The 124,598-nt window shown below is 36.2% G+C and overlaps 8 protein-coding genes and 1 long non-coding RNA gene across 11 annotated transcripts; 5 read left to right on the top strand and 4 right to left on the bottom strand.

The window, feature by feature from the left end:
- Positions 1-3,796: 3,796 nt before the first annotated feature.
- LOC133877565 (protein VACUOLELESS1) lies at positions 3,797-22,814 on the top strand. Its single transcript, XM_062315919.1, has 15 exons — positions 3,797-4,782; positions 7,194-7,484; positions 7,887-8,026; positions 12,420-12,525; positions 12,618-12,710; positions 16,977-17,066; positions 17,156-17,269; positions 17,485-17,592; positions 17,677-17,750; positions 19,812-19,866; positions 20,474-20,655; positions 20,928-21,057; positions 21,271-21,373; positions 21,922-22,019; positions 22,426-22,814. Exons 1-15 carry the CDS (start codon positions 3,982-3,984, stop codon positions 22,588-22,590), a joined length of 2,550 nt encoding a protein of 849 aa, XP_062171903.1. The 5' UTR covers positions 3,797-3,981; the 3' UTR covers positions 22,591-22,814.
- A 2,089-nt stretch (positions 22,815-24,903) lies between these two features.
- Positions 24,904-26,492, top strand: LOC133878454 (uncharacterized). Its single transcript, XR_009901906.1, has 2 exons — positions 24,904-25,324; positions 26,306-26,492. It is a non-coding gene; the product is annotated as an uncharacterized LOC133878454 (long non-coding RNA).
- A 17,253-nt stretch (positions 26,493-43,745) lies between these two features.
- LOC133877085 (F-box protein At4g18380-like) lies at positions 43,746-45,205 on the bottom strand. The gene has a single exon (XM_062315319.1). The coding sequence runs from the start codon at positions 44,983-44,985 to the stop codon at positions 43,957-43,959; it is 1,029 nt and encodes a 342-aa protein (XP_062171303.1). The 5' UTR covers positions 44,986-45,205; the 3' UTR covers positions 43,746-43,956.
- Positions 45,206-46,481: 1,276 nt separating this feature from the next.
- Positions 46,482-51,516, bottom strand: LOC133877084 (serine--glyoxylate aminotransferase). The gene is made up of 6 exons (XM_062315318.1): positions 51,424-51,516; positions 49,814-50,094; positions 48,994-49,278; positions 47,466-47,832; positions 47,077-47,287; positions 46,482-46,781 (listed from the first exon to the last, which is right to left on the bottom strand). Exons 2-6 carry the CDS (start codon positions 50,016-50,018, stop codon positions 46,644-46,646), a joined length of 1,206 nt encoding a protein of 401 aa, XP_062171302.1. The 5' UTR covers positions 50,019-50,094; positions 51,424-51,516; the 3' UTR covers positions 46,482-46,643.
- A 1,329-nt stretch (positions 51,517-52,845) lies between these two features.
- On the bottom strand, positions 52,846-80,007 carry LOC133878496 (protein CHROMATIN REMODELING 5). Its single transcript, XM_062317053.1, has 31 exons — positions 79,607-80,007; positions 77,765-78,623; positions 77,591-77,658; positions 75,585-76,019; positions 73,088-73,312; positions 72,884-72,967; positions 70,990-71,049; positions 70,765-70,868; positions 69,976-70,027; positions 66,898-66,961; positions 66,140-66,233; positions 65,675-65,762; positions 65,448-65,582; positions 64,511-64,702; positions 64,345-64,412; positions 61,277-61,370; positions 61,026-61,150; positions 60,840-60,903; positions 60,366-60,578; positions 58,810-59,052; positions 58,565-58,675; positions 58,286-58,372; positions 57,896-58,078; positions 57,483-57,560; positions 57,063-57,299; positions 56,074-56,229; positions 55,787-55,964; positions 55,491-55,672; positions 54,238-54,588; positions 54,058-54,151; positions 52,846-53,801 (listed from the first exon to the last, which is right to left on the bottom strand). Exons 2-31 carry the CDS (start codon positions 78,504-78,506, stop codon positions 53,293-53,295), a joined length of 5,316 nt encoding a protein of 1,771 aa, XP_062173037.1. The 5' UTR covers positions 78,507-78,623; positions 79,607-80,007; the 3' UTR covers positions 52,846-53,292.
- Positions 80,008-83,997: 3,990 nt separating this feature from the next.
- Positions 83,998-97,602, top strand: LOC133877096 (phytochromobilin:ferredoxin oxidoreductase, chloroplastic). Its single transcript, XM_062315334.1, has 8 exons — positions 83,998-84,335; positions 87,558-87,674; positions 90,185-90,279; positions 92,328-92,421; positions 92,574-92,705; positions 92,871-92,975; positions 97,129-97,179; positions 97,256-97,602. The coding sequence occupies exons 1-8, from the start codon at positions 84,129-84,131 to the stop codon at positions 97,436-97,438; spliced, it is 984 nt and encodes a 327-aa protein (XP_062171318.1). The 5' UTR covers positions 83,998-84,128; the 3' UTR covers positions 97,439-97,602.
- A 1,831-nt stretch (positions 97,603-99,433) lies between these two features.
- Positions 99,434-100,841, top strand: LOC133877839 (F-box protein At3g07870-like). Its single transcript, XM_062316268.1, has one exon. It carries the CDS (start codon positions 99,648-99,650, stop codon positions 100,665-100,667), a length of 1,020 nt encoding a protein of 339 aa, XP_062172252.1. The 5' UTR covers positions 99,434-99,647; the 3' UTR covers positions 100,668-100,841.
- A 4,067-nt stretch (positions 100,842-104,908) lies between these two features.
- LOC133877582 (protein TIC 62, chloroplastic) lies at positions 104,909-109,903 on the bottom strand. Its single transcript, XM_062315946.1, has 9 exons — positions 109,519-109,903; positions 108,962-109,074; positions 108,745-108,798; positions 108,539-108,623; positions 108,152-108,257; positions 107,625-107,711; positions 107,414-107,511; positions 107,116-107,225; positions 104,909-105,241 (listed from the first exon to the last, which is right to left on the bottom strand). Exons 1-9 carry the CDS (start codon positions 109,805-109,807, stop codon positions 105,176-105,178), a joined length of 1,008 nt encoding a protein of 335 aa, XP_062171930.1. The 5' UTR covers positions 109,808-109,903; the 3' UTR covers positions 104,909-105,175.
- An 81-nt stretch (positions 109,904-109,984) lies between these two features.
- LOC133877581 (pseudouridine-5'-phosphate glycosidase) lies at positions 109,985-119,350 on the top strand. 3 transcript variants are annotated; one of them, XM_062315944.1, is made up of 13 exons: positions 109,985-110,120; positions 110,387-110,498; positions 111,572-111,682; positions 112,356-112,438; positions 114,855-114,914; positions 115,043-115,103; positions 115,455-115,561; positions 115,662-115,739; positions 116,450-116,495; positions 116,605-116,725; positions 116,889-116,926; positions 117,391-117,474; positions 119,089-119,350. In XM_062315944.1, the coding sequence occupies exons 1-13, from the start codon at positions 110,046-110,048 to the stop codon at positions 119,109-119,111; spliced, it is 999 nt and encodes a 332-aa protein (XP_062171928.1). In that variant the 5' UTR covers positions 109,985-110,045; the 3' UTR covers positions 119,112-119,350. The 3 variants fall into 3 exon arrangements, with proteins under 3 accessions (XP_062171928.1, XP_062171927.1, XP_062171929.1); XM_062315943.1 differs by having other exon boundaries at positions 116,841-116,926; XM_062315945.1 differs by lacking the exon at positions 112,356-112,438 and having other exon boundaries at positions 111,572-111,678; positions 116,841-116,926.
- The last annotated feature ends 5,248 nt before the right edge of the window (positions 119,351-124,598 follow it).

Below are 124,598 nucleotides of genomic sequence, written 5' to 3'. Positions count from 1 at the left end.
TCTCAGAAAATTTCTCATCTTCTTCTTGAGTAAATGAGCTTATCTCCTTCCTACACTCATTGACTTTGGACATAGGGAAGAATTTGTTGTAGAATTTGTTTAGCAAGTTCTCCCAAGAATTGATGGAACCAGGCATGTTTGAATCCAACCATTCCTTGGCTCTATCATGGAGTGAGAAAGGAAATAGCCTAAGATGCACAGACTCTTCAGAAAAATTTTAAAATTTGAAGGTGGCACAGATGTCTTTGAATTTCTTCACATGACTATAAGGATTTTCGAGGTCCAAGCTATGGAATGCGGGTAGGAGTTGGATGACATGAGGCTTGAGGTCAAAGTGAGTGGCATTGGTTGGGGGTAACACTATACATGAAGGAGAATTTGTTGCAACGGGTGCAAACAAATCCCTAAGTGTCCTAGTATGATCAACGTTTTCTCCCCGATTCCTCTCATTCTCATTCTCATTCATGTTATCTCCCATCTCAACAGAATTTCTAAACCTTATCCTAAGAGTTCTTTCAATTTCGGGATCTAAAGATGTCAAGTCTAGGTTTAATGATCCTCTACCAAGCATACACCAAGCATACACAAATGTTTAACCAAAAGACAAACAAAAATAAAGAAAATAATTTGCTAATGGGGAACAAAGTTCTCCAAAGTATAATCTAGGCTAGTTCCCAGGTAGGTGAGGGGGGTCACACTGGACACACTTAAATCTCAAGACCTGTCATTGCCAGAATTCACCTTGACATTGCCCTTTAGATAGCTAAGTAGACCCACACCAGCAATTTTTTTTTTTTTTAAAAAAAAAAATAAGAAAAATAACACAACTAAAATAAAAGGTAAAGACTAACAAAAATGCATACAATTTACACAAAGATAACAGCAAAAGTAAGAATAAGAATACTTACAAATTGGGACCAAAAATAATTTTTGGTAAAAATTTCTGCTACTGATCTTATCTAGGAGCTGCCTTGTGAGTTGAGGTCGATCGATCGAATATTTGAAATTGTGCAGGAACAGAAACAGAAACAGGAACAAAAACAGAACAGAAACTATCTCTCTTTTATTTTTTTGGTTAGAACAAAATAAAACAAATTGAGGGTAATATGAAACACAAACTACACAGAATTTGAACTAAATTATAATGAACTAAAAGAAAATCAAACAAACAGCAAAATATTATCAAGCAGAAACAAATTATGAACAAAAATGAACAAAAATGGACTAAAAGAAGTACTGGAAGAGAAATACTCACCTTGTTCCGAGTTGCTACTGTGCAGGAAATTCGTTCGATCGAAGTCTATTTTGATCGATCGAAATTCAATCGATCGAATATCTTTTCGATCGATCGACTTTATATCAGGCAGATGCTGACTCGATCGATCGATTCTTCAGGGCACCCAGTAAGTTGCAGAAGCTGCAGAACAGATCCGGGAGAAACAAATAAAGACTTAGAATACATAACATAAGCTAAACACAGAAAAATGAAACAAAAATCTATCTAACTAGTAGAAAAACAAAATCAATCAAACAAAAACCAATTTTTGAACCGATTTCCCCGGCAACGGCGCCAAAAACTTGATGTGTGTTTTAATGAGTACTCGCAAGCGCACGAATCGTTTGCAATATAGTGTGTGCAAGTACGAGGTCGAATCCATAGGGAAATGGTCAAAAATCAGTGTCTTGTTCAATCAACCTCATTCTAACCTAGTTCCAAGAGTTTGAGGGTTAAACATGCACCAAAATGCTAAGTAAAGAGGAAGAAATGCAATATGTAAAAAGGGACTAAGGCTAAGGAATTCACCAAACCAAATCTGACAACTCACACTCTTGGTTTCCATTTGAACACCCAAAGAACATTAAGCTTAAGTTGTCATTCAAGTTTCTCAACCATAACCCTTAGAACCATTAAATGAATCCAACTCAAAGATAAATCACAAAGAGTACCCATTTGAAATCAAATCATCCATTGTATCCATTCAAAGAATAAATCACAATGGATATCATCTTTCAAACCGATAAAACAATGTATCCATCGGTTGAAATACATCAAATGTCGTATTTCTACCACTAACCACATTCATTGCAAAAGATAGAGCATTAAATGAATGGAACTTGAACAGCAAAATGATATAACATTAAATGTGCAAGTAGAACTACAAGAGTGTGAGTGTCATCAATGGAGAGGTTTCATTCCCAACCTTAGTTGAGAGTTCTAGCCTCCCATGACTAAGAACACCACAAAAACTTGAAGAACAACCATGAAAATAGAAGAATAGCTTTACAAAGACAAATGTCTAAAGAAAGGAGCTACTGAAATTAACTACAAAATGCACGAAATTAATCCTAGCTACTGCTCTGAGAAGTGCTCTCCAACAAGGAGGCATAGCTATGGCTTTATAGAAGGGAAATTAGGGCTAGAAACCTATGTAAATGACTCATCTACCCCATTTTAGGGTTCCTCTCTTGCTAGAGACAACCAAGGTCACGAAACCAGCGTGTTCTGCTACGAAAATCAGAGGAATGACTGCTTTTTGTCATGGAGAAGCTCATGATTGGGCGTTCTGGTGCGTTTCTACAAAAGCAGTTTCTGGGGAATTTCGATCGATCGACTAAAAATCGATCGATCAACTTCGGGCACAATTTCGATCGATCGACTTTTAAGTTCGATCGATCAACTTTTCAGGACTTCCGAATTTCCAAGCATTTCTTCATGAAAATTTTTGCCATTGCTTTCTTATTGACCTATAAAACACAAAACACAAAAACTAATCAAAGTATCAGAAAATAACAAGACTAAAGGTCTAACTAATGTAAATCAAGGGATTTAAATACGCAATATTTGGCACTCATCAACACCCTCAGTTAACAACCATACTTGATAAAACCCCACGAATTCATAGATACGACACTTAGACCCATCAAACTACAAATGTTAGACCCAACAAATTAAGTCTTTCCATTAGCATTAATCGATTGTTTGGTTAGAAAATTCATATTTGATCAAAGTCTTTCGAAAATACCATAGATTTAACACTTTTAAAAAACCAATTTTACTCATAATTTTTAATCAACAAAAAAGATATAAAGAAAAAAGGAAAAGGAAATGAGGGTGACTCAATGGGTTGGGGGTGGTTGCGAGCAACCCTCTAGCCACCATGCATGGGGGTGGCTCGCTGGCTACGCCCATAGGTGGTGTGGCCATCGAGCCACCCCCACCTTATATTTTGGTGGTTAGGCGATCTTTAGTATTTCAATTTTTTTTTTAATTTTTTTTTTTAAAGAAAATGTTGGGTATCATAGGAAGGCGGGTAGGAGAGTGGTAACGTGACCAATTCTCTATCTAAATAGACAGTAACCTTTAACATAGTGCTTTAAATGCAACAAATTGATAATTTGATGGGTTTAAATGTCACACCTGTCAATTTGTGAGACTTTTATAACAATGGCTATTAGTTGAATTGGCTAATATATATTTAACCATTTTAATTTATAACGGAAAATAAAGAAGAAGTTATTTTGAAGTGATTTGGGAAAAAGTTAATGTAACACTAACGGTAAATAGAAAACTTGAATAGAAATTGACAGAATGACCTATTTCAAATTTACAAAAGCTCATGCATAAAAAATTAAAATTTAAAAAGTGAATGAATAAATTCAAATCACACATTCACTCAAATATTTAGCATACATTTTCCCCGTAAACAAATACCTATTTTGTTTTACAGAAAATGTTTTACCGAGAAATTGAAGTAAAATTGAAAAACTTAACGGATAGATACCGCAAAAAAGAAGCGGAAGGAAACGGAAATAACCTGATTTTCTGAGATCCAAGTTACAATAATTGAAAACTCGACTAAATCATGTATTCATAACGGCCTGAAATACCTCCTCAGGCAGTTGAGAAGAGAAGAAAGCAGGATTACCGAGAAACCCGATCCATGAACCTAAGCTCTCCGATCAGATAATTCCAATCCAGAAATGGCGAACGTGTCGGTGGCCGCGGAGTGGCAGCTCCTGGGCGACCGGTACTACCGCAAGCCCGAGCTCTACCAACCGATGCGGTGGAAGCACATCGACCTGAGCCGCAACAAGGTCGCCTGCGCCCCCTTCGGCGGTCCCATCGCCCTCATCCGCGACGACTCCAAGATCGTCCAGCTCTACGCCGAGTCCGCCCTCCGCAAGCTCCGCATCTTCAACTCCGCCGGCCTCCTCCTCTCCGACACCGTCTGGAAGAACCCTGGCGGCCGCCTCATCGGCCTCTCCTGGACGGACGACCAAACCCTCGTCTGCATCGTCCAGGACGGCACCGTTTACCGTTACACCGTCCACGCCGAGCCCCTCGAGCCCAACCTCTCCATCCTAGGCCGCGAGCACTTCGACGAGAACGTGGTCGAGTGCGTCTTCTGGGGAAACGGCGTCGTCTGTTTCACCGAAACCTGTAAGGTCTTTTCCATTTCCGATTTCAAGAACCCAGTGCCAGTGAGGTTGGCGGACCCGGCGCCGGTGCCTACGGAGACGGAGGAGCTGCCGCATTGCGTGGCGGTGATTGAGCCACAGTACACAATGTCTGGGAACGTGGAGGTGCTCTTGTCTATCGGGGATGCGGTGGTGATGGTGGAGGAGGACGAGGTCCAGCCTTTGCAGTTGCCACCCGGTGACGGACCGCTTCAAAAGATGGTGGTCTCGGGGAATGGGAGGTTTGTTGCGTCGTTCACACACGATGGCCGAATGGCAGTCTACTCTACGAGGTTTGAGAAGATTTTTGAATACCAATGCGAGGTTAGTTAGTTTGTGATGGTGTTCACTTTGTTGATATGTGTATGTACATACATGATGCATTGTTGTTGGTGTTTGTGATTAAATTGCTCAATTTACAATTGCGTGCTATATGGGGTGGCGGTGTCGGGAGAGAGAAATTTAGAGTGATTACTTTAAATAATAGGGAAGGTATGCGTTTCATTTGAGCTAATTGGTCTCCTTGATTTTAGTAGTTTCAAAACATGCGGTTTGGAAAAGTAGAGATCTCAAAATGCAGTAAATGTGTTTCATTTGAGCTAAAAAGAACGGTATATGTTTCATTTGAGCTAGTTAGACAAACCATTTTGAGGTTTACAATGTTAAGGATTTATGATTTATGAGTTCTTGAGGGTTTGGAAGGAGAGAGAACTTTATGTGATGGGGAGAAAATGAGGAAGAATTAAGCTATTAGTGATTTGGAGAGGACAACCCTTTTGGAGGAGGTGAATTGGATGCAAAAATTGAGGTCATTGTGGTTAAGAGAGGGTGACAAGAGCGCAAAGTTCTTACATTGAGTGGCCAACTTGAATAGAAGAAATAATTCTATTGAATCTTTGTTGATTAATGGTACAATCTCTTCAGATCATATTGAGATCATAAAACACATTGCGCAGTTCTATAATAGTTTGTTTACTGAACTATTCAGTTGGTAGCCTAATTTAGATGGCCTTTCTTTTGAATCAATTGGCAAGGTCAAGGCTATCTGGTTGGAGAGAGCTTTTGAAGAAGGTGAGGTTATGAGGTGGTGAAAACTCTAAATAGGGACAAGGCTATGGGCTCTGATAGTTTAATTTGACATTCTAAGCTTGTTGGGATGTTCTTAAAGAAGATATTATGAATGTCTTCCATGATTTTCACGCCAGAGGCAAGTTTGAAATAAGTCTTAATGCTACATTTGTTGCTCTTATTCCGAAGAAATCAGGGATTGTTGACATCAAGGACTTTTGACTTGTTAGCTTTTTGCTATGCTTGATATGGTGTATTGGAGAAAAAGAAATGACCGAAGCTTTAAAGATAATGAGAGGACGATGACAAAGTTAAAAGGCATTCTTCTTCAATACCCTTTTACATTAAATAGCTGCCTATGCTTGTTTTCATATTTATAGTTTTCATGTATTTTTTGATCTTTTTTCTTTTTCTAGTTAGGTGTTTCTCTTGTATACGTTCGTGTACTTAGGTGCTTGTTGGGTTGTGGAGATTGTTCGGACAGCAGGATTTCTTGTCTGGATAGGAACTCTAGAGACTTGCTTGGAGCTAGGCCCGTCCGGACAGGTGTTCCAGATAGTGCGTTTTTCTGGGTATGTTCGGACGGCGCGTTGGTGTGTTCGGACATGCGGGGCATGAAGCTATGAAACCCTAGGGGTGTCTGGACACGCCAGGAGGGCGTTTGGACACAGCCGCCTGAATATTCCAATTTTCTATTTAAAGATCTGTTCTGAGAAACTGTTTGTATGAGAAAATTGTGGAAACACTAAAATGTCTTTTCTAGGTTTTCTATAGAGTGTTTGAGAGTTGAATAGTTTAATCAACGTCTTTGGATTGTAAAAGTCTCTTGTATTATTTTTTATATTTAAAGACCTGTTCTGAGAAACTGTTTGTATGAGAAAATTGTGGAAACACTAAAAGGTCTTTTTCTAGGTTTTCTATAGAGCGTTTGAGAGTTGAATAGTTTAATCAACATCTTTGGATTGTAAAAGTCTCTTGTATTGTTTTCTCCATCATGGTGAAATCTGTTGCAACTCTGTGGACGTAGCCCTCAGTGGTGAATCGTGTAAATCTTGTCGTTCTTGTGTGATTGCTTGAAAGTCTTTCATTCCGTTTTCTTTTTATTTTTTCGCTTCTCACGGGTCTTGGGAAATAGGGTATATTTCCTAACAGTGTGCCCTTTGGTTTTTAATGAAATTCGATTACTTAAAAAAAATAAAACGATTTAGGAGGTTAATTGTGTGTGTTTTAACAATTTCATGTGCTAAAATGGTTGATTGGCAACTATATGGGTTTCTTAGAAGACGATTCATTAAGATAGTTGGAATGCTATATGGTTCATTTGACCTAATTGCGAAGTTACTTATCCCAAGATTTAAGGTTAATTACGATAACAGGGATGCTATGGTTAGATCCTTGCCTTGGTCAAAAGTAATATTGAAATGATTGTATAAATACTGCCCAACTACCAGAAACACAATTTGCTTGAAATAATGTTGGTTAAAATAGACCAATTTATTTATTTATTTTTATCTTCATATGACATCCTGGCCCCTCAAGTACGTGTATTGTTCATTTTGTTTTTTCTCTCTCTCCTTTTTCTCTTTTACCTTTTTTTGGTTAATCTTTTTTATCGACTAGAGTAGCTTGTATAAAAATCTTAATTTATGTAATTTTCATGAGTACAGTCAGCTCTTCCTCCTGAGCAGCTAGCTTGGTGTGGATTAGACAGTGTGCTACTTTATTGGGATGATATGCTTCTGATGGTCGGTCCATCTGATGAACCAGTGCGCTACCTGTATGATGAACCAATAGTTCTTATCCCCGAGTGTGATGGAGTGAGGATATTGTCTAACACAAGTATGGAATTTCTACAACTGGTACCTAATTCCACTGTATCCATCTTTAAGATTGGGAGTACATCGCCTGCAGCTTTACTGTTTGATGCTTTGGATCATTTTGACAGGCGCAGTGCCAAGGTAGGCCTCTCTCTCTCTCTATTCATACTGCAAACAGAAATAGCTAACTTCATTTAAATTGGACTTGCTTCTTCATTGAAAAGCACAGACTTGTTTTGCTTTTATTTTCATGTTGTCAAAGGTAAAGGCAATGAAAATATTGCAATACTGAAAAATGAGCTTTGGACATAATTTATCAACTATTGAACTTTTCTGAAATTTTTGTAGCTATACTTGTGAGGTTTGTTCAACATACCAAATTAGACCAAATTTTCTTCTTCACTTGTTGTTCTGTACGTGTTAAGAATGGTTACTTATTGATATTTCTTTCATACCTGTTATCTCATGTAATTTACTAAGTGCCATATCAATTTTTCCTTTTATGATATTTTAGAGTTTCTTATAAAAATTATTGTTTGCCAGGCAGATGAAAATTTGAGATTGATAAGATCCTCCTTGCCAGAGGCTGTTGAAGCATGTGTTGATGCTGCTGGCCATGAATTTGATGTTTCACGTCAAAGGACACTACTAAGAGCTGCAAGCTATGGGCAAGCCTTTTGCAGGTGTGTTTGGCTTGCTGATGCAGAAACATTATAAAAAAAGTTATGATAAATGGAAATCATCATTGGATGTTAGCATTTGGCCTCATCAATTGACTAACATTCTCATCTCTATGCATTTGACTGTCGAAATATATACATTTCAGCTTATGTTATTAGGAAACCTGCACTCAAATGAGGCTGGATTGTGATATATTTGTCTGGGCTGGGGTTGGGATATAGCTAAACTAAAATCAGGCTTGGGGAAGGTTCAGGCATGCCATTTCTAACTGTGTCACAGTTGGGTTGGGCGCTCCTGTCCCAGGCCTCCCTATAGCCATTCTTAACTACAAACTTTAAGTTCAAGTTTAATATAAGATCCTTCTCTCGCTACCATTTGGCATCTTGGTCAATATACAATGAAACAAACAATTTTGGTGGACCAACTTTTCTGCACAATTGGAGTGCAAAAAATTGGGTACAAAAGGAAGCCAAAAAGGGAGGTAGATGAAGGTTGGCATATATAAAACTATGTTTTGTAGAAAATTCTGTCTCAATTGGTTTTATGTGAATTTTTGTGACACTCCAAAAAGTTAGTCCTACATTGGGAAGATGGATTGCTCATATTGAGCTAGTGGATTATAAGGTGATCATAGGTATTAATTCCCACTTTGGTTCTTTATTAGGTGAGATTAGGCTTTATAAGTGATTCTAAGATACTCCAATTATATCTTGATTAGTCATTTTAAAATGATAGCGTAAATGTGGCTAGTATTTTTTTTAACAAATGGTATCAAAGCAACCTAGTAACATGATGTGGAGCTGAGGCACCACATGACATGGGCCTTGACAACGTTAAGGATTTGAGCGGGAGACATTGTGACACCCCAAAAATTTAGTTCTACATTGGGAAGGGGAATGTCCTAGATGGAATGGGAGGATTATAAAGGTGATCATGAGTGCTATGTCTCACATCGGTTCCTTAATAGGTAGGACTGCTTTATAAGTGATTGTAAGGAACTCCAGTTATAGCTTTACTAGTCCTTTTGGAGTAATAGTTTAGATGTGACTAGCACTTTTCAATTGTGTTTTTCTTTATCTATGGATTATGGGTTTCCTGTATACATCCTGTGTACTTTGGGTTGCGTCCCTTTGCGCTTTTTTAAAATATACTTTACTTATAAAAAGAAAAATATGTGATTTTGTCTGTGTGTATCTAAGTAAGCTCTCAGACTTCTGGGGCTTCTGTTTACTAATAAAACTACAACCTTGGTCAAATTCTTCTTTTAGCCTTATATTGAAATAGAAAGTTTTTCAAGGTCAAGCCCTTCTTCAACTCCTTGGCTTGCTCTGAAGGTGGACGCTTTCCTTGGAAGAGTGTGTGTTGGACTCAGGCTACTTCGAGGGCGGCTTTTTTTGCGTGGTCGGCAGTCCTAGGCAAAATCCTTACTGTGGACATCTCAAGAAGAGGCATTTCATCATTGTGGACAGATGTTGCTTGTGCAAGAGGGATAGGGAATTTGTGGACCACCTTCTTATTCACTGTGATGTGGCTTCCGTTTTGTGGAATAACATTTTTACTTGTTTTGGTATGTCGTGGGTTATTCCTAGAAGAGTTATCGACTTATTTTCCTGTTGGTGGAAGTCTGGAAGATCGATGAGTGTTGTGATTTGGAAAATGGTGCCAATATACATTTTTTGGTGTGTTTGGAAAGAAAAAAATCTTACGTGTTTCGAGGATTCGGAGTTGCAAAAAACTCTCTCTCTCTCTCTCTCTCTCTCTCTCTCTACATCCCTAACCTAGCGTCGGCGCGTGAGAGCACGTCAAGCTAGGATACCCTCTCTCTTCGCTTCCTTCTCTTCTTTGTGAAGTCGGGGTGTGAGTTCCGTCTTTCTGGTTCTTGGGTATCCTTTGTATCGCGCGTAGGGGCATCAACCAGTGGTTTCTCTTTGTGGGCTCCTTTTCGCCAGCGACTATGTAATGTTCTCTGGGTCGGCTGTTCTGCGTTTTGGGGGTGTCTTGAGATGGAGAAAAGTTTTCTCGTGGAGTCGAATATTTTTGTCTTCTTGGTTCTGGATGGGGCGTCAAGGCTAAGGGTGGGGGAGAAGAGAAAAAGTTTTTCCGGCGAAATCGTCATCAGTCCACAGTGCTCGGAGTGGCTTGCATCGATGTTGGAGATTCTATTGGGTTTCCGGGAAGATCAAGAGTTCATCAAATCCTTCAGGGAAGGGTCGAAAATTTTGATTGCTCGGAGAGGTGGTAACCATGCTGGCCGTTTCCTTGAGGTAGCAGTATTTGGGGTTGGGTGGCCGGAAAGGGCTCATTTTGATCCCGGAAGGCCGTGGTGGGTGGGGTTGGCTCAAATTCTCAGACGAGCTGAGAAAGACCACTGTTTTCCTTTTTGCCAAAATGGACTGCGGAGCTGGGTCCCCGTATGCGTCAATCAATAATGAGGGGAAGGAAGAAGAGGCAAAGATGGGAATGTTTCCTTGCTGGAAGGGTCCCTCCTTTGTGGAGGTGTTGAGGTCAGGTTCGGTGCCTTTCGTGGGGGGTAGTCGTTCCAGGTTGAGCGCTGCGTCGACGGAGCCATGTGTTCTGAATTTTCTCCCCTCGGTGAGGCATGCAGAGCGATTTGAGAACGGCGGTGGACTGCTTCTCTTTGGAATCACCTCCGCTTGAACTGTTGGACAAAGACCGGCTTATCTGTCCTCTGGGTAAGAAGCTTCTCTCACATTCGAATTTGAAATTCGAATTTTCAAAACGTCGCACGTGGAGAAAGCTGGGCAATAGGTCTAACTTGGCTCTGGGTCGGGCTGTAAGGAATATTTTGGACCGTTTTGTCGGGACTGGGATGGGTCGTAAATGTTCGGGTTTCCGGTTAGCCCGATTCCTCCCGAAACTTTTAGCATCCCGTCCGTCGAGAATCATGCCGGAGATGTTGCTAGAGATTTCTTCTGGGATTCCTTTGGTCCGTCCTTCTTCTGGTGGCTTGGAGGATGCTTCGTTGGATACCTTAGAGGGTGTGGGTATGTCGTTGTCGGGTTTGCTTGGGTGTCCTCTTTTGCCGGAGACGATGGAGGTGGTTCCAGAAACAGTCGATACAGGGACTGGACCTTTGGGTGTTAGTGTTGTACGAATGGATATGAACGGGGTTGAACTAGAGGGCTTCGATGGTGTCTCTGGGGGCTTGAGGAAGGCTAGAGAGGAGCTTGCTCCTGAGGTTTCTCCGGCTCTATCTTCTTCCAGGGGTGGTTCTGTAGCCGGGCCAAGTCTTCCTTCGGTATTCCCTGGGTTTTCGGGTTCTGTAGTTGGACTTTCTGAGACTTCTTCTCTTCTTCCAGCACTGGAGACGTCTTCCACCCATACAGATTCCTTTTCTTCGGCTGAGATGGATGAGAAGTTGACGTCAGAGTGGGAGATAGATGTTAGGAAGAAGGTTGCTAGGTTTTGGGAGAGGTTGTCCCAGGATTATGCGTGGAATGTGTCTGAGGAGCATAATGAGAGGTTCAAGGCTATTACGGAAGAAATGATTAAGCGTCAGAAGACTAAGGGCAAGAAAGAACTTCTGAATCTGCAAAGCTCCGTTAATTATGGCGACTCTAAAATTTCTTCTAGGTGTAGGAAAGGCAAGACCCATGTGATGTAGGGTTGTTTGCCTTGGAGCTTTTTGTGGTTTGTTTCTCGGGGCCTTAAGGTTGGGTTGTTTTGTGGGCTTCTTTGTCTCGGGTCGGTGGTAAGGCTTTTACTTCTTGTATACTCCGTGTGTACTAGGAGCGCCTTACGCTGTTTTTTTAATAAAATTGCAATTACTTATCAAAAAAAATATTTCAACTTCGTTTTTTCATACATTGTATCTTTGGACAGTGGCTTTTTTGTCCCTATTGTCGATCAGCTTTGCTGATTTTCTTGTTCGTTTTTCCATTCTTAGTTAAGTGTTTCCTTTTGTATACTTCCAGTGTACTTAGGAGCACCTTACGCTTTCAATAAGACTAATTTACTTATATAAAAAAAAAAAAGAAGTAGAAAGTTTTTTCTGTAGTTCTTGGCTCTCAAATTGTGGCATTTGTCCTAATTTTGGAAGGGTTGCGAAGAAAAGAGTATTTTTTATTTTATAAATAATAAACCAATCTTATTAAACAAGAGGTAGTAATCCAATCTGATTCTCCCGTGAGCAAAATCCATTGGAGATGAACACAGATTTTTTCATATTTTCCCTAGTTTCCCCAAGTGTTTGGGATCTAAGGCTTTTTGCGAGTTTGTGGTTTGTAAGCCTTTTCCTGTATGTTTTTGCAACTTCATGTGAAATAATTCCTACTCGGTCTTTTAATTGCATGGTTTTTTAAATCCCAATTCTTAAAAGAAAACATATTTTCTGATTTTTTGTTCTCGGTAATGATATCCAGTTGGCTTTGGCAGCAATTTTCAACGTGATCGTATTCAAGAGATGTGTAGAACTTTGCGAGTCTTAAATGCTGTGTGCAGCCCTGAGATTGGGATCCCGCTTAGTATTCAGCAATATAAGGTTTTCAGAGCTTACTGATTTTAGTTTACAATTTCTATATGAACTTGGTTGCTATTTTCTTTAAATTACACTGAATAAGTTTGTTGCCACAGTTGCTTACACCATCTGTGCTGATTGGTCGTTTGATTAATGCGCACCAACACCTTCTTTCCCTTCGGATAGCCGAGTACCTTGGAATGAATCAAGTAAGTCAATATATGGAATTATGATTTGTAATTATAACAGCTTTGCATTTTTATATTGGGCTTCCCCAACTATGCATGTCCTATCTACCTATCAGGCCTTAATTTGTCTGGTAGAATGATTTATATGTTGAAATCTGCATATATGATGGGTCATTGCTCTATTATTAGATTATTTGATTGACTCTATGGGCTAGCGACTTTTTATTTCCTTATTTACTGTTTCATTGTTCTTGAGATTTACTCTGAAGTACAGATACAAGAACGGTAATAGGCCTTGATCCAGCTAGTAGAATTCATCATAAATGTTATAAAGTAAAAACCTTCTGCTGACACCAGAATAGAGAGAAGAAACTCATGAAATTTTGGATTTTTCAAGTTGAAGCATGAAATTATTATCAATTCAGTAAGATCCATCTGAAGAGTATTGGATCAAAGAACTCAAAATGGAAAATACATTTATTGGGGGAGCATTGCTTGCTATTGGGCGAAAATGCTCTTTGAGAGAGATAAAGAGTAAGATGTGTAGGATGTAATATAGGGGTAGATATAAGAGACGAGCTTATTGCAAATGTTTAGTAGTGTTATAATTTGAACATTTAAGTGCCAACTTTAGACATGAATTCATAAAATTGTTGAACCTTTTAGGCTTCCTTTGTTTCGATGTTAAATGTTTTTTGAAGGAAAATATTTTTGGGAAAAGCCATTCATAAATGCTTGTTCAAGGTCAAGTCCTTTTTTAGATCCTTAGCCTGCTCTAATAGTAGTGGTTTCCCTTGGAAGAGTGTGTGGCGGAGTCAGGCTCCTTTGAGGGCAGCTTTTTTTGCATGGTCGGTTGCCCTCGGCAAGATCCTTACTGTGGACAATCTCAGGAAGTGGCATATCATCATTGTGGACAGATGTTGCTTGTGCAAGAGAAATGGGGAATTTGTGAACCATCTTCTTTTTCACTGTGATGTGGCTTATGCTTTTGTGGACTAATATTTTTAATCGTTTTGGTATGTCTTGGGTTATGCCGAGAATAGTTATTGACTTGTTTGCTTGTTGGTGGAAGTCTGAAAGGCCAAAGAGTGCTGCAATTTGGAAGATGGTGCCTATTTGCATCTTTTGGTGTGTTTGGAGAAAGAAATCTCAGATGTTTCGAGGATTTGGAGAGTTCCATGAAAGATATTTTAGCTTCGTTTTTTCATACACTGTATCTTTGGACGCTGGCGTTTTTGTCCCCACTGACTATTAGTTTTGCTGATTTCCTTGTTCGTTTTTTTATTCCTAGTTAGGTGTTTCCTTTTGTATACTTCTGGTGTACTAAGAGGCACCTTATGCTTTCAATAAATCTAAATTTACTTATCAAAAAAAAAAAAAAATGATGTCGAAGTTTGGTGGGTGTGAAAACCATTTACAGACAATCACCAATTAAAAGCCCAAAACCTCCGTGAATCACCCAATTCCTCAAAAAAGAAAACATAAAAAGAAAATCATGGCCAGTGGGGGGTTACAGGGCAGGAGGTGGTGGTGCTGGTGGAGGAATGTGGCACTAGTGGAGCGTAGTGGCATTGGCGAAGTGTGGTGGAGGGTGATGGTGCTGGTTGAGGGTGCGCCAGTAGTGGTGCCGGTGGAGGTTGGTGGCATCAACGGAACGTGGTAGTGTTGGTGAAGGTGGGCAGGTGCAGATTGATTCCTTGATGTTTTTGTTAAGAAAGTAGAATTTGAATGACCTAAAAAGATATCCTAATCTTGGTTTCTACCCTGGCAAGTCATTTTTTATGAAGGATATAAATATTTCAAGAGTACTTGAACTTACTAGCATGCATATTATCCATCATCCCCACTTTAAAAACTTGTTGGAGTTTTGGCTCCATTTGTTAATGCTTTTTAGAGGGTTTTTTTTTTGAAAAAATGTTCTGATGTGACATAAATGTGAAAGTAGTTTTAAGTGTTTTGTGTGTATTTCGTGTTATGGACCGTTTATTAATGTTCTTGTTTTGAAAACAAGAAGCAAAAAAAGAGAATGAAAAGGCATGCATTAATTACATGATTGATTGTGGACAACACATGGATAGTCTGAAAACCAATAATTAGAACTTTTGTTCATGAGCACAAATTAATTACATTTTGTGGGGGAAGCACTCTGGCATCCTAGGAAAAAGTTTTCCGCATTTAAAAAATGTAAGCTGTTTTCTTAAATTTTCATAAAGATAATTGCATTAACACAAAAATAATCTTCTCCATCCCAAATACCGAAAAATGAGGAAATAATTTCCATCAAAATAAATGGAGCCTTAGATCCATCCTTTAAACCATTGATTTTTCTCTTCAAAATTTTGATGAGCAATAAATTGTTCTTTGATATGAGAAGAAGCTCAAGTACACATGGTGCATACAAGAGAATTCCCTAAAGAATCACCTTTTAACACTAGGCTAAATTGATGCATATTTGCCATGGTTGGATGAACCACTATCACAAAAAGTATATTTTACATGTAAATATGACTTGGATAAATTCTAAGAAGGCCACAATAGAGGCTGATTGAAAATATACATTGGAGTTTTGATTTAAACAGTAATTAGTAAGCTTTTATTGTGAATTTGGGAAACTTTTGATGTTTTTCATATCTACTCCAGTTGAAATAAATCTTAAGAATAAAATGTTATGAAGAATTTAATAAAAAGATGAACGTGTAATTGAAGATGTAGACTTTACTTGAATAAAGTTCTACTTTGAAATCAGGAAAGTAGTTGAGACAAATGTCTGGGAAACAGAAGTGACTTGAATTAGTGATCTTGAAGATATTAAAAAAACCACCTGAGCTGAACCTCTTTCATTTATTCCCTGGAACCTTGAAGAAGCAGCTACAGCCACTGTATTGTACCTGCATGAATGTTGCCTAAAATGTGGAGGTGGTGATTTCTCCATGGTGGCACCATACGAATAAATTAACAGCAGAAGCTGAAACTGAAGGTTCAGCATCTTTCAATTCTTCTCTACTAATTCGGACTATGAAAGCCCGTTTTGAAGACCAAGAAAAAATCTGACCAAAATGTTAATGAAAAATATTGAGATTACTGATTGCTTGTTCATGTTCTGATTCAAATGCCTGAAAATGAGAATGCTCTGTTTGGTAATATGTTATGGAGGCTGTGGCATTGGAAAACGCTGATGCTGGGTGGTGGAAGAGGAAGGAAGCAGGGTTGGTTCTGGGTGCTGGTTCTGCTGGTTCAGGGTTTTCTCTTCCTCAATCTTTGCCTGAGGTAGGTTCGCCAGAAGGTAGGGTTCCTCCACAATTATCTTTGGAAGACTCCACGCCTAAGACTGTGATTTAGTATAAGCGCAAATGCAAGGACATGAGGAAGCCAAAGTTGGTTGTGGGTCAAGGAGAGCATGATGATGTGGGCTTTCTCAGGTGGGGGTTTCTCAAGTCGAGCTCGTCCTCTCCTTTCCTGGCAGATCACGGTGATTCTGCGTCGTCCCACTTCTCTAACACTTTGCTTGATGCCCCTTTGGTGGTCGAGTCTGTGGGTGGTGTCCAGCTTTTCTCTCCTTTGGAGTGTTCTCTGTTATGCTCCACGGTAGGGTTCGGGTCCAAGGGGCAAGAGGATAAGACTATGGCTTTCCTATCTGCCCTTGATGAGGAGCATATTCGGGAAGATAAGCTTGTGGGTTGAGAGCTTTAGGGGCTTAGGTGTTTGGTTTGTTTTGTGGGATGTTGTTTGGGGTGGGTCGGTGTTGAGGTGTTTGTTTCTCGTATACTTCGTATGTACTAGGGGTTCCTTATGCTGTTATTTATAAAATTTGCACGTATAAAAAAAAAAGTGTTATGATATGACATAAAGGTGAAAACTATTTTTGTGTTGTTAAGAGTGTTGTATTTGAGTTGTTTGTTAATGTTTTTGTTTTGAGAAAATAAAATAAAAAACAGAAGACAAAAGCTTTAACAAACGGAGCCAAATCTCCCCACAATATATATTTGCAGAGAGCAATTTGCATATATTGGTATATGTCCATGTTCTTGATGCTTCTTTGGGTCCCTTCCCTGACTGTTGAAAGTTTCACATTAAGATTGATAGATCATCATACTCTTTTTTCCTGTTTTGATGTCATTTTTGTATACTTCATGTTTGCTTAGGGGTGCCTTTACGCTTTTTATAAATTTCTTTGCATGCTTATCAAAAAAAAAAAAAAAAAAATAGTTGCCACTTTATATTCAGAAATTGGAAAGCACAAGTTCATGTACATGTAAAATCATTTTTTCTTGATTTGCTTCATTACAGGAGGTGGTGATAATGCACTGGGCATGTTCAAAGATAACTGCTTCATCAGCAATCTCTGATGCCACTCTCCTTGAAATCTTACTGGATAAGGTTGTCTAGGTTACTTCAAAACTCTACGTGATTTCTGCTCATTTCATTCCATGCAAGCACATCTTACATCATGCTCTTTTGAGTTTCAGCTGAAATTGTGCAAAGGAATATCCTATGCAGCAGTTGCTGCTCATGCTGATAAGAATGGACGCCGGAGATTAGCTGCTATGCTTGTTGAACATGAACCACGTTCCTCAAAACAGGTTTGTATTTGTGCTTTCATTTGAATTACTTTTTGAATGGAAAGCCTTCCTGGGGAAAGGTCCTTTTTTCTTTAGCGTTTTCTCTTTTACATTTCATTAGGTATGCTATGTTTTGAACCAGCCCCCTCCCCCCTCAAGAAAAACAAATGCTGGGGCATATTATCCCAGCATTTTTTGAATTATATAATGTACTCATTATGATTCTTGTACTTCAGGTCCCTCTTCTTTTAAGTATAGGAGAGGAAGATACAGCTTTGACGAAGGCAACTGAAAGTGGTGATACTGACCTTGTTTATCTTGTTTTGTTTCATATCTGGCAAAAGGTAATACTTCCACAAACTCAAACAAAATTTTTTAGTTGCAATCAGATCACTAGATGTAATGTGTATGCTCTTCTATTGATGTAGAGGCAACCATTGGAGTTTTTTGGAACGATACAAGCTCGAACCCTAGCACGGGATTTGTTTATAACTTATGCGCGGTAGGTATACACCGTTGTCTGATTTAGTTTTATATTTCCATTCTTCCAAAGTAGTATTTTCTATGTACTCTAGTTTGCAAATGAGTGAAAAAATCATAGTCATTAGAGGCTCTTGGCACATGAGGCATTCAGATTGCCTAGAACCCAAGTGCAGCGTGTATCTTTAGAAACAGATCCAGCAATGCATATGATTTAGTGAAACCAGTACTTGGAAATACTTGTGAATGAAGGGAAAGATAATTTTTTTTTTTGATAAGTAATTCGATCTTATTACTTAATCGGCAAAGAGGGAACCTTGCAACAACAGGTCCAAGTACTTCATAGGCAAAGAGGACACCCTGACCAGGTTAATTTTCAACCCTGATACAACTTCAAAACATAAGAAAATGCAGCAAAAATTATGGAGAAGATCAAGATTAGCCTCACAAAAAATCAACGTGTCATTCACAAATAAGAGACGCAACAAAAGAATGATATCATTATCATTAGACCCCATCGAAAAGCCCGAGGATTTAAAACACATGTTTTAGAGAAATGATTTCTAGGAAGCCTAGACGAGTTGTTGAGTTGCTTGTTGGTGGATTGCTGGTAGCACTCAAAAGTACTGTTGTGTGGAATATGGTGCCTTCTTGCTTCTTATCGTTTATTTGGAGGGAAAGAAATGATAAGAGTTTTGAGGACCGCGAGAAAGGAGGTGCTTATATCTTTTTTCTTCTATATTCTTCTTCTTTGGACAATGGTTTTTGAATCCCCTTTTGTGCTTAATTTGCAGTACTTGCTCTTTTTTCTCCTTTTAGCTAGGTGCTTTCTCGTGTATACTTCCTGAGTTCCTGCGTGCCTGGGGGCCTTATGCTTTTTATATACATCTTGATCACTTATAAAAGAAAAGAAAAAATGAATTGTTAAACATATTTGGGAAAAAAGTGAAGATGAAAAATGCAGAAATTTTAAGTGGCTTTTTTATTTACGAGAAAAATTTGAAATCCCCCCCCCCCCCCCCCAAAAAAAAAAAGAAAAAGTGAAGGCATATAGCTACAAGAATTTAAACAAAGCCTGCCATGATTTTTTTTGGAAGGCCAGGTTAATGGGATTGTAGGACTCCATTCTATTTAGTTACATTAGTCTTACTTTATTTGAGGGTATTCTTGTAAAATACTAGCAAGAAATTATATTTTGTTAGATTTTATGTAAGTAATTGAATTTCATTAGAACGCCAAGGAGCACAACTCAAATACACGAGAAGTATACAAGAGACACCTATCAAGAAAAAGTTAAAAGATTAAGAAAATCATGAATCTAGAAATCTGAAAATAATTATAGGCAACCAAATAGTGGTAAAGGGTTTTGAAGAAGAAGGCTTTTAATTCCACCATTGTTCTCTCACAATATTCAAAACTTTGATCATTACGTTCTTTCCAAATACACCACATTAAGTAAGACAAAATAATCTTCCACACTTCTATACTATGATGCCTACCAAATTGCGCTCTCCAACATGCCAAGAGATCTACCATTCGTTGAGGCATGACCCACTCAATTCCAAAAAGACCGAAAATAGAGTTTCATATGGCACCATCTGTCTCACAATGAAGCAATAGATGATCAACGGTGTAACGACCAATCTGCCACTATGATATGCCGCTTCCTTAAGTTATCCATAGCGAGGATTTTCCCTAAAGTGGACATTCAAGCAAAGAAAGCCACTCTCGAAGGAGCCTTATTCTGCCAAATACTCTTCCAAGGGGAAAGGAGTACTATAATGGGGAAGTTGGACATTATGGAACGATCTGACTTCAAATATCCCTCTCTTGGAAGGGGCCTAACAAAGCTTGCACATTGCTAAAAGCATGTGTGGATGTGCCTTTAAGCATATGTGTGTGCATGGGGAGAGGGAACTCTCCTGATGCAGAGTGAGGCACTTGGGTTGCATCTGTGTCTGCTTTTATGGATAGGTTGTGCTTTTTACTGTGATTGAAAGGAACTTTTTGCTTTCAAGGATCTAGTTTTGTGTGTGCGGTTGTCTGTGTTGTGGATGATTGCTCACTGTGTTTACTGTTTCAGGTGTCATAAGCATGAATTCCTAAAGGATTTCTTCCTTTCAACTGGACAACTCCAAGTATGTTTAAATTCTTCGAGATCGGTGATTGCTATTTGATTTATATACATAATACAATTTACACACACGCACACATGTATTTTTAAAGGTCCTGCAGAGAGCATATTTGTGTTTGAAAGGGTCCTGTAGAGATCCATAGGTTATTATCGAATGTTATGTACTTATCAAAAAAAAAAAAAATTACCGTATGTTATGTTGTCTGATTAACAGTAGAGGGTGTTTGGTGTTAGAAATGGTTTGGGTGTCGTTAATCTTCCAATTATAAAATCTTAAAATCTTTTAAAAAAATACTAATAGGTATGATGGGACAAATGTACCAATCAGGAATTAAAAAAAAGGAGTGGTGAATGCTCTAGGTAGCCTCCATTGTCACACACACCCCTGTTTTCCTGATTTAATTTCATTTTCTTCAACAAAAATTTTCATTGCTCATCAAATAAAATGTAGATTGAGATATAAGTGTAATGTATCTAATCAATTGCCATACTTTAATATTTAGTTAGGATCGATGTTTCCTTTGTGCTTCCAGCCTTCCATTAATTTCTTTGTTTTATTGTGTTTGACTGGATACCTAATAAATTTTCTGTTATTTTTTCTGGATTTGTAGGAGGTGGCTTTTCTTTTATGGAAAGAATCATGGGAACTAGGAAAGAATCCCATGGCAAGCAAAGGATCTCCACTCCATGGTCCACGCATAAAACTTATTGAGAAGGCCCAAAATCTTTTCTCAGAAACAAAGGAACATACCTTTGAGTCAAAGGCTGCTGAAGAGCATGCAAAATTGTTAAGGTAAGGAATGAGAATTTAGGTTATTTTCACGACCAGATCTATAAAATAATGATGCCAGTGAAAGTGCACCTTGTTGTATCAGGCTTCAAGACACTGTTATAATGGTTTTACAGTGTTAAATTATAACGAAACGTATGCAAGTAATCATGATTCAGGTTTAGACTTGGGTATTCACATCTCTACTTGATGTATGAAATAACTATTAATACAAGATGTAGAAGGTATATCACAATGAAATTATTCTCAGTTCTGATTACTTTCTATTGCTACAGAATGCAACATGAGTTGGAGGTGACTACAAAGCAGGCCATTTTTGTTGATTCAAGCATCAGTGATACAATCCGCACATGTATTGTATTGGGAAATCATCGAGCAGCAGTGAAAGTGAGAACAGAATTCAAGGTCTGTAGTTCCTCTAATGCCTCCCTGGGTAAAAAAGGAGTTAATCCCTCATTCCATGATTTTTGTAGAAAAAACAAAAATAGAAGTGCCAAAACATATCCATTGGGTGAGGCGAGGTTTAAGAATTGCAGCTTTTATAATTGTTCATGGACCGCCTATTTGTTCTATTAGATGCATTTTGAGTTTTTGATTATTGTTGTTAACTTGTCTTAGGTATCTGAGAAGAGATGGTATTGGCTTAAGATTTTTGCTTTGGCTACAATCAGAGATTGGGATGCCCTGGAAAAGTTTTCGAAGGAAAAGAGACCACCAATTGGTAAGGTTTCCAACTCTAGTTTAATTTCAGAAAGTAAGGTAAGGAAGAAAATACATTTGTAATCTTGCTGCCATTATATAGAATCCAATGCATAAATTATAGATTTCTTATATAATATGCATTAGGTGGAGGTATTTTAGTTTAGGTGTTAACCCTTATCAAGTACTGCCTCCTTGAGTAAATTTTAATGGTATAGGACCTAAAATATCCACATATTGGTTTTTGTATAAATTCTAATGGATCCAGATTGTTATCAACGCCAGATAATACCAGTTACTCAATATGCATACTACTTTTTCAACCTCTAATAGTGAGAAATATATCTTGTACGATTCTTTAAATCCCTTTTCAATTGCCCTGAAGCTATATTGTGGAAAGGGAATGCCAAATAATATTTTATATACCAAAATTTGCCCTAACGATTTTCCAGGGGATATTTGCTTTTGCCATTTAAATGCGTCAAAAATTTAGTGTGAGACATTTTATCCCTGTTCGTTTATGACAAACTTCATAAGTTGATTACCTATATTTCATTTCACTTCAAATAGGTTACAGGCCATTTGTGGAGGCATGCATCGAGGCAGAAGAAAAAGGGGAAGCTCTAAAATATATCCCAAAGATCGCCGATCCTCGAGAAAGAGCTGAGGTAATTAAACCTGTTCAACATATTTAGTCTAAGATATTCTATGCACTTCAGATCCTGCTGCTTGCCCTGATTCCATACTACATGCTCCCAGTAAAGACTGGTGCATAAAGAAACTTCAGAGTCTTATTAGTTGGATGGCAGTTTAAGATTCCCCTCATTTTCATTTATTTTGTTTTCTCTGCCAGCCATATTTCATATGACCAAATAGATTTCTCCCTCTTTGAATGTTGTGCTTGTAAGCATCAATCAAGAGTTCACTGATGTTTTTGAGATCACCTGTGCCAAAGTGATTATCGCTCACTCTTCTCTGTGTCTGCATGCATTAAGGGTGCTAATTATTAATATCATTGAATTGTATACCTTTAATACATACAGCATCTTAAAACCATTCCTTAATTTTGAGCAGTCTTATGCCCGGATTGGCATGGCCAAGGAAGCTGCTGATGCTGCTTCTCAGGCAAAAGATGGTGAATTGCTTGGTAGATTGAAATTGACCTTCGCACAAAATGCAGCAGCTTCATCAATTTTCGATACTCTTCGAGACAGACTGTCCTTCCAAGGCGTTTCATAGTCTTCCGAATCCATTTTTGGTTTTCCATTTTCTCATTATTTTCTTTTCTAGTGTCCTTTCTGTGTGTGCATTTTGTGAATATAGTTCTTCTTCAGTTGTACGTGTATATTGCTGGATGAATGTAATGGGACAATAGTTTTGTTTACTGGTGTGGTTAACACGTACTTGGAAGTGCAGCCTACTATACTGGTTCTTTAAGATATTCATCATGATATTTCGCTTTATCTTGTATTTTATGCCAGTGATTTCAGAATTAATGTGATTGACAAAGAAAAGAAAAAGACATTACAAGAAATGTCATAAAAGCCTCTAGGACATCGAAATTCAATGTCTTCAGAGCTCCATCTTTTAATAAAACTCGATCGGATATTCCTAGAGCTATAACTTCAAACTAAATCTTGCTCCAAAAGTTGTCAAAACAATCCAGTAAGCAATTATACTTAAGGTGCGTTTGAGATTGCGATTTCGTAGAGAAAAAGTGCGATTTTAAACCAAATCGCAGAAAGTGAACCGTTTGGAAGCTGCGTTTTTAAAAAATTGCGATTTGAAAACGCAGAAAAGTGCTTATTCAAATCGCAGGTAATGTGGTGCTTTTTTGAAAACGCAGTATTTTAAAAGGCTAAACTGCGATTTTAAAGGCCAAACTGTGATTTTGCCAAACGCTTAATTGCGTTTTTAAAAATCATTTTTTTAAATCGCACATTTTAAAATCGCTATTTTTAAATCGCACTTTTTGAAATCGCAAACCCAAACGGACCCTTAACATTCAACATAATAGGATGAAATTAAACGTCAATATTTTTAAACTCATATTATATAAAACTGAAAAATTAATATAGTGAACCACTTAATTAGCAAACAGCTATAAATTCTTTGAAAACATAAAAAGAAGTTTGACAAGTAAATATAAATGCACAATTACTGCTAATTTAATTTTTTTTTTTTAAAATAATGTGTTGTAATATAATTATCCTGAAGGTGTTGGAACATGTAGGGGAATTTTATTTTATTTTATTTTTATTTTTAAAAGAAGAAAAAAAAAAGAAAAAAGAAAGGGCCGACCCCTCTGGAGGGGTTTCGAAAGTAATAGGGAAGGGTCGAGCCTACTACTCGAGTAGTTAAGGCCCGAGAAGGGTGCTTGACATACTGCTCGAGCAGTGTGTCAATCGGTCTACAATTTATATGAGTCTTTAGCAAGTATAATAAAAATTGATATAAACTATTAGTTGGTTTATTGTGAAGACTATATATTATAAAATAAAAACTCTAGTGTATTTTATTGGTGACATAAAGAGAAAATTGATGCAGGACGAGACAAGAATAAATAGATTATTTAGTCAGTTTTAAATTATTTGTTTAATTGTATTTAATTAGGGACTTGACCTAAAGTTTAAGTTATTTAATAATGGGCTTGGCCCAAAGTCAGTCATGTTAGTCTAAGTTATTTGTCATTTTAAAAGTGGGCTTAGCCGTTGGCTCAAATTCAATCACATTAGGGTCAGGATTAGAGTTAGAGTGTCTATTTAAGTATAATATTCTCTTGTAATAAGACAGTTTATGATGAATGATAATTATGTTTGTTTCTTTGAGGTGTGACTCCTCTATCTTTTGGTGGTGAGAATCTACCAAAACCAGTGAGACGCTGGTTTGTTCTCCCTATTGTTAATTTGGTGAGACTCTAGGTTAGCAAAAGATTTATCTTTATAATTTTATGTTTGTTTAAAATTCCTGCTACGTCAAAAACATATATATTCAGGTTTCTGCTACGTTGATCTATATAAAGTAATAGAAGTAGTAGCGTTACGGCTTTGTTAAAAAAAAAGAAAAAGAAAAGCCGGGGCGTCATAATTACTACGTGTAGCTTTCAGAATTAACTCATTTTCAACCTATAGATTTTTCATATACCCTTTGGAACGGTTGGCTTTACATGATCTTGTGACAGTTGGATTGTACAATTTCTTTAATTTATGAGTAGTATCACATTTTTACCAACCAATGCGAATACAAACATCTTTATTACCATAGCAAAAAGAGATAACTTCAAAGGGTAACTCTTCAATGAACTCAATCATGATTATAGCCGAGATTAATAACTTTAATATATATCTTTGAAAGGTTACTTCATATGAAACTTTGACCATCATATGGTGCCCTTTCCACACACAGATGGCATCTTTCGTTAATTAGTGTTGAAATAGACATAACTTCAACATAGTAACACTTAAAGAAATTCATGATTAATTATAGCCAATAGACATGCCATGCATAACTTCTACCAAAAGTTTCTGCAATTTCATTTTCGCAAAGGTCACATGATCAAAACAACCTTTCACTTAAATCAAACCTTTTGTTCTTCTTTTTCTCTTTCTTATTTCCCATTTCCAATATTAATATATATATATGGCTTTGTATTCGACATCCAAATGACAAAAACTTGAAGAGACTAGTGAAGGAAGCTATGGATGGTTACGGTATGAGGAGACTTGTATTGATGATGATGATGATGATGATGATAACGTTAATCGTGCCTATATCATCCTCTCTCCATCCCCATCCTCCTTCCCCTCCGAGTGACGCGATCTCTTCAAAAACACTATGTTATTTGAACTGTGTTCGAAGAGTAGACCTGAACTTTCTACGATCTGGCATTTATGGACATACTATTAGACTATGTGTGCGTTTTGTATGTAATCATGGATAGCTGCACTCTTGGTAAACACCAACTTAGAGCAAGGTAATCATCTCTTTCTATCATTAATTCTCATTTCACAAACATAGATTCAAGGAGAAAGTACACCGTATTTTTATTTGCACCTCTAAACTTTAAAAAGTGACATATGAGCCCCTTAGGCTTGAACTATTAGTACATGTCAAATTAGAAACTTTTGTATTTTTCTACCCAGATATCACTTTTTAAAGTTTATAGGCGTAAATAAAAATGTGATAATAGTTTAAGATGCTATAGTATATTTTTTCCTAGATTCAAACTATTACCTCTAGGCTAGCTATAGCAGTTAGCTAGGAAGGAACTAAATAAGTGCATGATGAATATATATACACACACACACACAGATGTACGTATTCAGTATGTGTTTTATTTAATTAGCTACATTTCATATATGCGTAGAATTATAAAAAATTTATTAGCCAGCACTTTATAGCCTCTAGGGTATGCAAACAATTGGCTAAGACCAAAGTAAATTTTCTAGGATATATATTTGACAACCCTTGTCTTAGATCTAGTCTGCTCGGAGCAGATCTGCTTTAACTATTTTTATACATGGGTTAGCAGAAAATGAAAGTCATAAATATCACTTTATTGTAAGAATTTTGTTTGTATCTATGACTTTGTAACCTTATAGCATGTGGCTATGATTTTGCATAGCTTTATGCTCGTGATCTTTAATCGATCAATACAATACTTAAATCTTTTGTTAAAAAAAAGATGCGAAAGAATTTAAGTAGCTAGGTTATAACTTTTCTTTTCCTTCTAAATAATTAATCAAATGAATATTGATTGATTAAATCTCATAAAAGACAATAACGATTAATAGAATATTATTGCCATCAGAATTTGCTAAATTTCAAATTTTTAATTAAATAGTATCTCAGAATATTAGATATCAATACTAATTAATATGAAGAATTGTAACAATATTTCCAATTACTCGATGAGATTCTAAATACAACACGTTTTTAATTACGTGGTGTGCAGGTGTACGTACGTGCATGAGAATAAAGTGAACGCCCATGCATGCCCAGAAGCCTCCTGGCCAGCTAGCTATCACCACCTGCAAGACAGATTTCTAGCTAATATTTTCTCATCAGTTTATTGAATAAAAAACACGTGTATTTTGTATTAATGAATGCTCTAATTAATACTACATAATTAATTAAAGCAATTTCATGCTTCGTGGAGATGCAATTTTCTTTAAGAATGGTGGGTTAATTATATATTTTTAAGGATTTTTCAATTCGTAGATCGATTAGCAACAGAAGAAACAAAAGAGAATTTAAACAATCAACTTTTCTTTGTTTTGCAGGCCCAAACCAAACCAAGAACACCATAGATTCATAGTGATCATGCAACAATGACGCTTAGCTAATTAAGTAGTACTTTTCAATAAAAATTGCACTCAGTACTTGTAAAAAGATCATAGTCGTTGTAAGGCTTTTCAAGGCTGTAAATAATGGCAGCAATATTTAAGCTTAAATAGTTTAACCTTGGTATATGAAAGATAATATAAAGCGGAATATAAAAATAGACACAAAGAATTATGTGGTTCGAAGTATGATCTCGTCCACAAGATAATTTTCAAAAGACTACATTTTAATCTTATTTCTTTGTTTACAATATAACAGGCTCATATTTATAGATAGGAGAATTAAATATAATATAAATAGACTTCAACTACAATTATATAATAGTCTTTAATTGTGACTACATGATAGACTTAAACTGTAGCTAACTAGGTCAAAGTCTTCAACTGTAACTATGTCACGGTCTTCAAATGCATTTAGGTTATAGTTTTTAACTGTAGCAGTATAAACTCGATCTCAAGAAGAGAGAGCAATTAGGCCGAACATCCCATTCATCCGTTGACTAATGGAAGGCTACTAGCTACACTATAAGATATTTGGTCTTTAGCGACGATTAAAATATTATCGTTTAATTTTGATGTCATTGCTAATACTACAAAAAATGATTGTTTTAGGGATGACAATTTTGTCGTCGCTGATATTCGAGCATGAATTTTTTCACTATTTTTTGTGGCATGGGATGTCATGAGAAAATTATATCTGTGGAAATTTATGATGAATAATAAGATATGAAGAGGAAAAGCGGAAGTAGTGAGAGAGAAAAGACAAGAAATTTTCAGGCAATTTGGTGTTAGACATTTATGTTTACCACATCTAATTTTTCTAAGGGCTACATCTTGCTCTTATTAACGAAATTTGATTCTAGTGATCGATTTGTAAATTAGGCCAACCACAGAAATCTCTGAATTCATTTTGATTTCACAGGGAGCGATTTATAATTTAAGTCAACTATAAGGATTAATAGTGCAATTTTCCCGATTGCATCAATTTTGTATTTGCAAATTTTCTCACTACACCACACTGCATCACTCGTCCATGCCCATGCCACTCTCCACAATACCACATACCACTACCGGCTCTGATTCCACTTGCATGTTAAGGAGATTAACAATTTGGGGATCAGAGTCTTTTAGCTAGTGAAATTATAATATAACATGTTAAGACATCATTCAACCCAAAAGCTTAAACGTATAAGTTTAGACCCAATTATATATCTTATATTAACCACTCACATTGCGACAATTTTTCAATGTAAGACTCAATCTTTTTAAACACACGTATACTCAACGGAGAGTGATGGGTTGTGTCGTTTGTTTCGTTATACATATACCTTTCTCTCCTCCTATGGTCCAGCCCAAGCCCCAAAAAAGTGGAAATTGTATAGTACGTATTAAAACAAACACCAGGAAAGTATTAAACCATCAATTAAGTAATTGAATTTATTATTTTTATGCAGTTAAATTAGAACGAATGATAATTTATGAGTGAGAAATAAATTGTTTCTTAACCTTATATTTATGCAGAAATGCCTAATTTGATCCCAATAATCAAAGCAAACAAATAATTTTCTATTCCAAACTTTATCCTATACAAATTAATTAAACCGACAAATATGGTTACTAATTTAATTAACACCTCAAAAGGAACTCATTTCCATCATAAACGCCATCTTCCTTTTCTCTCTCTCTCTCACAGCTTCTGCAAAAACTGCCTTCTCGTCATCCTCTCCATCCAAATCACCCAACAACGAATCACCTTCACTTATTCTCCTTTCCATCACCCCACTAGCAGGCTTGATCAGCACAAGTGTCAGCCCTTTCATGACATACCCAAACGCCGGTAACTCCATCACCGGCACGTACCATAGCTCCATGCACAAGTTAGGTATCGGAGTCCTCTCCGGGGAGTTCTCGATCTTCATGGTATTTCTCAGCTCAACAAGCTGTTGTTCCACCATGCAAAGCTTTCCTTGCTTACTCGCATCCGTAATAACCACGCTTTGAAGCATAGGCAACTTTCCCACGATTTTTTTCAACAAGTAATGCCTCATGGACGCAGATACTAATTAAGCAAAATATCGTCCATGTATATTATCCGCGGCTGAAGCTCATATTAACAAAAATTTCATATAAAACTTGAAAAATAATATAGTGAACCACTTAATTAGCAAACAGCAATAATTAAATTCTTTGAAAACATAAAAAGAAGTCTGACAAGTAAATATAAATGCACAAGTTTACCGCTAGTTTAATTTTTTTTTTTTTGTTTTGTTTTCAGATAATGTGTTGTAATATGATTATCCTGGAAGTGTTGGAACATGTAGGCGGAAAATGAAGAAAAAAACAAGAAAAAAAGAAAAAAGAAAGGGTCGACCCTTTAGGAGGGGTTTTGAAAGTAAAAATGAAGGGTCGAGCATACTACTCGAGCAGTAGCTCGAGCGATTGAGGTCCTAGAAGCATGCTTGACATACCGCTCGAGCAATGTGTCAATCAGTCCACAATTTATATGAGTCTAGCTACAATTTTAGCAAGTACAATAAAAATTGATATAAAGTACTGTTAATTGGTTTATTGTAAAGACTTTATATGATAAAATAAAAACTCTGATATATTTTATTGGTAACATAAAGAGAAAACATATATATTCAGGTTTTTGCTGCGTTGGTTTATATAAAGTAATAGAAGTAGTAGCGACTGTAGCGTCACAACTTTGTTAAAAAAGAAAAAAGAAAAAAAAAAAAGAGCGTTACAATTACTATGTGTAGCTAGTGTTAGAACAGTTTCTGGTATGGTAGTTAATGAATCAGAAGAGCCTATCTCCAAACTGTTAGAACAGTTTCTGGTATGGTAGTTGATAAATCAGAAGAACCTATCTCCGCTGTACTGCAAAATAGAAAAACTACGTCGGGGGGAATCCAACAATCCCACTCCGATGCCTTTGTCAGTTTTATCCCAAGTGTATATCACTCTTTTATCACAATGAGCAATCTGAAATTTACCTGTCCAGTTGTGAAGTATTTATACATAAAATGTTGAGAGCGATCCGGTTCTTCCATTGGACCACGTGTCAGATCTGGAGCACTTATCGACTACTCAAATCGTGGGATTGAGGCACATGCTTCACGATCGTGGCCAAGTCGGTCTTTAATCGTCTTGAGATCGTGGAGTCGTGGTTCGTGCTCCACGATCATTCTGGATTCGGTCCTCAACCGCTTTGAGATCGTGGAGTCGGTCCTCAACTGCTCTTAGATCGTGGGGACACCTTCCTTAGTGATAGCTATTGTGTAGGTAGTGGGCTTTCTTCCCTGGTTGCTACAAGGTCGGTTTTTACCGTCTTTGACCTTTACGTGGAGTCGGTAAATTACCGACTTTGTGTATGATTCTTGGCAATTAACCGAGAAAGATTCTAATGGGCTGCGATTTTGGCCCATTGGGCAGAATCGGGATTATTTCCCAACAGCTAGCTTTCAGATTTAACTCATTTCCAACCTATAAATTTTTCATATACTCTTTGGAACGGATGGTTTACATGATGTTGTGACAATTAGATTGTACAATTTCTTTGATTTATGAGTAGTATCACATTTTTACCAACCAATGAGAATACAAACAACATCTTTATTACTATTTGAAAAAGACATAACTTCAGAGGTAACTCTTCAATGAACTCAATCATGATTATAGCCGAGATGAATAACTTTTAATCTTTGAAAGGTTACTTCATATGTAACTTTGACCATCATATGGTAATGGTGCCCTTTCCTGGCCTCTTCTAATAAACCAGATGCATTAAACTTAATTCTATATGCAAGCTTTTAGATACAACTCATTGCAACCAATTTGTTTCTGATTATTATCTTTTCCTTACATGTTGTGACTATTGGACCGTACAAAATATATTTATCCTCTTTATAACAATCTCTGTGAACACATACAGATGGCATCTTTCGTTAATTACTGTTAAAATAGACATAACTTCAACATATTAACACTTAAGAAATTCATGATTAATTATAGCCAATAGACATGTCAACAAGTTCAACCAAAAGTTTCTGCATTCACATTTTCGCAAAGGTCACCTCCAAACAACCTTTCACTTAAACATTTTGTGCTTCTTTTTCTCTTTCTTATTTCCCATTTCCAATATATATATATATATATATATATGGCTTTGTATTCGACATCCAAATGACAAAAACTTGAAGAGACTAGTGAAGGAAGCTATGGATGGTTACGGTATGAGGAGACTTGTATTGATGATGATGATGATGATAACGTTAATCATGCCTATATCATCCTCTCTCCATCGCCATCCTCCTTCCCCTCCGAGTGACGCGATCTATTCAAAACCACTATGTTATTTGAACTGTGTTCGAAGATACCTGAACCTTCTACGAGTTGGCATTTATGGACGTACTGTTAGACTATGTGTGCGTTTTATATGTAATCATGAATAGCTGCACTATTGGTATACACCAACTTAGAACAAGGTAATCATCTCTTTCTATCATTAATTCTCACTTCAAGAACATAGATTTAAGGAGAAAGTATACCGTATTTTTATTTGCACCTCTAAACTTTAAAAAGTAATATATAGGTCCCTTGAACTATCAGTACATATCAAATTAAAAACTTTTGTATTTTTCTATTCCAATATCACTTTTTAAAGTTTAGAGGCGTAAATAAAAATGTGGTAATAGTTTAAGAGGCTAGAGTATATTTTTTCCTAGATTCAAACTATTACCTCTAGGCTATAGTAGTTAGCTAGGAAGGAACTAAATAAATGCATGATGAATATACACACACACACATATTCAGTATGTGTTTTATTTAGCTACATTTCATATATGTGTAGAACTATAAAAAATTTATTAGCCAGCACTTTATAGACTCTAGGGTATGCAAACAATTGGCTAAGACCAAAGTAAATTTTATAGGATATTTGGCTACTCTTGCCTTAGATCTTGTCTACTCGGAGCATATCTATTCTTTAACTATTTTTATACATGGGTTAGCGGAAGATGAAAGTCATAAATAACAATTTATTGTAAAAATTTTATTTGTGTCTATTACTTTGTAACCTCATAGTATGTGGCTATGATTTTACAGAACTTTATACTTTGTGATGTAAGAGATTTTTATGTTCGTGATCTTTGATCAATGAAATACTCAGATCTTTTGTTCAAAAAAAAAAGTGAAATAATTTAACTAACTAGGCTATAACTTTTCTTTTCCTTCAAAATACCTAATCAAATGAATATTGCTTGATTAAATCTCATACAAGATAATAATGATTAATATAATATTATTGCCATCGGAATTTGCTAAATTTCAAAATTTTAATTAAATATTATCTAAGAATATTATATATCAATACTAATATGAAGAATTGTAACAATATTTCCAATTACTCAATGAGATTCAAAAGACAACATGTTTTTCTATGGCGTGCAGGTGTACGTGCATGAGAATAAAGTGAACGCCCATGCATACGCGCGGAAGCCTCCCAGCTATCACATACTTGCAAGACAAATTTGTAGCTAATATTTCTCATCGATCAGTTTATTGAAGAAGAAAAAAACGTGTTGTTTAGTGTGCTGGAATAAACTAAATTAAAGCCAGCGAGGTGTACGTACGTGTATTTTGTATTAATGAATGCCCTAATTAATACTACATATATAATTAAAAGCAATTTCATGCTTCGATCGGGGAGATGCAATTTTCTTTTAAGAATCGCAGGTTATATATTTTTAAGGATTTCTAGTAGATGACTATTTCCCTAGTGACACATTTCTAAGAATATGTAAGACTAAATGAGTGAGGTTAAAAAGGGAATCATCCTAGGCTTAGCTTCGATATTAATGGGAAAAAGGATTAAATGAAGAACTTTCGCGAGATACCTAACGTGTGATGGGAGATCGATCACACATGAGGGTCAAGATATGTGGCAATCATGCGTCCTCAACTTTCAAGGTAGTTGGGTACCTTTCTTTAATTGAGTTCGCATGTAACAGCAGTTATCAAGAGACCATTGAAATGCCATCATATGAAGCTTTGTACGGTCATAGATGTCGGTCCCATTTGTATTGGAATGGTGTGGGTGAAAGATGCATGGATATTGGACTAGAGATACGCTACAAAAATAGGTGAAATTCGCTACGTGTAGTTCGGCAGGTGTACGGGCACTGTACACGTGTCGAACAGGTTGCCACGTGCGTTTCGTCACGCGTGCGACTCGTGTCTGATGTGGAAGTCACTAAATGCACATTTTGACACGTGTATTGAAATACACGTGTCTATTTTATTTTATTTTTAAAAAAAAAATTCAAATTGTATTTTCTTATTTAATTAAATTTTCTTATTTAATTCTTTAATTGTATTTTTAATGTAATTAAAACAAATTTAATTAAATAAAAAAATACAATTTGAATTTTTTTTTCCAATTTAGTTTTGGTTATTGTCTTTTTAAATTTGTTTGGATTAATTTTTATTATTATTATTTTTTTTAAAAAGAAAATTTCTTATTTCCGACCACAAATAAACGCAATATTTATTTTACCCAAAAATATCACAAAACCAAATTACACAAACTAATAATTAATAACGTATTTGTTAACTATGCAAATCTTTACAAACAAAAAATAATTACACAAAATATCTACAAATCCGAAGGGCCTTCCTGCGAAGTACGAGGTACCGTCTCAGGCGTGTTATCGCCAACCGGCGATTGCTGCGCAAGGGATGGTGTAGCGAGCGAAGGTGTAGCGACATGGGAGTGCTGGCTCAGCCGTCGTCCAACAGCCGACAGCGTACCAACCGTTGTCGAATTACTTGCAAATAATATAGACTATTAAAGTATATAATATTACTTGCAAAATAAAAGGGTAATGAAAACAAATTGAAATTAATTTTGTCATATACACAATATAAATCATACCTGCAGATGCACTACTAACAGACGACGTACTACCTATGTGTGCAGGTGAAGACTGAGCACCAAGACATGGTTGTGATACTCCCATGGAGGACATGAAGACCTCGAACTGTAGCATGCGCTGCTCCATAGCGTCGAACTGTTGCATGCGCTGCTCCAACGCGTCATTCCTCTCTCGCTCAGCCCGTAACTCCGCTTGGATTTCTTCCATCTTCCGGGCGTGTTCGGCCCAATCCCGAGACGTGTCCTCAGATGGTCCCCCTTGTGAGCGAGACCTGTATGAGAAACATGTCCCCCGAACAAGTGTAACGTTCGGCCCAACCTGCCGAACCCTCCCCGCGTACTCAGGCCTCCCAACCGCCTATTCGTACGCGTCGTTCGGTGCCCAACGCACCGTGTCTGATGAGACGCTCTGCATGGCGGCTGGATGAACTCTGCGTCATCCTCTCCTGTACGTCGTCAACATGAAAAACTCATATACTGAATAATGACATATCACACATAATTTAGAAATATTAGTAAATTAGATCAGTAGCATACGCATAGGACCCGTGTACGTTCATTCAAGTAAGTGCCGTCCTTCCTTGTGTGAGTCTTCACGAACGACGCGGCGCGAGTGGGGGGCGTGCCAGATGTACATGTCTGTCGTCATCCAGTTGAAATATATAACAAACAGAGAGCGAGAAAATAGTGTAAAGAAAAAGAAATACAATTACCAACAAATATTAAAAACATAAACATATATTTTTACACACCTCCTCGTGATTAAATCTGGCATAACTTTTGGATTCCATACAATGGGGAAGGTCATTCTGCTCCCGTAGCCTCTTCATCCGTTCAGAGGTTGCCTACGCATTGAACATGGAAATAAAAATGTTTGCATTGACACACTTAAAGTAGTAATAAAATTAAATGAACTGTTATTAAAAAACCACAACATTTTTTTGTCATACAATTAAAATCCTACATACCCTTTTATGCTCAGTGCACCAATCGCTCAGCAGGAACTCTACATTTGCTGCGTCATACTTCGCAAGAAAATTGTCCGGTACTCTCGCACGGATAATCTCGGGCGTGTCACCGTCTTGGATATGTAGCTTGGTTTTGAACCTCGACTTCCACGAGCGGTGCTTCCGACCTATATCATTCCACGCTTTCTGTTGTGCCTTGCGCTTGTCTATTGATACAGATAGATAGAACTCTTCCTGCACATTCAATTTAAGCATTATAGGTTTAAATACTTCAAGAAAAACTTAATTTTAAGTTTAATTCAAATAAATAAATAAATTAGATTTTTAAAACATACCATCAGCGCGTCCCACATTGCCTACTTAATCTGCTTATCTACCCTCGCCCATTTGTCCCGCATATGTATGTAGGACCCGCTCCTGATAAACCTTCCCTCAGCCCGCCTAAAACGATTGCAGGCTCGTCGTACAGGTTGTAGAACATCATTGTACTGCAACACAACCTTCTTTCCCCTCGGGAGCACCCAGTTTCTCTCTGGGTCCCTAATCACCTCATAATATATGGTTCCGTCTGGATTATACCCTAATGAAAAAAATATACAACATTTAATTGGTTAACACTAAAAAACATAATTATATCAACAAATTGTGCATAAAATTTATTTTTCATTCAAACTTAATATTTATTTTTGGTAACATAATATGAGTTTTAAGGATGTCTAAATATGTACTTACCCATCAACCGAATCTGCTCAATCTCTATGTGCTGGGTCGCCTGCGACCTCCTTGCCAACCCCTCCCGCTGGTGGAGGCTGCTGATCATCATCTAAAAGCATATCCTGGGGGCTATCGGGGGCCAACTGATCGGTACCCAACATCGCAACGTCCTCCTCATGGGTACTCTGGCTCCCCCTAGATCTGGCATCTGACTCTCACCGGAAAGTGGCACCCGGCTCTCACCAGATAAAGGCATCTGGCTCTCTCCAGGCCCCGGACCCTGACTCGCTGTCGATTCTGGCATCTGTCTCAACCCCATAATCTGGCCCTGCATCGCTACCTGTGCTGGCACATGTCCCAACCCCACAGCCGGCATCTGCATCTCCCCGGTCTGTGACAGAGGAAATCTATCATCCTGCGTCTCACTATCAGGGTTACATGTCATAGGTCCAGTATATGTATACGGAAAGTATGGCGCATAACCCTATGGCCCCATCCCCTCTCACACCCACCATCCAGCCACGTTACCTAGTGGGGTGAACCCTATCTGAGATAATGTCGGGAGCTCCGACAATGAAGAACTGCAACATCCAGCTGTGCTAGTCTGCCCGTGATCTGACGTGGGCACGGCCACCGTACCTGGCAACAATGGTCTATAAGCGGCACCTGGGTGGTGTGGCCACGCAGCAGTATATAATGCCGTCGAATCTGTGGGCGTGGTCATGGGGGCACGGGTGGGCGGGGTGCCCGATATGCATGAGGGGGTCTCTGGTCCATCGATACCTGCGAACAAATGTAGACAAATTAATTAAAATTTGTATTTTATATATTTTTAATGAATATGCAAATTATACAACAAAATTTATGCAAATAAAAAAAAATTGTATTGAGTTCAAGCGAATTGTATGAACAATAAATATATCAGTCATTGTATCACGGGAGCTTCGATCGGATCAATGTTGGGCCGGTCGTACTCGAATTCGTCATTCGTATCGGGTAGGTCATCAGTGGCTAGTACGAGCGGTACGCACTCATGGTAGGTTGTACCTGCCTCATTACTCCCTTCCCCCTGACCAACGTCGTACACGTTGCGCGGTTTGGTCCTAACTACACAAACCCAATTTGGGTTCCTTCCATCTTCGACGTAGAATACTTGATCTACCTGAAATGTAAGCACGTACGGCTCGTCCTTCATTAGTTCTCCCATGTGGACGAGGTGATTGAAGTTGACAAACACTAGGTCATACTCGTCTATTGTGAATCCTCTGTCCATCGTGGGGTCTGCCCAATTGCCCTTAAATAGGACGTACGTGGTCCTGTCATAGTACTCGACCTCAACTATATCGGTTAACTACTCGTAGTACGTTTCGCCTTCAACGGTTGGAACACATACGCCACTGTTTTGAGTCCTCCTTCCCACATCATGGGCAAGCGTGCGGAACAATTTCTCATTTACCACGTACCTGTTGTACTTGACCGCTATCTCCTTTAGCCCTCTACAACGCATAACCAAGTTGTGGCCCAATTCCTCCCTACGTTGATCGTCCACACCATCGACCTATGTTATAATTACAAATATTAAACATCACATTAGTTAATTACATTGAACCCGCATAAATTTTTTCAATTTCAAAATTACCACTATTTCCTTATATATGCACGGTACCATTCGCAGAACTGCTCATGATGTTGTGCTTCAATAAGAGCATCCGTAATGCGAGACCTAGTGCATGATTGCCTAAGCGCGTCTTTGTGCATCCTACATTAAGCGTATACAATTATGTAATAATTGTTATTAATAATTTTATTCGAATTCTGTTAAATATATAAACACTACTTACATCCGCAAATTGTGAAACTCTTCAGAGTTGAACACAATATAACGATGAATCTGGTGCATTGTCAACCGGTTCAGGGTAACTCGCGTGCCCGCCCCCTTGGATCCATCAGGATTTCTCTGAGGTCTGTTGTGGAATGTTGGTGCGTTATTTAGATACCTTGAACAGAACATTACCAACTCGGTCACTATATACCCCTCTGCAATGCACCCCTTAGGAGCCGCTTTATTGCGCACATTAGACTTGAAACCCCCAAGACTCCTGGTGTACACACATACACGACATTTGAATTGTCTTCAATTAGGGTTACAATTAAATCAAAATATATATGTACATATTACGCCGAATTTTACCAAATTCGGCCAAATGGGCCAGTTTTTAGTAGTGAATTATATATATATATATTCATGAGTCTCTACTCTATTGTTGAACCTCTTCAATTCATATATGAGTGGAACTATAAACATTTATCAAAGTCTAATCCATGCAAGCAATCACTCGATCAGTCGATCTTATAAGACCAAAGTCTAATGCATGCGGAAGCATTTATCTAGATTATAATATTTTTCCTTTTCCTTTGAGAAAATAATTGTTAAGAATATTTTATGTTCTAGTTTATTATAATTTCCATTAGGGTTTATTGTCTACTTTAACTATTCTAGAGTTTCTTGCTCACTATTCATTCTATCACTATAAATAAAGAGTTATATATGCAATATAATTCAATATTATAGTGAATATAGTAAAGATGTAGTCCATATGTCTCTCTCCATTTCCACTCCCTCTTCTCGTTCTCTTTTTCTTACATCATATATTTCTATAATAATGATTAATATATATAATATTATCATTATCAGAATTTTTTTAATTAAATAGTATCTCAGATATTATATATCATACTCATACGAAGAATATAATTCTCAATGTTAAACTCGTAACATTTCTAATTACTCCACAAGATTCTAATTAAAGACAACATATGTTTTAATTTTGGGAAAATTATAGTTTAGCCCCCCAAATTACCACCCGTTTTGCGCTTAGCCCCACAAACTGCCAACACTCCGACTCCGGCCTACCAAACTACCAAAACCTTTGATAAAGGCCCCATTTGGCGAAATATCTCCATATTACCCCTGCCACGTGTCATTTTTCAATTAAAAAAAAATTAAAAACTAAAAAAACTAAATTTTTATTTTTATTTTTATTTTTTTTAAAAAAAAGAAAAAATAAAATATGGGGTGGCTGCCGAGCCACCCCCTTGGGGAGTGGGGTGGCCTGCGAGCCACCCCAAGGGGCCGGGGTGGCCTGCGAGCCACCCCAGAGGTGGTGCCGGCCACCTCTGGGGGTGGCTCGCAGGCCACCCCCGAGCCCTAGGGGTGGCGCGCGGCCACCCCAAGGGGTCGGGGTGGCCTTCGAGCCACCCCAGAGGTGGCGCCGTCCACCTCTGGGGTGGCTCGCAAGCCACCCCCGAGCCCTAGGGGTGGCTTACGGGCCACCCCGAAGTCCATTTGGGGTGGCCCGAAAGCCACCCCTAGGGCTCTAGGTGTGGCGCGCGGCCACCCCAAGGGGCCGGGGTGGCCTGCGAGCCACCCCAGAGGTGGCGCCGTCCACCTCTGGGGTGGCTCGTAAGCCACCCCTAGGGCTCTAGGGGTGGCGCGCGGCCACCCCCAGAGGCCGGGGTGGCCTGCGAGCCACCCTAGAGGTGGCGCCGGCCACCTCTGGGGGTGGCTTACGGTCCACCCCGAAGTCCATTTGGGGTGGCCCGAAAGCCACCCCTAGGGCTCTAGGGGTGGCGGGTGGCCACCCCCAGAGGCCGGGGTGGCCTGCGAGCCACCCCAGAGGTGGCGCCGGCCACCTCTGGGGGTGGCTCGCAGGCCACCCCACTCCCCAAGGGGGTGGCTCAGCAGCCACCCCATATTTTCTTTTCTTTTTTTTTTTTTTTAAATAAAAAAAAAAATAAAAATTTAGTTTTTAATTTTTTTTTAATTGAAAAATGACACGTGGCAGGGGTAAAATGGAGATATTTCGCCAAATGGGGCCTTTATCAAAGGTTTTGGTAGTTTGGTAGGCCGGAGTCGGAGTGTTGGCAGTTTGTGGGGCTAAGCGCAAAACGGGTGGTAATTTGGGGGGCTAAACTATAATTTCCCCTTTAATTTATGTGGAAGGTGTACGTGAATAAAGTGGACGCCCATGCACGGAAGCCTCCGAGCTATAACACTTGCAAGACAAATTTCTAGCTATTTCTCATCAGTTTATTGAATAAAAAAACGTGTTGTACGCTAGTGTACGTGCTGAAATAAACAAAAGCCAATGAGGTAAATGCCCTAAAATAAATAAAGCGGAATATAAAAATAGACAAAGAATTATGTGGTTCGAAGCCCACAGAATAAAGTCCAAAAGGCTTCATTTTAATCTTATTTCTTTAGTGATGTTTACAAACTCCTATTTATAATTAGGAGAATTAGATAATACAAATATACTCCAACTACAATTATGTAATAGTCTTTAACTGTGACTACGTAATAGGCTTCAACTGTAACTAGGTCACAATTTTCAACTGTAGCTAGGTTATCGTCTTCAACTGTAACTTAGATTCTTGAACTCCTGATATACTCTAACAGTATAAACTCTCAAGAAAAGAGAGAAATCAGGCCGAGCATCCCATTCATCAGTTGATTAATGGAAGGCTACTAGCTACACTATAAGATATTTGGTCTTTAGAGACGACCAAAATATTATCGTTAATAAGCATCTATCAGCGATGACATTTTGCAATCGTTGCTAATACTATAAAAAATTGTAGTATTAAGGACGACTTATGTCATCGTTGATATTCGAGCATGAATTTTTTCACTATTTTTTGTGGCACGGGATGTCGCGAGAAAATTTATCTATAGAAATTTATGACGAATAATAAGATAAGGAAAGGAAAAACGGAAGAAATGAGAGAGAAAAGACAAGAAATTTTCAGGCGGTTCGGTGTTAGACACTTACGTTCACCACATCTAATTTTTCTAAGGGTTACATCTTGCTTTTATTGACTTGTTTCTGGTCTACAATACAAAAGTCCATATTTATAAGAAAACTATGGTAAGTGAGAGAATACAAGTATGAAAATCAAACCTCTAAGATTTGATTAATTACAATCAAACATATATAGAGAATATGTTATTATCAATTACCTAATATGAAAAAAGATATATTCTTATAATAGTGACAACTCTTTTACCACATGACTTCTGTCATCGCTAATATAAGCTAATATGAATATATTAATTGTGGTCGCTAATAAAGTTACAAAATCAATATTATATAATACATTAGTATTAGCAAGGACATCTTAGTCATCGCTAATAAGTAAGAAAACCTTATTAGCGACAATTGGTATCCGTTGATACTAGTATATATATCAAGGACAACATCTAAGTCGTATCAACGCGGCACCTGTCATCGGTAATACGGTTTTCTTATATTTATATATACACATGTCTTCAGGCTACCCCTAGATCAGGCTGGGTGGTTGTCAACTCGACTACGTGGATTTTAAATTTATATATTGAACCACTTTGCAATAGTGCAAATCAATTGTACTATAGTAAGGGTTATTGAACCACAGAGATTTAAGGTTGTTTTGCGTAACGGGATATCTAAAGAGCGTATTTAACTTAACTTTGAAAAAGAAAACAAAAGTAAAGGTTGTAGAATTGAAGCTACAACAAGTAAGGTAATAAAAACGGAAATGGAAAGCAAACTTAAAAGAAAACTTAGGGAATTGCTCTTATTCAATCATCAACCAATGAAATGCTTAAAGTCTATATGGATCTTCCTAACATGCATGATATGAGCGCGTAATGAGCGTCAACCATTACGACGATCTCGACATGAAAATACTTTAGTTAAGACGTAATCATAAAGCACCTAGTTTGACATTAAACAACCCCACATAAAGATAAGTTTATAATTGAAAAACGTTTACACTACCAAAGGTGTGGGGGTGATTAATGCTCCCTAACTTACTACTCTATAACATATCCTAATAAGCATACACAATTCGTGAAAACCCTAATTAGGCCACAATGACAAGGTATCTAAGTTCACACCGATCACATCACGTAAAAGTTATACTGTAATTGAAAAACTATTTAGACTACCAAAGGTGTGAAACGATCGGTGTTCCCTAGCATACCTTATAAGGTGACACTAATAGGTAAACATGTATCATGTCAAATTAGAATCATTGGAAAAGACTTCGTTCTCTTTCAAGAACGTTGATTTTACTCAAGAAATCTAAGGAAACTCATAGACAAGTTTACTCTTTTTCATGAATAAATGGATTGGAATATTGATAACAAAACCTTTTAACATGAGTTTTGATATTCTCTAGTCTTACACAATCATCACACATATCAAGAAAATCTCAAGAACATAAAAAACACTTCATAGTTTTGGAAGAGAGTTTGATCAAAACGCTAAGGTAGAATTAGCTAGACATGAAATAAACTAATCTAAGCATGAAAATTAATAAAAAAACAGTAAAGAAATAAGAAAGAAATGAAGAACAACAACTATATTTAACTTCTAAAATTCGGATTACAAGAAAATAAATAAAAAGAAAAGCAAACTAAGCTAGAAAATTGAAGAACAAGGAAGAAAATACAAAGGGAACAAGCTCTCTAGATTTTGGTCCAGAGAGTTGCATCAAAGAAACTTAAAAAGCAAGAAAATTAACTAAGATACACCTGAGAAAATCTGAAACCCTCAAAAGATGCATCATTTAACCTTAAATCCGAATTTCATATATATAGGAAATTGAATTTACAAAAAGACTACAAGAGTTAATTCTAGCCAAGTATTCAGAACTGGTTGCCCTCCATTTCTGTCTATTAAACTCAACTTTTGATTTGGATCGCACAAAAATTTGGAAATATCTTGACCTTCTGGAAGATGAGAAGTCGATCAATCGAATATATGTCGATCGATCGAATATCTTTATGCTCTGAGAATTGATCGATCGCATCTGGATCGATCGAAGTTGGGTTGACTGAAAGTCATCGATCGAATTATTGGTTGTACAAATAATCGATCGATCGAAATGCCTTGGACGATTTTTCATCTTTTCAGGATCAACCTCGAACTCTAGAAATGACCAAATTGCCCTTGATGTATTTTCAGGTCTAATTCCAGTGTTTTGAACTAGATTTCAACTAAGACCTGAAAATAAGACATAACATAAAACTCCAACAAAACGTTATATATACAACACAAACTAGGTCTAACAAATGCAAATTAAGGGGTCTTGAATCAAATAATTCAAGACTTATCACTGGGGGTGCCCTCCTTTACTTTTTTCTATTTTTTTAAAAGAATAATTTTTTAAGTTTTATATATTTATATTTTTTATTAAGAGTATTACGTGTCGCCATCTTATTGGCGTTGACATGACACTTAATAGAATCTGTCAATTTTTTTAATGGAATTTGACTCCAATAAGCGATTTGTAAATTAGGCCAATCACAGGGATCTCTGAATTCATTTTGATACCATTGGGAGCGATTTGTAATTTAGGTCAACCATAAGGACCAATTAATGGTACAATTTTCCCGATTGCATCAATTTTGTGTTTGCAAATTCGACTTCTCACTACACCACGCTGCATCACTCGTCCATGCCCATGCCACTCCCCACAATACCACATACCGGCTCTGAATCCACTTGCTAAGGAGATTAATTAACACTTTGAGAGTCTTTTAGTGAGACTAGCTATAATATAGCATGTTAAAACACCACTCAATCTAAAAACTTAAACTTATAAGTTTAGGCCGAACTATATATCTTAAATTAACCACTCACATTGTGACAGTTTTCCAATGTAAGAATCAATCTTTTTACACACGTATACTCAACAGAGAGTGATGGGTTAATTGTTTCGTTTGTTTCGTTATTAAGTACTGCGTACATATACCTTTCTCTCCTCCTATAGCCCAGCCCAAGCCTCAGAAAAAAGTGGAAGCTGTATAGTATTAAAACAAACACTAGGAAAGTATTAAAACATCAATTAATGCTATGTTTATTTTCACGGAAAATCTTTTTCGTCATAAAATATTTTCAAAGAAATCATTTTTCAAAAAAAAAAAAAGGTTTTCTTGAAAATATTTTCTGGCATTTGGTTCGTACGAAAAAATCACTAACGGCGTAAAACGGAATTCGGTGATGTCTGGCCACCATCGCCGGATTTCGATGAACTAGATTCAGACCAGTTTCGCCAGAATCTTGCATAGTTTGGCCGGAATCTAGTGACATCATCAGATTCCGACAGAAATTTTCAAAATCCGGCAATCAGATACCAAAATTCGGGAATTTTCAGCGATATAGTCAGGCTACCAATAAACTCCAATGCTCGGTGGTGGCGGATTCCTACAAACGTGCGTGCAAGAATGAAGAGTTTAAATCCTCAAAACCGTAAATCGTTTTCTAAAAATTAAAGAGGGTTTTATAGTCAAACTTAAAATGATTTTCGTTAACCATTATTTTCACTCCCACCAAACACCGAAGAATGCTGAAAACATTTTTCAGAAAATATTTTACGTCGAAACAAACGGAGCGTAAGTGATTGAATTTATTATTTTTATGCGGTTAAATTAGAACAAATGATAATTTATGAGTGAGAAATAAATTCTTTCTTAACCTTATATTTATGCACAAATGCCTAATTTGATCCCAACTATCAAAGCAAACAAATAATTTTCTATTCCAAACTTTATCCTATACAAATTAAACAGACAAATATGGTTACTAATTTAATTAACACCTCAAAAGGAACTCATTTCCATCATAAACGCCATCTTCCTCTTCACTATCTCTCTCATAGCTTCTGCAAAAACTGCCTTCTCGTCATCCTCTCCATCAAAATCACCTAAAAACGAATCACCTTCACTTATTCTCCTTTCCGTCACCCCACTAGCAGGCTTGATCAGCACAAGTGTCAGCCCTTTCATGACACACCCAGACGCCGGTAACTCCATCACCGGCTCGTACCATAGCTTCATGCACAAGTTAGGTATCGGAGTCCTCTCCGGCGAGTTCTCAAACTTCATGGTATTTCTCAGCTCAACAAGCTGTTGTTCCACCATGCAAAGCTTTCCTTGCTTACTCGCATCCGTAATAACCACGCTTTGAAGCATAGGCAACTTTCCCACAATTTTTTTCAACAAGTAATGCCTCATGGACGCAGATACTAAGCAAGATATCGTCCATATTATTCGCGGCTGAAGCTCTTCCTCTGTCAAAAATGGTTGATGAAGTACTTCTTCTTCGTGTTCTTCGCGTTCTTGTCTTTGAAAAGATGTTGCGCCGAGAATTATGCAGCTCTTGAGCTCCTCACCAAATTCAGCTTTCCACTTGAGGAATGAATGATCACAACCGTCCAGTCCCATCTCACAGTCAAGGGAAGGGAGCTCCAAACGCAAAGTTTTAATTTCCTTGAAGTTTTTCAAAACTTCAGTAGGGGAATGGTACAAGAAATGGCTAGAATTGGAGTTTATGGCTGCAGGTTTAGAGGAAACGATATGATGAAGAAACTGAATAGGTTTTGTGATCAACTTATCTACCAAAACTTTGAGAACTTTAATGGGGAAGCCTTGCCTGGGTTTTGGATCAGGTAGAAAGCGAGGGAGGGGAAGAAAAATGGTGTCGATCTGGGGAAGAAGAGAAGCAAAACGCTTGGAGACAGAAAGGCATCTGATTGAAGTCTTGGCATCAAGGAGTTTATTGAAGATTAAGAGGAGAATAGCATCTGGAAGACGATCAAAGTGATCATCTTCTTGGTTGGAATAACTCATTTGGCTTTGGGAAATGGATGAAATTTTTGAAGTGGAAAGAATGAAGGGCGGGCAAGAGGAGAGAGGAAGCAGAAGGCCGGTGATGAGATAGATGGTTATAAAGGGTGCAAGCCTAGCACACGTTTTGGTGGCTTTTTGTGAAAGAGTAGGAGTGGTTTACGCGGTTGGTTTTGACCCAATTAGTACATGGTATTTTGTGAGACCAAGTTTCTGACTTTGTGATCATAGATTAAGGGTGTTTATATTAGGGCAAGGGCGAGGCAACAAGTTTATCCAATTTGTTTCTAGAAGAAGAAGATAATTAAAGAAAGAAAAATTGAAAAGGTAATTAAGTACAACGAGGAATTAATTAAACAACCAACTTTGGGAGTGCAGAAAGTAAACCAATGGAGGTGTTACGTGGATAGCATGCCAACTTAGAAGGTGGGATGTTAGTGGGCATGCTTATCCTAGAAAGCCAAATTAGGGTGGTGCACTAAATATATAATGGATGCTCTCTCTCTCTCTCAACATCGAGCGTGTTTATTAACGTGTTTTGGGGTATTTTTTGTTTTTAATTTTGAAAAAGTACTGTTTCGAAGTGATATAAAGGTGAGAATTGTTTATATATTTCGATAAGTATATATGTGTTTTGTATTTTTAGGATTTATTTTTTAATATGTATATATGCTCTCTCTCTCTCTCTACATTGAGCTGTTTATTAACGTGTTTTAGGGTATTTTTTTTTATTTTTAATTTAAAAAAGTGTTTGGAAGTGATATAAATGTGAGAATTGTTTATATGTTTCGACGGGTGTTTTGTATTTTTTTTTTTTTTTTAATGTTTTTGTTTTTCTAATCTTAATTTGAAGCCCATGATTCCATGAAGGTGTCAAAAATATTAAACAAAACCAATATTTTGGTTTCGGCTCTGCTGAACAATATTGGAAGCTTCATAGAATGTGACCAGAATGAGTTTCTTGGGAGTGAAAATTGAAAGAGCAAAAACAAAAAGAAAGAAATACAAGCAAAACTTTTTTTATGTGTTTGAACCTTAATGGATCGAATATAAACAAAAAGTATTAAACGAAAAATAGAGATTAGTCTAACATTTAGAATCCTTTCATGGCTCCATGATTTTTTTTTGCTCTGCCCTAGCTTCCTCTCTTGCAAACACATGCGCATTCACACAGTACTGACACACAAACCACAATGTTATGCAGCAATTAGAATTCTGGTTCTTGTATTTTGACATAGTTAATGTACATGAATCATGACATTGAATGATTCCCTATTATGCAAAAAACTAATGAAGAATAAGGCTTTTTATGCAAAGTGCCTCAATTGTTTCTATTATACTTGAGGAGCTAAAGCTCGAGGTATTTAGTTTGTATGGATACCCGTTGAAAGACATCTTTCTTAATCTTTTAGCAAGTTTTGTGAGACTTTAATACTATACTATTAGCCGAGTTTATGATCAATTTCATGTTCAGAACAAAATAATAATAAAACACATGATTGGACTAAAGATATGTCTAAATACTGCAAGAAGCAGTGTAGACTAAATAGGGAATGTGGTGAGCCTCAAAAGAGTGCAAGCAGAGCAGAGGTCATTATACATTTTTTACAAAGGAAAGCTGAAGGAAACGATATAAGAAGAAGTAATTACATCAAGGTGACTCAAATCCTGGAAGGGATGAGTGGGGTGTTGTTCTGCAAGTATGCACAAGCAGCAGCGACTCCACTTCCCAGCTTAATCGGGTACCCCACGTCCTTGAGTATCATCTCCACACCAGCAAGACAACCCAATAATTGCAACTGAAAATTATGAAAACAAGTATGTCTTATGAACTGTAATTTCTCATCATTTAAGATGGAAAATTTTTACCAAGAAAGAAAATATTTAGAAACAGAGGAAACTAACAGCAGGTTCTCTGCTTGTAATGTGTTTTGATGTGTTTTGGTAGACTTAGTTGTACAGTTGATTCTTTTTGTTAATAATAGTTCTACTTATTCATCAAAAGAAAGGAAAAAAGAAACTAACAGCAGGTGTATGTGAAATTAATCTTCAATCCTGTAATAAAGACATTAGGAACATTAGAAATGAACATACCTCATTCAAATTTCCAAGATGCCCTATTCTGAAAACCTTCCCAGCTACTTTGTTCAGGCCTAGACCTAAGCTTAAATTGTATCTCTTCCATCCCCTTCTAACAATTTCTGAACTATCAATATAGGGAGGAACTACCACTGCTGTCACAGTGTCACTGAACCACTCCTCCTTTTGGGTGCAGTTCTTCAAGCCCCAAGCCTCCACAGCAAGCCTGCATTTTAAGTTATAAGGACCAATATCAAATCTAGCTTTCATATAGAAAAGAGAAACAGCATATGGAACATGAACATCACAATGATCTTCTTGCAGTTCAAGTATCACATAGGAATTCAGACTCTCAAGTTACTAACTTAGTTACGGACCTCATAAAAATGAAAAATATGCCTCACCTTGTTGCTTTGCCCAGACGGCTATGCCTAGCAATAACATTGTCAAGTCCTTCCTCAAAAAGGAGATCTAGAGCTGCTCTCAAACCGTAAAGCAGTTGGATGGAAGGGGTGTATGGCCAAAATGTTCCCAACTTATAGAACTTCAAGTAGTCATTCCAGTCAAAGAAAACTCTAACTGATTTTGCAGTTTTAGATGCCTCTAGAGCTTTAGGGCTTGCACACACAAAGCCAATTCCAGTAGGAAGAGAAAGAGCTTTCTGAGATCCAGTTAAAGCCACATCTATACCCCATTCGTCCATACGGAAATCAAGAGCAGCTATGGAAGACACTCCATCAACAAGAAAGAGGGCTGGATGCCTGTAGTCATCTGAGAGTTCGACAGAACACACAAGAACCATTTTATAAAGGAAAACAGTCAAACAGAAGGAAACATACAGAGGAAAGTTGGGGCTCTGCCGCAGGGGGGAGAACAGAATTGTCAATTGCAAAGGGAAAGTAAACTGATTAAAGTATCAAAAGTTGGTAAAGTAAGAATTTTATGGAATATATCTATTCCAATGTCCACATTTGCATTGGAAGCCAAATAAAGAGATTCTAACTATACAACCAACACACATGGTATAGTCAATCTAAGTAAGTTGGTAATACTGGATGCACAGATTCTCAGCAGTTATGATTTGTAAATTATGCACGACATAAGTCAAGCAAATTGTGACTAATCGGTACTTTTCTATAACTTGTTTATGCAATCATCAGCAAGTAATAGCACATTATAAGACTTCAAAAGATAAAACACCAGCAAATTTAGAAGCTCTAGTATATTAAAATGGCTACTGCCATGATGCATACCAAAATTAAGACCTTCTTAGATGAGTCAGGAAGCCACACATATAAGTATCAGATTTAGCTGCTACAGAGAAGAGAGTTGATACCCAATATAACTGTAGAATTCAGACAAACATTTACGAGCCCAAATCACAAACCTAAGCCATTTTAGCCTTATTGATAGCATGAACAGACAGAAGAATAATTATTAGTAGGTATAGAGGCAGATGACCTTATGGCTAGTTTATGGTGACGAAAGGGATCTGGTTAATTTAGTACTATAATACGTGGATACATACATACAGAGAAACATCATAGAGAGGCTTTTAGAGAGATTTAGTACTTGATACGTGCATACACACATGCAGAGAAACACCATAGAGAGGCTTTTAGAGAGATTGCACACTTGACAGCAGAAAACACTTGTCAGTGACCAGAAGTGTTCCAAGAAAAGCTGGGACACAAGTGAGGCTTTTTAAATACTTATTCTGGTTTATGCACTAAGCAATGATGCCACGCCAAAACAAGCGTATTGAACAATGATGTTTTCTGTTGCATCAAATTAGCATCCAAAGCAAAATGATTTTCATGGTTTGGCTGATTAAAGAGGTTAAAGTGTCCATAACTTCCAAAGACATCATAGAAGACATCATATCATTATGACTAATATTTACAACGAAAATTCATTAGATGATACACTTACCAAGGATTTTTCTCACTTTAGCCAAGTTATTAGTAACACCTGTTGCTGTCTCATTGTGAACTATGCAAATCGCCTTTATAGTGTGTGCAGTATCTGCTGCAAGTTTGGATGCCAGAATGTCAAGGTTGGCACCTTGGCCCCAATCACTTTCTATGACATCAACGTTGAACTTAAGGCGCTGTTGCTGATCAATCCAGAGCAGACTAAATTGACCAATGAGGAAACTCACAATCCGGTCTCCAGGAGATAATGTGTTAGTAAGTGCACTCTCCCATGCGCCAGTACCTGAACCAAAAACAGCAACATTATTTAACACCTTAATATTTGTACAAAAACAGTGCCACAAAAACATGTGAAATTGTGCCTACTACTCCACCACTAGCTTGAATCGTGTAAGCTTGAAAGTAACAGCACCAATAATTATTTGCAGAGAAACAAATTCGTAAGTATGCATTTGGCATTCGGAAATGCCTAGAGATTGATTCCAGACTTTCAATTCTTCAAACTGGAGTCTCTTGGAAGTGGAGGAATCAAAGAAAATCACTATGAAAATCAGGAGTAACCTCTACAAATGAAAATAAAAAATGAAAATGATGGCAAAAATATTGTCATTTATAGATGCCAATTAAAATCAATTGAAATGATACAAGTTGTTTTCTTTTGAGAAATGAACATGTTTTTATGCATTAGAAGGGGAGCCAATCTGAACACAGAAACTCAAACCTTCATGCCAATTAAGATTCAATGAAGCTCAAATCTTTGTAAGGAAACCTGACATATCCAACAATAAAAGCTATAACCATATTAATGAACACATTACCCGTGGTAGGGATCAGAAATGGGGTTCCGGTTGTAGTCTTGAAAATCTTCTTCACATCCTCAAGCAGAGTTCTTGTCATTGCAGGGACAGCTGGAGAGCGGTAATCCTCATTGTTTCTGTTCATAGCCCGAATGACAGGTTCCGGGATATTGACCGGCCCTGGGACAAAGAGATGGTTCCTTCCTGGTCCATAAACATAGTCCATCTTCCCTCCCTCAAAATTTCAATATGGAATTGAGTTCTAACAAACTCCTGACGCTTTCCAGCGCCAAAACTCCTCACTGCAAAAACGCATCAAACAAATTAATCATAACTTTCTTATATAGTTCCCATTATGGATCTTTCAGAAGCCTCAAAACATACAATCTATTACATTATGTATAGGACTTTTTGATGCCAAAATACCTCAGCTATATAAAATCTAATTGAAAAAAATGGGACTTGTCTGTTCGATACTCTTGTATATTGCTGAATTGATGAGTTATTCGTCAATAAATCATGTTAACAATTCGGATTGTCTGTGTAATCACAGTTATGCAATTAGAACTAATTTGAGGAAGTAATATGTGGATATAAGAAGAAGAAAAATAGATATAAAAACATTAAATACAGGGAAACAAAACCAGCCAAAAGTAGGATACAAGGAGGTTGATGGAACTCTACCTTTTCCTCTTAAAAACATTAATTAAGGTAGTTAAAATAAAACTATTCCAAATTGAGAGGGAAATTTACTATTTTCCTTTTAAAAAGATTTTAGTTTTTATCCATGGGAAGACACGGAAATTCTTTATAATAGTACTCTTCTGATATAAGTTCAGCATGAAATCTTATTAATGAAAGATAAATTTATACATTTCGAATAAGACATGAATTTTGTTGCAAAAAATGTAATAAGGACAAGCAATTTTACAAAGCCATTCCATTACCAAAAAAGACAAGAGTAAGTGATTGGATCACATAGGAAAGCAGTAATGGAGCTCTTTGTTTACTTCCCAAGATTTCACTGAAATCCCAATGAACCCACTTCAATATAGCCGCAAAAAATAATAATAACAAATAAATTGATAACTAAACTGAGAAACAAAATGGATAATCCCAAAAAAAAAAAAAAAAAACTCAGGACCATAGTTCGAAATTTGACTGGACCAGTAATCAGCCATATCCTTTCATTGTACCCAACAAAAAATAAAAAAACAGTAAACGGCAGTTATTGAATATTCACTGCTCAATTTGCTGCTTCCACAACTTCTTGAATAAGACGACTAAAAAAAAAATTGTAGAAACAGCACTTTTCTTTTATTTTTCTACTTTTATTCTCATATTCTTGTTAGAGGAACCATAAAAATTCAGGGAAACAGAGTGACAGACACACACACACACACACACACACACAGGCACAGAGAGAGAGAGAGAGAGAGAGCCCAAAAGCAATCAGAACTAAGACCATCTTACACATACATATCCACATGTAAGCACAGAAACAATTCATCCAACATACACACACACACACACACAAAAAAAAAAAAAAAAAAAAGCGCACAGAAACGTATAACGTAACGTAAACCCATGTATCAGATGAGAATATTTTTGAGAACAAGAAGTGGGCTTACCAGGAAGAGAACAACGCGCGCACAGTCTATCTAACTTCTTTGGCAGAGAAGTGAAGAGAAAAATACTCTCAACCTTACGTAAGAGAAATTTTACTTTTATAAAGAGCGCGGGGGCGGCCAATCAACATTTGATGTGGGACCCACTATGCTCACGCAGTCACACGTGGCAGATAAGAGCGGCTAAGATTAAGATCGACTACAAGAAATTTATACATGTTAATTTTTCATTTTTTTTTTTCTCAAAATTTCTCATGTGCCCCTGTATTTTCATTTATTCCATTCTGTCATTTTTCTATTTTATTGAGAAAAATGATACACTTTCTAAAATTTCTCTCCCAAATTTGCTTCCCAAACGATGTGTCATAATTTTATAAGATGATAATACATTTCCCGAAATAATAAATTATATAGGATTATGACACATTATTTGGAGAGCAAATTTGAGAAATAATTTTTTAGAAAACATAATACAAAATAGTAAAGTATAATATAAAAAAAAAAAAATTGCATACCCAAGCAAGCCCGTAGCAATTCTAAATTTGAAATATTTTCTTAATTATATGCAGTTATGATGGCATTCGAGGTATAAAGTATAAACCCAGTACGTGGGCAGTGGTGGGACTTGCTGTCAATTTATGATGGTAAGTTTCTTTCACTCGGATATTAACATCAAACTGCTAATTAAATTAAATTACCAGTTATATCAAAAGCTTAAACTACTGATTAAATTACCAATTATAATTAATTAATCATTTAAGTAACATTCTAGCAATAACAAAAAAATAAATAAATAAAAATGAAGCAACCAAGAGGCAGCAATTAGAAAATGGCAAGATATAGGGGGGCACCATATATAATAAGCACGAAAAGAAGCACTGCCGAAACGTGTTATTCAACGTCGTCACAAGGAAGGTAGTTTTTGGATTTGAGGTTGAGAAGGCAATGTGAAAGATAAAGTGATAACGGGATGTCAACCACACTTCTCTTGAGATAACCAAGGCCACACACGACACACCCTCTTTTGTATCTGTGCAGCTTCATTTCCAAACCCCTAATTTTGTTTTTGTCCTCTATTCCCTGTCAATCAATCTTTCTTTTTTTTTTTTCATTCTTTATTATTATTATTATTATTATTTCTTCTCTCACCTTTCTAGCCATAGAAGATAGCAAGTGTAGCTACATTTTTTGTACACATCGATCTCTAAACCATGAGCGGCAAATCAAAGGGAACTTTCAAATTATCCTGTTGGTTGGCTGTTTGTTTCTCATCTTCCCGTGACAGCCAGAAGCTCCATATCTCATGCAAGTCTAAGCAAGCATGTGCCAGCTGTTGTATCATATTCTTGCTATAACCACCAAGGAAAAAACATTAAGCAAACAAAACACATATAATGTTATTATGGAAGAGAAGGTGAACAAAAATTGCGAGAAGAAAAAGCCCAAAATTTTTTTATGGAAAATTTGATAATGTACACTTTTCAAAGGCATATTACATATAGGAAGTTCCTCTCGTGTGTATATATGGAATGAGATTAATCCTTTTTTGATTTTTCACTATTTACGAAAACAAATTACTCAACTCATCTTCAAAAGAAGAAAAGAATTGGCAGCAAGACTTTCCATGAACCTTGCACATAACAGAGGATTTTTTGCTCTGTTTCTCGGCAACCTTTGTTGAAGGATGCAATCCCATTCAGTGAATACTTTTCGAGATCAGCCGCAGGACACCAAATAGGAATCGGAGACCCACTTATTCCTATGGGTGGAAAGAACTCCAGAGGATATATATAATGGCTGAAGCAGTTTTCACCCAGCGAGCCAATAGCCCTAATTCTCAAATCATCTGCTCTCCTCCAAATAACATGAAGACTACTTAATGCCTGATGAGAAACCTTGTCTCGGAGGGAAGCCGGTCTGACGCGTCCTAAAAGGCTTCTCACCAGCAAAGCGTCTGTTTTCAGATGGTCCAGCCCCAAGAATGCCCAATGAATTTGGATCAGATAACCGAGGAGCACCATTACTCATAGATCTTACAGATGTGGGCTGAACCTGGAAATGATTATCAGTTTCTGCTCTTCTCCTTCGTTTCCATGCTTCGAATTTCGCTGTATCATGCCCCTTTTGAACTGGTTCTGATGTTTGGTAGGTACTCATATTACTGTACCCTCTTTGCCTCTCAACATGCCGAGGGAAAGGAGGAAAATAATTGGGGTCACCGTCTCGGCCAATTGGACCAGGTGCAGAGCCATTGAGATGGGAGGGGCCGACCCCTGCCTCCTCTTCTTGCTCTTGTTTAAGTTTTGAATAAATTTGATGAAGTCTCTCCCCGGAGAGATTTGAAAAGGTAGAGACATAGTTCCAAAGTCGCATGGTCATCCCTGTCAATTTAATAACTACATTGTTAAGAAGGTTTGAATTTGAAACAGATGCGTTTTCAGATCATCTTTAAAACTGCTATAACATGAAAAACAAAGTCAGCCCTTATCTTTTTCTTTTAAAAAAAAAAAAAAAGGAAAATAACACTTTATGCTCACAAGAGAATGAGAATAGTGACAGCCCAAAACATAGATTGAAAGTGACGTATACCATAGCGATAATAAACGAATCAAGCAGGAAAAAAAAAAAAAAACATACTATCTTGTTTATACGGCTCCTCCTCATGTTCTAAAACAATTTGGTCTATCCTTCGTCCTAGAAGCTGCAAGTAACTCCGAATTTTCATAAGCACCTGAAGGAGAAGAAAATTGAATACATAAGCTCAAGACTATAATAACAAACAACGAGATAAAAGGAAAACCAAAACGAAAAAACTACCTTTTCCTTTGGAAGATTGGCACTAGTGGTCTGCAACCTCTGAAGACGTTCCAGGGTTTTCACCTCGTCAATCATGACATCTTCACACCATTCCATCCATTTCACTTCCTTGAACTGCTCATACACTTCTTCATTGTCCGACATTTCACCCTCCTCTTTTACCAAAGGTTCAACTTTCGTGGGTTTCTGACGTCTCTCTTTGTTCATTTGAACATTGACTTTCTGAGATCCAGCCTTTCCTTTCTTATCCCGGCCACGAGAAACTGAGATGTTCAGAAGATTGTCCCTCTCCTTCTTGGAAGCCTTACGACTCACTTTAGCATTTGCTCTCTTTCCAAGAGCTGCAAGTTCCTGGGTGAAAGCACTAGTCATCAGGATCATGCAAGTCATGACCCAAAAAAAGAAACCACCGACATGAAGCAAAAAGCGACAATCACTTATAATATATATATTAGCATTAAAAAAAAAATCAAAAAATAATAATAAAAAAAAAAATCAAATAAGAAAATAATGAAGAAAGGGAAGACAGAACCTAGACTTTGCAGAATCATTTTACAAAAAAGGACACATTCAAGCATGCATGAAATGAATGGCAGCAAAATGATATGTGCAGCTGCCAGATACGTTGCCCACATATTATTTTTCTGGACTTCCGCAAAAGCATGCATGACAAGTAGTTGAATTATTCATACACTAGAAATAAGGCCAATTAGTTAAAATGGGACATCAAATGTCTGTATTCATACTGGTTTAATTCATGTCTTACACCAGCCATCAACTCTCCTCAGTTGTCCAGCTTGCACAAGTTAACATGAGATGAGAAAAGTAAAAACAAACGATCCATGAAATGTTAGAAGGTGAAAAAAAGTGCAAAAGAGAGTGGAAAATGCCCATACAAAACGTTCAAACCAAACAAACACATAAACAAGTTTATTTCCTCGAACAGTACCATGAGAAAACAAATTCAATATTTTTTTTATTCCCTTCCCCTGCACTTCCTAATCGAAGGTAGTGAGAACCATCTGTAGAAGCCAGCAATGACATTGCAAATATCCTGTAGTGCCCCGACTTCATCAGACGAATAGGGGCATAATCAACACTTTGAACTTTATACCATTAAAGCCAGAGCAAGATATTCACAATTGATGTTCAAAAATCAAAACTTCTGGTGTTTAACCATTGATAAAATATGGAAAGGAAAAAAGAAAAGGCCAACAAATCTACAGACAGAAACTAGATTGCAGACTGCCTACCATTTCCAGGAGTGCATTAGCACGGTCTCTCAAATTTGGAGCACGCGGTAGAAAGGTTTCATGGTGTTGAAGTTCCACTGGAGCAATCTTCTTCACAAGGCCAAGCCTTTCATCCAACCTTATCTTTTCCCAATTGCCAAAACCATGGTAGTGTATTCCCAGAAGCAATCTTGCATCATCAACTATCACACAGTGAAAAACATGAAAAAATCAGGAAAAACAATAATATTTTTCATATAACGGAAAGAAATATAAAAAAAAAAAATTAAAATAACAATGGGAAGAGTAACACATACTCTGATTCCAGCCACACCCTTTGGACCATGTTGAAGGTTTGAGGTACATCAGCACTCGGAATTGTGCAATGGGGTCATCATAGCGACTAATGCGCTTCGCTAGGAGTTGAAGCTCTTGAACACGGGTGAGAAGATCATTAGCCTTTACAGGAACACCAAAGAAATCCAACAAAGGCCCCTATGAATTATTACCATGTAAAAATTAGATTACAAGTGCGAACAAGTACAAACAGAAAGCAAATGCAGCATTCAACAAAACAACCAAATTATAAAATCTTAAGACCAACCTTTGGGTCTAGATTTCCTGCTTCAACTGCTTCTCTACACCCATCAATCAAAGCATCGAAGAGTTCAATCTGTGCTTCAGGCGGAGCTGCTCCAACTGCACCCCCAACCTCCACAGCTATTAAGCTGATTTGGCTCTGGTTCCCAAATTTCATGACCTAATTTGTAATGATGGAAGAAAGGTAAGAAATATAATAGAGCAAACAAAAATAATTTCTAGGGATGGCTGTGTCCAAACTCAAACACTGAAATAGAGTAACTGCATTCTCATTCTCTTGAAACTTCTCAGAAAAAGTTCAATTAACCAGACATGAAATTTGAACACAAATCAGAACCAAAGCAAGACTACGTTTAAAATAATAAAACCTTAAAAGCTCCAAAAACATTTTCAACACCACAAAGGTATGCTCATGAGTTCGGCGAATAATTTTTTCTGCCCTCCTTCCTTGTGATTACAACAAAACTGGCTGTCAGCATGTCAGAGATGGTGGTAACTGAACTTATACATATCATCTCATACAACAATAACTGCTTCTGTAATTGAGTAAAAAAGTTATGCTTTCCCAATCTAATTTATCTGCAGGCAGGCAAATGGTCCCCTCCCCCAGGTCGTGGGCAAAAGAGGGGCAGGAATGAAGAAAGCCAGTATAGGAGAGAGGGTGTTGCTTAACATTATGTATGTCAAAGAAAATGCATATTGGACATCCATAAAATCGTGCAGACAGTAACTTTACTATGCCAAACCATAATTCCACATGTAAAGTGAGCTAGTATATCCATTCCAGGGGTATTCTACCAAAAAAGAAATAACGGACCCTACTTATGCCAAGTGTTAAAAAATGCAACAAAATAAAATAAAAGAAGATAAATCACAAACACTCTTTTCATTTTGATAAATCCTTATCATGTTATAAAATTTTCAGGTGACACTATCAAGGACATAATAAGACAAAGCACAAGGCATAGTGTATAAGTATCAACAGAACTTTACCGCACGAGAAAAACGTAACGCATCTCTCTTAGACAAATTCCCGTAAGACCATCTTCTCACTTGACAAGTAGCTCCCTCAATCATTGGTGCTGCCGGGACTGAATGATCAGCTTTGCGGCGTTTCTGCACTCGCTCCTGAGGCTCAGGTCCTTTCTTTTTCCTTTTATTACTCATCTCAGGTTGATTAGCCTCCGCATAGCTTTTAGTATTTCTTGCAGCACGCGGAACTAGAGCTTCCTGAAGGGAGAACAAATGTCTAAACTATAAGATATACAAAAAAAAAAAAAAAAAAAAAAAAAAAAAAAAAAAAAAAAGAAGAAGAAAAGAAAAGAAAAAAAGAGAATAATGATCTCCTAAACATTACTTCGAAAACTTAGATGTATTGTATATTAAGTCAATATCAACATAATAGGTTCATACTTCAGCATGGGCTACCGCGTCTGGTTTTATCCAACGACTCCAAAAGCTCCCATCATCTTCAGCACAAAAATTGGCGACCTGGATATAAACAGATAAAGACAAAAAATAAAGGCTTTGCCAAAAAAACCCATAAATGACTCTCTATGCTTGGATTTAAAAGCAGAATCAAGAACAAATCAACCCACATGCTGCCCCCAACCCCAAAACCCTAGAGGAAAGAAGAAAAATTTATTATACAATAAAATGCTTTTTCTTTTCATCAGTAAGTTACAAACACACCGAGTGGTGTTGCACAAATGACCTCACCCCCACCCCATCAATGAAAGGGAGGAGGTGCAATTTGACCTATCAGTCATTGGCTTAAGAAAAAACAGCATGCAGTTAAACTAAAAAATGCGATTCTATTTTCTTGCCTTAAAAGCACTCAACAATTCATTCCCTTGCTCTCCACCAGGTTCCTTCTCTTCAACCTTCTCCGCTCTTTCAAGAATTTCATCAATATCCATACTTAAGAGTCTTTTCTTGCTTTCTTCATCATTCTTGTCTTCCTTAAAAAGTTCCTCTGCTCCAAATCTTAAGATAGCTGACAGCTCATTCTGCAATCATGAAATATAAAAAGATACATTGATTGTCTAAAAAGAAAAAAGGTAAAAATCTGATGCTACATTTAAGATTTGAAACAAAAAGAAAAAAATTCTTACTATAAATATAAGCTTATATGCTTAAAAAAAATTCTTTCTTCTTTATTGTAACCATGCAATCCAATGAAAACATTACAACTGTATTCTAACAAATGTCCTTACTTTGTCAAAGTAACTCCCTTTCTTTGCTTCTTTCTTCTCCAATCTGCCCTCTGCATTTAATTTTTGGATCACCAAATGGTCAAGAACCTATAGAGGCACACATGAACAAAAAAGAACACGTAAATTTATTTACCTCGTGCCAGAAGTAAAAGATTCATGTATATTTCATGCACATAGGTATAGATTAAAATGTTATGCATGTACATGCATAAATCAATACATCTTAGAACAAATAACAAAATAAATAATTAAACAATTCAAAACATTTTTGTGCAGTACCATTTTTTTCTTGGCTCGCTCCAGGATATCTTCCTCAACACTTTTGCTTGTAACAAATCTATAGATGTTAACAACGTCTTGTTGTCCAATTCTATGAGCTCTACTCATTGCCTAATGCACAACAAAAAAAATAAAAAATAAATTATATATATCTATATATAAAAATAATAATAATATAAATAAATAAAAAGGAGTAAACTCCCAACGGTGGTAAACAAAAGAGAAATATTTCATCCAGTACAAACCTGTAAGTCATTTTGGGGATTCCAATCTGAATCAAATATTATAACTGTGTCAGCTGTTGCAAGGTTGATACCAAGGCCACCTGCCCTAGTTGAAAGAAGGAAGCAGAAATCCTCACTACCAGGAGCATTAAAATGTTCCATAGCCTGCTGGCGCAACTCAGCCTTTGTACTACCATCAAGCCTCTGAAACTGAAACCCTCTAAGTGACATATACTCTGCTAGTATATCCAGCATTCTAACCATCTGCAGCAAATCATCATTTGTAGCCATGACTCAGACACTTAGATACACTTTTGCAAAACTCAATATTATCCTTTAGTCACTTAAATATATCAGTATATACCATATAACAACTAACACAAATTATTCATAAAAATATTTATTAAAAAAAAAAACTACAGAAAATTATCAACAGAAAAATTACCATAAAATGCGATCATAAAACTGTTAAAATTCATCAGCACAACGGCAAAACAGGTTGGTACCAAAGAACCTATGTGATTTGAAAAACTATGTAATTGGAGCAACTTTATATGAAACACCAATCTGATTTGGGAGGAAAGAAAATTTCACTAATAACTTCAAAGGGTTTTTCCATTTTTCTTTCGTTTCTTTTTTTTTGGGGGGTGGGGGGGGGGGGGGGGGGGGGGTGGGGGGAACAAATGTAAGAGAACTATGAATTTACTGTCCTAATTAAATATAAGGATAGTACCCAATAAAATCCCTTTTAAAATGTTGGTTTCATAATTATTCTCCATTTCTTAAAATATACGTAATTTTTAAAACTGAAGTTGATTCGTAGTCAAGGCGGGGTAACCTCTTCTCATAATCCAATGCACTCCCTTCAAGAGATATACACAAACAGTAACCTCTTTGCATAATCCACTGCAGTCCCTCCAAGAGATCATACCCAAAGAGTCCATTTCATTATAGTAAGCTCCGGCAGAAACAACCATCATGAAAGCAGTACCATCAATTCAAGCTTTTTTATTGATCAAAGATACACGTGTAAAATATCCTGATGCCAAAAAACATAAATGAAGAAAGTGTTGCATTGAAACCAATTTACACTCTAATTGTGTAAAAGTTGAACAAGCAAATATACACAAATTTTTTAAATTAAGAACAAATAAAGTAACGTAAGTATAAAACTTGTTCAGTACCCAATAAGTTCAAAAACATTCTAAGACAACAGACCAAGCAATCAGGTAAGCCAATAGCATCCGCACTAACTTTCAGTGGGGAAGGCTAATTACATGTCTTGAATGTCTCTATGGATCTGCATAAGTCGATCTGTCTATGATTGGACAATTCAGAAACAATTATCTTATTCTTGACTTCCAAAACAATTTAACTGGTATCTAAGTATTAAAGAAATCGCCAATATAGAATGCCATGCACCATTCTCAAGATAATTCATCCCATTGACTGGTCTGTCTACATGCAAAGAAGAGAATACTCAAGAAACAAAACTACAAGGTAAGACTACATAAAAATTCATAGCTTCCTGCAAGTTCTTAAGCTACATATTCAATGCAATGATTTCTGAAACAAACCTGGGAAAAAATCAGAACACGATGCTTTGTCTCATGTAATCTAACAAGAAGCTTATCAAGTATGACTAGCTTCCCGCTACTTAAAACAATTCTCTCCACTTTACTGCTATCATTTGTCCTCGAGTCCCCACCATAACCATGGTCCGCACTTTCAAACAGGAAGGGATGATTGCAACATTTCTTCAACTCTACCACAATATTTAAAAGTGAAACCTGAAATGGAGAGAATATGAATGTGCCAAATTCTAAATTATTAACAACAAAAAGGCATTCTTAAACAAATTACAGATTCTGTCAGTATTATGCCACACACAATACATTCATCTTTACCAACCTCCTCTCCCCCCCCCCCCCAAAAAAAAGAAAAAACCACTTGTGCTTAGCAATTATGACAGACTTTATGCAGAACATGAGGAAACAATAAACAGAGTTCAATCCAAAACGTTATAAATGATGTTTGAAGTGTATAATAACCTGATTCCCACGGACTCCTTTGTTCAAGTCATGAAAATTGCGTTCCAAAATCCACTTGTAGTACCTACACAAACACGACCAGAACCAAGTGTCCAGATGGTGAACTCACTGACACAATTGGAATAAATCACTTCATCACAAGCTGATGATGGCACTTTTTTATGGTTTGCTGATTATAGCACTTACTGCTTCTGAAGAGGGGACATTTCAACCCGTAGAATACGCTCAATTTTTGGAGGCAAAGACTTCTCTACATCTTTTATAACTCTTCGGAGAATATGAGGCCTCAACTCCATATGAAGATTAGCAAGCTACATTAAAAACCACCCAGGCAATACTTTTAAGGTACAGAGGAATCACTATTATTCAAATAAATTAAATATATAAGAAGTCAAGCAGATAATGTAAAAGAGCAAGATGAAGACTGTAAATTGTACCTCAATCTCATTGAATGAGCTGAGATTCTTGTAATTCTGAACAAAATCATCCTTACTCTTGAACTTCTCAGGGTCAAGGAAGTGAAGCAGAGCCCTATAGCAAAAGAGGGTGGAAAACAAGCAGAAATATGAATGAGATATGGTACCAACAATAGCAAATTTATACTTTGAAGAAGAAGAATAATAAAAACACCTTGTTGATCTCCCAAAACTTTGTTTATAATCAAGAGGAATCTCACACTGGCTTTCAAGTAGTTGCGAAAAATCAACAATATCACACTAATGACATCTAGTTCCCCTATACTAGCATCCAAGTACCAAACAATATACACAGACATAAGTTAATAACAATAACTGAGAAGAACCCTTCTAATCATAAAGGAGGAAGGAAAAGAATAACAACATAAAGGGACAAAAAAAAAACAAGAAGAAGAATAAAAAGTCCATCAAATATTGTCCACAAAAAGTACATCATACGGTTCTAAAGAATTAATGCAGTAGGAGTGGATGAAAAGGACTATAAACAAATACAATGAAGTCATTAAGGGTGAATGAAACACACATCATACATACAGAGTGTGTGATCTACATATTCATTATAGATTATCCTACATTTTATTGCTTAAAATTCTCAAAATCCAACATGAGATAACATGAATAAGGGACTTATGTTCATGTTTGTGTATATGTTAGCGATAAATGTTTGTATTTGTGCATGTCATCTAGGAATTCTTACTGTATTTGTTGAGAATGGGCGGATTTGGGGAGAAATGGTGTTCTTGGATAGCGCATTGTATCTCTTCAGTGCGCTTCCCCATTTTGGTGAATGGCACTCCGTTCGACTTCTTCAATAGCTCTTTTGGGTTGAGACAAGGAGACCCTTTATCTCCTCTTCTAATTGTTGTTGTCATGGAGGCGTTAAATAAAACGCTTACTGCAACTGTTGGTGGAGGTCTTCTCTCAAGCTTCCCTGTGGAGACTAGGCACTCTAATGTGGTAAATATATCACATATGTTGTTCGCAAATGATACTTTGGTTTTTTGTGGGGCCGACCCTAATCACCTTCACTACCTACGTGCTTTATTCTTATGTTTTGAAGTTGTCTCCGGTTTGAAGGTTAATCTGGCTAAGTAAATTTTGGTTCCTACGGGTAATGTGGATGGGTTGGTTGGCATTTTGGGCTGTGAGGTTTCTTCTTTGCCATTGAAGTATCTTCGTCTTCTGCTTGGGACTTGTTAGAAGGTCGAGCCTATTTGGAATGGTGTAGCTGAAATGATTGAGCGTCGGTTGGCTAGTTGAAAAATGATGTATCTAAGTAAGGGTGGTAGGGTTACCCTTATAAAAAGCACTCTTTCCAACTTTCTTACGTACTTGTCTTTTTCCACCTTTTTGCTGGTGTGGCAAATCACATAGAGAAACTCCATCAAGATTTCTTATGGGATGGAAAAGGTGAAGAATTTAAATATCACCCAGTTAGTTGGTCCAAGGTTTGCTCTCCTATCATTTGAAGAGTATTTGGCGGACCAAGGTTCATTTGAAAGTGGCTTGTTTCACTTAGTCAACAACCCTAGGAAAGATTCTTACCATGGACAATCTTAAGAGGAAACAAGCCATTGTGGTTGATAGGTAATGCATGCGCAAGAGGAATGGGGAGTCCGTGGACCATCTTCTTCTCCGTTGTAAGGTTGCTTGCGCCTTATAAAATGCTTTCTTCAGTCGCTTTGGGGTTGTCTTGAGTTATGCCTACTTGCCTAGTCGGGTGGTTGATTTGTTTGCTTGCTGGGGGACGAGTGGGCACTCTCGAAGTGTTGTCATGTGGAAAATGGTGTTTTATTGCCTTTTGTGGTGCCTTTAGAGGGAAAGAAACGATCGAATTTTCAAGGACCGAGAGAAAACGTTAGAAAAGCTCGAGTCTTTTTTTTGTGCTCTTTCTACTTGGACAGCTACGTTTTTAGCTCCCTTGATGATTAGTTTAATTGATTTTCTTGAACTTTTTTCTCCTCCTAGTTAGATGTTTCTTTTGTATACTTCATGTGTACCTGGGTTGCATTTTACGCTTTTAATAGTATTTCGATTACTTATCCAAAAAAAAAAGAGTTTGTATTTGTGCATTGCATATATGAGACAGCAACTAATGGCTCTACGCGTACCTATTCGTGCAGGTTTACTATGTATATATACAACACAGTTTCCCTATTTTTTTATAAGCAAATAAATATTTTAAATGTACGACAGGGATACAACCCTAGTACACAAAAGGTACAAAAAAAATGGTTTCCCAGGTGCATGTAAAATGTTATATTTGGAAAATAAATCAATATAATTGTCATGCAATTGTTTCTTATCACTTGAGTTTTCTTAATTAAATCCTACCACCCAATAATTAAAAAATTGTACTGAAAATTCAAATTGAATATGAGGCATGCTGGCCTACCAAGTAGCTATGTAAATTTCACTAAAGCTGGTCATGCTGACCAACCAAGTTTAAAGATCTTTTAAGCTTTAAAGCCTACATAAGCTCGGGAAGAAGATCAAATTATTCAGCAGCAACACAAGAAATTTACAAAAAAACAAATGGAAGGATATTCAAATAACCAAAAAACCAAGAATTTTAGCCACAATCAAGACAAGGGTAAGTCATTCAAGATTAATTATTTAGGAACAACAGATACCAGTTCTAGTACAAGGAAGACCAAGGTCATTGACGTAAGTGCACGGCCAAGGAAAAGGGAAGCATGAAAATTTTGTAGGTCAAGGTGATGAGGAGAAAACATTATAAGCATAGAGTTACAAGTTTTACAAATGGTCAATAGGGCACGCATATGCAAATAATGCAATTGTAACCTCTATTTGATAAAAGCGAAGGGAAAGGGTTCAAAAATTAAGGGAGACACCACAATATGCTATACTATACTATAATTGTGGGGAAAAAAAAAAGTAATTTTCGAGCTTTGCAACACGTTTTTTTATCAGCATATTTGCATACTCAACAAAGAAAGAAGAATTAACTAATTTAGCATGCAAAAAAATGCAATGTTCTCACTAATATAAAGAGAAAAATTATGTACCATAGCTCTTCCACACTATTTTGTAAAGGAGTGCCAGTAATAAGCAACTTGTTCTTGGTGCTAAATTCCTGAGGAAACAGGAAGGCAATACCCAAAACTAATCAAATTAATTTCAATAATGTAAACTCGAAGGTCGAAGTCAAATTCATCGGAGAATTTAGCATACCGAAAGAGTTGTGTATAACTGTGCCTCGCTATTCTTCAACCTATGAGCTTCATCAACCATCAGGTAATTCCACTTGATCTTGGAGAGAACAGCCTTATCCTTCAGAACTACTTCATATGTAGTCAGTAGTGTATTAAATTTTAAAGGCCTGCCAGCTTTTTTATCATTGAAAATTTCATATTGCTCACAAACCTGCAACCATTAAGCAATAAAAACAGTGAGCAAAAAAAAAAAATATGATGAGAAGTTGATCATAATCACGCATTGTGGCATACCAAAGCAACATTCCTAATGCAGATATGAATCACATAAAATACAACAGACTAGTAGCCTCCACCTTATGATTTTTATTCAGTAAAATGTAAAGAGAGCAATCAAATATGGTGATCAATAATTAATTTCATCATGATGCAAAGCCCCACCGGTACAATATTAATGATTGCCAAGGAGATTTGACATTCAACTGCTCCATCAAGCCAGACAGCAATGGGGACCAAAACTTTCTCTAGCAATCAAGTACCAAAAGAATAATTATAACATACACTTTGCTATTATAGTCAGCCATTTGCCCCAGCTGATCTGCCATTCATTTCACTATTGACATGTTATGGGAGAATAAAAGTTCACAAATTTCACAAAGCAAAAGCTTGGGAACCAAACTTCCTACTGTGGTCAAATATCATATACCGTCGTCTGTACACCATGGAAAAATCCAGATTGTGTATCACTATGCTGACATTTTAAGTCACATATCTATAGCAATAAGATAAGCACGCTCTATTAGTACACCAATTAACTGTCTTTATCAGTTATCTAGATAAATTTCATTTGGCCAAACCTGTCATCACTAAACAATCAAGAAGTATATACATGAAAACTTTTTTCCCATCCTATACTCCCATCTACCTCAAACCATGTGTTCAGAAGTATGACTCACCTCTCTGCTTGCCCGGGTGCCAACATATATAATAACATTCATATCAGGAAGCCACTTCCTAAATTCTTTTGCCCAGTTTGACAAAGTGGATAATGGTACAACAACAAGAAAAGGCCCATGGATTTGTTGGGCATTCTGTAAGAAGAGATGGAAATTATTAACATTTAACATAAATGATGACTCTAAAGTCTTATAATGGATCAGCATGAAGAAGAATAAGATTTTACCTGTAAAAAGCCAAGCATAGAAACTGACTGAACAGTTTTCCCAAGACCCATTTCATCAGCTAAGATGACATTTGTATCATTCCTCCAACTGTCATGCAAGAGACACTGATTAGGCCATGTACAAGAGCAAACATATTTTAATGTAACCACTTGAAGCATACAATTTTGTCACTTCAATTTTTTTTTTCCCCTTAAAAGGGCTGTATGATTGGATGTGTGCTTTTCATAGTCCTTATTCTTCCACTTCTTCTTTCCATGATTGTATGCATTTCAGATTATTATTCTTTTATGAAACCTTATTGCACTTGCTGTGTACTAGACTGCCTCATTTTGGTCATAAATTTTCCATTACTTAACAAATGAACGGTAATCATTTTTCAGTAAAAGATGAAAGCTTCAAACTACAGAGAGAACATACAGCAAATTTTTTTTGATAGGTAATCAAAAAAGCTAGAGAAAGTATACCTGTTAACAAGAAAATTCAAACCCTCCAGCTGATAATCACGAAGCTTTCCTCCTTTCAACCATTCAGGCTGTTCATCAAGCTTCCTTAAGCTTGCTAAACATTACAGATTTCAGATTAATTAATATCTTTGTATGTAATTCACATGCTGCAAAATAGAAAACAATTCTCCATGCAAAACCCGATATTCGAGAAGTTAAGGGATGATCCTCCCACATATTTCCAAAAATTACAGAATTCTCCTAAGTTCATAGGTAACATTTACTTCAAACCAATCCATCACTAACAAACTATTAAAATCGTTGTTAAAATAATATTAAAAGCCACATTTAGTTTTGTTGTTATCAAATTCCTAAAGAATATCATAAACCTCCTCTCTCCAAAACTCTTAAACTTGTTTCCCATACCTGTCACGTTCTTCAAATACCAAATGACCGGAGATTAACCATCTCATCAATAAATTGTTCAAAATGTTATTTTATTTTATAATTTTAAAAATATTAAACACGTGAATGTATGGATTGGATGGTAAATAACTCCAATTGATATGAAATTTGGCATACATGATAAGTTCAAATACAAGAGTAACCTAACAGTACTTACAAAACATTAATCTTAAGTTATTAAATGCTGTTTAATTAAACAAAAATTCTACCAGGTGCAACTTGAACCAAACCTACTATATAACCGATTTGCAGTTCACAATAGCTACATTAGAGTTCACTTAAAGCATGTTTCCAGAGACCAGAAAAGTACTGACCTTTGCTCTTCTTACGTTGGAAATCCACCATTTTTCCTTGGACGGCCATTGTAGCTTCACGAGCCTGCTCACAAATGACAAACCATAAACCTTTAACATGATATAAAACCCACATTTCACTTGTGTGTTGGGTGCATGTACATTTGGACACATTCATATGATAACACACTGGGACACAGTAACAAATCAAACGAAGCTTAAAAAATTCAAGGTTACTACTGACAAGAGAGCTGTGAGAAACACTGGTGAGGAACAGAAAAAAGGGGAAAGAATAATACAAAGAAAACATCAATTGACTTGTCAGTGAAGTGTTGCAAGAGGAGTTTGTGCTACTCTTAATAGTAGAGTGTCTTATCTCCCTTTAGAATATTTGGGGCTACCTTTAGGTTCTCCATTTAAAAAGAGCAAGTTGGGATGGGGTGATAGAAAAGATGTAAAAATTGACAAGCTAGAAGAAATTCTTTGTCAAAAAGAGGCAGAATCACATTGATCAATAGTATGCTATCTAATCTCCCAACTCAAACTCTTTTCCCCATGCCCATTGATATTGCTAATAGATTTGAAAAACTGCAGCGAGAATTCACTTGGGGAAGTATTGGGGATGAGTTTAAATTCCATTTGGTCAATTGGCATAATGTTTGTGCTCCACTTCAAAAAGGGGCCTTAAGGAATAGGAAGTCTCTGGTTTTTTTATCCAGCTTTACTCAGAAAATGGTTGTGGTCCTATGCAACAACGAGGAACAATCTTTGGAGGACGGTGGTGGATAAGTATAGGGTTTCTTAGGGAGGGTGTGGTGATGTAGTTGAGTAATTCTAGACGTCATGCACATGTCCCCCTTTAGTCACTCCAAAACTGATTTGACTTTTAAAATCGCCATTTGATCAAAATTCAATACTGATCTCTCACTAATCCAATGGTGATTTTAAGTTTTTGAGAGACACAAGAAGGACATGAGTATGACTTCTAACATTACTCGATGTAGTTAGAGGACCATATGGTGTTAATTTATGAAGAATATTAAAGGTACCCATGGAAGAACTTTTACAAATTTATTAGGTTTGAGAGAGTAATGGCCCCCAGATTCAGTTTTGGCATAATGTTTTTTTTTATAAGTAAAGTTTTGGCATAATGTTATGGTGATACTCCCAAAAAAAAATGCATTTCCAGAACTTTTAGCATTTTTTACTTGAGCAGCAGCATTGGGAAAGAATTGAACAGAACAACTGTCACGGATTGGTACATTCATTTTCAATTAAAAAGAACGTAATGAGGTTGAATCTTTTTTTTATATAGGTAAGTAAAGAAACAACATTAAAAAAACATAAGGCACCCCTAAGCATGCAAGGAGTATACAAGAAGGTTACCAAAACAAAAGAAAAACAAAAAACAAAGAAAGAACACCCAAAAAAACCCAAAAGACAGAAGAAACCCCCAACCCTACCACAAAAACCCAGAGCCCTCAAAGAACCTGGGCTACTTTACACAACAGCAAGGGCGATCTTGCCTCTAACCCGGCTAGAACCAACACCCCTAGCATCGAAATTGATCAAGCATTCTAGATTCTTGACCTCTCTTTTCCCTTTTTGCTTAAAAGTAGAGACAAAGCGCTGCCCCTCATCAACTAAAGTTGAGAAATCCAGAAAACCCTTCTCAATCCCCTTGAAAGAAACCCCCATCGTATGAAAACACGACCTAGCATCTTGCACTACCTTGGGGTATACAACAACCCCTCCCTCAGGATCATCCCCCTTTGAAGATTCACCCACCTCGAAGACCCAAGAATGACTACTGGTCCCTCCAAGACGAGTAATTCTATAAGTCACTCTTGCGTCCTCCTTGTATCCCTTCAAGAATGATGTGGCTTTTAAAATGGCGCATATTTGTATCTTTTGGTGTTTATGGTGCGAAAGAAACAATAGGAGTTTTGAAAACTTGGAAAGATCCTCGGATGAGATCCTCTCTTTGCTCTATCAGTCTTTGTATTTTTGGACTTCGGCTTATGTCCATCCTTTGTATATTTCTTTTTCTGACTTTCTCACTCGCTTTTCTATTTCTAGATAGGTGTTTTCCCTGTATACTGCCAATGTACTAAGGGACACCTTACGCTTTTTCTATAAAATTGATCTCTTGTCTATCAAAAAATAAAATCACCACTTGATCAAAATTCAATAATAATTAATCATAAGCTCAATGATAATTTTAAAAGCCACATCATTTTTTGAGGGACACAAGAGTGACAAAAGAGTAACTTCTAGCATTACTCCTTCAAGACATACCAGGTAAAAAATGGGGAGAACACCCATACACCAAGGAGAACGGCCTAGGTGGAAACAAAACTCACTTAAAAAAGGGAGGGAACCCCCTCACGCCAAACGGATACGGAAAAGCAAGCCCAACACCACCAGATGAGGGTTGGGCAACCGAAACCCCTCCCCCACCTAGCGCCATCGAGGACTGGTCCCATGGCCCCGATTGAGGGCTGAGAAGGAACACCCAAAGACTGCGCTATCGGAACATTGATCGCCGTCACTGGTCCACGGCCCCGATGAGGTTGAATCTTTGGTCCTTGAGTTCTCTTTATGATCAGATGGCAACCACTACTGCGTCTTCATTTTCAAATTTATTTGGAGTCCTTCAATCTTTTGGATTTTAGATACTAGATTTGCTTTTGGGTATTTTTTCTTGTATAGATTCCTTGTACTAGGGTTGCACAAGCCCATTATTACACTTTCTTCAGGAATTTTATTACCTATTAGAAAACAAAGAAAATACCATGTTCAAAAGACTTCAAAGCCTTAATTTCAGCTTGGGATGCCAAGGCATCAACCACAAACCAAAAGTTTGATAACCAAATATTCAATTTCTTGTTAAAGAGTTGGCCACTAGATGTTCAATCTCCAAATAGCCTCATCAATATGAGCTCCCAATTCTCCATTCATTTGGACATGCGAGACAATTTATTTCTTCCACAATTATAAGGCTAGATAAAGAAATCAAGCAAATGGAGATGTTGGAAGATGTGCCCTTTTACAATCATTATAAATCAAAAGCAAAAAGACAATTAAAACACATAATACCTTGTATTCATCAATGGCATCTTGAGCAAACGTGATATCTACATCCTTCTCCCTAATAACACAAATTTAAATATAAGCATCCCAATTTGAAATAAAAATTGAACAAGCCAGTAAATAAAAGGGACATACAAAACCACCAAAGCAATACAATACATTTTTTGTTTGATTGGTGCGCTCTACATTAACATAGTGGGTCTTGAACCAACGATCAAACCTTCTGCCCCTTTTTTTTTTTTTAATAAGTAAATTTAGATTTATAGAAAGCGTAAGGCGCCCCTTAGTATACTGGAAGTATACAAAGAAAACACCTAACTAAGAATAGAAAAACGAACAAGAAAATCAGCAAAGCTAATAGCCAATGGGGACAAAAAGGCCACCGTCCAAAGATACAGCGTATGAAGAAACGAAGCTAAAATATCCTCCATAAAACCCTCCAAATCCTCGAAACATCTAAGATTTCTTTCTTTCCAAACACACAAAAAATGCAAATAGGCACCATCTTCCAAATCGCAGCACTCTTCAGCCTTCAAGACTTCCACCAACAAGCAAACAAGTCAATAACTCTTCTCGGCATAACTCTTCTGCCCCATTCTTATAAGGAGAGGAGATGCCATTAGATTTATAGTCCATTGGCTAAAGTAATATATTATATTATTCATAAGGGACTAGACACCAGTATCAACACCCACCATCCTAACCAGTTTGAGAATATACAGGCCAAAACAAGCAAGGAGGAGTAAATAGTACATCAGAAATGGAATCATCATACAAACTTCTAGTCTAGATTACCATGTTGCTTCAGCGTAAGATAGCCCTTGCCACTTGACTAAATACTCTGGTACCACATTGCCAGAACTATCTTTATTGATTCGGTCTGCAAATATTCTCTCCACCTGAAAATGCATTTGGCAAAACCACTAACTAAAACCTCAAATTGAAAATAATTATTTAACACTAGTAAGGAAAGTAAAAAATTAAAAAAAAAAAAAATGGATGCAAAGGAAGAAAACAAACCTGACTGTTTTGCTTAATGAGATCTAAGTCCATCTCCTTGCTCACGTCATTTACCTCAATCTACCAAGTATATACAGAAACAGTAAAAAGGAAAGATAAATGAGCCGCCATGTCAAATAAATTAATATCCCCACTTTCATGAAAATTCAAACTTCATAGGATAAAGCAATTGAAAAATAACTGAGTGTGTGTATGTGTGTGCACGCGTGCGGGCACCGGGGGCGGGGGGGGTGGGGCGGGGTGTGTGGGTGAAAAAGCATGGTGGGAATGGCCATGCTTCTTTTATGGAGCAATTGAAAAATAACTATGAGTGGGGAGGGGGGGAAGAATAAGCATATTCATAAAAGCAGATTGCCATTCCCCACTACCGTTAAAGAAACTTCATAGGAGAAAGAAACTGAAATGTGATAGATACGTCGAACACACTCATATCAAGACCAGACAGGACAGGAAACCAATGGCATCAATATGAAAAGAACTGATGAGCTAATACTGTGCTGAATATCTCAATTCTACACCCCTAATAACAACAAAGAAATAAATTCACAACATATCCATTCCCAACTTTCTAAAATCAAAGCAAGATCCTATTTTCTTGAAGAAATTCCAGCTCTAATTCCAAATGTACATGATTCCATATAGGACCACATACAATATCAGAGGAGCTCTAACATAACCAATATGTGAGTCAAGAAAAAAAATCAAAAAAATTAATCTTAATAGTACATAGGTATCACTATCTATCCATATATGCTTTAGGGCCCTTATTGTAATCATCAATTGCAATAAGAACCTTAATAACATAGAATAATAACCCCACCCAGCACAGAAAATAAACTCCGCCTAAGAGGTAGGTTTTCCTCCATGAACAAATATAGAAGTAGCCTTGCTGCAAATCGTCAGTAATAAATATTAAAAATTAAAAAAAAATAAAGTTAGGTTGCAGTGATTCATACATGTGATCAAGCTGATGTTGCTCGATTGAGATTTGACAACAAAGAAAGCAAAGACTTCACTCAGGTTGTAAAAAATTATCGAGACAGAGAGGGAGAGAAGTACATCTCAAAGTTCAAATCTTGTCGAGCTGTCATTGATTGACCACAATACATTGAACACTCATAAAAAACCAACAATTGTTATTCAACCTTCATTAATCTACTTCTTCCTTTAAAAACTCAGGCTTACTATCAAAATATTTTTTTTTTTGATAAGTAACTTACTATCAAAATATTTTACAAGTAAAAAGTCTAGAATACTCCCCAGAGACCAAAAATTGTGTCAATTGATCCTTGGGGGAAAAAAAATAAATAAAAGAATAAAAGAATAACATGGCATAAACTCCTAAGAAAAAAGTATTAACAAAACCGCCAAAGAAGTTTGTGTACGCCCATGTTGCTATTGACAAATTGGTTTGCCCATCTTGTTTCAGTGAAACAATTAAGTTCATTGCCAATGTTTTAAACCCATTTGATTACAGTTAACATTAGAAACCAAATACAAAGGCAAAGAATCAGGAAGTATGCTATGTCATTAAGTAATACTAATAACTTGCCCAGAAGAAAAAAATACTTATAGCTTTATATATATATATATATACACACATTTTGGGGAGAGAGAGAGAGGAGAGAGAGAACTCATTTTTTGGGGAACTCTAGGTATCTAACTTTCAGGCATAGATATAGAAGCAAATTACCAAAATGTTTCTATTACATGTCCATATGCGTATATGTCCTTACAGATATATTAGTGTTTGCTTGTGTCCTGTTTGTGTGTGGCCCCTGCTTGCAATTGATTAATAATCTAACAACTAAAAATACTTTATAAACCTTTCACTGTTATTTAAAAAAAAAAAAAAAAAAACCTCGGTTTGATGAGAGCAAAACACAAATATTACCTCCTCACGTGAGACCGCCTTCCTGAACCTAACATCCTCCATCACTTTTTTCGTGTAATTTACAACCTTCTTAAAACCACTAAGCTGCAAACTCACATAGACAAAAAGCACAGAGCTTGTGAGTAACATGTGACAACAGAACCATAAAACTAGTCACGGCATCCATACGTTACATGTAACCGATAGAAAGAATGAAAAGCATACATTTTGCAGCTCAGAGATTGACTTCCACTGGCAGTGCAAATGTGATTGGCCTTTCCATTTTATCAAGAATTCCATCTCATTCCAATCTGGCTCGGCATCATACAAGTGGCTAAACAGAACAGGTTCTGTAGATCTATTATTCCTTATAGCATCTTCCGCCATGCCCTTTGGCTGATGCCACAGTACCTTCTCAATGGAGTCACCGTCTTCCGCTTCAATCTCCTCCTAAAAGATGCAATTAAAAATATTTGGAAACAATAGTATATCATACATGAGAACAACTTCATGAAATAAGCAAAAGAAACAATTTCAGAGTAAGCAACCTTAGAGAAATCCAATTAACAAACAGATGTGCAAACAACAAACATAAAAATATTATTAGATTGGAAGAGTTCTGAGTTTTTTTATCAATAAACAACAGCACTCCACAAACAAGAGCATAGACACGTCACAACCAGGGTAAGCAATTTCTAACCAACATTCCTTACAACTTTACTATGTGAGCGCACTGGGGTGTCCTAAGCATCTCTGCATTTCAAAATGTCATAGCTTAGCACAAGCATGGAAACCTAACCACAAAAATGAGAAGCACATTTGCGTGCACAAACATAAAATTAACAACATAAATTAGACTGAGCAGGTCAACACATTTTGAAAGCTGAACAAGAGAGCTTCAAAAACATAAAAATAGACACCAGGACAAGCAGAATACAGTACAAATTTCCAGACAGCAGAAGCCACAACTCAGATAAGTAGACCCTCTAAAAATAATGGTCTACATACTAATTTCTTCTCACTAAGTTTTTTCAGAAACCAGGTTGGATCTATATTTCTTCAATGTTTCTTCTACTTGATAATCTCTAATGACTAATAGATTATCTTTTATCGGTAAATTGAGAAAAGTAAGTATTTTGGAGCTCCTTTCTAAGCGAGAAAGCATATCCAACAGCTATCCTTGGCTAATTTCAAATGTGCCTGCTTTTCAAAAGATTAATTTCCAGGTTAGAGGATACATAAAGTGCTTATCAAACCGACATCAGCCGAATCCAGTGCATTCCCATGTCCAGCACATTTCCGTTACTACACATTGCTTTCAATCTATCATTCCTAAGAAACTATATCCTATTCTCACTACAGAGATACCACCAGCTCTTTGACAGTAAGCCGAACAAAAAAGTATCGGATGTCGCCAACATACCCATACTTCCCAATATTTTCAGTTTCTACCTTTTTTAATCTTCACAAACAAAGCAGGCCTCCAGTGGACCTGTCCACAATCCTAAACAAAGCTGATAAAACAAGTCATCTCCAACTAGAATTACTACTCTGACTGAAGTACATATCTTAGAAAGTAAGGCTTTGCAAGGAGGAGATTCCTTTAATCCGAAGAATATCGTTTGCATTTGATAGACAGCCCGGAAACAGATAAGACTCAAGGCTGCAGGACTATTCACTCAACGAACCCAATCCCACTTATAAAAAAAACAATTTGCACATATTCAATGTTCGCTGGATCTGTCTAAAACTTGCCACACCAATTTCCACCCCCCCCCGGGGTATTGCCAAATTGATCCATCCCAGCCTCTATTTACAAAGCTGATAATGTCCAGTGATACGCTTCAAAAAAATTCAAGCAAGCCAACTAGTAACATGTTATAAGGTTTTTTTTTATTTAGTAATTCAATATCATTAAATAAGCGCAAAGGGACGCAACCCTAATAAAAAAATATATTCATTCTTGTGAGTACGTAGCAAGTACATAAACACAAAGGGGCGCAACCCTAGTTCTAAGGTTTATTTTTTTAAGGTAGATATAAAACAAAATATAAGTACATAGCAAAAAAAACACTTTCCAACAAATTGTGCTTAAGCATTGCAAATCTGAATTTTTCTTTTTCCTCTATTCTATTTCACAGCACTTTGCTTCTTAGAAATCATGTATAAGAACGTCCAGATTTTCTAGCACTACTTGACTAACAAAACTAAATGCTAGCCCATGCCACAGCTCGATTTAACTAGGTAAGTAGGCATCTTAATGTCACCCACGAGAGAAGACCTAAACATGGAAGAAATACCACTAACAAAATCGCTAGTCCATTCAGTCAAACTTGTGCTAAAAATTCTGATGAAATCTTCCTCTGCAAAATAAGAAAAACTTGAGCACCAGCTAAAGAAGAAAATTTTCAACTGTAATACGGGGCAATCATCCGGCAACAATTACCCCCCCCCCCCCCCCAAAGCGACAGCCAAAAAAAAAAACCAGGGGAATCCCTTGCATACTTACAAGTATTTAGCTTTCATTAATGTCATAAAACAAACTGGCTTACCATAAGAAAGAGCCCTACAAGATCATCCCGTGCTACTGCTATACTGCCCAACTAAATCTCTAAATTTTCTAATCTACAAATACGTCCAAATCTAGCATATAAACCAAAACACAGTACATATAGATGTCAGGTGAATACATGGATTTAACACTACAATAAGTAGACTGCACCTTGTGGAGCTTTTTCTTCTTGCCTTCATCAACTTCTTCACTTCCATCACTTTCAACATATGACACCTTTCGAACTGACCTACTAGAAGTGCGGACCTCGCTGTGTCGTCCAGATGCATTTGTTGACACAGTGGACCGACCACCATTTTTGCGGAGATTTACACCTCTTCTGGTCATGCTTTTAAAATCCTCTTCACTGTCACTGTCGGAATCCTCTGCTGAAGACTCATCCTCTTCAAATGATGATTTCACTCTTCTTTGTCGACTAGATGCACGAAATGATGCGCGTTCTCTAGTGGACCCTACACTACGTCCTCCTTTAACTTGTTGCCTACCCTTAGCTTTCTTTGTAAAATAGGAATCTTCATCCGAAACTTCTACATCATCAACACTGTCATCATCTTCGTCAGAATCTTCGCCATTCCAGGCTTTATCCTGAATCATTAAAAGTATGATAAGTCTGCAGACATAACAAATAACTATAAATACATGTTTAAAAAAAACAAAAATCCAATGAACAAGTTGACCAAAAGTTTGTGCAGCAAGAGTAATGTAGACGCATTTTCATAAAGAAAACTTGAACAGTTTTTCATAAGAGTGGCTTAAATAATGCTTATGCCGTCCCAAATGTTGAGGTCTAACCTTTTTTTAATAAGTAAATGCAATTATTAAAAAGCACAAAAGGCGCAACCTAAGAACACTGAGATCAAACTTATTTGAAAACAAAACAAAAAAAAAAAAAAAAAACTTTGAATCTTAATGGATCTAGAAATAGATCTAGTCAAAATCAAAATCTCAGTCTTTAAAATACTAAGTAGCAGTTGCAGAAACCAAGAAGACGGCACCTAAGTGGAAGAATACATAACTCAAGCAAACACCCACAGGTTACAAAACAAAGTACCAACCCCTATTCATCTTATACTACAGTACACCAATCACAATATCCTTCTCCTAAAAAATTCTCTCCTCACTAGCAGTATAAAACTAAACTACACAATGTAAGCCCAACAGATAGTGGAACACAACATTTAAGCCTTGATGGTGGCAAAAAAAAAAATTAGAAACAAAAAAAAAATGAACTGGACCTCAACAATGTCCCAACTACTAGACACGCATCATAGGTAGCGACACCAGTTGCTTGGTAAAACCCACACAAATAGAATTTAGCAATATGATTTCCCACAGACAGGAACATGCTTAGACCTACTTCCTAAGATACTACCAATTTTCACATTGGACTATACTAACTAGTAACTACTACAATATACAAATTACTTCGACTAAATAAAATTATGGACAGCTTAAGTGGTTCCCTCACAGAAATTCTAACCAACAAAAGAAACAAACTTTCAAGAACTTTTCTCTGTTCAACCTGATAGAAGAATCAAACACAGAATAGCCTTGTCAGATGGGCATTGGGAAATAGTACTAGATCCATATGAACTGACGCTAAACCATATGAACTAAAAAAGTTACACGGACTACACGGATAAGTGCAGCAAATCAAAATGGCAAGACCAAAAATATGATTGATGTGATATAAAGTTGAAATAATTTATATGAAAAAGTGAGAAAAATTTGTATTGTAGTGAGTTTTTTATTTAAAAAGTAATAAAAAAAGTGTTGATGTGATATAAAAAGTGAAAAAAGTAAGAATATTTTGAAATTGATATTTTTTGGGAGAAGTGAAGGGAAGGGGAGGGAAGGGGAATGGGGATTTCAAACAAGGCCCAAATCTGAGAAAATAGCAAAGGAAGTCCAATGGGATTTTGTTGTGCCTGGTCAGTTGATCTTCACAGAGCAACATGTCAAATCTAATACCACAAGTCTTTTTTTTTTTTTTTTTTTTTTGATGAGTAAGAGAAATATCATTAAAAAGTGCAAAGCGCAATCAAGTACAAATCTAATACCACAAGTCCTACTTGAAAGGAAAAACAAAAAAGAAAAAGAAAAAAAAATGACTACAAATTAATGCTTAGCAACTATGATAATGATATAACAATAACCTTGTTCCCTGTGCGACCACTCGTGACACCAGAATCAGGCTCGAAGTCTGCATCATCAGGATCATCCTCTGCATGCAACCAAAAAAAGACATGAATTCAGCTGACTCCCCACGGTGAGTATGGTAATACTATAGCAACCATCTAACAGACAAAACAAAAATAAAAATAAACTACCATCTTCCTCATCCTCTTCTTCATAATCAGCATCAGCATCAGCATCAGCATCTTTGTCGTCATTATCACCATCTTCATTGTCATTTAAAACTTTGGGATTCCTTTTCACATGGCTACTGTTAGCAACAGGCTTTGATTGTGGCCTAGAATTCAATCCTATAGAATGTTGAAACCCTCTATAATGCATAGTGTCTCTCTGTTCTTCTCCGTCCTGCTCATAATATTCATCAGATAACATCTCATCTGCAGGGACATCAGAATGGCCCCTCTGACCCTTGCCCACATCTTTTTTCCTATTGTCATCTTCTGACTCCAATCTATCTTCCCTGCCATCCATTGAATTGTCTTCTGACCCCTCTACATTTCTATAGTCAGACCCACTTTTGGAATCCTGCCCAGAATCAGAGCCACCCCTGGTCATGGGTTGGCAGTCCTTCCAAAAGGTTGAACCCCATTTTCCGGCGATCCCAGTTCTCCTTCCAGAAGGTTGCAAATTTGACGCCCTCATATTAACATTGTCATCAGCAGCTCCCTCATTTTGCAGCCTATTGGTATCATTCAGTTCGCCTTCACTTTGATACTGCACATCCATATTCATATCAAATTCTTTGTCACTCGAAGTTGCATCTACATCCTGATTCACTAACGAGCTATGAGTTCTGTTGATGCCCTGTCCCTGGCCTTTTTCTTCTAGGACACTCTGTGAAACTGTTTCATTATTATAGTTCCTAAAAAGAGCCATCCTTTAACATGGAACCTCAATGGAGCTTATTTATCTCAATCTCGTTATTATAAAGTGAAAATTTCACGTAGGTAAAGCTGTAACCACCTAGTGCTTCAGTTGTCTCCGAAAATCTCTCTGAAAGGTCCAAGTAACAAGAAAGTGAAGGCTGTTAGTAGAATCCCCTATCGTTTTCACGAAAATTAATAAAGAAAACTAACATTTTCAGACATTACTCCCTCGAAACTAAAATTAATTCGGTGGGTCAAAACTAAATAACAAAAACAAACACATATATAAGCCTCCATATGGTTGCAGAGAAAACTGCAAAAATGAAGGAAACAAGTATATTGAATCTCATGACTTCTCAGGTAATGAATAACTTTAATCCACCAAGCCAGCTAGTTGTACTTGGTTCAGTTGAATAGAAATCCAATGTATGCGTACCAAATAATGATTAATCATTGACTCAATTCCGTTTCCTCACTTTCCCTACACTTTCTCATCAACCAAACATTGGATGCTTGTCTAAGAAAGGGACCCAAGTTTCAGTTTAACATAAAAAAACAATTTGAACTCTAAAGGAAAGAGTAAGCACCGACTGAAACTTCAAATTCGAAGCCAAAGAGTAAGTTCCACTCAAAAACGAAGCTTCTCTGATCAATTCCAAACCTAAGCTAGAAAAGAAAAATCAGGAACAAGTGCCTAAAACACTTCGAATGAGGACCACTTGAACAAAATTGAAGTTGAACGCATTGCAATCACAAATTCACGAAAACCGATCCAAATTATCGAAAAAATCATGAACGCCAAAAACCAAACGTACAAACAAATCGAACAGAGCAAGCAGCAGATCAAGGAGCGAATTCTCAAAATCCAACAAAACCAATCGCTAAAACCCTCCAAAAACTTCCCTAAACAAAACCCTAGAACAGGCACAGACCCTAAAATCCCAAAACCTAATTTCACACCGAAATCAAATTGAAGCGACCAGAGAATCCAATGACAGAAACTACAAAACGCGCAGCTCCCGTATACAGCTAAAGAGAAAAAAAAAAAGAGTTCGACTAAACAGGTTCAACTAAGAGAGAGGAGGTGCGCAATTTAAAAATCGTGCGCACCTTGTTTAACTTAGACTCGCCGGGGCCTGAATCGCCGGCGAAGAAAAACAACGAAATTGGAAAACCCGTTTTGAGTTTCCGGTTCGGGTATCGGGTATGGATTTTCGGGCGGGTCGCGCAATATCGGCGGCGTCTACGATTCGCCAGGGGGTGAAATTAACCGTCCGATTTAAGATGAATGCGACGAAGTTGGATTTTGGATTAATCTCCGATGACGATGATGGCGGTGTGCCAGAGAGAGGCACACACACACACAGAGAGAGAGAGAGACAATTTTTTTTTTTCCAAAATAGGGAAAAATATTTTCTAGAGAGAGAAATAGGGTATTTGAGAAAATTAGAGAATTGGGGGTAAAGGGTTAAGAGTAAAGGTTAAGAGCGGGGGGCTGGGGATTTTTTGTGATTTTTTGTCTCTGGAGAAACGTGTTTATAGAGCCTTTCTCTCTCTCTCTCTCTCTCTCTCTCTCTCTCTACGTTTTTTTTTTTTTTTTTTTTTTCACTTTCTCGGCCCAAATTCGCTCTTGTGGCGATGGGCAACGGGTTGGCGCCACCTGGCAGTGGGCTTTGGGCGTGTGGAATGTGATTAAAATGTACTTGAAAAGGTCGTTCACCGTACCTCCGGTGTGCTCTGCTCAGGGCAGGTGTAAACGCTAAAAATGGGAATGCCTAGAATATGGTTTCTTGGCTTCCGGGCTAAGGTAAAAAGTATACTAGGTATCACTTTTCAACCTTATTTGCTTTCTTTTTTTTTATTTAAAAATGTTTTTATAGTATTGAATTCTTAAAATTTTAATTGTTATTCTTAAATTAAATTATTCAAAAAAAAAAAAAATCACATCTATATTTATGCTTAAGTGAGGTACAATAAATTATGAAAAAAATCTAAATATAATAAGTATTGACATAATAATAAAATATTTAAAAAAAAAAAAAAGGTTTACTTTTATATAGTTTTAATTTTTGATGGATTGTGTGAAATAAAGCCCATGAGCCCACTGGCTTCGTTACTTTGTTCCATGGCCCATGCAACTTGTCTGCTGACTGAAGCTTGATTGGTCTCGGGCCCAATTTGTCATCCAGTGATTTAAAATACAAAATATTTTTTAAATGTTAATTTAATTAGATTTCCTTGACAAATTAGGGCCAATTATTATGCATGGAAAAATAAGGAAATAAAATTGTATACATTGAATTTTTGAAAATTACAAAAATAAACATAAAAATCTTTCATGCAGCAGTCGAAAACAAGGTACATATATACTAATAATAATAATAACCGCAAATACTTTTAATAAATAACAAATAGTTTTACAATTTAATTCGATAATTACAAATAAGAGCTTGAGAGAAGTTACTCCTAAAAGAATGGTACGTTTGAGATTGCGATTTCGTAGATAATAAGTACGATTTTAAACCAAATTGCAAAACATAAATCGTTTGAAAACCGCGTTTTAAAAAATTACGATTTAAAAACGTAAAAAATCAGCTTTTTCAAATCACAGGTAAGGGGATCTTTTCTCTTTTTTTTTTTTTTAAAAAAAAAATGTAGAATTTTAAAGGTTAATTTTTATATTTTAAAGGTTAAACTGCGATTTTACAAAAAACTTAACTGCGTTTTTAAAAATTACTTTTCCAAATCGCACATTTTAAAATCATTATTTTAAATCGCACTTTTTAAAATCGCAAACTGAAACGGACCGAAATCATTTGTCATCATTAAAATGATTGGAAACTTCTTTGAAAATTCATTTGAACTTTTATTGCGAATTGTTCAATTTACAAGAAGATTTGGAGTTTAATAAAGAAAGCTTACAATGATAGAAAGAAGGATTACAATGAGAGAGCCAAAGTGTTTATTAGGGAATTAGCAAGAATTAAAAACTAGGGATTCAACTTATCTTTGCACTTGTGTGGGACTCCTAGTTTATAAATTAACTTGAATGGATACCGGATACGTTCAATTGAATTATTTCATTTGACAATTGTTTTTGCTTTTGTCACTTGTTACTAGGGGTGGTAATTCACGTCCACGTGTCGGGTTTGAGTCATATCGAGACATGGATATAAGAATATATACATAAACTTTAACTCGATCCATTTAGTTGAACGGCTCAAACCTTTCGATCCTAATCATCTAATTTTGTATTGAATTCGTGTTGTTCGAATTGTTTCGAAACATGAGTATAAAATAGGTCAACCATAACTCGACCCATATAATTAAATGGGTCAAACTTTTAAACTTTAACCCTTTTAATTTCATGTTGAGTTCGTGTTCAATTTGCAGATCGTGTCAAAAATTGTCTGCTCTGCTTGTTACCATTGTTTTTATTGTCTTTATTTGATAGATTTAATTTAGGTGCCCCAAAAAAATCAACTATTTTTGGGGAAAATTAAAGAACTGATTATGCATATGAGTAGGGACTGTAAAAATGATTTTTCCTCAAAAGTGGCCTGGAAAGTTCATGGAGACCAATAAATTTTAGCTTTAGACGAGAAAATGCTCATCATTTTCAAGTTACTTGACGTGTAAGTTGAATACTTGATTTATTTTTTATTTATAAGTGATATGTTTATTCATTCACTTGAGTTAACCGATTGTTTTTGGTCAACCCCCCCCATGGCATGTTTACCAAATGGTTTCGTGTTATGTCATCTACTTATTTAAATGGATCGTATTAAAGTTGAATGATATAATCTGTTTGACTAAACAAGTTGTATGAGATCAGTCAACCTAACATAAAATTGACCCGCCAATTCGAATTGCTACTTGTTTCGATCACCTCCCTCCCCCACCCTTGCCAACCCCAAGGGGCATTTCAGCGGTGGGGTGCCTCAAGACTCTTTTTTTTATTTTTTTTTTCCCTTTTAAAAAAAAAATATATGGTTATATTTTTTATTGTTTAATAAAATTTAAAATATGACAAAAAAATATTGACATGGTACTAAAGGGCCATGCAAATTGGCAAACAAAACCCACAAAATGACTCGTTTAAATTCACAATAAACTTATGCAATGAAACTTGAAAAAGAAAAAGAAAAAGGATATAAAAAAAAAATTTATAGTAATTGAAATAATCAGACAAAAAAATAAATGAAAACTTCACGGAACCTCTTTAAACTTCCGCTCAACTTGAATTACTATTTAAAGTTAAAAAATACTCAATTTCGCCAATCAATCTTTGAATTTATTGCAATGTTTCCCTTTCAATAGGGTTTGGAGTTAAAATCAGATGTAAAATGACATTTATGCACCTGAAACTTTTATAAAATTCTCAATTTACCTTTAATTTCAATTTTTTTTTTTTTAAAAAAAAATAACTATTTTTTCTAGACCCCCGATTCGGTCACCTGGTGACCTAGCTTGGGTCACCACCAGACCCATGGGTCTTTTTTTTTCTTCTTTTTTTTTTAATATAAAAAATATATAAAATGGGGGGAAAAAAAAAACAAAAAAGCGATGGTATTGTCTTAATTTTCATGAGTGCAGTTAAGATTTAAGTGATGTCAAACTCTAACGAAAGGGGATATTGCAACAAATTTAAAGATTGTGGATGAAATTAGGAGTTTTAAAAAATTGAAGAATAATTTCAAGTTGAATGAAAATTTACAAAGGTCATGTGAAGTTTTAAAATAATAATAATAATGTTCCACCTGTTTCGGCGTAACATGTTTTCTGAAAAATATTTTCGACATTTTTCGGTGTTTGGTGGTGGCAAAAATAATAGTCAACCTAAAAATGATTTTCGTTTGACAAAAAATACTTAGTAAATTTTGAAAAATGATTTACGTAAAAGCGACGTGGTCAATCTTCAAGCAGTCCACCATCGCTGGAATTCGACAACCATTGCCGAATTTCGACAAGCCAGATTTTGACACAGTCGGAATTCGATCGATTCTGAAATCTGAAAATTTCTGTCGGAATCCAGCCAAATTGGCCAAAATTTTGCCAAAATAGTCAGATTTTAGCCAGCAAACCGAGATCTAAAAAAAACAATCAGGCGAAGGTGGCCGAAATCAAGCCAACCCAGATTTTGGTGAAATTGGCCAAATTTTAGCCTTTATCGCCAAAATCTAGCAACAGTAACTAGAATCGTACTGGTTAGTAACGAAATATTGTTATCGGTGGCTTTTTCTATGAACCAAATGTCAAAAAAGAATTTTCAAAAAGTAAAAAGATAATTTTGATAAAAATATTTCACTATAAAAATCATTTTATGTCCAAACAAACCGATGACAGATGACATATGCCATTCAATGATCGTCATGCTTTCACCCATGAAATCTAACCGTTATTCAAAGAGTAAAGTGAAAACCGTACTTGTGACTCTCACTGGTAAAAAGCCTGGTTACGTGGACAGACAGAGCCACGGGATTGTGGTGTGGTCCTTTCTGGAAAGACAGCCTACTTGCCGAACTCGAGAAGGTTGAACCCAAAACCGAGAGAGAGAGAGAGAGAGAGCAACAACTCTGCCATTAATGGTGGTGTTGGTTGGGTTGCCTTAGTGGGTGATTTTCTTTTCTTAATGGAGTCCTGTTCTTCTCTGAGAAGCTTTTGCGTAACTCTAAAGCCTCCACTGCTAAACAGTGTAGGAGTATTTGCTAGCACTCATAGCAGTTGGAGGAGGAAAAGAGCCTCTTTTCAAGTTTCTGCATTTTCATTCCAGAAGTTCATCCACTTCGCTTTAAATGAAACAAAGCGCCAAACTCAGTTGGTCCCTTCTCCTTTACAGGTACATATATGCATTGTACTGTCTCTAAGCTGACTTGGGTTACTTTAATTTAAGCCCATTTGTTCCATTTTGTATTCAAGGTCTCGCATGATTTATATTGTGATAAGTTTTAAGAATTTGTCTGATAGATGTCATTTTTGTTTTTGGTGTCATCTTACAGACAAAAAAGAAGAAGTTCATTTTGCAATAATAAAATAATTATTTTTGTGTGATTAGTGACTACATTTTTCTTAATTTGGACTCTTTTATAAATATTCTTTCTTTTGTCCTACCCTTTTTGGCTTAATAAAACACTAGTGTAGGGGATATTCCCATCTTTCAATTTGATATGGTGTTTGAAGGGTGAGCTAGGTCAATTGGGCATTGGCAGCATTCCTAAGGGTTAGATGGGCAGCAGTTTGGCCGACTTCTTTGACTGGATAAATGTTTTGGTGAAAGTAGTTTTCTTTATAGAGATATGCTTACTCTATACAGAAAATTCTTCATAGAGATGTGCTTGTTTGATGAATAATATTGTTCAAATATCTAAGCTGATCTTGTTTGAATGGTTAACCAAAATTGTATACATGATGTTTTTCAAACATGTCAGCAAACCATTCCCTTGGATATAAGAATCCGCAAGTAGGAAGTAGAATTTTTAGATATGTGGGCTGCTTGATACTCCCGAGGCTGCTACTAAAATCAATATTCTTATTATTCCTTTTTGCTTCTCCCTCTCTCTCTCCCTCTGAATACTGACTGCCCTTCTCCATTATCCTTGTCTTCTTTTGATGATATTTAGATTTATAGACAAAAGACAGTTGACATTTTTGTTAATTGTTCGGTTTATTACTGAAAAGGATATGATAAGTAGAGCAATGATGGTGAGAATACTATTTTTTTTTTTTGGGGGGGTGCATATAGGCTTAAATAGGGTAGAATGGTGAGAATGATAGGTAATTCCCATTAGGTGGTAAAGGAATCATGAAACGAGAGGGCTAGTCGAGTGTTGAGTTGACTATTGGGTATATCATAAAAAAAAAAAATCATTAATTGATGTGCCAAAACTCAAAGTAGTAATTCAACTCGACTATTGGGTATATCATAAAAAAATCATTAATTAATGTGCCAAAACTCAAAGTAGTAAAATATTCTTTAATTTGAAGATCAATATGTTTTAGCGAAGCTCATTGAAATTTCTCACTATTGGAGTTAGTTGGTAAACTAATATGATGTATACGTTTTAGAATCGCTATTCCCCTGGGGCGGACTTCAGAAGAATCCCTTCACCTTTGGAAGGGCAAAGTTGAAAAAGGATTTATGAAACCAATATCAATTTAATTAGGATAAAGGCCTGGTTGGAATAAGGTGACTTTCTATAAGTAGAGAAGGAAACCATTTAAAGATTGTGCTATCTCAAACTCTTCAAATTCTGTGTGTGTGTGTGTGTCACTGCAGAATTGAATGACTTTCTATAAGTAGAGAAGGAAACCATTTAAAGATTGTGCTATCTCAAACTCTTCAAATTCTGTGTGTGTGTGTGTGTCACTGCAGAATTGAATGACTTTCTATAAGTAGAGAAGGAAACCATTTAAAGATTGTGCTATCTCAAACTCTTCAAACTCTCTCTCTCTCTCTCTCTCTCTCTCTCTCTCCCCGTGTGCGTGTGCACTGCAGAATTGAAAGCTTTACATAAAGATATATATTATATAGTACCTAATCTCCAATACTTTTTAACATTCTTTTAGTACTTCCCATTTTCAGTCTCATGTCCATGCTTTTTTGTCATTTGTTTCTGCGACATTGTTGTGAAAATGGTTTGGCTGGTTTAAAGAAACAGGTAACACCATGTTTGGGATGGAAGAAGAATAATAAATATGGTCCTCTCCAAGAATTGCACTAGAAAAGGAAAACAGAAAAAAAGAACAAAAAAATGCTACCACCAAGAAGCTCTTTGGAAAATCCCAAAAGGTTCAAACCTCAACTGGGCAGTGAAACAAAAAAAGTTTCATTATAGTTAGATTACTATGTTGTGGTTTTTGGAGTTTGTGAAGAAGTGACAGAAATAAAGGTACAATTTTTGAAAACGAACCTTTTTAGGGGAGAGCATTGCCACCAAAGACAGGCAGTAAACTCAAAAGCTACATAATAAATTTTTCCCTCAAAACTTGTAAAGTCGTTTGTGTGCAATTTCTGTTGCTTCTTCTTTGTGCATGGTGAAGAAGTCATTATCTTAGTCCTTGAGGGCTCGAAAACTGCAAATAGAGTGTATTACCACATTGCCAATGAGCTCCTTCCTAAATGGAAGCTCCTCTCCCTAAGGATAAGATGGAGGCTGAGCTTTCCTGTTCAAAACCCACTGGGTGCATAACTTACCGATTAGAAGTAAAAACAAAGGATGTATTAGCGCACCAGGAAAGGTATGACATTTGTGTGGTTGCTATCCTGCAATTGTAGTTTCCCGTAATAAAAAATTGATTTATAGAAACTTTTACAAAATCTACTTCCTAGATCCAAGGAAAATATGCTTGTTATGCAGTAGCACTGACTTTTATTTTGCTTCTGGTTCATTATTCCTGATGATTCCTCATTCCTATCTATTTTAGTTCTTTCTCAAAAGCTAGGGAGGAGTTTAGAATACTTATGCAACATCACTAAAGCATACTTATGCTTCTTCTTGTTGTTTTATCTTTACTGAATTGTTGTAAAGAACCTAAGTATCTAGTTGTCCAAATCTTGTGAATAGTGAAGAGAGATCAATTCATTGGGGCTTTTAGTCTTACATGTCCGCTGATTTCTATATATCAGGAAATGGAATCAAGAATCAATCACATTCTTCATATCTATGTCCTTTATTATCAACTTATGGTCTTTATAACAAGTAATTTTTGTACATTGGTTTTATTTCTACTTAACAATTTAAAAAATAAATGAAGAATTTCTTCCAACTTTTTTGTACGAGGTAGTTGGAGTTTGTCAATGCTTAAAATTTCGCTGGTATACTTGCAACTCCATGTTAGCTATTTCTTCAACTGATCACTTGTGATAATACTTAAAATTTTATAATTCTCTAGCAGCTCCAATTACTTAATGCTTCTACATATGTCGATATTTACTGTATTTAGCTGCTGCAACCACCAACATGGAAGCTTAAAGCTTTCAAAGAACAAGTAAATATTAATGTTTTAGTAATATTAACTTAGTAGGAGCCATTATGAGAATATCGATTTTTTATGTCATCAGGAAAAATTTAATTCAATGAATTCCATAGATGGTAAATCAGAGCTTCAAATGTTATCATTCCAAGCTCCCAAGATTAGACTTCTACGAAGTTTGAGCATTGAGACTGAAGCAATGCAGGTATCGTTCTCTCTTATTCACTCTATTTATCACTTCAATTCTTCTGAAATGATTTATTGTGACTACTAGAACTTGCCCTCATTTGGGCTTCTTGGAGTTGTGATATTTATTTGAAAAAAAAGAAAAGGAAACCTACTTAAAGTTGGAAGGTTGGTCAGTTTAGAGCTGCCTGTTGAGTGGATGGATGATATCAGCACATAGTTTTTCAAGTTAATTTAAATCTTCCTTATGATGATTTATGCTCTTCTTTATTATCTGGATGCAATTATCGTAAGGCATGGCATGGCTGCAACAATTCATATATATGCAAATGCCTTGACCAAAGGCATCATGGTTAACTTATTCTTGTTATGCTGGAGTTTCTTATATTCTTGGCACTATGGATGTACATAAAATTAGAAGTTAGAGATGAACTCTAAAAGAAGTTGATGAGTATATATGTCTTGTTTCCATTCATCAAAAAAAAAAGAAAAAAAGAAGAAGAGAGAGAGTATATATGTCTTGTTTCCAATGACCTCTAGCATAAATGGCATATCTTTCCTTGTAAGACAGGAGTGGAGAACAATGTCGTGGTTCAAGATCTACTGGTGCACTAACTTATCAATAAAAAAAGTATATAGACCTTGCAAATGAATCCAGAAATCGTTATTTATTTACTTATCAAAAAAAAAATGAATCCAGAAATCGTTTTGATGTCTCAAAGCAAATTAGTTGTTAAAAAAGGTTAACATTGATAATGTCATGCTGATGTCTCAAACGCATATTAGTTGTTGTTTTTTTTTTTTAAAAAAAAAAAGTTATAAGCAAGGTTTATGTATGAAAAATCCCAATTGACCCCAAAATAATATCTAGAAGGGGATGGATAGGTGTTTCACAGAAATTATATTGATTTAAAAATTATTGGAACCACATAAATCAATCACCAAATATAATGAAAGCATAAATCAATCAGCACAATAATTTGGTGACGAAGTGGAAACCTTTGAAGAACTCCTCAATGGTAAAACCACTTCGGGGCAGCCAAACCCATGAAACTTATCTACTATAGAATAATTCAATTATAAGAAGTACACACTTACAAAATCTTTGTAATAGACACTTCCTTTTATCAAGCAAACGACCCATTTGCTTCTATTGCAGTAGCTCCAGATCCTCTGGGCAATTCTTCTATTGAGCTTCCTCCTGCAATTTTGAATGAATGTTGCTTGAGAGTTTAAGATGTGGTTTAACAAAACTCTAAGAGAGATGAACTTGAAAGCACATATAACAATAATCTCTCTTAGCACACAAATGACAAAACAATTAGGCTCTCAACTCTCCTTGAAAGTTGTGCATAGTAGTCCTTTTATAAAGACTAACAAAATTAGTCTTCTAAAGCAAATTAGACTACTTCGTAAAGAAATTTTTTAGGCGGTGTCTGGACAGTTAAGTGAGCTCGTTTGGACCTTGTTAGGGTTTCACGGATTCTTGCCTGGTCAGGGTCCGGACCTCCATCGAACGACCTAGCAAATAGACAACACTGTCAATTGCGATCTTCAATTGAATTTGCTCTCATCCGGACCCTTTGCAACCGAGCTAGTGAACAGTCAACACTGCTTGAATTTAATCTTTAGTTCGTCCAGCCCTACCACCGAATGGGCCAACAATCGAGCATTTTTGTATGTTAACTATCTTCAGCTCGTTTGGACTTCTATGGAACGAGCCAGTGAATGAGGCGTTTTGTGTAACCATAAAACTTGCTCGTCTAGACATCCTTCCAACAAAGGTTGTGAACGAGTGCTTCTGCCAAACTTTTCAATTGAGCTCGTCCAAACGTCTATTGACCAAGCTTACCAAATGAGCAGTATTGTATCACGTTATTAACCAACTTGTCCAGATGCTTCTGAACGGCTGCATCATACGATGGCTTCTAGACTTTTCAAATTGCTTTGTTCTTCAAGATTTTCAACACTTGATTAGAGTCTAAGTACACCACTTAGTCTATGACTTTGAAAGTTACAACAAAATGTGTTTGGACACCAAAGTAGCCTACTTAAAAACCTAACAATGTATTTATCATAAAAAAAAAAAAGTGGCGCAGAGCTTCATATGCTCCTCCAAACCCCTTGTTTGTTGTAAATAAAACTATTATCTGAAGATAGTTTGAGATATATTGACTGAGAAAAACAATATCAGTACATAATTGCTGGTATTCTGGGAGACTTTCCCAAAATTATTGCTAGAATTCTGGCCTAGGATGAATTAACAAGGAAGAAGAATTAATGGAACAAGTTGATGTAGGGGAAAAAGGAACAATGCAATAAGAAATTCTGATTTCCCTCATCTGATCTTGGCGGGTGTGATCTTGATCCTTGCGTGCGGGTCCATATGTTCAACGAAAAGAAGTTTGGAAGCCTCAAGCTGCGGCGTTTCTCTTCAAACCTTGTGCTTTATCAATCTAGAATCTTCTAATGTATTGAACTATATTTTTTTCTGTCTATTAACTCTGTTTTTTGACAATTCATACGCAGGTGTTAGATTTTACTGTCTTTCCAGAACCAGAATTTGATGTACCCATATTTTGTGCCAACTTTTTCGCCACCACCAGCACAAGCATAGTGGTCTTGTAAGCTCTCTCCTTTCTTTAAATTTTGGTCATCTGAGAAACAGAATATTTTTCGTTTACTACCAAAATATATATATTTTTTCTGAAACTTTTCTCCTGTCTTCCTTTTTCTGCTTGAATGGGAAAACATGCTGCCCTCTGATCTGTTCTTAGAAGGTTTGAAAAGAACTCTTTAAATGTTCAAAGAGAACTCATTCCTAGAGAGAAATTCTTCTCATTGGAAATGCTTGAGCAATGGAACTTTTTCGTATTCATGAAATTTCCAGAAGGTGATAAGGTTTTTCATTGCTTTGACAACATTAAGTAGAATCTTTTGCATGTAGTTTCTTATAACTCCCAACCCTTAGAGTATGTATGGACATATAGACCTCTGTAATCACATAGGCATGTTTATGTATATATGTAGATCTGGATACAATTCATGCTCATTTGTGTCTGGCTTAACATTTTCATCATTGTAGGGTCTTCCTACACAGCTCATGTGCAAAAACTCCAAACCCCTAATTGTAGTTAGGAAAGATGGATCATCTCTCTCATCAAGCATAGTGATCCCCTTGCTAGTGCTTCTATTGTAAGAGATCACTTCTTCCTAACTAGCAAAAGATTTCACTTGATTTATGCAATGCCTCATTTCATTTTTTTCCCCTCTAGTTTTATATATTACTGAAGATGTCACCAAGAACAGTTCCAATGGGTAATCTTATCCACTATCAGAGATTTCGATAATACGGGGTCTCACTGGTTATTTGATTATAGTTTGTGGTACTTCATGCCTTTGTCTAATAACAAACGATATTAAACATTCATTCTCTAGGGCAACCTCATGAGTAAATTTGTATTATTCTTACATCCTTGCCTTGAAAAGGATTGATGCTAATTTGTACAAATTTCCTTGTCTACAACATCCATGGTTAGATTCTTTAATGGGAAAACATTTTCATCAAGCATTTCTACTAGTTTCTGGCTATTCTTTTCATATTTTTTTCTTAGTTTGGACCAATTCTGATTCTTTGACATTTAAGTGTCCGCGCCTTCTGGTTTTATCTTAATTGCTTCAGTATTTTTGTTTATTTATTTACTTTGCTTTTTCCTCCGTCTTTTTCTGCTATGTTAATTTGCGAAGAAGTCATGGGCAATGAACAATTTTTTAATTCTTTTTCTAGAGATCAACCAGAGTAGTATAGAATGTTTCTGGTATGTCAACAGGAATTCAGATTGAAGGTTTCAGTCTTAAATAACCAGGATTTTGGTTGATATTTATAATTAAGGGAAAACTGCAATTTACCCCCCAAAATTTCACCCAAGTGGCAATCTTGCCTCCAAAGTGAAAAAATTTGCAATGCACCCCAACCAAGTTTCATAATTTTGCGATGTAACCAATTCTTATGAAAATATCCCTTAAAAAATCATTTTTTAAAAATAAAAATAAAAATGGGGGTGGCCTAAGTTGTCGTCCTAATTGTTTTTTATTTTACCCCCCCTTGCTTTGGATGGATGGTGCATCGTGATCCTGAGAAGGGAATTTCTCTTACTGCTACTTCCACCATTCGACACCGCTCCTTGTACTTGCAACCTTTTTTGGATTCTTTTATCTCTGACAAGACATCAACTGTTGGACAGGGCAATCAGCTTAGAAAACGATAATATTCAATTCTATTGATTTCTTTAGCTTCTCTCTCTGTCCCTATCACTCGGAAAAAATGTTTTGGCGTGGGGTGTTAACATGCATAATTGTGTTTGTTTGAATTGATTTCCCTGGCTTCATTGAGATTTCGCAGACGCATGACTAAGAGTGCATACTATATTTAACAGAAAATTTATGCTTTGCCACTTTCTGATTTAGTTTGAGTGCATGTTTCTTCTTTTCCTTTTTTAGTTCTATGCTAGGCAGTCTGCATTTACCAAATCTACTTGCTGCGCATCTCATGCCATTGACTTTTTTTTTTCCTGAGCAAAAAGGACTGGTTAGTTTATTCTTGTAAGCAGGAAACCAATATATGGGGAAGAATTAGCACTTGATTAACTTACTTTTAATTGGCCATTTATAGGGACCTTAACCCTTTGCATGATGTCATCAGTCAAAGAGATTATAAGGAAAGATACTATAGAAGTTTGATGCCTCTTGGTCTAAAGTATGCTGAGGTAAGTGCATTGCTCTGTACTTGAACATTAAATAAATCCTGATCCTGTTTTTTTTTTTTTTTTTATATATATATTATGTGTGTGTGTGTGTGTGTCTTTTTTGGCTAATCCTCCTAAGATTTATGACATGACTGAACACAGATTTCATGCAGCTTTTACCCTGGGGAGGAAAGCTTACAAGCGAGTCCCTAAAATTTTTCTCACCAATTGTGATATGGACCAGATTTACTCCCAGCGAACTCAAAAATGATGTTTTATATTCTGCATTCACGGATTATTACAAGGTATAGACTGATGAATTTTTGCATCCTGTTTTAAAGCGTGTTTGTGGTGATATTTTAACTGCATCCTGTTAGTTGGAAGTGAGAATTAAAATTCATTTGGTAGTTCCTAATTCAAGTGGATGACTGAAGATTGCAAACCATATTGTGACACTGTTGCTCTTGCAGGCATGGCTTAAGCTGATAAAACAAGCAGTAGCAGAGACAGATGTGTCCCAAATTATGAGCAATCGTGAAGCACAACATAGATATCTAACATGGAGAGCAGAGAAGGTGATTAATTTCTTTCCTAGTTCTTCTTTCATGCATATGCCATCATGGCATCATTACTTAACCTTTGTGATTGACTATCGGGTGTTCGGTGTTCCAACTCACACAGAATGAGGGGAAACAAACAAATGTTCCTTAACATTTTCTGACATATTCCCTAGAGTACAATCCAAATGGTTGATACATTAGTGCATGCTGCTCTCAAAGTTGTTCAGTAATAAGGGTCTTTAAGTGATAGAAACTACCTCTTGGTCATCTATTTGGTTGCATGTGCGCATGTAACACCCCCCCGGCCCGTTAAGGCTAGGTTTGTTAACTAATGTCTTATAGATGAATAAGGAGTAACAGAGCATAAAATGCAACTAAATGATAGTTTAAAACTTCAAATGCAGAAACGTAAGGTTAACATGAAAATATCAAAGGTCAATACAAATTAAACAAACTTAATGTCATAAATGTCACCATAGTGCCCCAAAACACAACTTAAAATAAATTTAATTTAAAGGAAATAAAAAACTGTGCATGCATATGTAACACCCCCCACCCCCTAGCCAACTCATTTTGGCCGCTTATCTTGTTTGCTAAATAACCTGAGAGGGGGAAAATAAAAAGAAATGAGCGAAAGGCTCAACAAGTAATACTTCTAACTGATTTAAAGGGTTGGGTTAAATTCGTTTGATAAAAAAAAACATACTAAGACATAAGTTCAAAATTAAGCATATAACAAAAAGTAAGTTACTCTGAATTAAAACTTTCTTTTTTGAACTTATAAAACTTTTCTATCTTATTTAATATGGCCTTGTATATAATTACCCCCCCCCCCCCCCCCCCCGGTATGCATGGTGTTGAGCTATCCAACCTTTGGGATCTGGCATCACCCATAGTCACGGATGTGCTTGGCTAGCTGATTAACTACTAGGTACTCTCAACATGACAAACATAGTGATGGCCACACCTTCACAGTTCCACAAGCATCATTCAGTGTGTCATTCAGTGTGGTGCACTCCATATTAGCCTTGGTACCGTTCTACTATCTCTTTCTTAGGCTAAATAGTTACTTAAAAAAAATGGTCCCAGCTCAACACATGCTCATTCTTTATTAATCTTTGAATGTTCATTACTCACATAATACTTAGCATATGTAGAGGAATACCCCTTTTTGCTCTTATAATAAGGAAAGTTTCCGAAAATGAAAACTTTCCTATTTTAGAAACCATCTTCTAACTAAGCACAAGTTCCCATAGTTGAGTGACACTCTTATTTTAAAAAAATTGAAACAGCGCGTGGCATAATAATAATAATATCATTTATCATGTGGGAATTAAATAAGATTGAAAATGCATAATTTAATAGAAGGGGTAGGGCATACTACTTACCCCAATAATGTTGCTAGATAGACTAACAGGAACTTGAAACACCTGAACCAATAGATTATTTGGATCATACTTCGCACACCCCAATTTTTTTTTATTTTTTTTGTTGATAAATAAGAGTAATATCATTAATAATGTAAAGCGCAATCAAGTACACATAGAGTATACAAGAAGAGCATCTAAAAAGGAGAAGAAAACAAAATAAGGAAATCATTAAAGCTAAGCACTAAAGGTGCGAGGAATGCAGCCGCCCAAGAGTATAAAGAATAAAAAGAAAAATGAAATGAGCTCCTCAATGGTTATTTCTTTGTTCTCGAACTGTCTGTCATTGTGTTCCCTCCACACGCACCACAGAAGACAACAAGGAATCATCTTCCACACGACTGAACTCTGAGAATTACTGCCTGTCCACCAGCAAGTGAATAAATTTACCACCCGAAAAAGCATAACCCAAGACAGACTGAAGCGACTAAAGATGGCATTCCATAGAGCGCGTGCGACCTCGCAGTGGAGAAGAAGGTGAGTCACAGACTCCCCATTCATTTTGCACATGCAATATCTATCAATCACAATAACCCGCTTCTTTCTGAGATTGTCCAAGGTAAGGATCTTCCCTAACGCTGCTGCCCAAGCAAAGAAAGCCACTTTCAAGGGAGCCTTGGTCCGCCAAATACTTTTCTAGGAAAAATGAACAGTCTCTTTGCAAGCAAGAACCTTATAGAAAGATCTAACATCAAATTTTCCTTTGTTAATGTGATATTTTCAAATAGGGGAACAAACCTTGGACCAACTAACTAGGTGATATTTGAATTCTTCACTTATGCCACCCCACAAGAAGTCTCGATGCAGCTTCTCTATACAACTAGCAACACTAGAGGGAATAGGGAAAAGAGAAAGAAAGTACGTAGAAAGATTAGAGAGAGTGCTCTTAATAAGAGTGACTCTGCCACCCTTCGACAAATACAGTCGCTTCCAGCTAGCCAGCCGCCTCTCAATCGTACCAACAACCTCATCCCAACTCGACTTAGCCTTAAAGGGGGCCCCCAATGGAAGACCGAGATACTTTAAAGGAAGAGAGGAAACTCCACATCCCAAGATGCCAGCCAATTCATCCATATTATCCACATGACCCACAGGAACCAAAATTGACTTAGCCAAATTAATCTTCAAACCTGAAACAACTTCAAAGGACAAGAATAACAGACGTAGATAATGAAGATGGATAGGATTAGCCCTGCAAAAGACTAAAGTATCGTCTGTGAACAACAGATGAGAAATGTTAATCACCCCATTGCTGCCAGAACCCACAGAGAAACTTGAAAGGAAGCACTTGTGAATAGTAGCAGAGAACAACTTAGTAAGGGCCTCCATCACAATGACAAACAAGAGAGGCGACAGAGGATCACCATGTCTAAGACCATGAGAGCTGTTGAAAAAGCCAGATGGGGTGCCATCCACCAACACAGAGAAGCGAACCGAAGAGATGCAATGCGCTATCCAAAAACACCATCTCTCCCCAAAGCCACATCTTCTCAACATATTCAATAAGAAATCCCACTTGACATGATCATATGCCTTCTCAATATCCAACTTGCAAAGTAACCCTGGTTGACCTGATTTGATGCGGCTATCCAGACACTCATTAGCTATAAGAACTGAATAAAGAATTTGCCTACCTTTCACAGAAGCATTTTGAGGCTTCGAGGTAAACTTCTCCACAACCCTTCTAAGTCTATTTGCAAGAACTTTTGCGATGATCTTGTAAACACCACTTAAGGAAATTCCCTTTGTTTTCAAAACCGTGTGATGTGGTATGGAAAGTGGGGTGGCTGATTGATAGGTATTTTGGCTTCTTAAGGTTTCGGATATTTGGAGAAATGAGAGAGCTTTGACAGAACTTGAGAGAAAAGAAGAGTTTTTGGATGAAGAGGAACTGGCCATGTAAGTTGCATTGTGTGATGGATGGAGCAAAAACTGAAAGAGTATAAGTGTGAAAACTGAAAGAGAAAACTAAAAGGCAGTTTTGGTGGAAGACCCACTAAAGTGCTGAGTAGTAAGTAGGTGTTGATAATGTTCGTGGTTTACGAGGTGCCTAAAACTTTTCAAAAAAAAAAAAAAGGAGGTGCCTAAGACTTAGGAATTTTGAAAGTTACTTTGAGAGACATGAGCTGTACGGTTGCTTCGTCTTTTGAGAGAAATAAACTGAATGGGAAGAGGCTATGTGGCATGAATTTAGGAGTCTGAAACAATCTGGCCCAACCTTATCCATGCTGTATCCAAGATGTATCCTCGGCATATATCCAGGCATTTTGGTTAAGGTACACTGCAGAAGTATTTCTGCTTCATTAAAAGGCGTGCAAAAAAAGTTAGCGTGTGTAGGAACGTATAAAAAATCCCAATTCACTCTTGTTGTCGAAGGTGACATGGTCAGTTCTCTAGTCTATGATCATTAAAGTTACATCCGGAATACAACTGGATGACAACAACTATCAGACTCAGGTGATGTTTATATGCAGTCTCATTGTTCACCTATCAATCTTTATAGATATGTTCCTGGTTTAATGTTAATAATATGCAGAAACCAATAAGACTGGACATATATAGTTAAAGGTTCCAAGGTCGAGGATGAATCCAGATGCCAAACTTCATTAACTGTGAATTTAAGCGTTGAATATATAACGATGTTTATATATATATATATATACCATGTTGAAATTCAGAGTTTTATGCCCCATCTGCTGCATTCCCTGACTTATCTGGTGTATCCAACATTTGGAAAGCAGGATCCAGGTCATGGAATTCTGAAAAAGTTGGCTGGGGAGACGATGGCAAAGGTATTTGTTTCATGAACTGGTCGGTTAAATAATGTTTCTCCATCAATTAACATTGCAGCTTCTTACAAATCCATAGGAGTTGCTGAGGAGCTTCCTCTTTAATGGAATTGATGAGCTAGGAAGCAGAACATTCCTGGATTACTTTCCGGAGTACCGCTGTGAGGATGGGACAATAAATGAGAAGCGCAGCATTGTGGGGAAATCTTTTGAAAATCGCCCTTGGGATACAAGGGGGGAATTCATTGATAAAAATTCCTAATAATATGTTTGTTTTCCCATCTGTTCCTTCCATTTTTGCTCCTTGGTAACTTTTTTTTTTTCTTGTTGGTTTTGTACTAAGATCTTGTATATTTTTCTGAATTATAGATGTATCTTATCATACAAAATGTATATTTTGATTTTTATCATATCCTCGTTAATATACACCCGAGCAAATCAAGTCATAACCCCTAAATTAAATGCCAAGTGATCATGATATATGTGCTCTTTATATAAAGAAATGAAAAAAAAAAAAAAAAAAAAATATCCATGAATAATCGCTTTATGCTTCATAGAGAAGCTTTGTGGAGAATGATAGTGGAATCTAATATGACATTTCGGGGGTGGGTGATGTTCTAATGAGGTTCATGGGTGGAATAATGTGGGGTTGTGGAAAATATCAGGAGTTGGAAGGAGTTCTCTACTCATACTAGGTTTGAAGTGGGAAACGGCTCGAAGATTTAATTTTGACATGACTTGTGGTGTAGGGATTAAGCCCCTCGAGAAAGTTTTTTTAGATATGTTTAGTATTGCTTGCGTTAAGGATGCTTATGTAGCAAATCATTTGGAGATTTCTAGTGGCTCTCATCAATGGAACATAAACTTTACTAGAACAACTCATGATTTGAAGGTAGATGTCGTTGCCTCATTTTTTAATTTATTTTACTCCTTTAGTTTGGGTCGGGGAGGTAAAGTCAAGCTTTGTTGGGACCCCTACAAGAAAAGCCTATTCAACGTTATATCGTTCTACATTGTCTTGGTCCCTCATGATGGTTCTTGTTAGAGTAATGTTTTTTTTTTTTTTTGGAAACAAAATTATATTATATCCAATTGTGTCACTAGTTTAGCATACGCCACCTTCAATAATTAATATATATATATATATATATATATATATATATATATATATATATATATATATATATATATTGGGTCACATTGGAAACAAAGATCTGTCTTTATTCCCCTTATTAAAAATAAAATAAAATAAAATAATTTGTCTTTATTGCGCATGCATGCTAGTATGCGGCGGTTTTTTCTTGGCCCTTCACGTCCACCTAGATTCTATACCATAGTCCATGGTAGTAACAATACCACCATATATTGAAGTGTAAATTCAACAAAGTTTTCTTTTAAAAATAACTTCAAATGAGTTCTTTCAATCAAATCTATTAAATTAATATGTACTTTTAGAGTATAGCTGTCAATTTTTAACACGACTCGCGAACCTGATATATACCCAATACAACATTAAAAGAATTAGGGTTAAGGAGTCTCACTCGTTTAATTAAATGAATTGGGTTATGATTGACCTAAGTAGTCTTATACCCATACTTCGACATGACCCAAACTCAATACGCGATATAATGACAGATAATTTTTTACATGACCCATGAACCTGACACAAACTTACTACAAATTAGAAGGTCAGAGACTTGGAGTTGAAGAGTTTGATCTATTTAGTCTTATATTTATGTCTTGACACAACCCGAACCCCACACACAAACACGAATTGCCACCCATATCTTTCGGTGTGTGATTATCACATGCATTTTTAAATAATGCATGCCCCCATCTATTTTTTTATTTTTTTAAATAAAGCATGCCATCATATATGCTCTAATAAAGCAGGCCCCCTTTTATTTTTTATTTTTTTTTTTATTTTTTTCATTTTTTAATGCTTTTATTTTTTTAAAATTTTATTATTTTTTTTAAATGTATAGGACACGTGTCAACACCTGAAACGTGTTGAGGCACTGACGTAGACTTCCGTCAAATTTTAGACGAAAATACCATATCTATCTTTTGGCAAAATTAAAGTACTATCTGCGATACGAAATGAACCGTAAAAAATAAAAAATAAAGATTTTAAACCACATAAAAACCAAAAATGTATTTATCCCTAAATTTTAATTCAATACATATTAGTCTTTTCGTCGTAATATCACTCTCCATATGGACCTTTCCTTGCTGCCCATATCTCATATGCTACCAACAAAAGACTGCGCCAATAAATTTTCAGTAATTAAACCCTAGAAAATATCAACGCAGTTTTGGAAATAACGTAGCGGCCAAGACCTCTCTAGTAGGAGTGTTTCCATGAATTAAGAAACGAAAGCTTCAATTTATAGCAATAATTTTAGTTTCAAGACAACCTAATAAAGCATGAAAAAGTATTAGCCCGGCGACGGCCTCTCAAGTAAACAGGCATGGAGGCGGGGCAGTTTCCGGCCGACATGCTGTTCGACATCTTTTCCCGACTGCCCATCAAGTCGCTCATGCGCTTCCGGTGCGTCTCTCCGACGTGGCGCAGCATAATCGACGACCCATGCCTTGCGTGCATGCACCGACTCCGATGCGCCGAAGAGCCCAAAGTTTTGATTCTCGATCCTCCCACGCACGAACCGGCCGACGCGACGTTGAGAGAAGACGGGGTGTTCTTGAAGGCCAGTTTGAATTTACTCACGAGGTTTGCAAATTCCAAAGCATATTCTCTACGGGGCTGCTGTAATGGTCTGCTCTGCTTGACAAAACAGTTTTGTGGCGAAAGCCCTCTGTTTTTGTTTAATCCTCCGAGGCAAGAAGTTGTAGAATTGCAACCGCCATGTATAGCCCCAAGCAGGAAAAAATACGGATTAGGGTTTGATTGTTCAACAAACACGTACAAGATTGTCGGAGTTTTTGACGACGATTTGTCTGCTCAAGTTTACACTCTTGGAGGTGCAGGCTCGTGGAGAGCCATTAGCGAAGGCCCTCCATGTCCATTGCTTGGAAGGCCTGTATATTCATGTGGAGCGCTTCATTGGGTCTGTGGGGACGATGAAGGCAAGATTGTTTGTTTTGATGTTGGGAAGGAGGAATTCGGGTTGATTTCTCGACCCGAATTTCGCTCCAGCCATTTGCTTGATCTGAGAGGAGAGTTGGCCATTGTTGATCGGTCGTCCGATAAGCACGTGGAGATATGGGTAATGAAGGAATATGAAAAGAAAGAGTGGGTCAAAGAATACAAGATTGGTGTAAAAGGGGTGCGCGGAAATGAATTTGTTGAAGTTGTAGGGGTATGCGAGCATGGTGAAATACTACTGAAGGACGTGTTTGAAAATTATTTCTTCTATAATCCAGGGACTGATATGCTAAAGTACAGCCACATTCCAAGCCTCAATGATGAGACACAAGTCTTGTGTCACATGGGTAGCCTGCTATCAATTGCTATGTTTGGGGCAGAGTAATGTTTTTCTTTTTCTTTTTTTTTTTTTTTTCTTTTTTTTTTTTTTTTTTTAATTTGTATTTCCCATGGGTGATGGTCCATGGGGCGTTAGGTGAGCCCAGCTGTTTGTGAACTCAGTTCGACCTGATCGGTTCATTTAAACTCGATTTAAAAAATAAAATGAATTATTCGTAAACATTATAATCCGCTCATATATTAAATGAGACATACTTGTATAAATTTGGCTTGTTTAAATTCGATTCGACTCGTTCAGCTCGAATTGTTAGTTGGTTCATGTGTATATATATATATATATATATATATATATATATATATATGTATATATATATATGTATATATATATATATATATGTATATATATATATATATATATATGTATGTATAAAAATAAGTTTTATAAATATAAGATTTATAATTATAGTGTATAAATATTAACATAGTAAATATAATATATGTAACATTAAAATGCTACAAACATTCTATTTAGAATCTAAAATATAGATCAAAGTTAAAATTGTACTAAAATTTGATTTTTTTTTTTGAAATAAAAATTATTATAAAACTTTAATTGAGCTTAAGCCGCTTGAGCTCAATTGGAGACTTGACTAGGCTCTTAATAAGCCGAATTCGAACGACTTTTCAAAATTTGGCTCGAACTCGAGTTGAGCTTAAACTCCTATTTTATGTATTCAAGCCAAATCTAATAGTCCCAAACTTGGCTGGGCTCGAATACAGCCCTGGGCCATGGTCGAAATTTTGCTTTAATTAGCACCAAAATAACCCTTTTGCTGATGTAGCTAGGGCTGTCATCTGTCCATAAACTTTACTTTACCCAAAACAAACTTCAGAAGAGGTATACGATGTTTCATCTTTTATTAAGACACTCTTTAATGTTTAAAATTGATCAAATCACTCTCTAAAAAACTAACTAAATTGAAAGATTACGAGAACATTGCAAAAAAGAGGGTGAATATAGTTTCCCTTCCTTTTCTTTTTTTAATTTTTTTTTCTTCTTTTCTTGTCTTTCTGGAAATTGAAAAGCTAATCGAGTAATGCACAAACGACCAAAGGATAATGTCGTTACGCTAATGAATTGAAGCCCATTGGTTTGATAAAGAATATCCTTCACATCACAGATAATGTCGTTGTCCCGTAGACCAATATCCTGAGTTGGACCCTTTTAATGCCTCACCAAGGCTTTCAACAGACCAATATCTTGAGTTAGTTAATTGTAATTTAAGTTTGATTAGTATTTTTTTTTTTTTTCTGAATAGTTACAAATTATAATTTTCTTCTTTGTTATAGTAAACAATTGTCAATTTTGATCCTAATTAATGCTCTTGTATTTATTTTAAATGCCATATATAATCCATTATCAAATCCTTTTCATCTCCCTCTTTCACTATTTCAATGTACTTCTTTTGCTGTTCCACTTATCCATTTTGTTAATGATTTAAGGTTTGAACAGAGGTTGCTATGCATGTCTATTGTTCTTTCATGTTTTTTTTTTTTTTTTTTTCAATTGACAAAGGTTAAAGAGAGGGTCATTTCCATTCTTAATCGGGATGAAAGAGAGAATGACGGACCGGTTGGGAATGCTTCCTAACACAAGGTAAAAAGCGACCCATTTTGCTAAACTATATATTCTAAAGTTAACACTTCTATAAACTTTCAAGGCTTTCTGGTTATTGAATAAAAAATGATACTGGAGAAGTTCCAGTTAGCAAACAGATTCGGGTTTTGTATGGCAAGGATCACATTAAGGGCATCCCGCCGTCCCCTTCAATGATAAGAGAATTAACACCACAAGAAGCTGCAGTTTGAATGGCCAACAGTGCAACTTGAGCTTCTCCAATGGCTGCATCATTAGTAGTCAATCTCTTAGTTATAACTTAGATAATATTACCATCAGAGTCATTAATGACAGTGGCTGCATGCCACTGCAAAATCCAATCTCCGTGCCACACCCAAAGTATCCTCTCAAATTTTTTAAACATTTAAGATTCTCAAATTATTAAATTCTAGCCGTACTTTACATCTAACGGTTCACAATGTGTCATCTGTCCACATGAAATAAATGCTATTAACAAAAAGTGGTATCAATAAATGTTCTAACATTTCTTTCATGTGGATGGTAAAGCATAGTTATAATTTAACAATTTGAGAATCTCAAATATGTAAAAAAAATTGAGAAGATCCTGATCGAAGTCACTCTTGCGCTTCCACTGCATCTCTCCGCTGTGGACCTGTGGTGCAACATCATCGACGATCCACCCCTGGCTTACATGCACCGGCTCCGATGCGCTGAAGAACCTAGAGTTTTATTTGTTGATCCTTCCATGCACGAACCGGACGTGATGTTTAGAGAAGATGGGGTGTTCTTGAAGGCCAGTTTGAATTTACTTACAAGGTTTGCAAATTCCAAAGCATATTTTCTACAGGGCTGGTGTAATGGTTTTCTCTGCCTCACAAAAAAGTTTTGTGGCGATAGCCCTCTGTTTTTGTTTAATCCTCCAAGGCAAGAAGTTGTAGAAGTGCAACCACCATGCATAGCACCATCAGGGCCTGCTGTTCTACTATGCGACTTAGGCAGTCGCTTAAGTCTCCAATGGAAGAAAACCCTATAAAAGATGGAAAAAGGCCGCATGAAATAGATGGAAGAAGGCCCCGTGAGACCCCGTAAAAGATGGAAGAACGCCCTGTGAAACTAAGACAGTTTTAAAAAAACAAGTCAACAACTATTTAAAGAAAGAAAAAAAAAAGTGCATTATCTTTGTTTTTGAATACTAACTCTCATTGAAAAATCAATCGTCATGGCTTAAGAAAACAATGATTACCAAGACAAAAACGTGCATTATCTCTCCCTTACTCTAAATCCCACAGAAAAATTGATCATTAGAGGCCCAAGAACACAACACTTTTGCACAAGAAAAGAAAAAAAAAAAAAAAAACACATTATTTCACCCTTTGAGAGACTCTAGAACTCCACATAGAAAAATCAACCGTCAATCTAGGAACACAGATTTAAAAGTAAAAATAAAAAATATTATTCTCTTAATTCCAGCAAATTACCAAAATCACTTCTTGAAAGCTATACAAATTTTTCCAGTAGCCAGGTGGTAAGAGGGCCAAGACTTCTGAGCTCATTTGAGACTCAGTCTCTCCTTCCAGCAAACTTTCGCACCCATCAACCCAAGGTAACGACACAAACACTAAGATGTTAACCACCGTGATGGGTGGTAGGATTTTTATCTACTATTTTCTCGATCTATGACTCTTGCGTACTCTTTTTTTCTTTTTTCTTTTTCTTCTTCTCTGGAAGTTTTTTTTTTTTTTTGGGATCTATGGCACTGAGTTTGAAACTAATGGCTCAGCCTTCTTTTCTTTATTATAAAGACAAGATAAGACCACCTGTCATGACCACACCTTTATCATTGTTCTTATCGGTCATCCACGTACAACCACATGTTCTGATATGCTTGCCAACAAAAACTTGTCATGTTATTAATTTTATTTTTGTATTTTTACCTCTTATATTACTTTATCATTTTTGTCAAACAAAACTTATGTATTGTGTAAAAAAACACAAAAACTTGAGTTAAGTAGATTTTTTGTTGAATAGTAAAATGTTTAGACCCTGTAAAATTTATACAGGCTTGCTACTAGTAATATAACATTGAATTTCAAAAGTAAAAACAATAATTTTAATATAAAAGTATAACAAAAAAATTAAAAATTTATTTTTATTCAATATTTAAATGTTAAAAGAAGTCCTCATTTAAAATAATCGCCTAAGGCCCTAAAATTTATTGATTATTTTAGGGTTTGATTATTCAACAAATACGTACAAGATTGTTGGATGGCTATATACGCATGTGGGGCGCTTCATTGAGATATGGGTAATGGAGGAGGAATTTGGGGATGATCTAATTAAAGGCAAGATTGTTTATTTTGATATTCGGAAGGAGGAATTTGGGTTGATTTCTCGACCAGAATTTCGCCCGTCATTTACTTGATCTGAGGGGAGACTTGGAGATCGTTGATCGTTCATCTGATAAGCACATTCAGATATGGGTAATGAAGGAATATGAAGAGAAAGAGTGGGTCAAAGAATACAAGATTGGTCTGGCAGTGGTGCTCGGTAATGCACTCGTTTGAGTTATACAGGGCTATGTTTGATTAAATCACAAGATGTTTGATTTCATGTGCATGGTTCAGTACAGACAATTGACAAACCAATGCTATTCTATAATTTACAAATCCATTATGTTGAGAATGATATGAAGAAAGTCTTTAATTGATACACCATTGCTCTGTAATTCTATCATAATGAATCTTGCCAATGAGGCCTCTGTGGGTTCTGTCATCACTCACTAATAGTAGTGACTAAATATCTTCTGTATTTACATAAAATAATTATTTTCAGTGCAGTATACAGTAATGATGGCATTCATTTCTCTGTTTCAAACAGTATCTATACCTTACTACACACAGATGAACCAAATTGAGTCATTGGCCTTGTGCAGCTTTGAATAGCTCTAGCCACTTCTGTGGATCACTTCCTGGTCCTTCCCCCTGCATGCAAATTTCAGTTGGGCAAAATGAAGCAATCTCTTTCCGTATGCAGAATATGGTAAGTTAACTAGGAGTAATCTAAGCGGTTGACACAGATCAAGCCTAATTGAATCCCGAATTCAGCTCCAGAAAAAGTATATTGGTAAATAAGTGAAAATGCGGAGACTTTGGTAAACAAGGACTAAGAAATTGTACTGCACAACATTGGATCTCACAAACATTTGATAGAAACATTCAATATTCTATGGTCTGTCTAAGCTCCAAGAAGATACATTTTACAAAAATACATGATGTGGTCAAACATGTTTCTTTCTACTTTACAGATTCACATAACAGGTCAAAACCCTTAATGGATGAAGAAGACGACAAAGCATTACTTACATAAGATAAGATAATCGGTGGATGTTGAACATCATGAAACAACCAACTTCAAAAGTTTTAAGACAATAGGAGAAAACCCATTTTTTGTTTGTCATCTACTAAGCATTCTGATTAAAGCAACATTTGTGTTAAAATATCTCCTTATATTTTTAAACGTGCCTCTCTGATGTTTTGGGTCCATAATGCTGTTAGTACACATTCAGCATGTTTTCGAACAGCCAAAAATCAAAACAAGGTTATTTATTTATTTCTTCTTGTTATTGATTTTCAAATTTTTCTTTCAAAATTGGAGTGGATATAAACAACCACTACAGGCCCACTAAAGCAACCTTTACATGGATAATAATTAGGCCATAGCTCACCATCAGATCACAAAATCTCCCGGCAAAGAAACTCCCTTGACAGCTCTCAAAATCTTCTTTCACATGGAAACCAACACCCTCATCAATCACAAAACAGCTATTAATACACCCTACAAGGAAAATCACACAGTTGACACCTATGTTACTATATTGGACAAGGGGCCTCTCCCACTAAAAGGGGCACACATCCTCAGGTACACATATGCTCTCTTCCCCACTCTTCTCCCCCCCCCCCCCCCCCCCCCCCCCCCCCCCCAAAAAAAAAAAAAAAAACCTATTAATTTAAGCATCGGAGAAGTGCGTCGTTCGAATATCCACCAACCAGTACTCCGATCGAGCCATAATGACTTTCAACTTTGACCAAGTTTCTGAATTCCAGTTTAAGGTCAAACTTAATCTAACAAACTTAGCCTTACACCAAACTTAGTTTTGACATCGAATTAGAAAACATTAAACCTAACAATATTATTGAAAAGCAAAGCACTTTAGAAAAGATGTATATTGTTTGGTCACCAAATTAAATAGGCATGATTCTATTAGAAGAGATAGCAATCAACAATTATTAGCTATTGTTATTTTGTCTTATAAGCAATCAAAACCTCAACAATTATATTACCTTATACAAAAGTGAAGAGAAAGTGGAGGACATTTTGGACATTCGATGTAAACCAACCCATTATGTTTAATGCTATCACCTCGAAATTAAGTTAAACTAAATAAATTTTGATTCTTACAGCATTTGGAATGAGTCAATTTTTTTTAATAAGCAATGAAATATCATTAAAAAGCGAAAAAACGAAACCCATTTACACAAGAAGTATACAAGAGTCGATCAATTTTATCCCATTTACATGACGATTTCAGGATTTAAAGAAATGTAAGTCTTAACATTGTCTCTTATAAATTTCGTCTTCTTCTATTAGTCTGGTTTGCAACCCCACATCCTCCCCGACCCCATCAAAAAAAAAGAAAGAAAGAAAAGTTATGGGTTTGAATTTAAATGCTCCAGGAAGGATGTGAAATGATAACAGATATGCATGGATGGTATGACCATACACTCCACATTTACTACAATCATTACTTCAATTGAATTTATTTCATAAACTTATGCAGTCATCTTTTGTAGATTACCTCAACTGAATTGATTTCATAAACATTGCCTTGAGTAGAGTCTATGTCCAGTGCTTGTATGCAAGCCTCTGCGATTACAAGTCTGCTAGCCTCTCCAACAAGTTTATCTCCTGAGCACTCATACAAACCCGTCAGACAAAAGAAATATGAATAGAATGAAAGAATAAATTGTCAAAAATTACATATGCAGATGAGGCTATTTATTGTTTGATTAATAGGTATTTGGATCTATCATCAATTTGACATTATAAAGAAACAAGTTGCATCGTGTTCCACAAAAAAAATTATTATGGCATACCTTGACCTATAAGGACTGCACGTCTTTGCCCAGCTGTAGCTTTGAGCAAAGTATTTAGATCATAAGATGTGTAAGGTCCATCTGTCAATCTGCCAGGCCTGTTACATAGAGAAAAATTATAAAACTAGACACATTTTGCTAAGCTGACGCCTCTCTCAAGTCACTATGCATTTGTTTCTGAGAATCAAGTTAATCATAATTTGCGACATACCTGATTATGGTAAATGGAAGACCAGAATTACGAAGAAAATCCTCCCCCATCTTTTTAAATTTCAGAACACCAAAGAGGTTCATAATACTAGAGAAATAACACAAAATAATTAAATTAGCCCAGGGTACTAGAAAATAAGCAAGTTTTTTTAGTCAATTCATAATTGGGGAATATATAATGGGATCAATATCCTGTTAAAACTTCACAACAAGCACTTTGAACAAGCTGTAGCCATAACAAGAAGAGAACAAAAAGATCCCCGCTTTCAAACCACTGAAAAATATATACATCTGCTGCAAAATATGTATGACCTAATTTGTAACACAAAGCCTCAAAGAACCACTAAACGAAGGGTTCATAATATGTGACTTCCCAAATAAACTATTGGGAATGTCAATTTGGAAATTGTGTGAAGTTGAGTAGCAACCTCAATTGTAGGGTCCTAATATTTATATATGTCATTAAATAATAATTTCCTTATAATTACTTATTTTTTAATTTTCTATCCGTTTAAGAAGTAGTCTTACCTCCATGGTAGTTCGCTGGACTTTGTTACACCTACTGATGAAACAAGAACAATCCTCTTCAATGAAGGTGGCAGTGCAGATACAAGATTTCTCACACCCTCCCAATCTTCGATTAAAAACTTATAGTCAAAAGCATGGAAAGCATACATACATGTGTGAGTGTGTGGGTGTTTGTGCACACCTGACTGCAGTCATGTACATACACTTAACTGTGATTTGAAGGCACAAAGAATGATGAACTCTACCGACTATGCAGGGCTATACTTCAGTGCACAATCAGTAGTACATAAAAAACTTTGAAGATTGTGTTGTCTGTCTTGTTACTTGCAGACTCTTGTTTACTCATGATGCTAAAATATATAATAGATCAAAAATATTAATCCTGACCTACTCTTTCTGGTGTATTATCTCCATTCCACCGTTTAGAAGGAAAGGCTGTCGTTCCCGTGCAGCAAATCACATGTGTGACTCCCTTAAAGACAAGGTTTTAAGAATAGAAGTCATATTGCCCAACATTCTCTTCATCATTGATTAAGAAAAATAAAATAAAATAAAATAATAGAATGTAGATTTGAATAAAGCAAGAGAAAAACCTCAAAGATAGATGGATCTATATCCTCTGGATTCCGAGTATCCCCTTCGAAAACCTATCAAGTTGAAAAGCTCTATGACTACAAAGTCTAACATCCTGAGGGAAGATAACAATTATATACAAGAGAATTCATATAATTATGCTCCAAAAATAAAATACGTGCAAATTTATTATTGATAGGGAATAGTTGATGCATAATTCAGTCACAAGGCTGCCACCTGCAATTTCTCCTCATCTTGTTTACCAAACAAGGCGATTGCTTTCTCGGGATCTCGCAGTAATAGCCGTGACTTGATATTCCGTTTTAGCAATGATGCCACAACCAACTGCCCTGAAAAGTAGAGAAAAACACTAAACTTGCAAACGTCCCAAAAAAAATTAACAAAAGGGTATGTGTCAAACTGAAAAATCTGGATGGAAGCCATATCAGTTACTCAAAACCCGGAACCCAATAACAAGAATTATTTCTCACTAAAAATTCACATTTTACTTCTAGCCTCTCCCTCTCTGTTTTTTTTTTTTTTTTTTTTTTTTTTAACCAGCTTATTGATAAGATTGTATGATTACATGGTTTATAAATGCATTATATTGCAATACAAACTTTCAACAAAAATTCCAGAATGAACATAAAGAGGCACAACAATTACATATACTTAAGTTCTTACAACACAAACACTCACATATATGCAAACACACACAAACAAATGGAGAGAGAAGCATATATTCATCCATGTCATATCATTTCCAGCAGAGGAAAAGAGCAAAGAGTGCTTACCAACTCCGCCGGAGCCGCCAACGACGAGAACGAGCTTAGAAGACGAAGATGAATCAGTTTTGGAATCATGGGTCGGTTCTGAATTTGAGGATTGGATGAGCTGCTCCTTGACAGCATTGAGAGCTGGCGATCCTCTTCTAGAGATTGAAATGGTCTTAGAAGAAGAAACCACAGAACAAAAGGTTGATAGTGGAAGAGTAAAACATGGGCTTCGCTGATGGGGTCTCGGAAATACTTCAACTGGGGCTGGGAAATCGGGAAGTGGAGTGAAGGAGAGTCTGGAAGCCATGAAAATGAGTCAGCAACAAACAGAAGCCGAGTGGCAACGGTTGTGTGGTGCTGGTTATGTTTGAAGGGGTGGAAAACCAAAATGACCCATGGGCCTCTTGGTTGAGTTTTGTGGAAATAATAGGAAAAAGACACAAAAACAAAAAAAACAAAAACAAAAAAGACAAACAAAAACAAAAAATAAGCGAAAAATAAGTTAAAACGTTGGGCTTCGGGTTGCTCCCTTCAGTTCCGTGGAAATGGCGTCTTCAGCTATCTCAAGACTATCCAATCTGCGAAGACACTTCCAACCCACGGACTCAAACAACAATAAGGTCCTAAGGCACCCAACCCTCCCTTCTCTTTCTTTCTTTCTTTTTTCATTTATGTTTATTCAACTTCCACTCTTCCAAAGCGGTTCTCCATCTTCAAGTTTCACAACCATCTCTTCTTGGGTTTTAAACCAATGCTTAAACTGATTAGCTAATATTCGATTTACCCATTATTCCTATTATGGTTCTTAATCCATGGCTGCTTGCTTTCTCGGAACATGAACTAATAGGTCGCTTTTTAAATGTCTTTTCTTTTTTACTTTTCATAGGGGGGCAGTGATGGTGCTGGTGGTGGGTTAATCAAGATTTCTCCAGAGGTTTCTGAAGCCTTGTCGCATGGACGTGCGGTGGTTGCTCTTGAATCCACCATTATTTCCCATGGTAATGGTTATTCTGTTCTTTGTACTTATAAAAAAAAATGGTAATTCTGTTCTTTGTGTGTTCTTGCAAGTTTGATGCTTTGTGTAACATGATTTTTAGTTCTTTGAGAAATCTGATGGAAACTGCTAAACCCATTTTGTTCAAGTTTAAGATTTGTTGGTATCATTTTGGCTCTGTTTTTATAATGGGAAAATAACTCCAAGGGTAACTCAGTCGGCTAGGGATTACACCTCATGAAGCAGAAGTTACTACTTCGAATCTTCCCTTTCCCTCCCCTTGGGACCAATTACATATACGAAAAAAAAAGAAAAAAAGAACTTGACTCCTTTTTCATACTCACTGGCAGCAGAAGGTTTTATAGGTCTAATATTTTGTTAGAAATAATAATTAAATGATTAGATTCATCATTTTCTATGAGCTTAAACTTTTGGTACAATTGGTAATTCATCGTGGTATGAGAGCAAGATGTATCTGAGTTTAAACCCTGTGTGCACATTATACCTTTTAGTTAAATTAAATTCCATCTGTTGGATCCCACCTATTTATTGAGGGGAAGTGCTAAAATAATGGTTAACTGATTAAATTCACCATTTCTCAACAACTTAAGCTTTTAAGATGAGTGATAATTTATCAGATACTTTGTGACGATGCTTGGTAAGATTTTATAATTTATTACACTTTGCTTCATTGATAGTAGTATTTCTTTGCGCCTAAACTTATATTTACATGGAAATGATTTTTCAGATTAATGTTTCCCATGGAAACAAACGAAATGTGGGGAACGTTATGTAGAGTTTCAGAAACTGCCCAGGATATTTGTGGGTTCTGTTTGGCATCCTTTTGAGCTTGAAAACATGCCTACTTTACATTTAAATTGAACCTAATTTCATTTAAATAGCATTTTAAGTGATTCTGGTCCTTAATATACATAATTTTTGAGGAATTGTTTTTCTTGATTCTCAAGAAAGAAAATAATACGCATTTGTGTGCATTTGTGTTTACAACTTAACTTCGTATGTACATTTCATAATATCTGGTGCAGACTCTGACGCATGTTTTATACATATATTCAGGAATGCCATATCCTCTAAATTTGGGGACAGCAAAGGAGGTGGAAACGATTGTTAGGACAAACGGAGCCGTTCCTGCTACTATTGCAATTTTAGATGGCATACCATGCGTAGGTGTTTATATTAAACTTGTTCTTGTACTACATATCCATATATGTACACCTGGAGAATTCACAGTTGAAGAGGTTCTATCAAGTAAATCTAGAGTAAGACAGTAAGAGCTTGATCAAGTGATTGTACTGCATGAAATCAAATTTTTTTTTTTTTTTTGATAATGCAAATTAGATGGATCTATGCTATCCAATTATGGTGATATTTTGTCATACTTCCTGTCTAAGTGGAATCCCTTATACTGTCACAGATGCCATTTTTGCTTAAACAGCATGTCTGTGTGCTGTTAGGCATACATGTAGGTCCCTACCTTGAATGTATTGGATGTTGGGCATCCAAGAGAAACTTATCCTACATAGATAGAACAGAGCGTAGATAGCAAAATTATTGTAACTGGGCAACCTATCGATTAGACAAACAATGCTGGACAATTGTATAAAGATGGATCATTATGAGATTATCAATAAGAAAGTTATGGTATTGGCATAGAAGGCTGGAGTCTGCATTTGGTTTTAGTTGTTGAGTAGATATATGTTCCATAAATTAGCTTTATAGAGGCCTCAGCTTTTTAAATTCAAAATGTTCTGGGAAAAGAAGTAGTAGCCTTGCTTAATGCTGGTATAAACTACTTAAAAGTTCATTTTCCTTTGTAACGTTAAAATATATCTGTGTATAGGCTTGAGTTTGGAAGAACTGGAAAGGCTTGCTATTTTGGGAACAAGAGCTCAGAAGACAGCCCGGAGGGACATTGCACATGTTGTGAGTAGCTCTTAGATTGGCCACCAAGTTCGTGTAGAATGTTACACATTCATGAACATCTTATTTGTTATTATCATTAGTTGCTTGTTTGGATATCTGTTTTGATCAGAGGAAGTTTTTTGTTTCACTGAGTTCAAACAGGAGATGTTGAAACCTCAAAATGTTATTTCAAACTTATTAAATTGTCAAATGTTCGGGCTTTCCTGTAAGTTATTTATCTTGGAATGAAAGGAGCCACTAAGCCATACAGATGAAACATTAGTAAACCTATAATGTAGGGTAATTAAACTGACCACAAGTATCGGAATGTATTTCAAAGAAAAATAGTAATGATTCCTTAAACCTTGTTTACCTATTACATTTTTATGCAATACTAATATAGGAAATAGGTGATTTAATAGAATTCAATTAGCTGCAGTGGCAGGGCGAGTCTGGAATCAGATTTAGATTCCTTTAACTACAAAGCTACTAATATGCATTTCAAACTCAGGCATGCAATCATCCAGGTCTTGCCTTTTAAGTTCTCCAGCGGTATAAAAAGAAAGTTGTAGTTCTGGTTGGGGTGATTAGACTATTTAAATTCATATTTTGTCCCTGATGCCCATTTTCTCTCTCAACAAAAATCTCCATTTAAGCAGATCTGAGAGTCCTACTCATAATCAGAACTTTGTTGACAATGATGATGATAAAATGGCATTATCCATGTCTCAACAATTATCGCTTTTATTGATAAAAATCATTCAGAAGTAGATCCTAATTCTTTAAATCATAAATGAATCCTTGAGGACTATCTGAATCTGGAAGTTCTGTATTCACTGAGATTCAATCAACAGCATGCCCATCGTAAAATGTGAGTATATTGTATCAACCAATCCATTATTGCTGTCCCTTAGTAGTTGCAGATATGCACCAGCCTTTTGTAGCTGAAAGGTATCCTTCCCCCTTATCTGCAGGGTTGAACCCATGGGAGAGAGGGTTTGGGCATGGGAAGGGCCATCCCTTCTCTTTAATGGATTAGAATGGTGCCACCTCACAGGTTGATTACATGGCAAAGGGATTCAGATAGAGGGACAACATTGAAACAAAGGTGAAAGTCTGAGGGTAACATTGTTGCAATTGGAAAAACAGGGACGAAATAGACACGTTAAGGGAAGTTGAGGACCAAAGGTGTACTTATCTCTAACTTTTAATATAAAACAAAGTCTTTCTTTTTGTTAGAGAGAAAGGGACAAGCGTCCCTATTCTAGAAGGTAGTGAAGTGTCCCTATGAGATGGCCTAGTGTGAGGTGTCATCAATTTAGAATATTGTATTTACTCCTATAAATACTAGTGTATGAATGGAAAAGATTGTGAATTTTGGAATCATATATTTTCTTAACGCTTTTAAAGCATGTGAGCTGGCTGCCAACTAGATATTAGGGTTGGTTTGGTAAAATTTGAAGTGTTTTGGGTTTTGAAAAAGGTAAAAATGGAGAATTTATTTGGTGGGGGCCACATTTGAAAAAAGTGTTGTATGTGGGGTCTAGAAAGAAAATTCGTTTGGTAAATTTCTGAGAATGTTTCTGAAAACAAAAACTTAAGTATTATTTTCACAAAAAAGAAAAAGAAACAAAAAAAAGAAGCTTATGGAGTCTCCACAGTGGTGGCTGCCTAGTGGCAGCAGCCGAAGTGGTCATCTGGCTGCCATCACAGGGCTGCCAGACTGTCCTGGCGGCTTCTACAAGGCTGCCGCCACCATGGGTCAGGCAGCTACCATGCCAGCCTTCATTTTTTATTTTATTTTATTTTAATATGTAACAGCAGTCTCCACACTTGACAAGCGTTTTTTCTTTTTTAAAAAGTTTTGTGATTTGTTTTGAAAAGTGTGTTAGTGGTAGGAGCTACATCTAACAACCCGTTTGGATAACTGAGATTTGAGAAGGGTATTCAGCGTTTGAAAAGTGAAAACGGTCTAAAAAAATATTAACAGTGTGCAAAGTGTAATGGCTTACAAGACTAATTACCTCTGAAGATATTACATGGCTTGAGCAATTTACACTTCAGTACCAAATGACTTTTTCAAAGTCTGGCAACGTTTTTACAAAAATATACATTTCCCTTTTACTCTTTGGTTTTCTTAACCCTTTGTGTTAACTATCTTGCATCTGCGAAAGTTTCTATCATGAAATTTAGAGCTTGTATATGCAGTTTAAAATTAAAAAAAAAAAAAAAAAAGGTGATGTCTCCATACTCAATCTGCGTGTTCAGATGAATTATTGTGTTTCTTATATTCTTACGTGGTATCACATTGTAATATTTTGACAGAAGAAACCCCCTTCTTTAGCATTATGACTTTCTGTTTTGACATTATGACTTCTTTTTTGGGCTGTTCATTCTTTTGCTACTGATTTTACGTGCTAACTTGTGCTCTTTTTAGGTGGCTACCAGAGGGAATGGAGCAACTACTGTTTCTGCAACAATGTTCTTTGCTTCTATGGTGACCACTATACTCTTAGCTTTGTTATTTGCCATCTGGTTTTGCTTATGCAGGTGTACTATGCACATTTTTAAGTTCTAATATCCTTAATGTAGGTTTTGCTTATATTTTAATATACATCTCATCAGGTTGGCATCCCTGTATTTGTCACTGGGGGTATTGGAGGAGTACATAGACATGGCGAGCAAAGTAAGTTTTCCTTTATGTAAGAGAAAGATCTTTGACGGAAAGATGTGAATAGCCACATCTCCACCAACAGTGGGTGGTGAGATGGAGTTGTATTACTCTGTCATGGTGAAGAGTATTTCTACGTTCTTTTTCTTTTTTTCTTTTTTCTTGAAATAGAGTATGTCTACTAGCTATTGGATTATTCACGATATAGTAAACGTAGACACAAACTATACAAGTTACTAATGAATTGTAATGAATGAACTGCTGATTACCAATAATTTTCAAATTTTTTATTGATTTTGTTGGAGTTCAATCACCTGTAAATGAATATTCATGCTAGTATTCATATTCATTGTTCTTCCTCTGCAGCAATGGACGTATCATCTGACCTTACTGAGCTTGGAAGGACCCCAGTAGCAGTTATCTCTGCCGGTGTAAAATCAATATTAGATATTCCCAGGACCCTGGAATATTTGGTATTCACCAACTTATCTCTAATATAATTAGAACAGAGCTTCGGATTATGAAGTATAATTTAAAGTTTTTTTTTTCTTACATTTCTTGTCGTCACTACAGGAAACAAAGGGAGTTTGTGTTGCTACTTACAAAACCAACGAGTTTCCAGCATTTTTTACAGAAACAAGTGGCTGCAAGGTATTGATGGTCAACTCTAGTTCAGAGAAATTTTTCTTAGAGTTGCATTGTTCTTCCATTCAATAAGCAAATTGTGTTGTCAGTGTTATTGTTTTGTTTTAAAAGCTGTCAAGTTCAGTTAATTTGCCTTTGTAATTCTTGTCTCCACTCTTAACCATAGTTTATGCTACTACTTTTGTGTTTTCTTTATGGCCATTAGCATATAACATTAGGCTTATGCCCATTCTCACGTTGTGTTCTAGGGCATAAACAACTAAACCTCTTCAGTGGGTAGTGGCTAATGATTTATACTAATATGCCTCTCTGATATGCCTTTCACGTGAATCAAGTACTACTTTTTTGTTGGTTTTTTCTTTATCTCCCTTTAAATTCCTCTAAGTGGTTGCACATTTTATCAACTTCTGAAGATCTCTTCTTATTGTTGTGAAAAACACTTTTTTTTTTTTTGTTGATAAATTTATTGTTATGAAAAACACTTTTTTCATTTATTTGGGGTTCGAAAGTTTTTGTAAGATTGTGAAGTTTAAGAGATGTAATGATAATTACACCTACAGTGAGAAAAAAAAAATAGTTATTTGGATGATCTCTAAACGCAAATTTTAGACTTCTTGGGTGGAATTATTTTGCAAAAGTGTTGGTGAAGATAACTTTAAGGTATGACATCATGTACTGAAGAAGTTCTTTTTCCCAATGATGACATAAAACTCCAGGTGCCTTGTCGAGTAGATAGCCCAGAAGACTGTGCTCGGCTTATAGGCAAGTGACAGTGATCAGCTCCATTTTATCTTCTTCTTTCTTTTCTTTTTTTCATTTACCTTCAAAAGTTTTTATTCTGTTTTCATTTTTTTATTATTGTTTTTTGCAGATGCAAACATGAAACTGAAGCTTGATACTGGAATTCTTATCGCAGTTCCAATTCCAAAAGAACACTCAGCTTCTGGAAGCATAATTGAATGTGCTATACAGGGAGCACTTAAAGAGGCTAGGTAAATGCGCTTACAGAGGCAGATGCAAACATGAAACTGCTTCTTCTTTTTCTTTTTTTACTTTCTTGTTGTATATCCCATACTAATTTAAATAAATCTGGAGTTGGATCCTCAGGGATAAGAATATAACCGGAAATGCTGAAACTCCTTTCCTGCTTGCCAGAGTGAATGAACTAACTGGAGGAGCCTCACTTGCTTCAAGTATCCTTTCTGAATTTGTTCTAGACACAATTTTATTATATCAGTATTTGCACGTAGTTTTTACATCCCAAGTCATAGAGTAGTGATTGGCAGGGGACGTTTTACCGTCCCCTGCCCTCCCCTTTTAATTAAAAAATAAATTTTTTTTTTTTATCAAAAAGTGACTTCTGATGTCATCAGAAGTCACTTTTTGAATAAAAAATTATTTTTTTATTCAAAAAGCCGGTTGGGGGACGGTAAGACGTCCCCCACCCATCATTCCCCCAAGTCATAGCCTATGCTTATGCTGACTAAAGTTAGCTGGAATTATCTGTTTAAGCATATGGTTTTAAGCATGTGTCTATATTTCCAGTTTTTTTTTTTTTTTTCCTAAGTCACTTCCTTCATTCACAGACACCTTGAGCTGTGAATATTGTTTGTTTGGTTCTTTTTTTTTACCTTTAATTTTCTTAACCAACTCTTAGACATTGCACTTGTAAAGAATAATGCTTTTGTTGGTGCAAGAATAGCTGTAGCCCTTGTCCAGCTCAGGAAATCTTGTAATGAAGGTAGGATTATTTTTCTGATCTGTGATAATAATTTCATGATGTTGACAAAAAAAGAAGAAGATGATAATTACTGAAAAATGCATCTGGTTTGTTCAAGAAAAAAAGGGAGCTCCTTTGAGTCTTTTAAGTTATAATTGGAAACCTGACGACATAAATAGTGTTGAGAAGTATTGGGGCCAACCTTGTCCAAGGAATAGAATATATATATATATATATATATACACACCAAGGAATAAAATATTTGTCTGCAACAGAAAGGGAAACCAGTGAAAGCAGTCACGTTAGGACACTCTGCGCTCTAGGGCATCATGGTTGTGGGATTGGTACTGTTACAACTCCTGGACTTTCTTCTATTATCTTTTGCTTATTGTCGTTGTCTGAAAGGAATAGATATAAAATGCTCTGAAATAATTTGATCTGTCTATTTATATGCTATGGATTAAAGAATTATCAGGTCATGAATCATGATCTAGATCTATGCAACCCCACACAGGGCCGGCTCTGTATAGAAAAAAAATTAGGCGGTCCCCTAAGGCCCCCAATTAATGAATATTAATGATAAGTTTTTTTTTTTTTTTAATAAAAAAATATTTGAAGGCTTAATTATAGTAAATATTCTTTAATTAAGGTCCCTAATTCCTAATTATAGTAATAAGTAATTAAAAATGCATTAATATCATTTAATTCTTCAACAATCCATTCTTGAAATAAGTCTTAAAAATTGATAGTATTAAATAAGAGAATCAAATAATATTAAAGACATTCTTAAATAAAACCTTCTTCTTCTTTTTTTTTAACTTTAAACGTTATTGGAAATAATGGAGAGAGTAAAAATAATAATAATATCCAATTATATTGTGGGTAGAGATTTTTTGGGCTTTGTGATGAGCATTGAGCATCTAACATTCCAATTAGAATTTAAAGAGCAATTTTGCATCCCAAAAAGTGAGAAAATTAATTTTTAAATAAAAATATAATATTATAATTATAATTAACCTCTCTCTCTCTCTCTCTCTCTCTCTCTCTCTCTCTCTCTCTCTCTATATATATATATATATATATATATATATATATATATATATATATATATATATATATATATATATTTAAAAAAAAAAAAATGCGTCACTTAACCTAGTCGCCGTAGGCCTTAAAATGTATCGAACCGGCCCTAACTCCACATATACAGGAAATGATGTGCTTAAGGTCTTAGTAATGGGTTTAGTGCCTCATGAAGCATCAGGTCTAATGTTCGATCCCCCTTAAATGCAAATAATTCTTTGGGGTCACGACTGCGGGCAAAAGCCTAAGCTTACCCAACTCGTGTGAATGAGTTGTTTTGCATGAAGTCCTAGGAATCTAGTCGGAGCAAAGTCCCAGATACTCCAATTATTAAAAACAAGGTCTTAGTATTGGCACTAGTTCGTTCTTTATTCATTTCAAAGTGAGGAAACATATGTGACAGAACTTGGTACATAGAGAAGAAATTGCTCTAGATGTTCAACCCCCCCACCCAAAAAAATGAAAAAGAAAGAAAGAATAAAAGATTCTCATTGGATATGATTGAGCTGCCTTGTTTTCTCCCTGAAGAAGCTCATGTTTCATTTTCAACAGGTGATGCTGAGTCAGTGTCATAGGCCCCAAAGCTTCTGAAGTACTGATCCAGATCCGGGCAAATCGAACAATTTGGCTGGTTGAACTTTCTTTCTTTCTTTCTTTGTGTGACGTTTTACTCATGATGAAAATGAAATGAGTTGTTATCTGCCGCTACAATAGAAATAATTTCAAAGGTAGATGACGTACTCTGCAGTTATCATCCTGTATGACATATATAATTATGTTTTCTGATGGAAACTTTTGAGTCTTCCTACTGCCATTACTTTGGTAGTTTATGTACTTAATTTCATCAAGACCATTTATTAGAGCTATTGCACCCAATTCTCAATCCCTAGGCCCTACAAAGTTAATCTGATTCCCATTAGGTTGTCATTTCCCATTTTCAAGGAAATCTACTTGGTAAATGTTACCTACCAAACATGGGAGTGAATAAACACCAACATATTAGAAGAAGAATGATGGATTAGAAGAAGAGTCCCACCAGCAATATCTATTAGAGTTTATTAGCATAGAATAAAGGATATTGTATATCCTCAAGTGTTAGTATATTAGTAGAAGTTCGGAAGAGTTACCTTTATCCTTGTTGTAGGTATTTTTGTAGTCATCATCAATTATGTTTATCCTTTGATATTGTAAGGCTATGTATAGCATGTTGCTTGATTAATAAAGGAATTAGAGAAGTTAATTATCAACTTTAGTAATTGTTTTGTGAGGTTTAGGATCTCTCGAACTACCCTAATTTATCCGTTGTGTGTTTGAATAATTAGACACATTTGAAAACAACTAGTTATGAAAACGAAACGATTGGGCTAGTTGCCCAAATGACCACCGTTCAACTAGTATCACAGAGCTCTCGCAAGCAAAAGACTGTCTATCGTTCCAGCACTAAAGTCGAGTATCAGGCTATTGTCAATGCCGCAACGGAGTTAATATGGGTGCAGTCTCTGTTAAGAGAATTAAGTATTATTCTTTTCAGATCACTGGTCCTCTGGTGTGACAATGTAGGTGTCACTTTCCTCACAACGAATCCTCTCTTCCATGCCAGGGCCAACCACATCACGATAAACACCACATTGTACGGGATCAAATGACTTCTCGAGCTCTATCAATTCCATTCATCTCTTCTAAAGACCAAATCACCGTCACTTTCACAAAACCACGCCAACAGCAGAGTGTACTTCACTGCGTGACAACCTCAATGTTTGAGAACCGAAGGAAAAATCTCCTGCTAAGGATAAACACTGAAACGTTTTCAAAGAAGAAGGATGATGATGAAAAGTTATCAACTCAAGCACAAGATAGAGATGAAGAGTTTTCAACAGGCAAAAATGTTGATGTCATAAGATGATAACAAATATATCTCTTGGCAGCTACGACTTGACAATAAGATAAACTACTGTCATTACATATTGAGGGGCAGAATTTAGGTCCTAACACGCGGCAAATAAAAACATCAAATCACTAGAAAAGCATAATAGCAATCGCACATCAAAACACTAAGATTTTGTTTACAAAGTAGAAACCCTTTAAATAACGCATTAAAGGTAAAATTATTTCGGAGTAGCCAAATCCAGGAAATCAAGAGTAAGAAAAATTCAAAGTAAAGGCAAAACACACTTATAACCCTTTAGAATGGGAGCAGTGATACATGGGAGACAATTTTCCGTTTCCCATCACCCACTTTTTCATTTTTAAATAAAAAAAATCAAAATTTATATATATTTTTTTATTTAAAAACTCCCAAAGAGGATGATGGGGGACGGTTGTTTATCCCTTACCTATCAAACTTCAAACGAAAATATAAAGGAACATCTTCTTGTAAACAACTCCACTCCACCTCCAGCATCATTTGGATACTGCTTTCTAAAATTCTCCATTTGTCGCCTTTTACTTTATGGTTCTTACCGCATCGGCCTTGAAAAAAATAATATATATATATTTTTAATTTTTTATTCTTTTTCTCACTCGTTGAAACAAGGCCCCACTTCATGGTTTTATGGTTTTTTCTAAAAAATAAATAAAAAATAAATAAATCTTTTTGTTTCAATTCAATTGACGTAAGTGGGAATTATTTAAAATTACAAGAAATAATTTTTAATTTGAATTTCTTAAGGTCTGGCCTGGAACACGTCGAGAGTTGGTGACCACATGCATGAATCCATGGAAGTTAAGACAACACGGATATATCTACTCGGTCTCATCATATTTATGACCCTCCTATAATAAATAATGTACTCTATTTCTTATAATATGTTTTTATAATAATCATTTCCCCTCTCATTTATGAGCCTATTTTAGCTATTATTATTATTATTATAATAGCTATTTACTTTTTCAACAATAGCATTATGCCAACAAAAAAATGAATTTCTACAAAGTCAATTATAGACTGATGTGACAATTGATAATTAGTAAGAATTGTCATGCTCATAACCATTATGCAAAAAGGCTCTTTATATTAGAAAGCCAAAATATATATCATGTTTTTCTTGCTATTTTTTGTTACAAGACACATTAATTTGGCTAGCCGGATGTGAATGCTTGTAAGTTTAAATCATCGTTATTGTATGATTTCTTTGAAACCCATGATATAAGCACCCTTGCATTAATATTACTTCTCTTTGAAGTGTTACATAACTATTGGTTTCATTCAATATGGTTAAAGAAGTGCAAATTACTCGACAATGGTGATATGTTTCTATCTTGAGTAATGGTATTTAATAGACTGTTATAGGTCTGTCATATATTTGAGATGATGTGGCAGTAAAAATTAACTCATTAATAATTTATTTATTTATTTATAAATATTAATTCAAATGTGATTTTTACTGTCACATTATCCTAATTATATAATGACGTACTGAAAAAACATTATTCTATCATTTTTCGAGTACTGGGAGGTAAGCAATAACTGGATTCAAATGGGGCTTCAACCCACTCATGTTCAACACGAACAAAGAAATCCGACCTCACCATGATCGACCCAAGTCTTAAGACAATGAGTGACCTTTGGACATTGTGGTGAGGAAGAAGATGACATTGTGGTGAAGTAGAATATGCAATGAAATAGTGGTGGACTGTAAGTTGAGAGTCTTGAGACACCATCTAAATCCAATTGCTAGTAAAATGGTTATCATTTGAACTAGTTATGACAAAATCACAACTAATTAATATTATTAATTTACTAATAATGAGTTATTATGGAACCCCCTTGTCATGAGCTTTACCTATGTTGTAGTTTTTTTTTTTTATAGCACCTAAGCCAAATCTTAAATGAACTCCTCTCATCTAAATTTCACAAAAGGTAATTATGAGGGAATTCACATTCCGTTGAATATCTAGACTCCTTCCATTTAAGTGCAACCAAACGATGTAATCTTTTAAGATTTTTATCTAAATTAACGCTCTGTTAGGGTTTTTTTATAGGATTCTAATGAATATATATGACTTAAAAAATGACATTGTTTTGTCTTTAAAAGTATATGATTTTCTTTAAGAACAATACTCTTGCATGATTTTATTGCATTGTAATATAATATATTTTCTTGCTTTGTTTTAATTTTAATCTCTTATATTCTATTTATTTTATTGTTAATTTCTGGATTTATATTATTTTATATCAACAATAATATTTTGCATCGTCAAAATTATTTCCAACGACTTCAAAATGACAATTTTTTGTCTTTAAAAGTATATGATTAAAATATTAAAAACCCTAAACGACATCATTTTACAATTATAAAGAGGTCAAGATGCATGTCAATCTCACAAATACTTATGAATATATATATACATGACATGGGTCCCATTGTATTAGTTACCTTCGAAAGGAAAATAGATATGTTGGACCGACTATTATATATTAATACATACTTGTGTGGATGGGAACATATAATAATAATAATAATAAAAACTTATAATTAATAATTTAATACAATGGGGGTATTATGGTGATGTATCACAGTATCTGGCCCTTCCAATTGGTGGAACATTTCTATTTTCCTTTCAAAGGTACATGCATGCATCAATAGTTGTGTCATTGTCAATATGATAAAGAAAAGCTTCTCATTGGAGGGGGGAAAAAGTGTCTCTGTAATATATTTCTCTGTTCCCACTATATATATATATATATATATATATATATATATATATATATTATTTAAGCTGTTTTTTTTTTTTTTTTAGTTTCTTTAAGAAGTGTTTTATAGTTGTGTCAAACATAACAAAAGGAAAGCTTTCTAATTGGACAAATAAGTGTCCTGGACTCCTGGTTATAGACTTATAGCCTTCCCTTTCCCACTAAATGAATTCCAATCCTTGTGTCCACATAACATAAGTTGGGAGTATTATATGTGCGATTGGTAATTTTTTACATGACATGCGAATTCGATACGAATTCAACACAAATTTGGTGGATTAGGGTTGAAGGGTATGACTCGTTTAATTAAATCGGTTGAGTTAGGATTGACCTATACACTCTTATATACATGTCTCGACTCTACCCGACCCGATACCTGATGTTTATGGCTGATAATTTTTTACACGACATGTAAACCCAATACCAAATTAACGGGTTAGGGTTAGGGGTTTTGCCTCGTTTAATTAAATATGTAAGGTTATGATTAACTTATATAGTTTTATACCCATATCTCGACACGACCCAAACCTAATACCTGAATATAAATTGTCATTCCTAAGATTCACGTGTCGCTAATTATTAGTGCGACACCCTCAACTTATGTCGTTTACACACAAATGCAAGATACATATGCAAGCATTATTGTTCATTTTGCAAAGGGGAGGTCAATAATTGTTCTCTTTTGACTTAAAATTTTGCAATGTTCAAAATTAATTTTTACCAAACAAATTCATTGATGTGACTATCAAGATTATTTCAAGATTATTTCAAGATTATCGTTTGTATGACTTCGAATAATATAGAAACCCAAAACCCTAAAAATCCCAAAACTTTAAATTAAGCCTAATCACAAAAAAAACACAAGATTTGGTGATGTTATGATCAGATCATGCAGACAATCATTCATCATAGCATTCTTAACCTGGCAATTTGTGATTGGATTTACTACGTGTAGGAGATAAAGTGGTGCAATTCTGCAAACCCAAAAACTATGACATGGCAAATAGATAATTTTTGTTTGGGCAATGAAACAATGCAATTGGAAAAGAACAAAGGTTTTGAATATTGACACCTAAGGATCCACAAGTAAAGATAAATGTGGTATCTACTTTTGGCTTTTAGCTTAACCTCCTTGTCTCTTTGTCTTAACTTGAGAAGATAATACCAATTGACAATTGTATGGTCATTGCCCTTTGAGAAGAAAACAAAATGGGTGTTTTGGAAGCATCTTGGGGAGCCTTGTTGCAATTCCCACACTTACCCCACCAGGAAACAAAGCAGAGGGCATTGTTTGTCTTTGTTAGGGCATGTTTGGATTCATGTAACCTTTGGGAATAATAAAAAGTCGATTTAGGCCAGCCCTGATTCC

Source organism: Alnus glutinosa, chromosome 9 (assembly GCF_958979055.1).
Source record: "Alnus glutinosa chromosome 9, dhAlnGlut1.1, whole genome shotgun sequence".
Classification (NCBI taxonomy): Eukaryota; Viridiplantae; Streptophyta; class Magnoliopsida; order Fagales; family Betulaceae; genus Alnus; species Alnus glutinosa.
The sequence above is the reverse complement of the archived record's forward strand: the minus strand, read 5'-3'. Positions and strand labels throughout refer to the sequence as shown.

Bases quoted from the DNA above. Each gene is read 5' to 3' on its own strand.
- LOC133877565 (XM_062315919.1), top strand. From the start codon at position 3,982: ATGGCGAACGTGTCGGTGGCCGCGGAGTGGCAGCTCCTGGGCGACCGG. The intron at 20,656-20,927 runs GTAAGGAATGAG...CTATTGCTACAG, and splicing joins GAGCATGCAAAATTGTTAAG to AATGCAACATGAGTTGGAGG. The intron at 21,374-21,921 runs GTAAGGTTTCCA...CACTTCAAATAG, and splicing joins GGAAAAGAGACCACCAATTG to GTTACAGGCCATTTGTGGAG.
- LOC133877085 (XM_062315319.1), bottom strand. From the start codon at position 44,985: ATGAGTTATTCCAACCAAGAAGATGATCACTTTGATCGTCTTCCAGAT.
- LOC133877084 (XM_062315318.1), bottom strand. From the start codon at position 50,018: ATGGACTATGTTTATGGACCAGGAAGGAACCATCTCTTTGTCCCAGGG. The intron at 47,288-47,465 runs GTGAGGCATATT...CTTAAAATGCAG, and splicing joins CGTCTGGGCAAAGCAACAAG to GCTTGCTGTGGAGGCTTGGG. The intron at 46,782-47,076 runs GTATGTTCATTT...CATAATTTTCAG, and splicing joins ATCTTGGAAATTTGAATGAG to TTGCAATTATTGGGTTGTCT.
- LOC133878496 (XM_062317053.1), bottom strand. From the start codon at position 78,506: ATGGCTCTTTTTAGGAACTATAATAATGAAACAGTTTCACAGAGTGTC. The intron at 65,763-66,139 runs GTATACTTTCTC...CTTGCATGACAG, and splicing joins TTGAATTTTCTTGTTAACAG to TTGGAGGAATGATACAAATG. The intron at 57,300-57,482 runs GTATGAACCTAT...TTCTCCCTTCAG, and splicing joins ACGCGGTAGCCCATGCTGAA to GAAGCTCTAGTTCCGCGTGC.
- LOC133877096 (XM_062315334.1), top strand. From the start codon at position 84,129: ATGGAGTCCTGTTCTTCTCTGAGAAGCTTTTGCGTAACTCTAAAGCCT. The intron at 84,336-87,557 runs GTACATATATGC...TTATGTCATCAG, and splicing joins TGGTCCCTTCTCCTTTACAG to GAAAAATTTAATTCAATGAA. The intron at 87,675-90,184 runs GTATCGTTCTCT...ATTCATACGCAG, and splicing joins TTGAGACTGAAGCAATGCAG to GTGTTAGATTTTACTGTCTT.
- LOC133877839 (XM_062316268.1), top strand. From the start codon at position 99,648: ATGGAGGCGGGGCAGTTTCCGGCCGACATGCTGTTCGACATCTTTTCC.
- LOC133877582 (XM_062315946.1), bottom strand. From the start codon at position 109,807: ATGGCTTCCAGACTCTCCTTCACTCCACTTCCCGATTTCCCAGCCCCA. The intron at 108,799-108,961 runs GTGGCAGCCTTG...TCAACTTGATAG, and splicing joins AAGATGAGGAGAAATTGCAG to GTTTTCGAAGGGGATACTCG. The intron at 107,712-108,151 runs GTAAGACTACTT...TTATTTCTCTAG, and splicing joins TCCAGCGAACTACCATGGAG to TATTATGAACCTCTTTGGTG.
- LOC133877581 (XM_062315943.1), top strand. From the start codon at position 110,046: ATGGCGTCTTCAGCTATCTCAAGACTATCCAATCTGCGAAGACACTTC. The intron at 114,915-115,042 runs GTGACCACTATA...ACATCTCATCAG, and splicing joins CAATGTTCTTTGCTTCTATG to GTTGGCATCCCTGTATTTGT. The intron at 117,475-119,088 runs GTAGGATTATTT...CATTTTCAACAG, and splicing joins CAGGAAATCTTGTAATGAAG to GTGATGCTGAGTCAGTGTCA.